This window comes from Coregonus clupeaformis, chromosome 5, assembly GCF_020615455.1.
Source record: "Coregonus clupeaformis isolate EN_2021a chromosome 5, ASM2061545v1, whole genome shotgun sequence".
Classification (NCBI taxonomy): domain Eukaryota; kingdom Metazoa; phylum Chordata; class Actinopteri; order Salmoniformes; family Salmonidae; genus Coregonus; species Coregonus clupeaformis.
The window spans coordinates 28,167,984-28,302,535 of NC_059196.1; the positions used below are offsets into that span (position 1 = coordinate 28,167,984).

General features: G+C 45.8%; 2 protein-coding genes and 1 long non-coding RNA gene across 9 annotated transcripts; all 3 read right to left on the bottom strand.

The window, feature by feature from the left end:
* Positions 1 to 2,220: 2,220 nt before the first annotated feature.
* On the bottom strand, positions 2,221 to 82,389 carry LOC121566786 (arf-GAP with Rho-GAP domain, ANK repeat and PH domain-containing protein 1-like). Of its 7 annotated transcripts, none has more exons than XM_045213860.1 (33): positions 81,932 to 82,387; positions 75,358 to 75,491; positions 59,725 to 59,804; positions 59,526 to 59,632; positions 59,204 to 59,362; positions 59,043 to 59,112; positions 58,698 to 58,818; positions 53,272 to 53,468; positions 48,566 to 48,672; positions 46,073 to 46,272; positions 45,845 to 45,930; positions 45,458 to 45,640; positions 34,066 to 34,240; positions 32,556 to 32,690; positions 31,017 to 31,152; positions 30,826 to 30,928; positions 27,981 to 28,176; positions 27,511 to 27,556; positions 27,069 to 27,232; positions 21,599 to 21,811; positions 21,209 to 21,314; positions 20,980 to 21,127; positions 14,363 to 14,452; positions 14,130 to 14,207; positions 13,894 to 14,011; positions 13,028 to 13,141; positions 12,487 to 12,632; positions 12,259 to 12,341; positions 10,056 to 10,115; positions 5,803 to 5,866; positions 5,078 to 5,153; positions 3,539 to 3,573; positions 2,221 to 3,459 (listed from the first exon to the last, which is right to left on the bottom strand). In XM_045213860.1, exons 1-32 carry the CDS (start codon positions 82,048 to 82,050, stop codon positions 3,566 to 3,568), a joined length of 3,822 nt encoding a protein of 1,273 aa, XP_045069795.1. In that variant the 5' UTR covers positions 82,051 to 82,387; the 3' UTR covers positions 2,221 to 3,459; positions 3,539 to 3,565. The 7 variants fall into 7 exon arrangements, with proteins under 7 accessions (XP_045069795.1, XP_041732611.2, XP_045069798.1 ...); XM_041876677.2 differs by having other exon boundaries at positions 4,995 to 5,153; XM_045213863.1 differs by lacking the exon at positions 81,932 to 82,387 and adding an exon at positions 79,681 to 79,933 and having other exon boundaries at positions 4,995 to 5,153.
* A 26,830-nt stretch (positions 82,390 to 109,219) lies between these two features.
* Positions 109,220 to 109,944, bottom strand: LOC121566797. The gene is made up of 4 exons (XR_006000999.2): positions 109,831 to 109,944; positions 109,701 to 109,739; positions 109,491 to 109,610; positions 109,220 to 109,361 (listed from the first exon to the last, which is right to left on the bottom strand). It is a non-coding gene; the product is annotated as an uncharacterized LOC121566797 (long non-coding RNA).
* A 2,614-nt stretch (positions 109,945 to 112,558) lies between these two features.
* Positions 112,559 to 121,174, bottom strand: LOC121566798 (START domain-containing protein 10-like). Its single transcript, XM_041876679.2, has 6 exons — positions 120,339 to 121,174; positions 116,154 to 116,301; positions 115,947 to 116,050; positions 114,215 to 114,332; positions 113,705 to 113,757; positions 112,559 to 113,081 (listed from the first exon to the last, which is right to left on the bottom strand). Exons 1-6 carry the CDS (start codon positions 120,501 to 120,503, stop codon positions 112,869 to 112,871), a joined length of 801 nt encoding a protein of 266 aa, XP_041732613.1. The 5' UTR covers positions 120,504 to 121,174; the 3' UTR covers positions 112,559 to 112,868.
* Positions 121,175 to 134,552: the final 13,378 nt, after the last annotated feature.

Here is a 134,552-nt window from a genome sequence, read left to right on the forward strand (position 1 = left end):
TCCACAGAAGCAATCAATCAATCAGATTCCAAACTCTCCACCATGGCCAAGACCAAAGAGCTCTCCAAGGATGTCAGGGACACGATTGTTGACCTACACAAGGCTGGAATGGGCTACAAGACCATCGCCACGCAGCTTGGTGAGAAGGTGACAACAGTTTGTGTGATTATTCGCAAATGGAAGAAACACAAAATAACTGTCAATATACCTCGGCCTGGGGCTCCATGCAAGATCTCACCTCGTGGAGTTGCAATGATCATGAGAACCGTGAGGAATCAGCCCAGAACTACACGGGAGGATCTTGTCAATGATCTCAAGGCAGCTGGGACCATAGTCACCAAGAAAACAATTGGTAACACAGTACGCCGTAGAGGACTGAAATCCTGCAGCGCCCGCAAGGTCCCCCTGCTCAAGAAAGCACATATACAGGGCCGTCTGAAGTTTGCCAATGAACATCTGAATGATTCAGAGGAGAACTGGGTGAAAGTGTTGTGGTCAGATGAGACCAAAATCGAGCTCTTTGGCATCAACTCAACTCGCTGTGTTTGGAGGAGGAGGAATGCTGCCTATGACCCCAAGAACACCATCCCCACCGTCAAACATGGAGGTGGAAACATTATGCTTTGGGGGTGTTTTTCTGCTAAGGGGACAGGACAACTTCACCGCATCAAAGGGACGATGGACGGGGCCATGTACCGTCAAATCTTGGGTGAGAACCTCCTTCCCTCAGCCAGGGCATTGAAAATGGGTCGTGGATGGGTATTCCAGCATGACAATGACCCAAAACACACGGCCAAGGCAACAAAGGAGTGGCTCAAGAAGAAGCACATTAAGGTCCTGGAGTGGCCTAGCCAGTCTCCAGACCTTAATCCCATAGAAAATCTGTGGAGGGAGCTGAAGGTTCGAGTTGCCAAACGCCAGCCTCGAAACCTTAATGACTTGGAGAAGATCTGCAAAGAGGAGTGGGACAAAATCCCTCCTGAGATGTGGGCAAACCTGGTGGTCAACTACAAGAAACGTCTGACCTCTGTGATTGCCAACAAGGGTTTTGCCACCAAGTACTAAGTCATGTTATGCAGAGGGGTCAAATCCTTATTTCCCTCATTAAAATGCAAATCAATTTCTAACACTTTTGACATGGGTCTTTCTGGATTTTTTGTTTTTATTCTGTCTCTCACTGTTCAAATAAACCTACCATTACAATTATAGACTGATCATGTCTTTGTCAGTGGGCAAACGTACAAAATCAGCAGGGGATCAAATACTTTTTTCCCTCACTGTAGCTAGGTGAGACAACTACATATCACAGTCATTTCCTCAATAAAGTAGTTATGAGTCAAATCAGTGACAGTAAGTGTTGAGCTTCTCTGCTACTCAGTCTGAAGGACAGTTACCCCGTCAGTTGGGCACCATGGAAACAGTTGGGTAATCATTCAGAGAACAGACTACCACGGACAGTTTGGCACCATGGAAACAGTTGGGTAATCATTCAGACAGACTACCACAGACAGTTTGGCACCATGGAAACAGTTGGGTAATCATTCAGACAGACTACCACGGACAGTTTGGCACCATGGAAACAGTTGGGTAATCATTCAGACAGACTACCACGGACAGTTTGGCACCATGGAAATAGTTGGGTAATCATTCAGAGACAGACTTCCACGGACAGTTTGGCACCATGGAAACAGTTGGGTAATCATTCAGAGAACAGACTACCACGGGCAGTTGGGCACCATGGAAACAGTTGGGTTGTCATTCAGAGAACAGACTACCCCGTCAGTTGGGCACCATGGAAACAGTTGGGTTGTCATTCAGAGAACAGACTACCCCGTCAGTTGGGCACCATGGAAACAGTTGGGTTGTCATTCAGAGAACAGACTACCACGGGCAGTTGGGCACCATGGAAACAGTTGGGTTGTCATTCAGAGAACAGACTACCACAGGCAGTTGGGCACCATGGAAACAGTTGGGTTGTCATTCAGAGAACAGACTACCACGGGCAGTTGGGCACCATGGAAACAGTTGGGTTGTCATTCAGAGAACAGACGCAGAGGGCAGAATGGAATGGTTGTAGTGTCAGAGGATGCTACGTCTTTTCAAACACAGTCAAACAGTCTCACACACAGATCCAAATAACATTGACTTTATAAAAATTCATACCTACAGTTACTATCTGAATTTATAAAAGTTACTTAAATACACATTTATAAGACAGAGGCAGGTTAAAACATTTTAATATGATGATTGAGAGTTTTTATGTTGACATTGATGAGAATATACTACTTGTGCTTTTTGTTGCATCCCCAGAACAGTAGAACATTTTTGACCAGTCAGTCACACTAGCCTTGTGAAACCAGACTTACCGCTGTGCTCACGTTTTGTTTTTACTGAATTGATACAGAATGTGAGCTCACGAGATCAGGCTGGTTCAACCACACGGTTAGGTGTTTAATGCTTTCCTCACGGACTCCTCCACATATCATCACTGAGCTAGGAATCTAGATTACACACAAAGTTCTGGCTGAAATGTGTTTATTAAAGTGTACAGAGTACCAGACAGAAAGGACAGAACAGTCTTAGTCAAACGGTAAACAGAGTGATCAGTTCTTTCCTTGGGCTGAAGGACAGTGCCCAAAAACAGTTATGAGGGCCAGTGTGTGTGTGTGTGTGTGTGTGTGTACAGGTAGAGCCTAGAGTTGGGAGTAATGATGTCACTACATAAGTGAACTTGGACACACACATCCCTATGGCTCCCACTTGACTAGTGGAACCAACTTAATGTCGAATGATGGTCATGGTTGTCTGAAATATCATAATATTTTAACCTTTTACCTACATAAATGATACTATTTCTATATGGAGAGAGTCCCCCCTTACGTTCATATGCTGCTCCCTCTGCTGGAGAAATAAATAATTACACAGTCTATAAAACAGGGAGGGAGAACACTGGGGAGAGATGGGGTGAACAATTTATAGATGGGGGAGTCTTTAAGAGAGGGGGAGAGAGGTGAGGGTGACGAGATGAGGGTACAGGTGGAGGAAAGTTCAAAACAGAGAGGCGATAGAGTTATTGTGGGCCATATGGGGACAGTGAAGGCTGGATTGCCAGTGAAGATCATTCCATTATCTCCCAACTGTCAGAGGTTCTCCAGGCTTCTCAGAGAGACACAGTCTGTGCTCTGTCAGGCTGCTCCAGTAACCGCCTGTGTTCTCTGTCTGTCCCTCTCTCAGTCTATACCAGGAGCATCTTCCAGGTCCTCCATGTATCCCAGGGTGCACTGCAGTTCTAAAAAGGAACTGTGGTGACATAGTCTCTCTATCCTCATGACACACCTGCTGCCCCTGCTTAGAGGTCCAGTTCATAGGCACAGGTGTGTGTGTGTGTGTGTGTGGGGGGGGTGTCGTTACTGGAATGTTCTGAAGAGTTTGTGGGTTCTATAGCTGGTGGTCTCTCCCCTATGAAACACACACGGACAATTAGATAATTGCACACACACTCTTACACACGTACAAACATTAGATAATGACGTCTCACCTTGTCTGGTCCCATTATCAGAAATCTCTAAAGAGCTGAGAGAGAGAGAGAGATAGAGAGAAAGAGGGATAGAGAGAGAGGGTGAGGGGTGTAAGGTGAGAGAGAGAGAGAGAGAGAGAGAGAGAGAGAGAGAGAGAGAGAGAGAGAGAGAGAGAGAGAGAGAGAGAGAGAGAGAGAGAGAGAGAGAGAGAGAGAGAGAGAGAGAGAGAAAGGGGGGTAGAGGGAGAGAGAGATTCATTCATTCAGACTGGCTGACATGAACTCTGTCATGGGTAATGGTGAGTGCTAACAGCTATGTCACACATAGTCAGTGTTCTATATGGATTCATCATCCTGTGTTTGCATTCAGCCAAGACACAGACAAACTAACTACCTGACCACAGCAAGCATACACACATCACAGCTCAGGGTCAGATGGACACGTAGAAAACACATTATAATCTGGGTGGTTCGAGCCCTGAATGCTGATTGGCTGACAGATGTGGTATATCAGACTGTATACCACGGCTATGACAAAACATGTATTTTTACTGCTCTAATTACGTTGGTAACTAGCTTATAATAGCAATAAGGCACCTCTGGGTTTGTGGTATATGGCCAATATACCACGGCTAAGGGCGTTGCGTCGTGCCTAAGAACAGCCCTTAGCCATGGTATATTGGCCATATACCACACCACCTCGTGCCTTATTGCTTAAATATATGATCACTATACCCAGAACACCAACACACACACACACCAACCCAGAACACCAACACACACACACACCCACACCCACCCAGAACACCAACACACACACACCCACCCAGAACAACCACACACACACCCACCCACCCACCCAGAACACCACACACACACACACACCCACCCACCCAGAACACCAACACACACCCAGAACACCAACACCAACACACACCCAGAACACCAACACACACACACACACACCCACCCAGAACACCAACACACACACACCCACCCAGAACACCAACACACACACACACACACACAGAACACCAACACACACACACAAACCCAGAACACCAACACACACACACACACACCCACCCAGAACACCAACACACACACACACACCCAGAACACCAACACACACACACAGCACCCAGCTGATAAAGAAAAAAAGCTCAATGCATAATCTCAGCGCCATCACAGACCCCTGTGTGTGTGTGTGTGTATATATGTATGTTTTTGCAATTGTGTGTGCGCGCGTGCACGTGAGTGTAGGGGCTGCGATGAGCGTAATCAGGGTTAATCAGAGTTCAGAGGTTATCCATCCTGACCACAGCTTCGACTCCGCCCCCCTCCTGACCACACACACACACACACACACACTGCATCATTGGACTCAGGACAGGGCTGGGGGTGGCTGTGTCAGCATGGAGGTCTCTGATAGGCCCACAAACTTGGATTGGCCCCAGTGATTGGAGGATTGACTCACGCCAAGCGGGTCGGTGGTGAAAGCTGCAACGCTGTTCCGCATCTCATTCTCGCTGCCACGCAACGGAATCAACGCCACATTACCATGACGCGTATCCACCGGCAATGCACGGGTCACACGTCTTTGTACTGCATCCGCTGGCCACACGTTACCGTCATACTGAGAGGGGGGGAGAGAGAGAGAAGAGCGAGAGAGAGAGAGAGAGAAAGAGGGGGGGATAGAGGAAGAGAGAGGGGGGGATAGAGGGGGAGAGAGGGGGGGAGAGAGGGGGATAGAGAGAGAGAGGGAGAGAGATGGGGGAGAGAGGGAGAGAGAGCGAGAGATAGAGGGAGAGAGCAGGAGAGAGAGGAGGAGAGAGAAGGAGAGGGTGGAGAGAGGGAGAGAGGGGGAGTGAGAGAAAAGGGGGAGAGGGGGGATAGAGAGAGGGGTGATAGAGAGAGAGCGAGAGAGCGAGAGAGAGAGGGGGGGATAGAGAGAGGCAGGGAGAGGGGGGATAGAGAGAGAGAGGGAAGGAGAGGGAGAGAGAGGGAAGGAGAGGGAGAGAGAGGGAGAGAGGGCGGATAGAGAGAGAGTGCGGGGAGAGGGGGATAGAGAGAGGGGGAATAGAGAGAGAGAGGGGGAAGAGAGAGAGAGAGAGATGGGGGATAGAGTGAGAGAGAGGGAGAGGGGGGATAGAAAGAGAGAGAGAGAGAGAAGGAGGAAATTATACTATGACCTTTATTCCAAAATGATCTTAATTATTCATGTGACAGACAGAACAGTGAACCATAATAACCAGTGTGAAAGACAGCAGTATGTGTCCTCTCACCTGCATAGTGAGAAAGGTGGAGAACCACTCCCTCATCTCTGTCTGAGTGTCACAACACAGATACCTACAGGGAGGGGAGAGAGAGAGAGAGAGAGAGACAGAGAGAGAGAGAGAGAGAGAGAGAGAGAGAGAGAGAGAGAGAGAGAGAGAGAGACAGAAAGAGAGTAGGGAGAGAGGAGGGAGCGAGAGAGAGGAGGGAGACACAGAGGAGGGAGACAGAGGAAAGAGGGAGAGAGGAGGGAGACAGAGCCATGAGGGAGACAGAGACATGAGGGAGACAGAGAGAGGAGGAAGGGAGAGAGAGGAGGGAGACATAGACATGAGGGAGACAGAGAGAGGAGGAAGGGAGAGAGAGGAGGGAGACACGGAGATGAGGGAGACAGAGAGGGGAGCGAGAGAAAGGTGGGAGACAGAGAGGAGGGAGAGAGAGAGGAGGGAGAGAGAGAAGAGGGAGAGAGAGAAAGGAGGGAGAGAGAAAGGAGGGAGAGAGAGAAAGGAGGGAGAGAGAGTAGGGAGAGAGTAGGGAGAGAGATGAGGGAGACACAGAGAGGAGGGAGACAGAGAGAGGAGGGAGAGACAGACATGAGGGAGACAGAGAGAGGAGGAAGGGAGAGAGAGGAGGGAGACACAGAGATGAGGGAGAAAGAGAGGAGAGAGAGAAAGGTGGGAGACAGAGAGGTAGAGAGAGAGGAGGGAGAGAGAGAAGAGGGAGAGACAGAAAGGAGGGAGAGAGAAAGGAGGGAGAGAGAGAGAGAGAAAGGAGGGAGGGAGAGAAAGGAGAGAGGGAGAGAGAGTAAGGATAGAGAGTAGGGAGAGAGATGAGGGAGGTACAGAGAGGAGGGAGAGACAGAGAGGAGGGAGAGACAGAGAGGAGGGAGAGACAGAGAGGAGGGAGAGACAGAGAGGAGGGAGAGACAGAGAGGAGGGAGATAGAGAAAGGAGGAAGGGAGAGTAGGGAGAGAGAGATGAGGGAGAGAGAGATGAGGGAGAGAGAGATGAGGGAGAGGGAGATGAGGGAGAGAGAGAGAGATGAGGGAGAGAGAGAGAGAGATGAGGGAGAGAGAGAGGAGGGAGAGAGAGTAGGGAGAGAGCGATGAGGGAGAGAGAGAGGAGGGAGACACAGAGAGGAGGGAGAGAGAGAAAGGAGGGAGAGAGAGAAAGGAGGGAAAGAGAGAGTAGGGAGAGACAGAGTAGGGAGAGAGAGATTATGGAGAGAGAGATGAGAGAGAGATGTGGGAGAGAGGAGGGAGGGAGAGAGAGGAGAGAGAGAGGAGGGAGAGAGAGAAAGGAGGGAGAGAGAGATGAGAGAGAGAGATGAGCGAGAGAGAGATGAGCGAGAGAGAGAGGAGGGAGACACAGAGAGGAGGAAGGGAGAGAGAGGAGGGAGAGAGAGAAAGGAGGGAGAGAGAGAGTAGGGAGAGAGATATGAGGGAGAGAGATATGAGGGAGAGAGAGAGGAGGGAGAGAGAGAGAGGAGGGAGAAAGAGAGAAGGGAGAGAGAGAGAGGAGGTAGAAAGAGAAAGGAGGGAGAGAGAGAGAGCGGAGGGAGAGACAGAGAGAGAGAGAGACAGAGAGGAGGGCGCGAGAGAGAGGAGGGAGAGTGAGAAAGGAGGGAGAGAGAGAAAAGAGGGAGAGAGAGAGTAGGGATAGAGAGAGGAGGGATAGAGAGAGGAGGGCGAGAGAGAGAGGAGGGCGAGAGAGAGAGTAGCGGGAGAGAGAGAGGAGGGAGATATAGAGAGAGGAGGGAGAGAGAGAGGAGGGAGATACAGAGAGGAGGGTGAGAGAGAGAAGAGGGCGAGAGAGAGGAGGGAGAGAGAGAGAGGAGGGAGAGAGAGAGAGGAGGGAGAGAGAGAGGAGGGAGAGAGATGAGGGAGAGAGAGAGGAGGGAGAGAGAGAGAGGAGGGAGAGCGAGAAAGGAGGGAGAGAGAGAAAAGAGGGAGAGAGAGAGTAGGGATAGAGAGAGGAGGGCGAGAGAGAGAGGAGGGCGAGAGAGAGAGAAGGGAGAGAGAGAGAGGAGGGAGATATAGAGAGAGGAGGGAGAGAGAGAGGAGGGAGATACAGAGAGGAGGGTGAGAGAGAGAAGAGGGCGAGAGAGAGGAGGGAGAGAGAGGAGGGAGAGAGAGAGGAGGGAGAGAGATGAGGGAGAGAGAGAGGAGGGAGAGAGAGAGCAGGGAGAGAGAGAGAGGAGGGAGAGAGAGAGAGGAGGGAGAGAGAGAGGAGGGAGAGAGATGAGGGAGAGAGAGAGGAGGGAGAGAGAGAGAGGAGGGAGAGCGAGAAAGGAGGGAGAGAGAGAAAAGAGGGAGAGAGAGAGTAGGGATAGAGAGAGGAGGGCGAGAGAGAGAGGAGGGCGAGAGAGAGAGTAGCGGGAGAGAGAGAGAGGAGGGAGATATAGAGAGAGGAGGGAGAGAGAGAGGAGGGAGATACAGAGAGGAGGGTGAGAGAGAGAAGAGGGCGAGAGAGAGGAGGGAGAGAGAGAGAGGAGGGAGAGAGAGAGGAGGGAGAGAGATGAGGGAGAGAGAGAGGAGGGAGAGAGAGAGCAGGGAGAGAGAGAGCAGGGAGAAAGAGAGAGAAGGGAGAGAGAGAGGAGGTAGAAAGAGAAAGGAGGGAGCAAGAGAGGAGGGAGAGAGAGAGAGGAGGGAGACAGAGAGAGAGAGTAGCAGGAGAGAGAGAGAGGAGGGAGAGAGAGATAGAGAGAGAGAGGAGGGAGATACAGAGAGGAGGGCGAGCGAGAGAAGAGGGCGAGAGAGAGGGGGGAGAGAGAGGGAGTAGGGAGAGAGAGAGGAGGGAGAGGGAGAAAGGAGGGAAAGAGAGAGTAGGGAGAGAGAGAGGAGGGAGAGAGAGAGAGAAGGGAGAGAGAGGGGAGGTAGAAATAGAAAGGAGGGAGAGAGAGGAGGGAGAGAGAGAAGAGGGAGAGACAGGAGGGAGAGACAGAGGAGGGAGAGAGAGAGGAGGGAGAGAGAGAGGAAGGGGAGAGAGAGAGGAGGGAGACAGAGAGGAGGGAGAGCGAGAAAGGAGGGAGAGAGTAAGGAGGGAGAGAGAGAGGAGGGCGAGAGAGAGAGAGAGAGAGGAGGGAGATAGAGAGAGATGGAGAGAGAGGAGGGAGAGAGAGAGGAGGGAGATACAGAGAGGAGGGCGAGAGAGAGAAGAGGGTGAGAGAGAGGAGGGAGAGAGAGGGAGTAGGGAGAGAGAGGAGGGAGAGAGATGAGGGAGAGAGACTTAGGTAGGTAGATCTAGTGCACATTCCCACACACATTCCCATCCCCCAGCCTCCCCTCTCTCACACACCCGCCGCACACAGTGCCTGGTGAAAGTCCCCTGGGCGTCAACACAGAGTGAGTCCTAATTTAAACAAGATAGTCAGTGATTAGAGTTGAGTGTGTTTCACACCTCAGCAATGATGTCACCAGATCCACACTGAGTCACCAACTGCACTTTCTCTAACAGCTAAACTACACAACATTGATACAGAACACACAGCCATAGAGGTACCACACACACAGCTCTGTACATCATGTGGCCGCTCTTCCTCACAGCAGGGAGCTCATCAGGCCCTTAGTTTTTTTTTATGCCCCCAAACACTTTACTCTGTCTCCCTCAACACAACTGCTTCACTGTTCTGTCATACTAATAATTAGGATTCTCTCTCTCTCTCTCTCTCTCCCCCCTCCCTCTGTTGCAACTCCCATATGGACTCGGGAGAGGCGAAGGTCGAGAGCCATGCGTCCTCCTGAACACAACCCTGCCAAGCCGCACTGCTTCTTGACACACCGCTCGCTTTAACCAGGACGCCAGCCGCACCAATGTGTTGTAGGAAACACCGTACAGCTGGTGACCGACGTCAGCGTGCATGCGCCCGGCCCACCACAAGGAGTTGCTAGAGAGTTGCTAACCTGGACGACGCTGGGCCAATTGTGCGCCACCTGGGATTGAACCCGGGTCTATAGAGACGCCTCAAGCACTGCGATACAGTGCCTTAGACCGCTGTGTCACTCGGGAGGCCCTCTCTCCCTCTTTCTCTCCCCCCACACACTCCCACTGCTGACATCATACCCCTACTGCTGACATCATACACCCACTGCTGACATCATACCCCCACTGCTGACATCATACATCCACTGCTGATATCATACCCCCACTGCTGACATCATACATCCACTGCTGACCTCTGTTCCCTGGTGTAGCTCAGTAAGGCCTAGAGATATACTGGATAGCACACACAGACAGAGGATACACACACACATTCAGGGACTCACCATTGCTGCCTCTCTGGCTTCTCCTGTTTTTCACTTTTATAGATCACGGTCAGACCCCAACTACAGAGAGAGAGAGAGAGAGAGATAGGAAACATCACAGTCAGACCCCAACTACAGAGAGAGAGAGAGATAGGAAACATCACAGTCAGACCCCAACTACAGAGAGAGAGAGAGAGATAGGAAACATCACGGTCAGACCCCAACTACAGAGAGAAAGACAGGAAACATCACGGTCAGACCCCAACTACAGAGAGAGAGAGTGAAGGAAACGTCACGGTCAGACCCCAACTACAGAGAGAAAGACAGGAAACATCACGGTCAGACCCCAACTACAGAGAGAGAGAGTGAAGGAAACGTCACGGTTAAGATAGTGGAGGAGCATTGAGTCTCTCTCTCTCTCTCTCTCTCTCTCTCAGGATGAGAGTACAGAGAGGTGTTCTGACCAGGGAGGAGGAGAGGACAGAGAGGTGTTCTGACCAGGGAGGAGGAGAGGACAGAGAGGTGTTCTGACCAGGGAGGAGGAGAGGACAGAGATGTGTTCTGACCAGGGAGGAGGAGAGGACAGAGAGGTGTTCTGACCAGGGAGGAGGAGAGGGCAGAGAGATGTTCTGACCAGGAGAGGACAGAGAGGTGTTCTGACCAGGGAGGAGGAGAGGACAGAGAGGTGTTCTGACCAGGAGAGGACAGAGAGGTGTTCTGACCAGGGAGGAGGAGAGGACAGAGAGGTGTTCTGACCAGGGAGGAGGAGGGGACAGAGAGGTGTTCTGACCAGGGAGGAGGAGAGGACAGAGAGGTGTTCTGACCAGGGAGGAGGAGAGGACAGAGAGGTGTTCTGACCAGGGAGGAGGACAGAGAGGTGTTCTGACCAGGGAGGAGGAGAGGACAGAGAGGTGTTCTGACCAGGGAGGAGGACAGAGAGGTGTTCTGACCAGGAGAGGACAGAGAGGTGTTCTGACCAGGGAGGAGGAGGGGACAGAGAGGTGTTCTGACCAGGGAGGAGGAGAGAACAGAGAGGTGTTCTGACCAGGGAGGAGGAGGGGACAGAGAGGTGTTCTGACCAGGGAGGAGGAGGGGACAGAGAGGTGTTCTGACCAGGCAGGAGGAGAGGACAGAGAGGTGTTCTGACCAGGGAGGAGGAGGGGACAGAGAGGTGTTCTGACCAGGCAGGAGGAGGGGACAGAGAGGTGTTCTGACCAGGAGAGGACAGAGAGGTGTTCTGACCAGGGAGGAGGAGAGAACAGAGAGGTGTTCTGACCAGGCAGGAGGAGAGAACAGAGAGGTGTTCTGACCAGGGAGGAGGAGAGGACAGAGAGGTGTTCTGACCAGGCAGGAGGAGAGGACAGAGAGGTGTTCTGACCAGGGAGGAGGAGAGGACAGAGAGGTGTTCTGACCAGGCAGGAGGAGGGGACAGAGAGGTGTTCTGACCAGGAGAGGACAGAGAGGTGTTCTGACCAGGGAGGAGGAGAGGGCAGAGAGATGTTCTGACCAGGAGAGGACAGAGAGGTGTTCTGACCAGGGAGGAGGAGAGGACAGAGAGGTGTTCTGACCAGGGAGGAGGAGAGGACAGAGAGGTGTTCTGACCAGGGAGGAGGAGGGGACAGAGAGGTGTTCTGACCAGGGAGGAGGAGAGGACAGAGAGGTGTTCTGACCAGGGAGGAGGAGAGGACAGAGAGGTGTTCTGACCAGGGAGGAGGACAGAGAGGTGTTCTGACCAGGGAGGAGGAGAGGACAGAGAGGTGTTCTGACCAGGGAGGAGGACAGAGAGGTGTTCTGACCAGGAGAGGACAGAGAGGTGTTCTGACCAGGGAGGAGGAGGGGACAGAGAGGTGTTCTGACCAGGGAGGAGGAGAGAACAGAGAGGTGTTCTGACCAGGGAGGAGGAGGGGACAGAGAGGTGTTCTGACCAGGGAGGAGGAGGGGACAGAGAGGTGTTCTGACCAGGCAGGAGGAGAGGACAGAGAGGTGTTCTGACCAGGGAGGAGGAGAGGACAGAGAGGTGTTCTGACCAGGCAGGAGGAGAGGACAGAGAGGTGTTCTGACCAGGGAGGAGGAGAGGACAGAGAGGTGTTCTGACCAGGCAGGAGGAGGGGACAGAGAGGTGTTCTGACCAGGAGAGGACAGAGAGGTGTTCTGACCAGGGAGGAGGAGAGGACAGAGAGGTGTTCTGACCAGGCAGGAGGAGGGGACAGAGAGGTGTTCTGACCAGGTGGGTGGTCGTAGTTTCTTCTTGATGCCTAGATAGACCCTCAGATTCTTCACCTGCCATTCCCTCTCTGGACGATTACTCTACAGGGACACAAAACAGACAGCTTAGCTGTTTCAATCTTAGTGTGTGTGTGTGTGTGTGTGTGTGTGTGTGTGTGTGTGTGTGTGTGTGTGTGTGTGTGTGTGTGTGTGTGAGTGTGAGTGTGTGTGTGTGTGTGTGTCTTACCCGCACTTCCTTGTACATCCTGAGGGAGACAGTGCTTAGGATGAAGTAGCGCTCGTGGAAGCTGCCGGTATTCAGTCCCAATCCCAGAATGCTCTTCTCCTCCCGGAACTTCATTATCCCGTGCTTGGACACATCCACTTTACTGGCTATGGGGGGGCAGTATAGGAGTAATAGTAGAGTTGAGAAGTCAATTAAATTGTTTGTGTGCAGCCTGATCACTAGAAATAGACTTTGATTTCAGACATTTGAAAAGGTCCTTTGAACGTCGATATATGCCTTCCTCGGTGCTCACAAAATAAACATAGAAATAGTTGCAGAGCAATGGGAGTGAACTCGTGATGCTCGGAGCTGAAGTGTGCTGCTCAGACCACTGCGCCACTGCAGTTCACAAAGCTCTTGCAAGCCGTGAGAATACTTGATGATACTTGTTTCCATAACCCTAACCTTAACCACTCGAAATTAATGCCTAAACTGTTAACCTTTGAGTTGTTTCCATTTTAACCCGGTAACCTTGTGTATGTGTGTGTGTGTGTGTGTGTACCCAGGTAGACGAGTATGGTCTCCATGGCGAGGTGTTTTTTGACCAGCAGGTGGGAGTCGGTACCCAGAGAGTGCAGGATGGGTAACACACGCTCCAGATGATGCAACGGACGCTCTGAGAGAGAGAGAGAGAGAGAGAGAGGACAGCCAGTGAAAAGTGCAATGTAATGTCAATAATCTTTCCCATTTTGATTTTGTTTTAGCTTTCATACCATGTCATGTGTCTTCTCAGTCATGTTGAGACTGGTCTACTACTATTGCTTTAATGTATTGTTATTCTCATTAATATTGTTGTTGTAGTTACTGTTAATGGTAATACCATTTCCACTACTACTATTATTGCTGTTGGTCCCACCATTTTTGTTATATGTATACTTTGACAATGTAAGTAATTTTGCCATGTCAATAAAGTGTATTGAATTGAGAGGGGATAGGGGGACAAACAGAACAGATCAGAGCCTCAACAGCAGCATCACCACTCCCTAGCTCTACCATCCCCTCATCATCCCCTACCTCTTTCCCCACCTCTCCTTCATCCTCTCTCTCTCTCGCTCTCTATATGCAGTATATATAGATATACAGTATATCTGTCCTCCCATCTCTCACCACTCACTGGTCTCCTCCTTCTCCCAGCAGCTCCAGTAGTCATTCTCTCTCTGGCCTTTCCTCAATTGCATACTCCTCGTGTCCTCTCTCCTCCTTCTCAAAACCCATTGGAGGAGAAGGTCAGAGGGGAGGGAGCTCATCCAATGGTTTTGAGAAAGAGGCGAGGAGAGAGGACGCAAGAAGTATGCAATTCTGAGAAGGCCCCTCTCTCTCTCTCTCTATTATAGATGTATATTGGTCCTCCCATCTCTCTCCACTCACCGGTCTCCTCCTTCTGGCTGACCTCCCAGCAGCTCCAGTAGTCTTTCTCTCGGACCTGGATCTTCCGCCGATCCAGAATCTCACAGGTCAGCTCTGCAGCCGTCATAGAACCAGGGATCTAGAGGGGAGAGCAGCGGAGGGAGTGAGATTCTGGACCACTTCTTACTCTCTTCATTTCCCTATTGGGATAAAGGTGAGGTCATAAGGGTTAGGTAAGGTCAGAGGTGAGAGTTCACCTTGACATGCTGCTCTGCTGTCTCCTTCTTCTCCTCCAGGTACACTGTACAGATGAAGTCACCTGCTGACCCCGACGCCTGCACAACACACAACACACAACACACACACACACGTGTTAAAGTACATTGGGTTACAGCAGAACACTGCAAACACTACGATATAAGAAGGTTGTGTGACTCACAGAAACCTTGGTGTTGAGGAGGTGTGTGTGGGTGTGTACTGTATTACTCACAGGAACGCTGGAGTTGAGGTTCAACTTCTCTCGGACTTTAATGATGGCCGTGATCTCATCTAGCTGCCTTTTCAGCTGCTGTTCATCCACCTGGACCGCAACAACCACACACGGTCAACCACACACTGTCAACCACACACGGTCAACCACACACTGTCAACCACACACTGTCAACCACACACGGTCAACCACACACGGTCAACCACACACGGTCAACCACACACGGTCAACCACACACGGTCAACCACACACGGTCAACCACACACTGTCAACCACACACTGTCAACCACACACGGTCAACCACACACGGTCAACCACACACGGTCAACCACACACGGTCAACCACATGACACAACAACATGACCGTATAACCAGCGTAACTACTCACTCCATGGTTGAAACACCACTGACCAGGTCACACTGCAGCCATACCTCTACCAAACACTGCAGCCATATCACTACCAAACACCAGAGGGCAGAGTTGTCCATCTATATCCAGGAGAAGAGCGCTAGTGCCTTTTTAAAAATGTATTTTTTATTTAACCTTTATTTAACCAGGTAAACCAGTTGAGAACAAGTTCTCATTTACAACTGCGACCTGGCCAAGATAAAGCCAAGCAGTGCGATAAAAAACAACAACACAGAGTTACATATGGGGTAAACAAAACATAAAGTCAAAAATACAACAGAAAATATATATACAGTGTGTGCAAATGTAGTAAGTTATGGAGGTAAGGCAATAAATAGGCCATAGTGCAAAATAATTACAATTGAGTATTAACACTGGAATGATAGATGTGCAAGAGATGATGTGCAAATAGAGATACTGGGGTGCAAATGAGCAAAATAAATAACAATATGGGGATGAGGTAGTTGGGTGGGATAATTTCAGATGGGCTGTGTACAGGTGCAGTGATCGGTAAGGTGCTCTGACAACTGATGCTTAAAGTTAGTGAGGGAGATAAGAGTCTCCAGCTTCAGATATTTTTGCAGTTCGTTCCAGTCATTGGCAGCAGATAACTGGAAGGAATGGCGGCCAAAGGAGGTGTTGGCTTTGGGGATGACCAGTGAGATATACCTGCTGGAACGCATACTACGGGTGGGGGTGTTGCTATGCTGACCAATGAGCTAAGATAAGGCAGGGATTTGCCTAGCAGTGATTTATAGATGACCTGGAGCCAGTGGGTTTGGCGACGAATATGTAGTGAGGACCAGCCAACAAGAGCTTACAGGTCACACTGGTGGGTAGTATATGGGGCTTTGGTGACAAAACGGATGGCACTGTGATAGACTACATCCAATTTGCTGAGTAGAGTGTTGGAGGCTATTTTGTAAATGACATCGCCGAAGTCAAGGATCGGTAGGATAGTCAGTTTAACGGGGGCATGTTTGGCAGCATGAGTGAAGGAGGCTTTGTTGCGAAATAGGAAGCCGATTCTAGATTTAACTTTGGATTGGAGATGCTTAATGTGAGTCTGGAAGGATAGTTTACAGTCTAACCAGACACCTAGGTATTTGTAGTTGATTCTAGTCGGGTGGGCGGGTGCCAGCAGCGTTCGATTGAAGAGCATGCATTTAGTTTTACTAGTGTTTAAGAGCAGTTGGAGGCTACGGAAGGAGTGTTGTATGGCATTAAAGCTCGTTTGGAGGTTTGTTAACACAGTGTCCAATGAAGGGTCAGATGTATACAAAATGGTGTCGTCTGCGTAGAGGTGGATCTGAGAGTCACCAGCAGCAAGAGCGACATCATTGATATACACAGAGAAAAGAGTCGGGCCGAGAATTGAACCCTGTGGCACCCCCATAGAGACTGCCATAGGTCCAGACAACAGGCCCTCCGATTTGACACATTGAACTCTATCTGAGAAGTAGTTGGTGAACCAGGCGAGGCAGTCATTTGAGAAAACAAGGCTATTTAGTCTGCCAATAAGAATGCGGTGGTTGACAGAGTCGAAAGCCTTGGCCAGGTCGAAGAAGACGGCTGCACAGTACTGTCTATTATCAATCGCGGTTATAATATCGTTTAGGACCTTGAGCGTGGCTGAGGTGCACCCATGACCAGCTCGGAAAACGGATTGCATAGCGGAGAAGGTACAGTGGGATTCGAAATGGTCGGTGATCTGTTTGTTAACTTGGCTTTGAAAAACTTTCGAAAGGCAGGGCAGGATGGATATAGGTCTGTAACAGTTTGGATCTGGAGTGTCACCCCCTTTGAAGAGGGGATCTCTGGGGATCTCAGACGTTACGAAAGAGAGGTTGAACAGGCTAGTAATAGGGGTTGCGACAATTTCGGCTGCTAATTTTAGAAAGAAAGGGTCCAGATTGTCTAGCCCAGATGATTTGTAGGGGTCCAGATTTTGCAGCTCTTTCAGAACATCAGCTGTCTGAATTTGTGTGAAGGAGAAGCGCAGGGGGGGGGGGCATGGGCAAGTTGCAGCGGAGGGTGCAGAGCTAGTGGCCGGGGTAGTGGTAGCCAGGTGGAAAGCATGGCCAGCCGTAGCAAAATGCTTGTTGAAATTCTCGATTATTGTAGATTTACCGGTGGTGATAGTGTTTCCTAGCCTCAGTGTAGTGGGCAGCTGGGAGGAGGTGCTCTTATTCTCCATGGACTTTACAGTGTCCCAAAACTTTTTGGAGTTAGTGCTACAGGATGCACATTTCTGTTTGAAAAAGCTAGCCTTTGCTTTCCTAACTGCTTGTGTATATTGGTTCCTAACTTCCCTGAAAAGTTGCATATCGCGGGGGCTATTCGATGCTAATGCAGTACGCCACAGGATGTTTTTGTGCTGGTTAAGGGCAGTCAAGTCTGAGGAGAACCAGGGGCTATATCTGTTCTTAGTTCTGAATTTTTTGAATGGGGCATGCTTATTTAAGATTGAGAGGAAAGCACTTTTAAAGAACAACCAGGCATCCTCTAATGACGGAATGAGATCGATATCCATCCAGGATACCTGGGCTAGGTCAATTAGGAAGGCCTGCTCGCTAAAGTGTTTTAGGGAGCGTTTAACAGTGATGAGGGGTGGTCGTTTGACCGCGGACCCGTTACGGACGCAGGCAATAAGGCAGTGATCGCTGAGATCCTGGTTAAAGACAGCGGAGGTGTATTTAGTGGTCCTCTGTAGCTCAGCTGGTAGAGCACGGCGCTTGTAACGCCAAGGTAGTGGGTTCGATCCCTGGGACCACCCATACAAAAAAAATTATGCATGCATGACTGTAAGTCGCTTTGGATAAAAGCGTCTGCTAAATGGCATATTATTATTATTATAAGTTAGTCAGGATGATATCTATGAGGGTGCCCATGTTTACGGATTCAGGGTTGTACCTGGTAGGTTCCTTGATATAATTTGTGTGAGATTGAGGGCATCTAGTTTGGATTGGAGGATGGCCGGGGTGTTAAGCATATCCCAGTTTAGGTCACCAAGCAGTACGAACTCTGAGGATAGATGGGGGGCAATCAATTCAAATATGGTGTCCAGGGCACAGCTGGGGGCTGAGGGGGGTCTGTAGCAAGCAGCAACAGTGAGAGACTTATTTCTGGAAAGGTGGATTTTTAGAAGTCGGAGCTAAAACTTTTTGGGCACAGACCGGGATAGTATGATGGAGCTCTGCAGGCTCTCTCTACAGTAGTTTGCAACTCCACCCCCTTTGGCAGTTCTATCTAGACGGAAAATGTTGTAGTTGGGGATGGACATTTCTGAATTTTTGGTGGCCTTCCTAAGCCATGATTCAGACACTGCTAGAACATCAGGGTTGGCGGAGTGTGCTAACGCAGTGAATAACTCAAACTTAGGAAGGAGGCTTCTGATGTTAACATGCAAAAAGCCAAGGCTTTTACGGTTACAGAAATCAACAAATGATAGCGCCTGGGGAGTAGGAGTGATACTGGGGGCTGCAGGGCCTGGGTTAACCTCTACATCACCAGAGGAACAGAGGAGGACTAGAATAAGGATACGGCTAAAGGCTTTAAGAACTGGTCTTCTAGTGCGTTGGGTACAGAGAATAAAAGGTGCAGATTTCCGGGCGTTGTAGAATAGATTCAGGGCATTATGTACAGACAAGGATATGGAAGGATATGAGTACAATGGAGGTAAACCTAAGCGTTGGGTAACACTGAAAGAGATAGCATCACTGGAGGCACCGATTGAGCCGGTCTCCGCGTGTATGGGGGGTGGAACAAAGGAGCTATTTGAGGCAGTTTGAGAGGGACTTGGGGCTCTACAGTGAAATTGTATAATAAGAACTAACTGGAACAGCAATAGGCAAGGCATATTGACATGGGAGAGAGGCATAAAGCAATCACAGGTGTTATTCGAGAGAGCTAAGACAACAACTGGTAATGGTGACGAAAGTTTGGGCTGAGGCTAAACAGATAAACAGGACAGGGTACCGTGTAAAGGAACAGTCCAGCAGGCATCAGCTGTGCAGCTGAGTGATCATAAGGTCCAGTGAACAGCAATGCGAGTCCGAGAGCAGTTCGAATTGGTGCTACAGCACAGGCGATCAGGAAGCATGGCTGTTGAATTGCGTGTGCTAGCGGGCCGGATCTTCGTGGTCGTCGCAAGGGGAAGCCTGTGGAAACCACAGACGATTACATCGGCAGACCAGTCGCGATGGATCGGCGGGGCTCCGTGTCGACACTAGGAGGTCCCGTCCGGTTGACAGAGAGGTAGATAGCCGGGAGATGGGCCTGACTCAAGGCTAAATCAAGGCTGATTAGCCAACCACAACATCCATTCGGTTGCAGCTAGCTAGTTGCGATGATCCGGTGTTAAAGGTCCAGTGATTCAGTGATTCCGGCAGAAGATCCGATATGTTCTGGGTCGATAACGCGCTGTGCAGACTGGCCGATAATAGTCCAGGCTAGAGCTGGCTGGTAGGTAGTGCAGGCCACTGACAATGGTGAAAAAACCCGCTAACGGTGGCTAATAGCAAGTAGCTAGTTAGCTGGCTACTCCCGTCCGGTAGACAGAGAGGTAGATAGCCGGGATATGGGCCTGGCTCAAGGCTATCTCAAGGCTAACTGGTGCTTGCTTCGGGGGCAGTGGTGATTAGCCAACAGCAACTTCCATTCGGTTGCGGATGGCTGGTTGCGATCCGGTGTTAAGGTCCAGTGATTCAGTTATTCCGGCAGAAAATCCGATGTTCTGGGTGAAAACCGCTAACGGTGGCTAATAGCAAGTAGCTAGTTAGCAGGCTAGCTAGTTTCAACTGGAGATTCTAGATAAAAGGTAAGTAAATAATAGAATCCGTTCCACATTGAGTGAGGCGGGTTGCAGGAAAGTATATTTAGTAGAAGGATGAAAAGTGTGATAGGGGAATATATACAACAAAAGACAAAAAAAAAAAAAAAAACAGGCTATTTACACGGACACACAGGAGTACACGACCGCACTGCTACGCCATCTCGGTCTGCCTAACCTCAAAGACGACAGAGTGAGCCTAGGTTTCCATTAGCTACAGGTCTCGGATCACCTTCCCCTTCCCAAATCCTAACCTTAACCATTAGTTGGGGGAAATGCAAAACTGACCCATGATCAGCATCTATGGGCAACTTCACCCTCCACCCTGACAGAGTAGTGCTACTATTAGATTTGCATGTTAGTCATTTAGCAGACTCTCTTATCCACAGCGACTTACAGGAGCAATTAGGGTTAAGTACCTTGCTCAAGGGCACAGACAGATTTTTCACATTTACATCATATAGCAGACGCTCTTATCCAGAGCGACTTACAAATTGGTGCATTCAACTTATGATAGCAAGTGGGACTACCACTCTTTTTTTTGATGGGGGGGTAGAAGGACTACTTTATACTATTCCAGGTATTCCTTAAAGAGGTAGGGTTTGAAATGTCTCCGGAAGGTGGTCAGTGACTCTGCTGTCCTAGTCGGCTCGGGGTATCGAACCAGCGACCTTTCGGTTACAGGCTCAATGCTTTTAATCGCTAAGCTACCTGCCACCTCTACGAGGTTAGGGGTCAGGGGTTATCATTAACAGTGTCTCTGACCACAAAGACGTCTGCGTAATGCTCTATGAGGTTAGGGGTCAGGGGTTAGCATTAACAGTGTCTCTGACCTCAAAGATGTCTGCGTAATACTCTATGAGGTTAGGGGTCAGGGGTTAGCATTAACAGTGTCTCTGACCTCAAAGACGTCTGTGTAATACTCTATGAGGTTAGGGGTCAGGGGTTAGCATTAACAGTGTCTCTGACCTCAAAGATGTCTGTGTAATACTCTATGAGGTTAGGGGTCAGGGGTTAGCGTTAACAGTGTCTCTGACCTCAAAGACGTCTGTGTAATACTCTATGAGGTTAGGGGGTCAGGGTTAGCATTAACAGTGTCTCTGACCTCAAAGATGTCTGTGTAATACTCTATGAGGTTAGGGGTCAGGGGTTAGCATTAACAGTGTCTCTGACCTCAAAGACGTCTGTGTAATACTCTACGAGGTTAGGGGTCAGGGGTTAGCGTTAACAGTGTCTCTGACCTCAAAGACATCTGTGTAATACTCTATGAGGTTAGGGGTCAGGGGTTAGCATTAACAGTGTCTCTGACCTCAAAGACGTCTGTGTAATACTCTATGAGGTTAGGGGTCAGGGGTTAGCATTAACAGTGTCTCTGACCTCAAAGACGTCTGTGTAATGCTCTATGAGTTCCTCTACGACGCGGCCGGCTGTGTAGTCCTTCCCATCGCTCTGGAACAGTGTTGGGCCAAATACTATCGCTAGGTTATGGAGATTCATCTGGTTCAGCTCTGCAAACCGCTGCACACTGTGGACAACACACACAGCGTTACATTCTGAGCGGAGTTGTGTGTGTGTGTGTGTGTGTGTGTGTTTGTGTGTGTCTCACCAGTAGAGGTGGTTGACCAGGGCTCGTAGCGTGGCCTTGTTGACTCTGGGCAGGCGGCTCAGCAGCAGCTGGTACTGAGAGATCTTCCTGCTCTCCTCTGGGACCACTGCAGACAACACACACACACACACACACACACACACACACACACAAGAGACCAGAGAGTCAGTGGGACACAAACACCTGAGGTATATTCATTAGTGCACACCGTAGCATATCATAGCAAAACGTTTTTTAAATTCAGGTAGGTCCCGCTTGGTTTCTTAGTGAATACACCTCTGCTATATAGTACCTCACCCCTATTGTAGAGTGGGCGTAGGGTGTTGGGGTTAGGGTGTAGGATATAGGGTGTAGGGTGCAGGGGGTAGGGTGCTAGGGTGCAGGTCTCACCAGGTGTACTGAGCCATGCGCTAGCGGCCTCTATGGGGAACAGTCCCTCTCCAGACTCTCTGAAGAAGCGTTTCAGTGTGTTAGACACGTCGTCCACCTGGTGCTCCCCCTCCTTCAGACGCACGCTACGAGCATCACGCCGAAACGCCTCGCACAGTGCTGCCACGTGACTGTTCACACCGCTCTTACGGTAGATACCCTCAGACGTCAGACCTACGACACACACAGACACACACACAGATTAAAACTCACACACACATTAATATACACACACTTCACAACACATACTCCTCCACCACAGTCAGTGACATGGTCCACAGTGTTTGAATTCTCCCCCTTCTCTTACTGACCAACCAAAACTGTCAGAGTTCAGAGGTCAGAGCAGCAGCCAATCAGAGCCCAGAACGGAATAGGAGACTAAGGCTGCAGTCCAAACACATTATTTTTACCCCCTCAGCCCTTGCGCTAGCCACTTTCCTTCGGGAGAATCCCTGTCGAAACCGGATACAGTTTGATTGCGGTCCAACAACTTTGGTCACTTGTGGGGTTGATATGACCCACAATTCAATGCAAACTGTAGTCACATGTCAAACTCTGGTGGCCACGAAGTGTCAAATGTAATCAACAAGGCTGCATTTTTTGCATGTCAGAAAAAAGTATGAAGCTAGCTTGCTAAAAAGTATATATAGACATTGATTTTAGCGTTGGCAAATTGGCTTAGTCTCGTAGTGAGGAGCCTATAAAACGTAGCTAGATTCATAATTTTTTTGGGGAATTCTTACATTTATTGGAATAAATGTCCAAACTATAAAACTAGCTAGCCAGCTATGGGTAACTGTAGCTAGCTACCTGACAGGAGTGCTAGCTAGATACGTTAGCTTACTAGGTACATTAATAGCTTTAGGTTGGTTGTTTTTAAGCTTAACTTTAAGATTTCCACCAAGGACGTTGCCTATCCAATCATCACTCTCCCTCAATTGGGCAAGGGACATTTAAGGTACACTCGGATGTGACAATGTAAAACGTCATTCAAGGGCTGAGGGTTTAGGGCCGAGGGCTGTCTACTTTGAGTTTGAAACGCAGCCTAACATTCCAACCAGGAAACAAGAGAAACTACCCAGAACCCAACAGGAACAGCCTTATCTCCAGTAAGACCAGTGAGTCACTAAGTCAGTCACAATAGGATAGAAACTACAGGGAGAAAGAGAGAGAGGAGAAGTTAACACATGACCTTGGAGGGGGAGAGAGAGAGAGAGAGAGAGAGAGAGAGAGAGAGAGAGAGAGAGAGAGAGAGAGAAGTTAACACATGACATGGGGGAGAGAGAGAGAGAGAGAGAGAGCCAGAGAGAGAGAGAGGCAGAAAGAGAGAGAGAGAGAGACACAGAGAGAGCGAGAGAGAGAGAGAGAGAGCGAGAGAGAGCGAGAGAGAGAGACTCAAATGGCAAATACATTCAAGAGGATAAAACTTCTTCCCAAACACAAAGTGGATAAACTCTGGTGCCAAAACACTAGGCATGCCCTGGAGCTGTTGTCAGAGGATAGACTAGGGTCCCCCAGCCACATCATAATTCACAGGTGCACAAATGACCTGAGGGCCCAGCAGGAAAGGGTGGCCACAGCACTCAAGGGAGTGATTGAAAAAGCTTCTTCCACTTTCCCCAATGCAGAAGTGGTCATGTCCACCCTGCTACTACAAAAATACTTTCACCCTGCCACCATCCAGCAGGTGAATGCAAGCATTTCCCGGGACTGTGCCTCAAAACCTAATGTCTAACTGGCCCACCACTCTAACCTGGACTTGAACTGCCTTTACAACCAGGTCCACCTCTACAAGGCAGCAATCCCAACTTTTGCCAGGAGCCTGAAGAATGTCACCCTCAAATGCAGCCCCAGCACCTCACACAGGAGCAACAGAGCAACGGACACCCCGCCCAGACCAACGAGACACCCTCCCAGACCTGCAAGACCCTCTCCCGAAGGTCCTGCACCAAGAGAACCCACGCCAAGAGGACCTACACCCAGACCACAGCATCACCAGCCACACCCCAACCAGCTAAGACTACCCCAAGCAAACCCTGGCAACACCCTATATAGGCCCCCTCATATCAGACCTATGCCCCTTCTGCCCACCCCATGACTCCCGCCCCTGCAGCAAGGAACTCAACATGACAGCAGGACATATGCCCAGGCCGTGAGCAGAGCAACAGGCCCAACCCCCACTAAGTAGGCCGTCATTGTAAATAAGAATTTGTTCTTAACTGACTTGCCTAGTTAAATAAAGGTTAAATAATAAATAAATAAATAAATAAATAAATAAATAAATAATAAGCAGAAACGTATCTAAATCTGGCAAAACAAAATCCTGCACCCCCTGCCAAAAAATCGTAGCCTATAGCGCATTTTCTATATTTGCGGGTTAGGGTTAGGTGCTGGCCTCAGATTTTCACTTTATCACATATAGTGGGGCGGTTGCGGGTGGACAAACAGCTGACCTGCGCACCACTAACACACACACACACACACACACACTCAGACTACATAAGAGAAAGAGAGATAGCAAGAGAGTCAGTGGGTGAAAGAAGTGTGTGTGACTGTGTGTTTGCGCAGGTGCATGGGTGCGTGCATGCATATGTGTGTGTGTCTGTGTGTGTGTCTCGCTCCTGGAGTGACATTTACACAGATTCCCCCTTCAAAACAACCTTGCTGATTCACACACAACTCACCTACACATACAGGCCTCATCACATGATACAGCAATCTATCAGTCATCCACCACAGAGAGAGAGAGTGAGAGATGGACAGAGAGAGTGAGAGATGGACAGAGAGAGAGAGCGAGAGATGGACAGAGAGAGAGAGCGAGAGATGGACACAGAGAGAGAGAGAGAGAGAGAGAGAGAGAGAGAGAGAGAGAGAGAGCGAGCGAGCGAGAGAGATGGACAGAGAGGAAGAGGGGGGTAGTTATAGAGATAGACGTGAAACAGCATTCAGGCTATGAAAACATCCTCACAGTTGTTCACACTTACATTCATAAACGCACGTACAACACACACACAGACACACACACAGATATTCTCTCACTCTGCCTACGCACTGAGCTGTTATGAAACGAAGATGAACGACACAGATCACAATAAAATGCTACAGGTGTTGCCATGACGATGAGCCCACACTGTGTCACCTTTGACTCTGGCTAACGAGCAGGTAACATGGTCGAGCTAACGCTCATTAACCAGCCAACCACTGTTGACTCGTCACGTGTGTATGCATGTATGTATGTATGTGTGTGTGTGTGTGTGTATGCGTGTGTGTATGCGTGTGTGTGTGTGTGTGTGTGTGTGTGTGTGTGTGTGTGTGTGTGTGTGTGTGTGTGTGTGTGTGTGTGTGTATGTATGTGTGTGTGTGTGTGTGTGTCAGGGTGTTGTAAGAAATGCATAGAAAGATTAGACATGAGTGAGGTGCTCTTTCAAACAGGTAGTTGATTGTATGATAGAAATACATGAAAAGTCCCCTTGAATGAGTCAGCGAAGGCTAACATAAAATCCTGAATGAGAGAGTGAGAGAGTACTATTTACTGTTCACTTTTTATTGTTTATTTCACTTTTGTTTATCTATTTCACTTGCTTTGGCAATGTAAACATATGTTTCCCATGCCAATAAATCCCCCTTGAATTGAATTGAATTGAATTGAGAGAGAGAGAGACAGAGTGAGACAGAGACAGAAAGAGAGAGACAGAGAGAGCGAGAGACAGAGAGAGCGAGAGACAGAGACAGACAGACAGAGACAGAGAGACACAGACAGACAGACAGAGACAGAGAGACACAGACAGACAGAGAGACACAGACAGACAGAGAGACAGAGAGACAGACAGACAGGCAGACAGACAGACAGACAGACAGACAGAACGAACAGTCTGCAGCACCTGACCTCACCCTACTAAAATCTGAAGTCAAATGTCTACAGTTTGCTGATGATCTGGTGCTTCTGTCACCAACCAAGGAGGGCCTACAGCAGCACCTAGATTTTCTGCACAGATTCTGTCAGACCTGGGCCCTGACAGTAAATCTCAGTAAGACAAAAATAATGGTGTTCCAAAAAAGGTCCAGTTGCCAGGACCACAAATACAAATTCCATCTAGACACTGTTGCCCTAGAGCACACAAAAAACTATACATACCTCGGCCTAAACATCAGCGCCACAGGTAACTTCCACAAAGCTGTGAACGATCTGAGAGACAAGGCAAGAAGGGCCTTCTATGCCATCAAAAGGAACATAAAATTCGACATACCAATTAGGATCTGGCTAAAAATACTTGAATCAGTTATAGAACCCAAATAATGCATGCAGAGCAGAATTAGGCCGATACCCGCTAATTATCAAAATCCAGATTAGAGCCGTTAAATTCTATAACCACTTAAAAGGAAGCGATTCCCAAACCTTCCATAACAAAGCCATCACCTAAAGTGAGATGAACTTGGAGAAGAGTCCCCTAAATAAGCTGGTCCTGGGGCTCTGTTCACAAACACAAACAGACCCCACAGAGCCCCAGGACAACAACAATAACACAATTAGACCCAACCAAATCATGAGAAAACAAAAAGAGAATTACTTGACACATTGTAAAGAATTAACAAAAAAACAGAGCAAACTAGAATGCTATCTGGCCCTAAACAGAGAGTACACAGCGGCAGAATACCTGACCACTGTGACTGACCCAAAGCTAAGGAAAGCTTAATCTATGTACAGACTCAGTGAGCATAGCCTTGCTATTGAGAAAGGCCGCCGTAGGCAGACCTGGCACTCAAGAGAAGACAGGCTATGTGCACACTGCCCACAAAATGAGGTGGAAACTGAGCTGCACTTCCTAACCTCCTGCCAAATGTATGACCATATTAGAGACACATATTTCCCTCAGATTACAGCGATCCACAAAGAATTCGAAAACAAACCCAATTTTGATAAACTCCCTTATCTACTGGGTGAAAAACCACAGTGTGCCATCACAGCTGCAAGATTTGTGACCTGTTGCCACAAGAAAAGGGCAACCAGTGAAGAACAAACACCATTGTAAATACAACCCATATTTATGTTTATTTATTTTCCCATTTGTACTTTAACTATTTGCACATTGTTACAACACTGTATATATACATAATATGACATTTGAAATGTCTTTATTCTTTTAGAACTTCTGAGTGTAATGTTTACTGTTAATATTTATTGTTTATTTCACTTTTGTTTACTATCTACTTCACTTGCTTTGGCAATGTTAACATACGTTTCCCATGCCAATAAAGTTGAGAGACAGAGAGACAGACAGAGAGAGAGACAGAGACAGAGACAGACAGAGAGAGAGAGAACAGTGCTGATTTGTTGTCCTTTGCTTCTCTCTCTCTGTGAGCCAGAACTCCCGCTATTACAGTCACGAGGCAACACACACACACAGCTACACACACAGCTACACACTCTTACCGCACTGTGTGATGTAGTCAATGCAGCGGTCCACTATAACAGGGATGTCAGTCTCAGTTAGTTGCTGCTGACTAAGAGAGTCTCCTGCACTGCCTGCTGCTCTCTGGATGGACACACACCAACCCTGGAAGTCAAGCTTCCTCTCCCCCTCGATGTACAGAGTCCTGGAGGGAGGGGGGAGGGAGGCATGGAGAGAGGGGTGGTAGGAATAATGAGAGGGAGAGGCAGAGGAAGGAGGGAGGGAGAGTGGGGATAACAGGAAGGGGGAGAGGGAAGATAGTAGAATTTCAAACCTCTTTAGTGGGTCAATATAATAGTGCTCATTTAGCCTCCTATTCAGTCCTGTTTCAACTCTTCCATTCCCCTGAACAAACAACAAACAGAAAGTAAACATAAGTGTTGTTAGAAAGTCAGAGGCAATATGGCAGCACTATCCTCTCACCTGCCTCTCTCCACCAGAACCAGCACCTCATTCTCCTGCTGGATCGCTGTGACAAACACACATATGGAACAATTTAATGTAATGGTGGTACAAACAGTGTGTGTGTGTGTGTGTGTGTGTGTGTGTGTGTGTGTGTGTGTGTGTGTGTGTGTGTGTGTGTGGTCTTGTTCTTCTGACCTTGTGGGGACCTGAAATCCCCAATTGTCCTTATAAGGATAGTAAAACAAGTAAAATTCTCCCTCGTGGGGACACCATTCTCACATCCCCATGAGGACAAAGGCTATTTTAAGCTTAAGGGTTAGATTTAGGGTTAGGGTTACAATTAGGGTTAGAGTTAGAATTAGGTTTAGGCTTTAGGTTTAGGTTTAGGGGTTAAGGTTAGAGGCTATGGTTAGGGAAAATAGGATTTTAAATGGAAATACATTTTAGGTCCCCACAAGGATAGAAGAAGTGTGTGTGTTTGTACTCACAGAGCTCCTGTAGTTTGCGTAGGTGTATCTCCTCCTCTTCCTCACTGTCCTCTAGGTAGGCATGGAGGGAGGAGCCAACCAGTGCGAACCAGCCAACCCGAGGGCTCTGTAGGTTCAACCCGTCTTTGTACTTCAGCCGGCCAATCCGCTCAAAGCTCAGTCTCAACAGAGCCTCTGCATTGGGCGGAATAAACGTCTGGGGAGAAGAGGGGAAGTTAAATGTGTTCAAGGACACATCCCACAGCTGAGCCTTGACCTTGATTACCTAGGTGATGGTCAGTGTGAGTGGTTTCCTAGGCGTCGGTCAGTGTGAGTGGTTACCTAGGCGATGGTCAGTGTGAGTGGTTCCCTAGGTAAGGGGTTTTCAAACTTTTCTTGCCCAGGGACCACCGCCAAGGCAAACCGGCGACCCCCATCATATGTTAGCAATAAATCAATAAATCACGTCTTGTCTTATCAGGTGAATGGAAAGTAGAAGCAATCAACATTTTAAAATTCATCGATTTTGACCTCCCCACAGTTCATTGAAAGAGGAATTATAAACTCTAACATAGTATTTTAGCTAGAAAGGTAAAAGTATTTTGGCAGCGTAGAGACAATTTGACTGTTTTCTGCAATTCTATGCATTTTGCCATGGCTAATGCTGTGTTCCTCTGCTCAAACATTATAACAAAATCAACTGGCATGTGCCCTGAATACACAGTTTTTTCGATTCTCCTTGACTTCTCAGATGGTATTATTTAAAAATATATATATTTTATCTGGTTTTGGTCATTTAAGTTGACACTAAAACTGTTTTTCCAATATGAAAATTACCACTAGACGGCCTGCCTAAGAATTTTTGGTAACACTTCACTTGACACCCAGCGTCATAACACGTTATGACAAGGTCATAACCATGTCATGATGTCATAAAAGCTGACATAACTTCTCAGAATCTGTCATAATATGGTCATAACACTGTCCTGACCCATATATTTACACCTCTTCTGACATATATTGCATAATTTATTCAAAAGTGTTTTTTCCCTGCCAAGCAGTTTACTTCTGTTTGAAAGTTTGTTTCTTAAGTCCTTTGTTGTTGTTGTTGTTGTTGTTGTTGTTGTTGTTGTAATGAATTCTTTACATTCATATTTCAAATAACTTGTAGAGAATACACTTGATGACTGTCATAAAGCATTATGACCATCCTGTGTCACTTTACTTGGACTCGTAAATGTCCTTTAAATTGTTGCTAGCACCACAGTTACAGTCACTAACGCTCTAGATAACATGAAAACAGTCCAACCAGCTCTGCTACGGTCAGTAAAATGGTCAGAGTGAGGTGTTCTCTCATTTGTGTTTGGAAGTAGCTAGCAAGCTAGCCAACTTTATCCATTCAGCTTGGGCGCTTGACTGCCGTTGTGAGGTCAGACTCGGATCAACTCTAATCCTCGGTCAGATAAACATTAAATGGCACATGGTTATATCTGTGTGGTTGTTTCAAGTCCAATGCGCTCCGGCTGTTTGAGGGGTGCACATCACCAGCAAAGTAATTTGTATCATTTTACTTTGTCTGTGAAAACCATTAGCACAGGCAAGTTTAGCCAGTCATTTATTTATTAATATATGGCTCTTGGATTAGCTACAGTATACCACAGCCTCTGCCATAGAAACAAAGGGAGCATGCCTTTGTGTCCGTGGTTACACCTTTAAATGCAGAAAACCGTTCCTCTTTAGCCCCCCAAAAATACTTATTTTACTGGAGTTACATTTCTTTTCCTTCTGCCGCAGATTCGTGAGACGCTCTTAAAGGGGTACACACAAATGAACCATCATGAGTAAGGAACTATGAAAATATTTCAAATAAACCCTATTTAATATATAAAAGCTTTTGTCATAGAAAATAGATGATTTGCAGTATGGATCAAATGGAGGTCATTACCACTAAATCAATTGAGAAATGTACACTACATGTCCAAAAGTGCTCGTTGAACATCTCACTCCAAAATCATGGGCATTAATATGGAGTTGGTCCCCCTTTGCTGCTATAACAGCCTCCACTCTTCTGGGAAGGCTTTCCACTAGATGTTGGAACATTGCTGCCGGGACTTGCTTCCATTCAGCCACAAGAGCATTAGTGAGGTCGGGCACTGATGTTGGGCGATTAGGCCTGGCTCGCAGTCGGTGTTCCAATTCATCCCAAATGTGATCGATGCGGTTGTCAGGGCTCTGTGCATGGTGATCTTAGGCTTGTGTGCGGCTGCTCGACCATGGAAACCCATTTCATGAAGATCCCGACGAACAGTTATTGTGCTGACGTTGCTTCCAGAGGCAGTTTGGAACTCGGTAGTGCGTATTGCAACCGAATACAGACATTTTTTACGCACTACTTGCTTCACTGATCCCGTTCTGTGAGCTTGTGTGGCCTACCACTTCGCAGCTGAGCCGTTGTTGCGCCTACACGTTACCACTTCACAATAACAGCACTTACAGTTGACCGGGGAAGCTCTACTAGGGCAGAAACTTGACGAACTGACTTGTTGGAAAGGTGGCATCCTATGACGGTGCCACGTTGAAAGTCACTGAGCTCTTCAGTAAGGCCATTCTACTGCCAATGTTTTTCTATTGAGATTGCATGGCTGTGTGCTCGATTTTATACACCTGTCAGCAATGTTTGTGGCTGAAATAGCCAAATCCACTAATTTGAAGGGGTGTCCACATACTTTTGTATATATTGTGTAGTTGTGCCGCAGAATTTTATATCCCATCAAGGTGTGCCACGGTTCAAGAAAGGTTGGGAACCACTGACCTAGGTGACGGTCAGTATGAGTGGTTACCTAGGTAAGGGTCAGTGTGTGGTTACCTTGGTGATGGATTTGACCCACTCCATGTGGCTGTCTGGGTCGTCAGTTCCAAACAGATAGACACGCTCAGAGTCCGAGTACAGCTTAAACGTATGGTCATAGCTGAGAGAGAAAGGGAGAGAGATTGTTAAGCAATTAAGAGGGAAAGACTGGTTTAGAGTGATGGAAGAATAGAGTGTTTGGTAGGTACCCGTGTCTCTCTGGTGTGTTGACAGCCAGACAGACTATCTCTGTAGACTTCAGTGCTCCGTTGGGTGTAGAGTTCTTGTCACTCTCGTAGTAACTAAAGTTCCCATCATTTAACGTGCACCAGCGACGACTGAACTCTGGAGAGACAAGAGCAACCAGAGAGGACACACATCATTCAGAGGACGTCATTCACAGAGGACACATTTTGACCAAGCCAGCATCATCACCTTGAGCTAGGTGAGAGGAAGGGACTAGAGGACCAGAGGAAAGAACTTGGGGAAGGGACTAGAGGAAGGGACTAGAGGAAGGGACTAGAGGAAGGGACTAGAGAAAGGGACTAGAGAAAGGGACTATGGGAAGGGACTAGGGAAAGGGACTAGAGGAAGGGACTAGAGGAAGGGACTAGGGAAAGGGACTAGAGGAAGGGACTAGGGAAAGGGACTAGAGGAAGGGACTAGGGGAAGGGACTAGAGGAAGGGACTAGAGGAAGGGACTAGGGGAAGGGACTAGGGAAAGGGACTAGAGGAAGGGACTAGGGAAAGGGACTAGAGGAAGGGACTAGGGAAAGGGACTAGAGGAAGGGACTAGGGGAAGGGACTAGGGAAAGGGACTAGAGGAAGGGACTAGGGGAAGGGACTAGGGGAAGGGACTAGGGGAAGGGACTAGGGGAAGGGACTAGAGGAAGGGACTAGGGGAAGGGACTAGGGGAAGGGACTAGGGGAAGGGACTAGGGGAAGGGACTAGAGGAAGGGACTAGGGGAAGGGACTAGAGGAAGGGACTAGGGGAAGGGACTAGAGGAAGGGACTAGGGGAAGGGACTAGGGAAAGGGACTAGAGGAAGGGACTAGGGAAAGGGACTAGAGGAAGGGACTAGGGAAAGGGACTAGAGGAAGGGACTAGGGGAAGGGACTAGAGGAAGGGACTAGAGGAAGGGACTAGGGAAAGGGACTAGAGGAAGGGACTAGAGGAAGGGACTAGAGGAAGGGACTAGAGGACTAGAGGAAGGGACTAGAGGAAGGACTAGGGGACTAGGGGACTAGAGGAAGGGACTAGAGGAAGGGACTAGAGGAAGGGACTAGGGAAGGGACTAGGGGAAGGGACTAGGGGAAGGGACTAGAGGAAGGGACTAGGGGAAGGGACTAGGGGAAGGGACTAGAGGACTAGAGGAAGGGACTAGAGGAAGGGACTAGAGGAAGGGACTAGAGGAAGGGACTAGGGGAAGGGACTAGAGGAAGGGACTAGAGGACTAGAGGAAGGGACTAGAGGAAGGACTAGGGGACTAGGGGAAGGGACTAGAGGTAGGGACTACGGGAAGGAACTAGAGGACTAGAGGAAGGGACTAGAGGAAGGACTAGGGGTAGGGACTACGGGAAGGGACTTGGGGAAGGGAGTTGAGGACTAGAGGAAGGGACTAGAGGAAGGACTTGGGGTAGGGACTAGGGGAAGGAACAAGAGGACTAGAGGAAGGTACAAGAGGAAGGGACTAGGGGAAGGGACTAGGGGACTAAGGAAGAAACTAGGGTGTGTGTGATTGGCTCACCCTCCCTGGCCTTGCGCTCCGTGATAGGCCGGACCATAGAGGCAGTCTTGAAAAGGAAACCATTGTGAGTGACGGAGTGCTGCGGTGAATAGTGTTGAGGCTCCATGACCCCAGCCACCTCAAACCGAGGCAGCTCTGCAGACACACAACAACACACACACTCATTATTAAACAGGAATAAACAACATGTAAATATGTAAATATGTGAATTAATAAAAATGAACATGAATATACAGCTGTGGAAAAAATTAAGAGACCACTGCAAATTTTTCTTAAATCAGCATCTCTACATGTATGAAAACGATCTCTACTGACCGGGATGACCGCCAACTCATTCGAATGTCACTCAACAACCGTAGGATGACATCAAGTGACCTAGAAAAAGAATGGCAAACGGCAGCTGGGGTGAAGTGCACGGCGAGGACGGTTTGAAACAGGCTCCTAGGGGCAGGGCTGAAGTCGTGCAAAGCTAGAAAAAAGCCCTTCATCAATGAGAAGCAAAGAAGAGCCAGGCTGAGGTTTGCAAAAGACCATAAGGATTGGACCGTAGAGGACTGGAGTAAGGTCATCTTCTCTGATGAGTCCAATTTTCAGCTTTGCCCAACACCTGGTCGTCTAACGGGTTAGACGGAGACCTGGAGAGGCCTACAAGCCACAGTGTCTCGCACCCACTGTGAAATTTGGTGGAGGATCGGTGATGATCTGGGGGTGCTTCAGCAAGGCTGGAATCGGGCAGATTTGTCTTTGTGAAGGACGCATGATTCAAGCCACATACCTTTTGCTCTGACATTGTTCCCCAATTCTGAGGATTGGTTTTTCCAGCAGGACAATGCGCCATGCCACACAACCAGGTCAATCAAGGTGTGGATGGAGGACCACCAGATCAAGACCCTGTCATGGCCAGCCCAATATCCAGACCTGAACCCCATTGAAAACTTCTGGAATGTGATCAAGAGGAAGATGGATGGTCACAAGCCATCAAACAAAGCCGAGCTGCTTGAATTTTTGCGCCAGGAGTGGCATAAAGTCACCCAACATCAATGTGAAAGACTGGTGGAGAGCATGCCAAGACGCATGAAAGCTGTGATTGAAAATCAGGTTATTCCACCAAATATGGATTTCTGAACTCTTCCTAAGTTAAAACATTACTATTGTGTTGTTTAAAAATGAACATGAACTTATTTTCTTTGCATTATTCGAGGTCTGACAACACTGCATCTTTTTTGTTATTTTGACCAGTTGTCAATTTCTGCAAATAAATGCTCTAACTTACAATATTTCTATTTGGAATTTGGGAGAAATGTTGTCAGTAGTTTATAGAATAAAACAAAAATGTTATTTTTACCCAAACACATACCTATAAATAGTAAAACCAGAGAAACTGATCATTTTGTAGTGGTCTCTTACTTTTTTCCAGAGCTGTATATGAATAAACATAAGCATGCTATCTGTCAACATGAGTGTGTGTGTGTGTGTGTGTGTGTGTGTGTGTGTGTGTGTGTGTGTGTACCTGTGTTGAGGTTGTGTGAGAGGAACTCGGCCTGTAGTTTCTGGTTGTGTGTGAGTGCCAGGGAGAGGGGGGAGGGACAGTCAGCCTGGCCAGTAGAACAGTTCACATCAGCTCCACAGAAGACCAGACACAATGTCTCCAGCACATCACTGCACTGTACGTTTATACACAGGGCCTGGAGAGGGAGAGGGAGAGGGAGAGGGAGAGGGAGAGGGAGAGAGAGTGGGGGGGGGGGGGGTAGGAGGGATAATTGTTAAAAATTCAGAAAATGTTCTGATCACTTTGTCAGTATTACCTAGTAGGAACTAACTTGGCTGCCATGGAATGGTGTGATTCTGAGAAGGAGCTTTTTTGGTTGAAACAGCAGTGACCAGACTCGTTGTAGCGGTCTCACAGCAGTATTAGTAAACTTGATTCTGAATTCATGGTTCAGGGTCTCAGGCAGTTCTAAAACAGTGTGACACATAACCTACGACATTCCACAAGCCTACACATTCCAAACCTTACTCCAACCTACAGTCCACCTGTTGTGGTTGGGCAAAGCAGTGGTGCAGCCTGACTCAGAGCTGTGGTTCATAACAATCCACTCTTAAAGTGTTTCTCAACTGAGACCAATGACTCACATCTCTGAGGACTTTAAGGTTGAGGCTACAGGGGGGTACAATCCTCCAGGGTGTAGGGACAGGGACAGGGACAGGGCAGGAGTATATTGGATGAGGGGACAGGTTAACTCAGAACCAGGCTAGGAAATTAAACCAGGTCAGGAAGAGAGGGATAGACTGCTCCATTGAGAGAGAAAGATAGAAACCAGGAGAGATGGAGAGATAGAGGGAGGAAAGAAAGGAGGGTGTTTTTACAGCTGAGCTCAATGCAGCCTTGCAGCTGGAGCACACTGAGACCTAAACAGTAACAAATGCCTTATTACACACACACACACGCACGCACACACACACGCACACACACACACACACACACGCACACACACGCACACGCACACATACGCACACTGCGGCACTCTCTCTGAACCAACAACCCACCTCATCCTTCTCCTGCTCTCTCCTTCTCCCTCCTTCTCTCCTCCTCCTCCTCCTCTCTCCTTCGCTCTCCTCCTCCTCCTGCTCTCCTTCTCATTCACTCTCCTCCTCCTTCTCTCCTCTCTCCTCCTCCTTCCCTCTCCTGTATATTTTTCTTCTCCATATCCCTCCCATCAGTCCCATGAGGGAAGCTCAAAGTCAGACACACACACACACTCAGGTGTGAGCTATAGCACCAATCAGGTCACAGGAGGGCTGAGCAACAAGAGAAGAAAAAGTCCTCTGGGAAATAAGTGTTTCAAGACTTCCAGCACACACACACACATACACACACACACACACACATTTACACACACAGACACACAGGGAGGAATCCAATACTTTTAGACAACCCCTGGAGAGAGCGAGAGAGAGACAGCGAGATATGTTTTTCAGAGGATCGAGTGGACTGCACTCTATACCCTGGGTGTGTCTCTGAAAACATAACTCTCAGTTAGCTACAGTCCTCTCAGTTAGCTACAGTCCTCTCAGTTAGCTACAGTCCTCTCAGTTAGCTACAGCCCTCTCAGTTAGCTACAGTCCTCTCAGTTAGCTACAGTCCTCTCAGTTAGCTACAGTCCTCTCAGTTAGCTACAGTCCTCTCAGTTAGCTACAGTCCTCTCAGTTAGCTACAGTCCGCTCAGTTAGCTACAGCCCTCTATCCTCCCCCTCCCCCTATCTCCCCTCCCCCTATCCCCCCCCCATTCCCCCTCTACCCTCCCCCATCTCCCCCCTCCCTCTATTCTCCCCCTCCCTCTATCCTCCAACTAACAAAGGTTTTACACACATGGAAAGCAGAGGATCACACATGCACACACAAACACACACAAACACACACGATAGACACACGAGACAGGAAGAATGAAGTGTGATCCATATGTTCCAGCATTACCTCACTAGAGAGACCTAGCAGACAGAGAGGGAAAACAAGGCTGAGGAGAAAATCAGAGAGAGAGTGATATGAAAGGAAGAGAGGAGCAAATTAATAGTAAGAGAGAAAAGAGAGAAACAGGGAAGAAAGAGAAAATGGAGAAATAGGGAACAAAGAGATGAGTAAAAGAGGGGTAAGGAAAGAGAGAAAGAGAGTGAAGCCGTGTCCTAGTAACTGATCCATACAAGATATCTCCCTCTTTTCCTGGCAGCCGTATTGACACACATCCAAAGTCCAAACAAACAACCCCATAAATGGTTTAGTGTAGTCAGCCACACCCACGCTTCTAGCGCGCACCGCTAACTAGCTAGCCATTTCACACCGGTTACATGTGACTCCATGTGTTCTTTGTGTGGTCAGATTCTCCAGAGTCTCACCTTTCTGAATCGACAGCCTTGTACAAGTCCGCTCCCTCTCCCACTCTGCTGAACTATGCTACCATCTTACAGCACATCACTGCTAAACTACAGGTAACTGCCAAAATAAAGGAAACACTTGAGTAAATGAAGAATACAAAGTATATTGAAAGCAGGTGCTTCCACACAGGTGTGGTTCCTGACTTAATTAAGCAATTAACAACCCATCATGCTAAGGGTCATGTATTAAAAATGCCCAGTTGCCCATTATTTTGGCTACCATGGCTAGAAGAAAAGATCTCAGCTGTGTTTGAATACCCATACTAACATACTGTATACTACATACTTAATGAGTATATACTACATACTATATACTATTAGTTCCTTTTACGCTCTGGCCGAGGAGTAGGGTTGATCCGAGCGTTCTGACCTCCCAATGGCACTCAAGCACCCAAGCTAACTGGCTAACTTGCTAGCTACTTCCAGACACAAATGAGAGAACACCTCACTCTGAACATTTCACTCGCCCTAGCAGAGCTGGTTAGGCTGTTTTCATGTTATATGGAGCTTTGGTGACTGTAACTGTGCTGCTGGCAACAATTTAATTACGCTTTTTTGCCGACGTTTACTGACACCGGCCACATTCAACTGGTGTTGAGTGTTCGTAAATTCATCAGTTATTCTGCGCTCTGGCACAGATATACTCAGACGAGAGTGCTCTGAAATCGGAGTAGATAGCCAGAGCGAATTTACGAACACATCCGAATGTCCATTGAGAACGCACAACAACTATATCACTTAGCTAAACTAAGAATTACGGGAATAATCAAGTCAATAAACGTTGAATAGTTAGTTAGATAGCATATAGTTAATATACTGGCAAGTTCGATGTATTAATAGCCAACTAACGTTAGGTAGCTAGCTAACATACCGGTACATACTGCTGTAAGGATAGAGTAGCTAAGAAATTGTCAGCCAACATAACGTGTAAGGTAACTTATTTGAAAAGTCATTACTCTATTACATTGCTCAACATTTTCTTAACATTTGTCATAATTAGTTAAAGCAATGAATTTGTATCCGCTCTCTTTGGACTTCGGCTGCATATTTTCCGGTATTTTCTTCAAATTTGAAAACGTTGCGAAGCCACACCCATTTTCTGAAGAATTGCATTATGGGCACTAAAAGCACGGAAATAGTGTCCACTTCTTGTATACTTCGTATTTTGCCGAATGTAGTATGACATCCGGGAACTTTTGGCATACTAACTATATCCATACTATGACCAATAAGCATACTATATATGCAATTGACGTCACAAATAGTACGGTTAGTATGAGTATTCGAACACAGCTAGTGGCTTTGAAAGAGGGGTCTCAAAGGAGCATAGGGGGTTTAAAGGGTGTGTGTGTGTGTGTGTGTCTCAGTCACCAGATCTCAACTCAATTGAACACTTATGGGAGATTCTCCAGCAGTGTCCGAGACAGCGTTTTCCACCACCATAAACAAAACACCAAATTATGGAATTTCTCGTGGAAGAATGGTGTCGCATCTCTCCAATAGAGTTCCAGACACTTGTAGAATCTATTCCAAGGCGCATTGAAGCTGTTGTGGTGGCTCGTGGTGGCCCAACGCCCTATTAAAACACTTAGTTACCTGTATGCTAGCATCTCATGGCACATCACTGTTAAACTATGTTAGCATCTTACAGCGCATCACAGCTAAACTATGTTAGCGTCTTAAATCACATCAATGCTAAACAATGTTAGCGTCTTATAGCACATCACTGCTAAACTATGTTGGCATCTTATAGCATATTACTACTAAACTATGTTAGCATCTTATAGTATATCACTGCTAAAAAATGCTAGCATCTTATAGCACATCACAGCTAAACTATGCTCACATCTTATAGCACACACTGCTAAAGTATGTTAGCATCTTATAGTATATCATTGCTAAACTATGCTAGCATTTTATAGTATATCTCTGCTAAACTATGTTAGCATCTTATAACATATCACTGCTAAACTATGCTATCATCTTATAGCTAGTGCCAGGAGTTTTTCCTGCTCGACTGACATGGTCAGGAAGAACTTGGATCCTCATTTGCTTGCTAAGCTACACAGTTATAGTGAAGCTAAATTATGTAAACGTTTCTAGCATCCCGCAGTACAGGCTAGCACTGCTTTTACATGGCTGCCATTCTACCCCACAGCTAACCTCCACATGCTAATTCATCAACCAACCCAGTGATTAGACAGGAACTGAGAATATTAGTTTGAAAGTGTGACTGTAGGCTGACAGTGCTATGAGACGCGGAGTGTGTGTGTGGATGGTTTCGGATATGTTTGTGTGTGTTAGTGGTTTAGGAGTTTCTTCATTTGTCTGTGTGGTTCAAACCCTACACCCCAACCCGAGCATTCCGTTCTGCAACCTCTGGTCTCTTGGCCCTCCCACCCCTACGAGGGGCCGGCTCATCCCAGTCAAATCTCTTGTCTGTCCTGGCACACCACCGATGGTGGAACAAGCTTCCCACTAACTTCAGGCCAGCTGAGTCCCTGCCAATCTTCAGAAAACTTCTGAAAATCTACCTTTTCAAAGATTATCTTGATTAATCCGACAGCACCCCCCACCTGACCCCCAAAATGTACTTACTACGACTGTGAAATGTGGTTGTCTTACCTAGCTATCTTAAAATGAATGAACTAATTGTAAGTCATTCTGGATAAGTCTGCTAAATGACTAAAATGTATACTGAATAAAAATATAAACGCAACATGCAACAATTTCAATTAATTTACTGAGTTACAGTTCATTTAAGGAAATCCGTCAATTGAAATAAATTCATTAGGCCCTAATCTATGGATTTCACATGACTGGACATGGGCGGAGCCATGGGTGAATCAGAATGAGTTTTTCCCCACAAAAAGGGCTAGCGTGTACACACCGCCACACACTATCAATCACACACACACAGACACGCACACAGACAGCTGGGATTATTATTTACTGGACACAGACCAAAATCTGGCTTCAGCGCCAATCGGACAACACACTCGGACGACACAGAAATTCGGACACACACTCGAACATACACACTCGGACACACACACTCGGACACACCATTCCAACATGTCTCCTTCCAGCTGAGCATAGAGGAAGTGTAAGGCTGTGAGGCAAAGTCCATTTCAATCATCCAACTCACATACTGTATTTACACACTTCAACACAAATACAACTCTCAGAAACACGCTCAAATAAATACAACCCTCAAACACACAGCCCCTCTCACATTTTATACACATGACGCACAAACTAACACTTATCTAAAAAACAAAAACAGACACAGAGCACACAGTTATACTGGCACACATAGCTACTTCAGTAGTATACTCACCCACGAGCTGACAGTGTAGTCCTCTTGACTGTCACCGGTGTGTGTGTGTGTATGTGTGTGTGTGTCAAACTGAATAGTTCCAAGTGAAGACCCTCCAAGAGCACTCCTCACAAAGCTACACTTCAACTACAACACAGAAGGAAAGAGAGAGAGGAGGGGGGACAGACAGAAAAACTTTACCCAGCTCCACTGATCTGACCCAAACAATGAGACAGAGAGAGAGAGAGAGAGAGAAGGGGAGGAGAGGGGAGCAACTCTGGAGAAGGCGGAATTAGAACACATTCCTGTAGAAAGACCATGATGATGTCAGAGGGAGGGGTGGAGCCCAGCCACAGTTCGATAAACAAAGCAGCATGAGCTCCGACACACACCAATACATGCTGAGGTGGGCTGAGGCCCAGGGAGAGCACGGAGAGAAACTGTCCAGATAAGAGGGAATGGAGCAGGGAAAGTGAGGGAGAGAAAGAGAGAAAGCGAGGGAGAGAAAGAGAGAAAGCGAGGTTGATGAAGAGAGGGAGATAAGAGGGGGGAGCAGGTGAACAAAGGATTCATTTAGTCCAACGCATGAAGAGAGAGTGAGATGTGGCAGGGCTTGCAAACTATTACAGACTACAAAAGGGAAGCACTGCCATGAGCTGCCCAGTGACAAGCCTACCAGACAAGCTAAATCACTTCTATGCTCGCTTCGAGGCAAGCAACACTGAAACATGCATGAGAGCATCAGCTGTTCCGGATGACGATGTGATCACGCTCTCCATAGCCGATGTGAGTCTTTTAAGCAGGTCAACATTCACAAGGCCGCAGGGCCAGACGTGTACACCGAGCATGCGCTGACCAACTGGCATGTGTCTTCACTGACATTTTCAACATGTCCCTGACTGAGTCTGTAATACAAACATGTTTCAAGCAGACCACCATAGTCCCTGTGCCCAAGAACACTAAGATAACCTGCCTAAATGACTACCGACCCGTAGCACTCACGTCTGTAGCCATGAAGTGCTTTGAAAGGCTGGTCATGGCTCACATCAACACCATTATCCCAGAAACCCTAGACCCACTCCAATTTGCATACCGCCCCAACAGGTCCACACATGATGCAATCTCTATTGCACTCCACACTGCCCTTTCCCACCTGGACAAAAGGAACCCCTACGTGAGAATGCTATTCATTGACTACAGCTCAGCATTCAACACCATAGTGCCCTCAAAGCTCATCACTAAGCTAAGGACCCTGGGACCAAAACCTCCCTCTGCAACTGGATCCTGGACTTCCTGACGGGCCGCCCCCAGGTGGTAAGGGTAGGTAACAACACATCTGCAACACTGATCCTCAACACGGGGGCCCCTCAGGGGTGCGTGCTCAGTCCCCTATAGGGAGGAGGTCAGAGACCTGGCCGTGTGGTGCCAGGATAACAACCTCTCCCTACAGGAAAAAAAAGAGGACTGAGCACGCCCCCATTCTCATCGACAGGGCTGTAGTGGAACCGGTTGAGAGCTTCAAGTTCCTTGGTGTCCACATCACCAACAAATTATCATGGTCCAAACACACCAAGACAGTCGTGAAAATGGCACGACAAAGCCTATTCCCCCTCAGGAGACTGAAAAGATTTGGCATGGGTCATCAGATCCTCAAAAAGTTATACAGCTGCACCATCGAGAGCATCCTGACTGGTTGCATCACCGCCTGGTATGGCAACTGTTCGGTCTACGACCGCAAGGCACTACAGAGGGTAGTGCGTACGGCCCAGTACATCACTGGGGCCAAGCTTCCTGCCATCCAGGACCTCTATACCAGGCGGTGTCAGAGGAAGGCCCTAAAAATTGTCAAAGACCCCAGCCACCCTAGTCATAGACTGTTCTCTCTGCTACCGCATGGCAAGCAGTACCGGAGCGCCAAGTCTAGGTCCAAAAGGCTTCTTAACAGCTTCTACCCCCAAGCCATAAGACTCCTGAACAGCTAATCATGGCTACCCAGACTATTTGCATTGTCCCCCCCACCCCCTCTTTTACGCTGCTGCTACTCTGTTTATTATCTATGCATAGTCACTTTAACTCTACCCACATGTACATATTACCTCAATTACCTTGACTAACCAGTGCCCCCGCAAATTGACTCTGTACCGGTACCCCCTATATATACAGTGAGGGAAACAAGTATTTGATCCCCTGCTGATTTTGTACGTTTTCCCACTGACAAAGAAATGATCAGTCTATAATTTTCATGGTAGGTTTATTTGAACAGTGAGAGACAGAATAACAAAAAATTAATCCAGAAAAACGCATGTCAAAAATGTTATACATTGATGAGGGAAATAAGTATTTGACCCCTCTGCAAAACATGACTTAGTACTTGGTGGCAAAACCCTTGTTGGCAATCACAGAGGTCAGACGTTTCTTGTAGTTGGTCACCAGGTTTGCACACATCTCAGGAGGGATTTTGTTCCACTTCTCTTTGCAGATCTTCTCCAAGTCATTAAGGTTTCGAGGCTGACGTTTCGCAACTCGAACCTTCAGCTCCCTCCACAGATTTTCTATGGGATTAAGGTCTGGAGACTGGCTAGGCCACTCCAGGACCTTAATGTGCTTCTTCTTGAGCCACTCCTTTGTTGCCTTGGCCGTGTGTTTTGGGTCATTGTCATGCTGGAATACCCATCCACGATCCATTTTCAATGCCCTGGCTGAGGGAAGGAGGTTCTCACCCAAGATTTGACGGTACATGGCCCCGGCCATCGTCCCTTTGATGCAGTGAAGTTGTCCTGTCCCCTTAGCAGAAAAACACCCCCAAAGCATAGTGTTTCCACCTCCATGTTTGACGGTGGGGATGGTGTTCTTGGGGTCATAGGCAACATTCCTCCTCCTCCAAAAACGGCGAGTTGAGTTGATGCCAAAGAGCTCGATTTTGGTCTCATCTGACCACAACACTTTCACCCAGTTCTCCTCTGAATCATTCAGATGTTCATTGGCAAACTTCAGACGGCCCTGTATATGTGCTTTCTTGAGCGGGGGACCTTGCGGGCGCTGCAGGATTTCAGTCCTTCACGGCGTAGTGTGTTACCAATTGTTTTCTTGGTGACTATGGTCCCAGCTGCCTTGAGATCATTGACAAGATCCTCCCGTGTAGTTCTGGGCTGATTCCTCACCGTTCTCATGATCATTGCAATTCCACGAGGTGAGATCTTGCATGGAGCCCCAGGCCGAGGGAGATTGACAGTTATTTTGTGTTTCTTCCATTTGCGAATAATCACACCAACTGTTGTCACCTTCTCACCAAGCTGCTTGGCGATGGTCTTGTAGCCCATTCCAGCCTTGTGTAGGTCTACAATCTTGTCCCTGACATCCTTGGAGAGCTCTTTGGTCTTGGCCATGGTGGAGAGTTTGGAATCTGATTGATTGATTGCTTCTGTGGACAGGTGTCTTTTATACCTGATAACAAACTGAGATTAGGAGCACTCCCTTTAAGAGTGTGCTCCAAATCTCAGCTCGTTACCTGAATAAAAGACACCTGGGAGCCAGAAATCTTTCTGATTGAGAGGGGGTCAAATACTTATTTCCCTCATTAAAATGCAAATCAATTTATAACATTTTTGACATGCGTCTTTCTGGATTTTATTGTTGTTATTCTGTCTCTCACTGTTCAAATAAACCTACCATTAAAATTATAAACTGATCATTTCTTTGTCAGTGGGAAAACGTACAAAGTCAGCAGGGGATCAAATACTTTTTTCCCTCACTGTAGCCTCGATACTGTTATTTTATTTTACTGCTACTCTTTAATTATTTGCTATTTTTATTTTTTACTTATCTACTTTTTACTTAACACTGCAGTGTTGTTTAAGGGCTTGTAAGTAGGCATTTCACTGTAAGGTCCACACCTGTTGTAGTTGGTGCATGTGGCAAATAAACATTTGATTTGATTTGAGAGTGTGTGTGTGTTTCTCCCTATGCTGTTTCATCCTGGTCCAACAATCAGGAGTAGAGCGAAAACGGTGCATACACGACTAACACACACACACACTGGGAGTGAACATCTGGTGAACTAAATCCCTGAAGGAGGAAAATGGAATTACTCAAAGTCATGTGCTGAATGTGATTCACAGACAGACAGACAGAGACAGACAGAGACAGACAGAGACAGACAGACAGAGAGACAGAGAGACAGAGAGACAGAGAGACAGAGAGACAGAGAGACAGAGAGAGAGCTGTGTGCAGTTGGCATTGCTTCTGGTAACTGGGTTAAGAGGCTATTGACTGACCCAGCTAAGAGCTGTAAAACTGAGGCATTCACTACACAGAAACACACACACTTAATCGAAGAGAGGGGGCGAGAGAGAGGGATACTGGAGGGGTTTGGACACTGGAGGGGTATGGACACAAGAGGGGTATACTGTAGATACTGGAGGGGTATACTGTAGATACTGGAGGGGTATACTGTAGATACTGGAGGGGTATACTGTAGATACTGGAGGGGTATAGATACTGGAGGGGTATACTGTAGATACTGGAGGGGTATGGATACTGAAGGGGTATACTGTAGATACTGGAGGGGAATACTGTAGATACTGGAGGGGTATACTGTAGTACTGGAGGGGTATACTGTAGATACTGAAGGGGTATAGATACTGGAGGGGTATACTGTAGATACTGGAGGGGTATGGATACTGAAGGGGTATACTGTAGATACTGGAGGGGTATACTGTAGATACTGGAGGGATATACTGTAGATACTGGAGGGGTATGGATACTGAAGGGGTATACTGTAGATACTGGAGGGGTATAGATACTGGAGAGGTATAGATACTGGAGGGATATACTGTAGATACTGGAGGGGTATACTGTAGATACTGGAGGGATATACTGTAGATACTGGAGGGATATAGATACTGGAGGGGTATGGATACTGGAGGGATATAGATATTGGAGGGATATAGATACTGGAGGGGTATACTGTAGATACTGGAGGGGTATACTGTAGATACTGGAGGGGTATACTGTAGATACTGGAGGGGTATGGATACTGAAGGGGTATACTGTAGATACTGGAGGGGTATACTGTAGATACTGGAGGGAAATACTGTAGATACTGGAGGGGTATACTGTAGATACTGGAGGGATATAGATACTGGAGGGGTATACTGTAGATACTGGAGGGGTATAGATACTGGAGGGATATACTGTAGATACTGGAGGGGTATACTGTAGATACTGGAGGGGTATAGATACTGGAGGGGTATACTGTAGATACTGGAGGGGTATACTGTAGATACTGGAGGGGTATACTGTAGATACTGGAGGGTTATGGATACTGAAGGGGTATACTGTAGATACTGGAGGGGTAGACTGTAGATACTGGAGGGGTATACTGTAGATACTGGAGGGGTATACTGTAGATACTGGAGGGGTATACTGTAGATACTGGAGGGATATAGATACTGGAGGGGTATACTGTAGATACTGGAGGGGTATAGATACTGGAGGGATATACTGTAGATACTGGAGGGGTATACTGTAGATACTGGAGGGGTATACTGTAGATACTGGAGGGAAATACTGTAGATACTGGAGGGATATAGATACTGGAGGGGTATAGGTTAGGTTGGAGGTCAGATCAGGGTTATATAAAGGTTGTTCTTACGTTGTTGAGCTCTCTCTGGTTGCCGTAGAGGGGGTGGTATTTGCGGTATTTGCCCTGTCTGTATTTGGAGCTGATGAATCGTCGGCGGTCTTTGCTGCAGCTGGTCGGACTCAGCAACTCGCTGAGAGGGACGTTTGCCGCCCAGAACCCGTTCAGACGCTTGTTACCTAGCAACAGGAACACCTGGGGGACAGGTGAGGGATAGGGGAGGGGGGGTTCGATAGGGACACCAAAACACTGTGTGTGTGTATCTCTGTGTGTCTGTCTGGACGTCTGTCTGTCTCTGTGAGTGTGTGTGTGTGTATATGTGTGTGTGTGTGTGTGTGTGTGTGTGTGTGTGTGTGTGTGTGTGTGTGTGTGTGTGTGTGTGTGTATATATATATATACCTGTATAAGCTCCTCTGTCCACACCTTCCTGTCCATCTTCAGACTGCGTACCTTAGAGATGCTGGGGCCCAAACCCCGATGCTCTCCTACAACACATACACAGACAAACAAACATGCAAAATAGACATAATTCTATGACTGCATTCTGTGTATAATAGACAAATAGGTCCAACCAAAGGTCAGTGGATCTGAAATTCTACAACTGTCTGATAATAAACACACACACACCTGCACAGCGTTTGCAGACCACCACACACAGGTTGATGGCAGCCCACTCAGGTTTGGTGGCGCCACAGTCGGCACAGCAACCGTTGCTAGGCTCCACCCAGATTCGATTAGCCACCTCGCTATTGGACAGAGCCTCTCCAATCGCGTCACGCATCGCTTCTACCCACTGCTCCTTATGTTGTTCAGAATCCGCTAGAAAACTACACACACACACACACACACACACACACACACACACACACACACACACACACACAAATCAAACAAATGTTGACATGAGTCTGTAATACCAACATGTTTCAAGCAGACCACCATAGTCCCCGTGCCCAAGGACACTAAGATAACCTGCCTAAATGACTACCGACCCGTAGCACTGACGTCTGTAGCCATGAAATGCTTTGAAAGGCTGGTCATGGCTCACATCAACACCATTATCCCAGAAACCCTAGACCCACTCCAATTTGCATACCGTCCCAACAGATCCACAGATGATGCAATCGCTATTGCACTCCACCCTGCCCTTTCCCACCTGGACAAGAGGAACACCTACGTGAGAATGCTATTCATTGACTACAGCTCAGCATTCAACACCATAGTGCCCTCAAAGCTCATCACTAAGCTAAGGATCCTGGGACTAAACACCTCCCTCTGCAACTGGATCCTGGACTTCCTGACGGGCCGCCCCCAGGTGGTAAGGGTAGGTAACAACACATCTGCCACACTGATCCTCAACACGGGGGCCCCCTCAGGGGTGCGTGCTCAGTCCCCTCCTGTACTCCCTGTTCACCCATGACTGCATGGCCAGGCACGACTCCAACACCATCATTAAGTTTGCCGACGACACAACAGTGGTAGGCCTGATCACCGACAACGATGAGACAGCCTATAGGGAGGAGGTCAGAGACCTGGCAGTGTGGTGCCAGGATAACAACCTCTCCCTCAACGTGACCAAGACAAAGGAGATGATTGTGGACTACAGGAAAAAAAAAAGAGGACTGAGCACGCCCCCATTCTCATCGACGGGGCTGTAGTGGAACAGGTTGAGAGCTTCAAGTTCCTTGGTGTCCACATCACCAACGAACTATCATGGTCCAAACACACCAAGACAGTCGTGAAGAGGGCATGACAAAGCCTATTCCCCCTCAGGAGACTGAAAAAGATTTGGCATGGGTCCTCAGATCCTCAAAAAAATTATACAGCTGCACCATCGAGAGCATCCTGACTGGTTGCGTCACCGCCTGGTATGGCAACTGCTTGGCCTCCGACCGCAAGGCACTACAGAGGGTAGTGCGTACGGCCCAGTACATCACTGGGGCCAAGCTTCCTGCCATCCAGGACCTCTATACCAGGCGGTGTCAGAGGAAGGCCCTCAAAATTGTCAAAGACTCCAGCCACCCTAGTCATAGACTGATCTCTCTGCTACCGCACGGCAAGCGGTACCGGAGTGCCAAGTCTAGGTCCAAAATACTTCTCAACAGCTTCTACCGCCAAGCCATAAGACTCCTGAACAGCTAATCATGGCTACCCGGACTATTTGCACTGCCCCCCCACCCCATATTTTTACGCTGCTGCTACTCTGTTAATTATTTATGCATAGTCACTTTAACTCTACCCACATGTACATATTACTTCAACTACCTCAACTAGCCGGTGCCCCCCGCACATTGACTCTGTACCGGTACCCCCCCTGTATATATATATAGCCTACCTAATGTTATTTTATTTTACTTCTGCTCTTTTTTTCTCAACACTTTTTTTGTTGTTGTTTTATTTTACTCTTTTATTTAAAATAAATGCACTGTTGGTTAAGAGCTGTAAGTAAGCATTTCACTGTAATGTCTGCACCTGTTGTATTCGGCGCATGTGGCCAATAAAATGTGATTTGATTTGATTTGAATGGAGAGATCTGTGAGACTTTTTGGCTGGACATGTGAAAGGTTTAGAGGTCTCTGAACACTGAGAAACGTCCGACCTCTCTCACACACCCTCTTGTTCTACAGACACACACACAGACACACACACACAGACACACACACACAGACACACACACACAGACACACACACACAGACACACACAGACACACACACACAGACACACACACACAGACACACACACACAGACACACACACACAGACACACACACACAGACACACACACACAGACACACACACACACACACAGACACACACACACAGACACACACACACAGACAGATGTGGCCTCTGAACAGCTTGACGCAGACCCTCGGTTTAGTCCTTCCTCTTCTATTCAGTCACACACACTTCAGTCACACACAGAACCACACACACACACATAGAACCACATACACATACACAGAACCACACACACAGAATCACACACACGCAGAACCACACACACACACACAGAACCACACACACAGAAACACTCATCCGGTCAAGCTGACCACTCTCTCTCTAACCTTGCTGTTTGTGTTTCTGAATGTGTGCGTGTGCGTGTGTGTGTGTGTAAACCTGAAGATGCGGTAGGGTGTGGTCAGATCAAAGCTGCGGCGGTCAGTGACTTTAACGTTTCCTACGTTCATGTCGATAGACGTGATGCCGATGCCAAGGCGGTAGTCCTGGAAACAGAACACACACATCACACAGCTGATATCACCCACTACAACAACCAATTAGATCAGCTCTCGTTAAGATCAGAGCTGGGTTAAAAATACATGCATATTTAAGTATTTGTTTTTTAGGCTGCGTTTATACAGGCAGCCCAATTCTGATCTTTTTTCCAATAATTGGTCTTTTGACCAATCACATCGGATATTTTCACATAAGATCTTTTTCGGAGCTGATCTGATTGGTCAAAAGACCAATTAGTGAAACAAATATCAGAATTGGGCTGCCTGTCTAAATGCAGCCTTAGATACTTATTTTCTGTGCATTTGAGTATTTTCTAAATAATGTGGTCAAATCAGCAAGTTTTATTTTAAGTATTTTAAAGTATTTTATAATAACTTCCAATAAATAGGTTGTTCTATCAATTCGGTGCCTTTGGAGATGTGTAACTTGGTAAAAAAAAAATGTTGGATTTCATCTCATTTTAACATTGTCATAAAGAGCACATGTTCAAATTCATAACAAACACGTCTTCCCATCTCACATAAAATGTTTTACTATAATAAGTGTCAATCAAGTGCTAAATAAAGTAACAGGGTTGACCGTAACAGGGTTGACCGTAACAGGGTTGACGATTTCTTCTTAATTCGGCCATAAATCCGCTTGTGCCAGGGGGAATCTAAGCTTGTTGTGTGCAACAGGGATTGGCAATTGAATGCAACCTCCACAAAAAAAACTGCTAAAACATTTCTAGCCTATCTACAGTGGGGAAAAAATTTATTTAGTCAGCCACCAATTGTGCAAGTTCTCCCACTTAAAAAGATGAGAGAGGCCTGTAATTTTCATCATAGGTACACGTCAACTATGACAGACAAAATTAGGGAAAAAATCCAGAAAATCACATTGTAGGATTTTTAATGAATTTATTTGCAAATTATGGTGGAAAATAAGTATTTGATCACCTACAAACAAGCAAGATTTCTGGCTCTCACAGACCTGTAACTTCTTCTTTAAGAGGCTCCTCTGTCCTCCACTCGTTACCTGTATTAATGGCACCTGTTTGAACTTGTTATCAGTATAAAAGACACCTGTCCACAACCTCAAACAGTCACACTCCAAACTCCATTATGGCCAAGACCAAAGAGCTGTCAAAGGACACCAGAAACAAAATTGTAGACCTGCACCAGGCTGGGAAGACTGAATTTGCAATAGGTAAGCAGCTTGGTTTGAAGAAATCAACTGTGGGAGCAATTATTAGGAAATGGAAGACATACAAGACCACTGATAATCTCCCTCGATCTGGGGCTCCACGCAAGATCTCACCCCGTGGGGTCAAAATGATCACAAGAACGGTGAGCAAAAATCCCAGAACCACACGGGGGGACCTAGTGAATGACCTGCAGAGAGCTGGGACCAAAGTAACAAAGCCTACCAACAGTAACACACTACGCCGCCAGGGACTCAAATCCTGCAGTGCCAGACGTGTCCCCCTGCTTAAGCCAGTACATGTCCAGGCCCGTCTGAAGTTTGCTAGAGTGCATTTGGATGATCCAGAAGAGGATTGGGAGAATGTCATATGGTCAGATGAAACCAAAATATAACTTTTTGGTAAAAACTCAACTCGTCGTGTTTGGAGGACAAAGAATGCTGAGTTGCATCCAAAGAACACCATACCTACTGTGAAGCATGGGGGTGGAAACATCATGCTTTGGGGCTGTTTTTCTGCAAAGGGACCAGGACGACTGATCCGTGTAAAGGAAAGAATGAATGGGGCCATGTATCGTGAGATTTTTAGTGAAAACCTCCTTCCATCAGCAAGGGCATTGAAGATGAAACGTGGCTGGGTCTTTCAGGATGACAATGATCCCAAACACACCGCTCGGGCAACGAAGGAGTGGCTTCGTAAGAAGCATTTCAAGGTCCTGGAGTGGCCTAGCCAGTCTCCAGATCTCAACCCCATAGAAAAACTTTGGAGGGAGTTGAAAGTCCGTGTTGCCCAGCGACAGCCCCAAAACATCACTGCTCTAGAGGAGATCTGCATGGAGGAATGGGCCAAAATACCAGCAACAGTGTGTGAAAACCTTGTGAAGACTTACAGAAAACGTTTGACCTGTGTCATTGCCAACAAAGGGTATATAACAAAGTATTGAGAAACTTTTGTTATTGACCAAATACTTATTTTCCACCATAATTTGCAAATTCATTAAAAATCCTACAATGTGATTTTCTGGATTTTTTTTCTCATTTTGTCGGTCATAGTTGACGTGTACCTATGATGAAAATTACAGGCCTCTCTCATCTTTTTATGTGGGAGAACTTGCACAATTGGTGGCTGACTAAATACTTTTTTCCCCCACTGTATATCATTTTACATACATTTTAGCTTAACCCCTCCCTCTTTGGTTCCACCACCATCTCCAGTTTTCACCTCTTGACAGCTCTGCCCACTTCCTTAATTTATGATAGTGTGCGAAATTTGACTTCTCCTCCTTCTATGTATTCAGTTTGGAAACAATGATGGTGTGACCAATAAAGCTTTGTCATGTACAAATAACAGCCCTGTCATGTAAAAATAATACTGTTCAGTTTCAACTTTGTTCAACCCTGGCTCACCCTGGCTTGACCTGGAGATTGACTGTGGACATGGTAGGTCCACAATCAATCTCTCAAACATACCCAAGCCTAACCCCTCTGTCCCACCCCGTCACGCTGTAATTTAAATCAGGAAAACGCTCAAGGAGAGACAAAGGGTTCAGCCTGGTTTCAGTCACTAATAAGATAACTGTAGAATTTGATCCGAAGACAGGTCAGATGCCCATTTCATCACACACACATAAACCCAGTGAGTGGTTTATCACTATGGCATTCAGGCCATAGTGATAAACCCAGCCAGATGGAAGACACTCCTCAGTAAAAGGCACATGACAGGCCGCTTGGAGTTTGCCAAAAAGGCACCTAAAGACTCTCAGACCATGAGAAACAAGATTCTCTGGTCTGATGAAACCAAGATTGAACACTATGGCCTGAATGCCAAGCGTCACCATCCCTACGGTGAAGCATGGTGGTGGCAGCATCAGGCTGTGGGGATGTTTTTCAGCGGCAGGGACTGGGAGACTAGTCAGGATCGAGGGAAAGATGAATGGCGCAAAGTACAGAAAGATCCTTGATGAAAACCTGCTCCAGAGCGCTCAGGACCTCAGACTGGGGCGAAGGTTCACCTTTCAACAGGACAACGACCCTAAGCACACAGCCAAGACAACGCAGGAGTGGTTTCGGGACAAGTCTCTGAATGTCCTTGAGTGGCCCAGCCAGAGCCCGGACTTGAACCCGATCGAACATCTCCGGAGAGACCTGAAAATAGCTGTGCAGCGACGCTCCCCATCCAACCTGACAGAGCTTGAGAGGATCTGCAGAGAAGAATGGGAGAAACTCGCCAAATACAGGTGTGCCAAGCTTGTAGTGTCTTACCCAAGAAGACTCAAGGCTGTAATCGCTGCCAAAAGTGCTTCAACAAAGTACTGAGTAAAAGGTCTGACTACTTATGTAAATGTGATATTTCAGTTTTGTATTTTTCATACATTTGCTAAAATGTCTAAAAACCTGTTTTTGCTTTGTCATTATGGGGTATTGTGTGTAGATTGATGAGGGAAAAAAACAATTTAATAAATTTTAGAATAAGGCTGTAACGTAACAAAATGTGGAAAAAGTCTGAATACTTATGAGTCCAAATCAAAGTATGCGAAATGGAGCACAGAGGGCACTTCTCGAATGCATACTCAGTTTGTACATATTTTGAAGCATGCATCGATGCAAGCTTCAACGGAAAGTATGCAAAAAAATATGACGCAACCACGTAAAAAAGGACAATTATATTTTTTTAATCAATGGCGGACATTATTTGAGCTGAAGTGAGAGAAAATACACTCCTACTTCGGAATAAAATGTTGCCCATTCACATCTCATATGTTGCCTGACTGCAATATTATATCTTGATACGTTATTAAATAAATGCTTTGTTAATTTTGGCATGTTTACCTGTCTACGTACCGTAGATCGCAAGCCCATAATAAGTCAATAGGGCTAACTGGCTAGCTACTAGTACTGTTAGCTATCCAGATAGCCACTAAGAATCGTTAGCTAGCTACCCACGAAGAATTGACATCAATCTTGCATAATATTCGTTTTAGGTCATTTTTGCCTGTTTAACTAGCTGGCTAGCTACATTATTACGATTCACATTCACTCATTCTAGCTGATAATTATGAAGTAAAACGTTTGCTTTGTGTATATCTTGTTTTGTCTCTGTTGCCATTGTCCTGGCTGGAAGAAGGTTCAGTGAATGGGGAGGTGCAGCGGGAGGTAATGCAGTAGGGGGAGAGCGAGTGCTTCTCAAATGTAATGTTTTATGCATTCTCCACACTCTCGTCCTCACAAGAACGCAGTCAAGAAAACGTGGTCGGAGAATACATTCGGAGCATGAGCGTGTGGAGCATGGTAGTATTCATATTGAGAAACACCCATTGTTTCAAATAGCCCTAGGGCCAAACAGACTAGGGTTAAAATGCATGGAGTATGTACATATTTGTATTTGAAAATACACACACACACACCTCCATGTTCTTGTAGAGGAAGACCTTGTCTCCGGAGACGACCGTATAGAGTTTGGAGCGCAGGCCCCTCAGCTCCAGGTAGCCCTGCTGTTCAGGGGTCAGGGGCGAACCAGGGGTCAGAGAGGTAATCTCCCTGCTGCCCTCCTGGCGGCCCCAAGTGAAGTCCTGCAGAACTGACACCCACTCATTCCTCTCAGCTACACACACGCACACACACACACACGCGCACGCACACACGCACACAGAAGAAGAGGGATTTAGCATGCAGCACTGTGATATGAACAACTTGATGCTGATGCATTATGGGCAGATTAGTTTCTGTTTCTAGAGTTCTCGTTCTGATCCCGATGGGGCTGATTCGGGCCGGGTGGGTTTCGGGCTTGCTGTTTTGTGTTAAGAAAAAGAAAAACTGTGCGTGTCTGTGCACCTTTTAGCCTACTACGACTCTCTTTCAGCAGCAACAGCTGCAGAGATTAGCAGCGCCAGGATTCCAATAATGGCTGGGCCAGAGACATTTGTGGCCATGATGAAAGCATTTTGTCTGTTGATTTAAATGTTCCAAATTGCAATAAGCTATAGGCTGGAGACTTGGGACAATGATGACCCACCAGACAGAATCAGGAGAAGCCCATATTCTAATGGCATCTGTTAACGCCGATACATCCTTACAAAATACACCATATGACTGTTCTGCTAATGATGAAACAGGACGCGCTTTCACAGCTCGATGTTGGATAGATTATATAAGGCTACTATAGCCTATACAGTGAGGGAAAAAAGTATTTGATCCCCTGCTGATTTTGTACGTTTTCCCACTGACAAAGAAATTATCAGTCTATAATTTTAATGGTAGGTTTATTTGAACAGTGAGAGACAGAATAAAAACAAAAATATCCAGAAAAACGCATGTCAAAAATGTTATATAAATTGATTTGCATTTTAATGAGGGAAATAAGTATTTGACCCCCTCTTAATCAGGAAGATTTCTGGCTCCCAGGTGTCTTTTATACAGGTAACGAGCTGAGATTAGGAGCACACTCTTAAAGGGAGTGCTCCTAATCTCAGTTTGTTATCTGTATAAAAGACACCTGTCCACAGAAGCAATCAATCAATCAGATTCCAAACTCTCCACCATGGCCAAGACCAAAGAGCTCTCCAAGGATGTCAGGGACAAGATTGTAGACCTACACAAGGCTGGAATGGGCTACAAGACCATCGCCAAGCAGCTTGGTGAGAAGGTGACAACAGTTGGTGCGATTATTCACAAATTCAAGAAACACAAAAGACCTGTCAATCTCCCTCGGCCTGGGGCTCCATGCAAGATCTCACCTCGTGGCGTTGCAATGATCATGAGAACGGTGAGGAATCAGCCCAGAACTACACGGGAGGATCTTGTCAATGATCTCAAGGCAGCTGGGACCATAGTCACCAAGAAAACAATTGTTAACACACTACGCCGTGAAGGACTGAAATCCTGCAGCGCCCGCAAGGTCCCCCTGCTCAAGAAAGCACATATACAGTGAGCTCCATAATTCATTGGACAGTGACCATTGTTTTGTTATTTTGGTTCTGTACTCTAGCACTTTGAGTTTGAAAGGATACAATGACAATGAGCGTGAAGTGCAGACTGTCAGCTTTAATTTGAGGGTATTTTCATACATATCGGATGAACCGTTTAGAAATGACAGCACCTTTTGTACATGGTCCCCCCATTTTAAGGTACTACAAGTATTTGTTAAATTGGCTTCACAGATGTGTGTCGTTAGGCAGGTGTATTCATTTGTGTCGTTAGTGAATGCAGGAGAGCTGTTGGTGAATAGTAATGATTCTAGACGTTGCTATTGCCTTTGGAGGTTGTTATTGGGGTGTGACAACATGAGGAAGACAGCAGTGTCGATGCAAATGAAGTTGGCCGTCAAAAGGCTCAGAAATGAAAATCAATCATTCAGGAACATTGCAAAAACCCTGGCCATGCCCAAGTCAACAGTTTTGTTCATCATTAACAAGAAAAAAACAACCGGTGAACTCAATTATGTCAAAAGACCCGGTAGACAGAGGAAGACCACTGTAGTGGATGACCGGAGAATACTCTCTATGGTGAAGAAAAAACCCCTGATAACAGCCCAACAGATCAAAAACACTCTCCTGGATGCAGGTGTAGATGTGTCAAAGTCTACCATACGCAGAAGACTACACCAGCAGGACTACAGAGGGTACACTACAATATGCAAACCACTGATAAGCCTGAAGAACAGAAAGGCAAGATTACAGTTTGCTAAAAGCACCTAAAAGAACCCCAAGAGTTCTGGAAAAAAATATTGTGGACAGATGAGACAAAGATTAACATGTACCAGAGTGATGGAAAGACAAAAGTGTGGAGAAAAAAAGAAATGCCCATGATCCAAAGCATACCACCTCATCCATGAAACATGGTGGAGGGGGTGTTATAGCTTGGCCTGTATGGCTGCCAGTGGAACAGGCTCACTTGTCTTCATCGATGATGTGACTGCAGACAGAAGTAGAACAATGAATTCTGAAGTCTACAGAAATATTTTATCTGCTCAGATAAAACCAAATGCCTCCAAACTCATTGGACGGCACTTAATCACGCAACAAGACAATGACCCTAAACATACTGCTAGAGCAACAAAGGGGTTTTTGATGGCCAAAAAGTGGAAAAACCTTGACTGGCCGAGTCAATCACCAGATCTGAATCCAATTGAACATGCATTTTACATGCTGAAGAGGAGACTTAAGGCAATAAGTCCCCGAAACAAGCAGGAACTGAAGATGGCTGCAGTACAGGCCTGGCAGAGCATCACCAGGGAAGATACCCAGCGTCTGGTGATGGCGATGCATCGCAGACTTCAAGCAGTCATTGCATGTAAAGGATATGCGACCAAATATTAACAATGATTACTTTATTCTACATTATGTTAAACTGTCCAATGATTTTTGATGCCCGGAAATGGGGGGGACCATGTACAAAAGCTTCTATAATTCGTAAACGGTTCATCCGATATGTATGAAAATACCCTCAAATTAAAGCTGACAGTCTGCACTTCACCCTCATTGTCATTGTATCCTTTCAAACTCAAAGTGCTAGAGTACAGAACCAAAATAACAAAAGAATGGTCACTGTCCAGTGAATTATGGAGCTCACTGTACATGCCCGTCTGAAGTTTGCCAATGAACATCTGAATGATTCAGAGGAGAACTGGGTGAAAGTGTTGTGGTCAGATGAGACCAAAATGGAGCTCTTTGGCATCAACTCAACTCGCCGTGTTTGGAGGAGGAGGAATGCTGCCTATGACCCCAGGAACACCACCCCCACCGTCAAACATGGAGGTGGAAACATTATGCTTTGGGGGTGTTTTTCTGCTAAGGGGACAGGGCAACTTCACCGCATCAAAGGGACGATGGACGGGGCCATGTACCGTCAAATCTTGGGTGAGAACCTCCTTCCCTCTGTAGCTCAGCTGGTAGAGCACGGCGCTTGTAACGCCAAGGTAGTGGGTTCGATCCCCGGGACCACCCATACACAAAAAATTTATGCACGCATGACTGTAAGTCGCTTTGGATAAAAGCGTCTGCTAAATGGCATATTATTATTATTATTATTATTCCCTCAGCCAGGGCATTGAAAATGGGTCGTGTGGATGGATATTCCAGCATGACAATGACCCAAAACACACGGCCAAGGCAACAAAGGAGTGGCTCAAGAAGAAGCACATTAAGGTCCTGGAGTGGCCTAGCCAGTCTCCAGACCTTAATTCCATAGAAAATCTGTGGAGGGAGCTGAAGGTTCGAGTTGCCAAAAGTCAGCCTCGAAATCTTAATGACTTGGAGAAGATCTGCAAAGAGGAGTGGAACAAAATCCCTCCTGAGATGTGTGCAAACCTGGTGGCCAACTACAAGAAACGTCTGACCTCTGATTGCCAACAAGGGTTTTGCCACCAAGTACTAAGTCATGTTTTGCAGAGGGGTCAAATACTTATTTCCCTCATTAAAATGCAAATCAATTTATAACATTTTTGACATGCGTTTTTTTCTGGATTTTTTTGTTGTTATTCTGTCTCTCACTGTTCAAATAAACCTACCATGAAAATTATAGACTGATCTTTGTCAGTTGGCAAACGTACAAAATCAGCAGGGGATCAAATACTTTTTTCCCTCACTGTACATGAGTCAAGAGCAAAATAATACAGTTGATTTAGGCTACATTATTGCATGCTAAATGTTTCTGATCAGTGATAGATGAGCAAATGAATAAATTAGCTATACCACCTCCACTTGTCTGTCCAGCCAGAGATCAATTAACCAAATATACAGATGGAGATTCAGTTAAACAAAATCACATTGATTGATTATTAGACAAGTCACAGGCTTTTGGTCATCGGGAGTAGGATAGTGTGAAGAGCATAACATGCTAGCAAACTGTTCTGATCAGCTAATATATCAGCAAACTAGAATAAAGATGATCATTAGCACTCACCTTAACTTAGCTAACATTTCCCCAGCCTATATGTTACCAAATATCCCAACGGAGAATCAGTGAAAACCAATTGACTTTGATTGATTTATCAAGACGAGTCCCCCCCCCCCCCACGCTCTTCACATCAAAACGGTGTTGAAATGATCATCTAGTTGACCATTGCTTTAATTATTATGGATATGACTTTGGGAGTTTCAGTAAGCAACAACATGATACATGGCTTCAATTGCATTAGCTTACTTTATTCCCATATGTTGGTCGCTGATCATAACTAAGGTGAGTTTTCCTCTCTGCACTTTTCTAAGACCAGGGCTGATTCCTCGTCTCCTCACTCAGCTGTGACCCGCCTCCGCCGGCCGCATTATTCTCAACACCAGTTTAAATCAATATACTGTTTTCTAGAAATCGGGGTTTGGGCTCATTACATTTCTGTGATATCGGACCGGGCTTGGGTCGGACCGGGCTGTAATTTTCAGGCCCGATGAGAACTCTATCTGTTTCTCATCTCTCTGTTACACAACCAGCACACCACAGGGCAATATAAAGACAGACACACAGTTCCCCTTAACACACAGTATAATACTTCCTATTATCTGGCTAACATTAACTTACTTCTAGCAATGATATCACAGAAGAGAAGAGTGCACAGAGGGACCTAGTCCCTGTGTATTAAACCATGGTGCTGTTTACCTGTGGTGAAGGTTCCTGGGCTGACAACCAGAGAAGAGCAACAAAGGATGTACACACACACACACACACACACACACACACACACACACACACACACACACACACACACACACACACACACACACACACACACACACACACACACACACACACACACACACACACACACACACACACACACACACACACACACACACACACACACACACACACACACACACACACACACACAGGGACTCACAGTCGCTCTCGGCTTTGAAGAGAAAGGTCCGGCTGGCTGTGACCACCTCAAACTTCTGCTCCCCCACGTTGGTCACCCCCGTAATGACAGCCATTGGTATGATCCTCTTAGAGTACACTTCCTGCAACACAACACACCATGACTCATAGGACCACTCTCACTCAGTCGCGCACACACACACACACACACACACACACACACACACACACACACACACACACACACAGCCAGACCATCAATAGAGAAACAACATCTCTGAGAAACACTAATCCACTCTACCATTCTGACCTAGTTAATGTATAGACTAACAGAACAGCGTAGATGGCCAACTGATGGCTACCGCACCTTGTCGTTGTCAAAGTATCTCAGGTAGTCAACATCCAGCTTCACCCATCTCCTCTGATAGTACAGGGACCTGCACACACATACACACAGTTAGGGGTCATATACTGGATGTCTGTGTGTGTGTGTGTGTGTGTGTGTGTGTTTGTGTGTCCGTTACGTACCCCTGGGTTGGGTTCTTATCCAGCCAGCCCATCTTTAGAACAGGGCAGGGTTCAGGGGAGGGGCCATCTCTAGGGGGCGGGGCTAGGACCCTGCCTCTGACCGGCAGGTAGACACTACCCTGGAGCGTACTCAGACCATAGTCCTGCCACGAGCTCCGACTGAGAGAAAAGGAGAATTAGCGAGAAAGAGATGGGAGCGAGAGAAAGACAGAAAGTGAGGCGGGAGAGAGGGAAAGAGAGAGAGAGGAAGAGTTATTCCCTCTCTCCCTCGCTCTACAGGAACAAAGATGTCACCAGAGGTCAGGGGTCAGGGGAGACTCACAGGCTGCTGATTGGCTCGTTGTCATCATCCAATAGTTCATCGTCGCTGCAGAGAGAACTGCACCGCCCCTTCCCCTTCCCCCACCCCGGCACCGGCAGGAACACATCCTATTGGACAACACAGCCATCACTGACAAACAGCAACAAAATAACATTACAGCACTCTAGTATATACTCAAAGTACACACACACACTCTTACTCTGTCTGCCATGTTCACAGACTTGGGCTTGGGGTAGACTTGATCTGGATCCTCATGGTCATCTGAACTGTGACCTGACCCTGAGAGAGAGAGAGAGAGAGAGAGAGAGAGAGAGAGAGAGAGAGAGAGAGAGAGAGAGAGAGAGAGAGAGAGAGAGAGAGAGAGAGAGATAGAGAGATAGAGAGATAGAAAGAAGAAAAAACATGAGAATTCAGAGATCACTTCTGAGCTACAGCCACAGCCCCTGAGACAGTACAGGACAGGTTTAGCAGCTTTAGTGGTAAAAGGGTCAGTTTGAAGAAAGAGATTCTACAGTATCTGCTGTCTAACAACAAGACAACAGTTACTGTACATCAGTCTCTCTCTGTCCACACTGCGCTCTCATTCCGCTAGTAGACAAAGTCAGAAACAACAATATCAGGTTCTTTTTTATATTAGATAGGTCAAATTACAGTTAGAATAGAGCGACAGGGAGAGAGACATCCCAACATCTGCTGACGACTTTATTAACGACAAAAAAACAAAAAAAACATGTAGAAGAGAGAATGAGGAGTTAGTAGATTGTAGGGTTAGGGTTGAAGGGGTGGAGGAGTTAGTAGATTGTAGGGTTAGGGGTGAAGAGGTGGAGGAGTTAGTAGATTGTAGGGTTAGGGTTGAAGAGGTGGAGGAGTTAGTAGATTGTAGGGTTAGGGGTGAAGAGGTGGAGGAGTTAGTAGATTGTAGGGTTAGGGGTGAAGAAGTGGAGGAGTTAGTAGATTGTAGGGTTAGGGTTGAAGAGGTGAAGAGGTGGAGGAGTTAGTAGATTGTAGGGTTAGGGATGAAGAGGTGGAGGAGTTAGTAGATTGTAGGGTTAGGGTTGAAGAGGTGGAGGAGTTAGTAGATTGTAGGGTTAGGGTTGAAGGGTGGAGGAGTTAGTAGATTGTAGGGTTAGGGGTGAAGAAGTGGAGGAGTTAGTAGATTGTAGGGTTAGGGTTGAAGAGATGAAGAGGTGGAGGAGTTAGTAGATTGTAGGGTTAGGGGTGGAGGAGTTAGTAGATTGGAGGGTTAGGGGTGAAGAGGTGGAGGAGTTAGTAGATTGTAGGGTTAGGGGTGAAGAGGTGGAGGAGCTAGTAGATTGTAGGGTTAGGGTTGAAGGGGTGGAGGAGTTAGTAGATTGTAGGGTTAGGGGAGAAAATGTGGATGAGTTAGTAGATTGTAGTGTTAGGGTTGAAGAGGTGGAGGAGTTAGTAGATTGTAGGGTTAGGGGTGAAGAGGTGGAGGAGTTAGTAGATTGTAGGGTTAGGGGTGAAGAGGTGGAGGAGTAAGTAGATTGTAGGGTTAGGGGTGAAGGGGTGGAGGAGTTAGTAGATTGTAGGGTTAGGGGTGAAGAGGTGGAGGAGTTAGTAGATTGTTGGGTTAGGGTTGAAGGGGGGGAGGAGTTAGTAGATTGTAGGGTTAGGGTTAAAGAGGTGGAGGAGTTAGTAGATTGTAGGGTTAGGGTTGAAGAGGTGAAGGAGTTAGTAGATTGTAGGGTTAGGGATGAAGAGGTGGAGGAGTTAGTAGATTGTAGGGTTAGGGTTGAAGGGTGGAGGAGTTAGTAGATTGGAGGGTTAGGGGTGAAGAAGTGGAGGAGTTAGTAGATTGTAGGGTTAGGGTTGAAGAGATGAAGAGGTGGAGGAGTTAGTAGATTGTAGGGTTAGGGGTGGAGGAGTTAGTAGATTGGAGGGTTAGGGGTGAAGAGGTGGAGGAGTTAGTAGATTGTAGGGTTAGGGGTGAAGAGGTGGAGGAGCTAGTAGATTGTAGTGTTAGGGTTGAAGAGGTGGAGGAGTTAGTAGATTGTAGGGTTAGGGGTGAAGAGGTGGAGGAGTTAGTAGATTGTAGGGTTAGGGGTGAAGAGGTGGAGGAGTTAGTAGATTGTAGGGTTAGGGGTGAAGAGGTGGAGGAGTTAGTAGATTGTAGGGTTAGGGTTGAAGGGGTGGAGGTGTCAGTAGATTGTAGGGTTAGGGTTGAAGAGGTGGAGGAGTTAGTAGATTGTAGGGTTAGGGTTGAAGGGTGGAGGAATTAGTAGATTGTAGGGTTAGGGGTGAAGAGGTGGAGGAGTTAGTAGATTGTTGGGTTAGGGTTGAAGGGGTGGAGGAGTTAGCAGATTGTAGGGTTAGGGTTGAAGAGGTGGAGGAGTTAGTAGATTGTAGGGTTAGGGTTGAAGGGTGGAGGAGTTAGTAGATTGTAGGGTTAGGGGTGAAGAAGTGGAGGAGTTAGTAGATTGTAGGGTTGAAGGGGTGGAGGAGTTAGAAGATTGTAGGGTTAGGGTTGAAGGGGTGAAGGAGTTAGTCGATTGTAGGGTTAGGGTTGAAGAGGTGGAGGAGTTAGTAGATTGTAGGGTTAGGGTTGAAGAGGTGGAGGAGTTAGTAGATTGTAGGGTTGAAGGGGTTGAGGAGTTAGTAGATTGTAAGGTTGAAGGGGTGGAGGAGTTAGTAGATTGTAGGGTTAGGGTGAAGTGTAGAGGAATTAGTAGATTGTAAGGTTAGGGTTAGGTTTGAAGAAGCAGGATTTAGTAGATTGTAGGGTTAGAGGTGAAGAGGTGGAGGAGTTAGTAGATTGTAGGGATGGGTTGAAGAGGTGGAGGAGTTAGTAGATTGTAGGGTTAGGGGTGAAAAGGTGGAAGAGTTAGTAGATTGTAGAGTTAGGGTTGAAGGCTAGAGGAGTTAGTAGATTGTAGGGTTAGGGTTGAAGACGTGGAGGAGATAGTAGATTGTAGGGTTAGGGTTGAAGAGGTAGAGGAGTTAGTAGATTGTAGGGTTAGGGGTGAAGCGGTGGAGGAGTTCGTAGATTGTAGGGTTAGGGGTGAAGAGGTGGAGGAGTTAGTAGATTGTAGGGTTGAAGGGGTGGAGGAGTTAGTAGATTGTAGGGTTAGGGTTGAAGAGGTAGAGGAATAAGTAGATTGTAGGGTTGAAGAGGTGGAGGAGTTAGTAGATTGTAGGGTTAGGGTTGAAGAGGCAGGAGTTAGTAGATTGTAGGGTTAGGGGTGAAGAGGTGGAGGAGTTAGTAGATTGTAGGGTTAGGGTTGAAGAGGTGGAGGAGTTAGTAGATTTTAGGGTTAGGGGTGAAGGGGTGGAGGAGTTAGTAGATTGTAGGGTTAGGGGTGAAGGGGTGGAGGAGTTAGTAGATTGTTGGGTTAGGGTTGAAGAGGTGGAGGAGTTAGTAGATTGTAGGGTTAGGGGTGAAGAGGTGGAGGAGTTAGTAGATTGTTGGGTTAGGGTTGAAGGGGTGGAGGAGTTAGTAGATTGTAGGGTTAAGGTTGAAGAGGTGGAGGAGTTAGTAGATTGTAGGGTTAGGGTTGAAGGGTGGAGGAGTTAGTAGATTGTAGGGTTAGGGTTGAAGACTAGAGGAGTTAGTAGATTGTAGGGTTAGGGTTGAAGACGTGGAGGAGATAGTAGATTGTAGGGTTAGGGTTGAAGAGGTAGAGGAGTTAGTAGATTGTACGGTTAGGGATAGGATTGAAGAGGCAGGAGTTAGTAGATTGTAGGGTTAGGGGTGAAGAGGTGGAGGAGTTAGTAGATTGTAGGGTTAAGGTTGAAGAGGTGGAAGGGTTAGTAGATTGTACGGTTAGGGGTGAAGAGGTGGAGGAGTTAGTAGATTGTAGGGTTAGGGGTGAAGCGGTGGAGGAGTTAGTAGATTGTAGGGTTAGGGGTGAAGCGGTGGAGGAGTTCGTAGATTGTAGGGTTAGGGGTGAAGAGGTGGAGGAGTTAGTAGATTTTAGGGTTGGGGTGAAGGGGTGGAGGAGTTAGTAGATTGTAGGGTTAGGGGTGAAGGGGTGGAGGAGTTAGTAGATTGTAGGGTTAGGGGTGAAGATGTGGAGGAGTTAGTAGATTGTAGGGTTAGGGTTGAAGAGGTGGAGGAGTTAGTAGATTGTAGGGTTGAAGGGGTGGAGGAGTTAGTAGATTGTAGGGTTAGGGTTGAAGAGGTGGAGGAATAAGTAGATTGTAGGGTTGAAGAGGTGGAGGAGTTAGTAGATTGTAGGGTTAGGGGTGAAGCGGTGGAGGAGTTAGTAGATTGTAGGGTTAGGGTTGAAGAGGTGGAGGAATAAGTAGATTGTAGGGTTGAAGAGGTGGAGGAGTTAGTAGATTGTAGGGTTAGGGTTGAAGAGGCAGGAGTTAGTAGATTGTAGGGTTAGGGGGTGAGGAGGTGGAGGAGTTAGTAGATTGTAGGGTTAGGGGTTGAAGAGGTGGAGGAGTTAGTAGATTTTAGGGTTGGGGTGAAGGGGTGGAGGAGTTAGTAGATTGTAGGGTTAGGGGGTGAAGGGGTGGAGGAGTTAGTAGATTGTAGGGTTAGGGGTGAAGAGGTGGAGGAGTTAGTAGATTGTAGGGTTAGGGTTGAAGAGGTGGAGGAGTTAGTAGATTGTAGGGTTGAAGGGGTGGAGGAGTTAGTAGATTGTAGGGTTAGGGTTGAAGAGGTGGAGGAATAAGTAGATTGTAGGGTTGAAGAGGTGGAGGAGTTAGTAGATTGTAGGGTTAGGGGTGAAGCGGTGGAGGAGTTAGTAGATTGTAGGGTTAGGGGTGAAGCGGTGGAGGAGTTAGTAGATTGTAGGGTTAGGGGTGAAGAGGTGGAGGAGTTAGTAGATTGTAGGGTTGAAGGGGTGGAGGAGTTAGTAGATTGTAGGGTTAGGGTTGAAGAGGTGGAGGAATAAGTAGATTGTAGGGTTGAAGAGGTGGAGGAGTTAGTAGATTGTAGGGTTAGGGTTGAAGAGGCAGGAGTTAGTAGATTGTAGGGTTAGGGGTGAGGAGGTGGAGGAGTTAGTAGATTGTAGGGTTAGGGTTGAAGAGGTGGAGGAGTTAGTAGATTTTAGGGTTGGGGTGAAGGGGGTGGAGGAGTTAGTAGATTGTAGGGTTAGGGGTGAAGGGGTGGAGGAGTTAGTAGATTGTAGGGTTAGGGGTGAAGAGGTGGAGGAGTTAGTAGATTGTAGGGTTAGGGTTGAAGAGGTGGAGGAGTTAGTAGATTGTAGGGTTGAAGGGGTGGAGGAGTTAGTAGATTGTAGGGTTAGGGTTGAAGGGATGGAGGAGTTAGTAGATTGTAGGGTTAGGGTTGAAAGGTGGAGGAGTTAGTAGATTGTAAAGTTAGGGTTGAAGAGGTGGAGGAGTTAGTAGATTGTAGGGTTAGGGGTGAAGAGGTGGAGGGTTTGTAGATTGTAGGGTTGAAGGGGTGGAGGAGTTAGTAGATTGTAGGGTTAGGGGTGAAGAGGTGGAGGAGTTAGTAGATTGTAGGGTTAGGGGTGAAGAGGTGGAGGAGTAAGTAGATTGTAGGGTTAGGGGTGAAGGGGTGGAGGAGTTAGTAGATTGTAGGGTTAGGGGTGAAGAGGTGGAGGAGTTAGTAGATTGTTGGGTTAGGGTTGAAGGGGTGGAGGAGTTAGTAGATTGTAGGGTTAGGGTTGAAGAGGTGGAGGAGTTAGTAGATTGTAGGGTTAGGGTTGAAGGGTGGAGGAGTTAGTAGATTGTAGGGTTAGGGGTGAAGAGGTGGAGGAGTTAGTAGATTGTTGGGTTAGGGTTGAAGGGGTGAAGGAGTTAGTAGATTGTAGGGTTAGGGTTGAAGAGGTGGAGGAATAAGTAGATTGTAGGGTTGAAGAGGTGGAGGAGTTAGTAGATTGTAGGGTTAGGGTTGAAGAGGCAGGAGTTAGTAGATTGTAGGGTTAGGGGTGAGGAGGTGGAGGAGTTAGTAGATTGTAGGGTTAGGGTTGAAGAGGTGGAGGAGTTAGTAGATTTTAGGGTTGGGGTGAAGGGGTGGAGGAGTTAGTAGATTGTAGGGTTAGGGGTGAAGGGGTGGAGGAGTTAGTAGATTGTAGGGTTAGGGGTGAAGAGGTGGAGGAGTTAGTAGATTGTAGGGTTAGGGTTGAAGAGGTGGAGGAGTTAGTAGATTGTAGGGTTGAAGGGATGGAGGAGTTAGTAGATTGTAGGGTTAGGGTTGAAAGGTGGAGGAGTTAGTAGATTGTAAAGTTAGGGTTGAAGAGGTGGAGGAGTTAGTAGATTGTAGGGTTAGGGGTGAAGAGGTGGAGGGGTTTGTAGATTGTAGGGTTGAAGGGGTGGAGGAGTTAGTAGATTGTAGGGTTAGGGGTGAAGAGGTGGAGGAGTTAGTAGATTGTAGGGTTAGGGGTGAAGAGGTGGAGGAGTAAGTAGATTGTAGGGTTAGGGGTGAAGGAGTTAGTAGATTGTAGGGTTAGGGGTGAAGAGGTGGAGGAGTTAGTAGATTGTTGGGTTAGGGTTGAAGGGGTGGAGGAGTTAGTAGATTGTAGGGTTAGGGTTGAAGAGGTGGAGGAGTTAGTAGATTGTAGGGTTAGGGTTGAAGGGTGGAGGAGTTAGTAGATTGTAGGGTTAGGGGTGAAGAGGTGGAGGAGTTAGTAGATTGTTGGGTTAGGGTTGAAGGGGTGGAGGAGTTAGTAGATTGTAGGGTTAGGGTTGAAGAGGTGGAGGAGTTTGTAGATTGTAGGGTTAGGGTTGAAGGGTGGAGGAGTTAGTAGATTGTAGGGTTAGGGGGTGAAGAAGTGGAGGAGTTAGTAGATTGTAGGGTTGAAGGGGTGGAGGAGTTAGTAGATTGTAGGGTTAGGGTTGAAGGGGTGAAGGAGTTAGTAGATTGTAGGGTTAGGGTTGAAGAGGTGGAGGAGTTAGTAGATTGTAGGGTTAGGGTTGAAGAGGTGGAGGAGTTAGTAGATTGTAGGGTTAGGGTTGAAAGGTGGAGGAGTTAGTAGATTGTAAAGTTAGGGTTGAAGGGTGGAGGAGTTAGTAGATTGTAGGGTTGAAGGGGTGGAGGAGTTAGTAGATTGTAGGGTTAGGGGAGAAAAGGTGGAGTTAGTAGATTGTAGGGTTAGGGTTGAAGGGGTGGAGGAGTTAGTAGATTGTAGGGTTAGGGGTGAAGGGGTGGAGGAGTTAGTAGATTGTAGGGTTAGGGGTGAAGAGGTGGAGGAGTTAGTAGATTGTAGGGTTAGGGTTGAAGAGGTGGAGGAGTTAGTAGATTGTAGGGTTGAAGGAGTTAGCAGATTGTAGGGTTAGGGGTTGAAGGGATGGAGGAGTTAGTAGATTGTAGGGTTAGGGTTGAAAGGTGGAGGAGTTAGTAGATTGTAGGGTTAGGGGTGAAGAGGTGGAGGGGTTAGTAGATTGTAGGGTTAGGGTTGAAGGGGTGGAGGAGTTAGTAGATTGTAGGGTTAGGGGAGAAAAAGGTGGATGAGTTAGTAAATTGTAGGGTTAGGGGTGGAGGAGTTAGTAGATTGTAAGGTTAGGGGTGAAGAGGTGGAGGAGTTAGTAGATTGTTGGGTTAGGGCTGAAGGGGTGGAGGAGTTAGTAGATTGTAGGGTTAGGGTTGAAGGGGTGGAGTAGTTAGTAGATTGTAGAGTTAGGGTTGAAGGGTGGAGGAGTTAGTAGATTGTAGGGTTAGGGTTGAAGACGTGGAGGAGTTAGTAGATTGTAGGGTTAGGGTGAAGTGTAGAGGAATTAGTAGATTGTAAGGTTAGGGGTTAGGTTTGAAGAAGCAGGAATTAGTAGATTGTAGGGTTAGAGGTGAAGAGGTGGAGGAGTTTATAGATTGTAGGGATGTATTGAAGAGGTGGAGGAGTTAGTAGATTGTAGGGTTAGGGGGTGAAAAAGGTGGAGGAGTTAGTAGATTGTAGAGTTAGGGTTGAAGGCTAGAGGAGTTAGTAGATTGTAGGGTTAGGGTTGAAGACGTGGAGGAGTTAGTCGATTGTAGGGTTAGGGTTAGGAATGAAGAGGCAGGAGTTAGTAGATTGTAGGGTTAGGGGTGAAGAGGTGGAGGAGTTAGTAGATTGTAGGGTTAAGGTTGAAGAGTTGAAGGGTTAGTAGAATGTACGGTTAGGGGTGAAGAGGTGGAGGAGTTAGTAGATTGTAGGGTTAGGGGTGAAGCAGTGGAGGAGTTAGTAGATTGTAGGGTTAGGGGTGAAGCGGTGGAGGAGTTCGTAGATTGTAGGGTTAGGGGGTGAAGAGGTGGAGGAGTTAGTAGATTGTAGGGTTGAAGGGGTGGAGTAGTTAGTAGATTGTAGGGTTAGGGTTTAAGAGGTGGAGGAATAAGTAGATTGTAGGGTTGAAGAGGTGGAGGAGTTAGTAGATTGTAGGGTTAGGGTTGAAGAGGCAGGAGTTAGTAGATTGTAGGGTTAGGGGGTGAAGAGGTGGAGGAGTTAGTAGATTGTAGGGTTAGGGTTGAAGAGGTGGAGGAGTTAGTAGATTTTAGGGTTAGGGGTGAAGGGGTGGAGGAGTTAGTAGATTGTAGGGTTAGGGGTGAAGGGGTGGAGGAGTTAGTAGATTGTATGGTTAGGGGTGAAGGGGTGGAGGAGTTAGTAGATTGTAGGGTTAGGGTTGAAGAGGTGGAGGAGTTTGTAGATTGTAGGGTTGAAGGGGTGGAGGAGTTAGTAGATTGTAGGGTTAGGGTTGAAGGGTGGAGGAGTTAGTAGATTGTAGGGTTAGGGGTGAAGAGGTGGAGGAGTTAGTAGATTGTTGGGTTAGGGTTGAAGGGGTGAAGGAGTTAGTAGATTGTAGGGTTAGGGTTGAAGAGGTGGAGGAATAAGTAGATTGTAGGGTTGAAGAGGTGGAGGAGTTAGTAGATTGTAGGGTTAGGGTTGAAGAGGCAGGAGTTAGTAGATTGTAGGGTTAGGGGTAAGGAGGTGGAGGAGTTAGTAGATTGTAGGGTTAGGGTTGAAGAGGTGGAGGAGTTAGTAGATTTTAGGGTTGGGGTGAAGGGGTGGAGGAGTTAGTAGATTGTAGGGTTAGGGGTGAAAAGGTGGAGGAGTTAGTAGATTGTAGAGTTAGGGTTGAAGGCTAGAGGAGTTAGTAGATTGTAGGGTTAGGGTTGAAGACGTGGAGGAGTTAGTCGATTGTAGGGTTAGGGTTAGGAATGAAGAGGCAGGAGTTAGTAGATTGTAGGGTTAGGGGTGAAGAGGTGGAGGAGTTAGTAGATTGTAGGGTTAAGGTTGAAGAGTTGAAGGGGTTAGTAGAATGTACGGTTAGGGGTGAAGAGGTGGAGGAGTTAGTAGATTGTAGGGTTAGGGGTGAAGCAGTGGAGGAGTTAGTAGATTGTAGGGTTAGGGGTGAAGCGGTGGAGGAGTTCGTAGATTGTAGGGTTAGGGGTGAAGAGGTGGAGGAGTTAGTAGATTGTAGGGTTGAAGGGGTGGAGTAGTTAGTAGATTGTAGGGTTAGGGTTTAAGAGGTGGAGGAATAAGTAGATTGTAGGGTTGAAGAGGTGGAGGAGTTAGTAGATTGTAGGGTTAGGGTTGAAGAGGCAGGAGTTAGTAGATTGTAGGGTTAGGGGTGAAGAGGTGGAGGAGTTAGTAGATTGTAGGGTTAGGGTTGAAGAGGTGGAGGAGTTAGTAGATTTTAGGGTTAGGGGTGAAGGGGTGGAGGAGTTAGTAGATTGTAGGGTTAGGGGTGAAGGGGTGGAGGAGTTAGTAGATTGTATGGTTAGGGGTGAAGGGGTGGAGGAGTTAGTAGATTGTAGGGTTAGGGTTGAAGAGGTGGAGGAGTTTGTAGATTGTAGGGTTGAAGGGGTGGAGGAGTTAGTAGATTGTAGGGTTAGGGTTGAAGGGTGGAGGAGTTAGTAGATTGTAGGGTTAGGGGTGAAGAGGTGGAGGAGTTAGTAGATTGTTGGGTTAGGGTTGAAGGGTGAAGGAGTTAGTAGATTGTAGGGTTAGGGTTGAAGAGGTGGAGGAATAAGTAGATTGTAGGGTTGAAGAGGTGGAGGAGTTAGTAGATTGTAGGGTTAGGGTTGAAGAGGCAGGAGTTAGTAGATTGTAGGGTTAGGGGTAAGGAGGTGGAGGAGTTAGTAGATTGTAGGGTTAGGGTTGAAGAGGTGGAGGAGTTAGTAGATTTTAGGGTTGGGGTGAAGGGGTGGAGGAGTTAGTAGATTGTAGGGTTAGGGGTGAAGGGGTGGAGGAGTTAGTAGATTGTAGGGTTGAAGGGATGGAGGAGTTAGTAGATTGTAGGGTTAGGGTTGAAAGGTGGAGGAGTTAGTAGATTGTAAAGTTAGGGTTGAAGAGGTGGAGGAGTTAGTAGATTGTAGGGTTAGGGGTGAAGAGGTGGAGGGGTTTGTAGATTGTAGGGTTGAAGGGGTGGAGGAGTTAGTAGATTGTAGGGTTAGGGGTGAAGAGGTGGAGGAGTTAGTAGATTGTAGGGTTAGGGGTGAAGAGGTGGAGGAGTAAGTAGATTGTAGGGTTAGGGGTGAAGGAGTTAGTAGATTGTAGGGTTAGGGGTGAAGAGGTGGAGGAGTTAGTAGATTGTTGGGTTAGGGTTGAAGGGGTGGAGGAGTTAGTAGATTGTAGGGTTAGGGTTGAAGAGGTGGAGGAGTTAGTAGATTGTAGGGTTAGGGTTGAAGGGTGGAGGAGTTAGTAGATTGTAGGGTTAGGGGTGAAGAGGTGGAGGAGTTAGTAGATTGTTGGGTTAGGGTTGAAGGGGTGGAGGAGTTAGTAGATTGTAGGGTTAGGGTTGAAGAGGTGGAGGAGTTTGTAGATTGTAGGGTTAGGGTTGAAGGGTGGAGGAGTTAGTAGATTGTAGGGTTAGGGGTGAAGAAGTGGAGGAGTTAGTAGATTGTAGGGTTGAAGGGGTGGAGGAGTTAGTAGATTGTAGGGTTAGGGTTGAAGGGGTGAAGGAGTTAGTAGATTGTAGGGTTAGGGTTGAAGAGGTGGAGGAGTTAGTAGATTGTAAGGTTAGGGTTGAAGAGGTGGAGGAGTTAGTAGATTGTAGGGTTAGGGTTGAAAGGTGGAGGAGTTAGTAGATTGTAAAGTTAGGGTTGAAGGGTGGAGGAGTTAGTAGATTGTAGGGTTGAAGGGGTGGAGGAGTTAGTAGATTGTAGGGTTAGGGGAGAAAAGGTGGAGTTAGTAGATTGTAGGGTTAGGGTTGAAGGGGTGGAGGAGTTAGTAGATTGTAGGGTTAGGGGTGAAGGGATGGAGGAGTTAGTAGATTGTAGGGTTAGGGGTGAAGAGGTGGAGGAGTTAGTAGATTGTAGGGTTAGGGTTGAAGAGGTGGAGGAGTTAGTAGATTGTAGGGTTGAAGGAGTTAGCAGATTGTAGGGTTAGGGTTGAAGGGATGGAGGAGTTAGTAGATTGTAGGGTTAGGGTTGAAAGGTGGAGGAGTTAGTAGATTGTAGGGTTAGGGGTGAAGAGGTGGAGGGGTTAGTAGATTGTAGGGTTAGGGTTGAAGGGGTGGAGGAGTTAGTAGATTGTAGGGTTAGGGGAGAAAAGGTGGATGAGTTAGTAAATTGTAGGGTTAGGGGTGGAGGAGTTAGTAGATTGTAAGGTTAGGGGTGAAGAGGTGGAGGAGTTAGTAGATTGTTGGGTTAGGGCTGAAGGGGTGGAGGAGTTAGTAGATTGTAGGGTTAGGGTTGAAGGGGTGGAGTAGTTAGTAGATTGTAGAGTTAGGGTTGAAGGGTGGAGGAGTTAGTAGATTGTAGGGTTAGGGTTGAAGACGTGGAGGAGTTAGTAGATTGTAGGGTTAGGGTGAAGTGTAGAGGAATTAGTAGATTGTAAGGTTAGGGTTAGGTTTGAAGAAGCAGGAATTAGTAGATTGTAGGGTTAGAGGTGAAGAGGTGGAGGAGTTTATAGATTGTAGGGATGTATTGAAGAGGTGGAGGAGTTAGTAGATTGTAGGGTTAGGGGTGAAAAGGTGGAGGAGTTAGTAGATTGTAGAGTTAGGGTTGAAGGCTAGAGGAGTTAGTAGATTGTAGGGTTAGGGTTGAAGACGTGGAGGAGTTAGTCGATTGTAGGGTTAGGGTTAGGAATGAAGAGGCAGGAGTTAGTAGATTGTAGGGTTAGGGGTGAAGAGGTGGAGGAGTTAGTAGATTGTAGGGTTAAGGTTGAAGAGTTGAAGGGGTTAGTAGAATGTACGGTTAGGGGTGAAGAGGTGGAGGAGTTAGTAGATTGTAGGGTTAGGGGTGAAGCAGTGGAGGAGTTAGTAGATTGTAGGGTTAGGGGTGAAGCGGTGGAGGAGTTCGTAGATTGTAGGGTTAGGGGTGAAGAGGTGGAGGAGTTAGTAGATTGTAGGGTTGAAGGGGTGGAGTAGTTAGTAGATTGTAGGGTTAGGGTTTAAGAGGTGGAGGAATAAGTAGATTGTAGGGTTGAAGAGGTGGAGGAGTTAGTAGATTGTAGGGTTAGGGTTGAAGAGGCAGGAGTTAGTAGATTGTAGGGTTAGGGGTGAAGAGGTGGAGGAGTTAGTAGATTGTAGGGTTAGGGTTGAAGAGGTGGAGGAGTTAGTAGATTTTAGGGTTAGGGGTGAAGGGGTGGAGGAGTTAGTAGATTGTAGGGTTAGGGGTGAAGGGGTGGAGGAGTTAGTAGATTGTATGGTTAGGGGTGAAGGGGTGGAGGAGTTAGTAGATTGTAGGGTTAGGGTTGAAGAGGTGGAGGAGTTTGTAGATTGTAGGGTTGAAGGGGTGGAGGAGTTAGTAGATTGTAGGGTTAGGGTTGAAGAGGTGGAGGAGTTAGTAGATTGTAGGGTTAAGGTTGAAGAGGTGGAGGAGTTAGTAGATTGTAGGGTTAGGGGTGAAGAGGTGGAGGAGTTAGTAGATTGTAGGGTTAGGGTTGAAGGGGTGGAGGAGTTAGTATATTGTAGGGTTAGGGTGAAGTGTAGAGGAGTTAGTAGATTGTAAGGTTAGGGTTAGCATTGAAGAAGCAGGAGTAGATTGTAGGGTTAGGGTTGAAGGGGTGGAGGAGTTAGTAGATTGTAGGGTTAAGGTTGAAGAGGTGGAGGAGTTAGTAGATTGTAGGGTTAGGGTTGAAGAGGTGGAGGAGTTAGTAGATTGTAGGGTTAGGGGTGAAGAGGTGGAGGAGTTAGTAGATTGTAGGGTTAGGGTTGAAGGGGTGGACGAGTTAGTATATTGTAGGGTTAGGGGTGAAGGGGTGGAGGAGTTAGTAGATTGTAGGGTTAGGGTTGAAGAGGTGGAGGAGTTTGTAGATTGTAGGGTTGAAGGGGTGGAGGAGTTAGTAGATTGTAGGGTTAGGGTTGAAGAGGTGGAGGAGTTAGTAGATTGTAGGGTTAAGGTTGAAGAGGTGGAGGAGTTAGTAGATTGTAGGGTTAGGGGTGAAGAGGTGGAGGAGTTAGTATATTGTAGGCTTAGGGTTGAAGGGGTGGAGGAGTTAGTATATTGTAGGCTTAGGGTTGAAGGGGTGGAGGAGTTAGTAGATTGTAGGGTTAGGGGTGAAGCGGTGGAGGAGTTAGTAGATTGTAGGGTTAAGGTTGAAGAGGTGGAGGGGTTAGTAGATTGTAGGGTTAGGGGTGAAGAGGTGGAGGAGTTAGTAGATTGTAGGGTTAGGGTTGAAGAGGTGGAGGAGTTAGTAGATTGTAGGGTTAGGGGTGAAGCGGTGGAGGAGTTCGTAGATTGTAGGGTTAGGGGTGAAGAGGTGGAGGGGTTAGTAGATTGTAGGGTTGAAGGGGTGGAGGAGTTCGTAGATTGTAGGGTTAGGGGTGAAGAGGTGGAGGAGTTAGTAGATTGTAGGGTTAGGGGTGAAAAGGTGGAGGAGTTAGTAGATTGTAGGGTTAGGGTTGAAGGGGTGGAGGAGTTAGTAGATTGTAGAGTTAGGGTTGAAGCCTGGAGGAGTTAGTAGATTGTAGGGTTAGGGTTGAAGACGTGGAGGAGATAGTAGATTGTAGGGTTAGGGGTGAAGAGGTAGAGGAGTTAGTAGATTGTAGGGTTAGGATTGAAGAGGCAGGAGTTAGTAGATTGTAGGGTTAGGGGTGAAGAGGTGGAGGAGTTAGTAGATTGTAGGGTTAAGGTTGAAGAGGTGGAGGGGTTAGTAGATTGTACGGTTAGGGGTGAAATGGTGGAGGAGTTAGTAGATTGTAGGGTTAGGGGTGAAGCGGTGGAGGAGTTAGTAGATTGTAGGGTTAGGGGTGAAGCGGTGGAGGAGTTCGTAGATTGTAGGGTTAGGGGTGAAGAGGTGGAGGAGTTAGTAGATTGTAGGGTTGAAGGGGTGGCGGAGTTAGTAGATTGTAGGGTTAGGGTTGAAGAGGTGGAGGAATTAGTAGATTGTAGGGTTAGGGGTTAAGTGTAGAGGAGTTAGTAGATTGTAGGTTTAGGGTTGAAGGGGTGGAGGAGTTAGTAGATTGTAGGGTTAGGGTTGAAGGGGTGGAGGAGTTAGTAGATTGTAGGGTTAGGGTTGAAGGGGTGGAGGAGATAGTAGATTGTAGGGTTAGGGTTGAAGAGGTAGAGGAGTTAGTAGATTGTTGGGTTAGGGTTGAAGGGGTGGAGGAGTAAGTAGATTGTTGAGTTAGGGTTGAAGAGGTGGAGGAGTTAGTTGATTGTAGGGTTAGGGTTAGGATTGAAGAGGCAGGAGTTAGTAGATTGTAGGGTTAGGGGTGAAGCGGTGGAGGAGTTTGTAGATTGTAGGGTTAGGGGTGAAGAGGTGGAGGAGTTAGTAGATTGTAGGGTTGAAGGGGTGGAGGAGTTCGTAGATTGTAGGGTTAGGGGTGAAGAGGTGGAGGAGTTAGTAGATTGTAGGGTTAGGGTTGAAGGGGTGGAGGAGTTAGTAGATTGTAGGGTTAGGGTTGAAGGGGTGGAGGAGTTAGTAGATTGTAGGGTTAGGGTTGAAGGGGTGGAGGAGTTAGTAGATTGTAGGGTTAGGGTTGAAGGGGTGGAGGAGTTAGTAGATTGTAGGGTTAGGGTTGAAGGGGTGGAGGAGTTAGTAGATTGTAGGGTTAGGGTTGAAGGGGTGGAGGAGTTAGTAGATTGTAGGGTTAGGGTTGAAGGGGTGGAGGAGTTAGTAGATTGTAGAGTTAGGGGTGAAGAGGTGGAGGAGCTGGTAGATTGTAGCGTTAGGGGTGAAGAGGTGGAGGAGATAGTAGATTTTAGGGTTAGGGTTGAAGGGGTGGAGGAGATAGTAGATTGTAGAGTTAGGGGTGAAGAGGTGGAGGGGTTAGTAGATTGTAGGGTTAGGGGTGAAGTGGTGGAGGAGTTAGTAGATTGTAGGGTTAGGGGTGAAGCGGTGGAGGAGTTAGTAGATTGTAGGATTAGGGGTGAAGAGGTGGAGGGGTTAGTATATTGTAGGGTTAGGGGTGAAGTGGTGGAGGAGTTAGTAGATTGTAGGGTTAGGGGTGAAGCGGTGGAGGAGTTAGTAGATTGTAGGGTTAGGGGTGAAGAGGTGGAGGAATTAGTAGATTGTAGGGTTAGGGGTGAAGCGGTGGAGGAGTTCGTAGATTGTAGGGTTAGGGGTGAAGAGGTGGAGGAGTTAGTAGATTGTAGGGTTGAAAGGGTGGAGGAGTTCGTAGATTGTAGGGTTAGGGGTGAAGAGGTGGAGGAGTTAGTAGATTGTAGGGTTAGGGTTGAAGGGGTGGAGGAGTTAGTAGATTGTAGGGTTAGGGTTGAAGGGGTGGAGGAGTTAGTAGATTGTAGGGTTAGGGGTGAAGAGGTGGAGGAGTTAGTAGATTGTAGGGTTAGGGGTGAAGAGGTGGAGGAGCTGGTAGATTGTAGCGTTAGGGGTGAAGAGGTGGAGGAGTTAGTAGATTTTAGTGTTAGGGGTGAAGAGGTGGAGGAGCTGGTAGATTGTAGCGTTAGGGGTGAAGAGGTGGAGGAGCTGGTAGATTGTAGCGTTAGGGGTGAAGAGGTGAGTTAAATCAGGGAGAGGTGAGGTTAGGGAGTTAGGGGTGGGGTTAAGGATGGATGGGAGGGGTTTAGTATACTCACTGATTTCAGGGGGTGGCTGGGGGATATTTCTCATGGGCAGAGCAGGCTGCGTGTCGACTGTCGTGTTGGGTACCCTGGTCCGAGGCGGAGGGGGTGGAGTTCGGTCCATGTGCGGCTCATCGACGGGAGCATTGCTGGAGAGAAGAATGACAGTGGAAGGGAGAGAGGGAGAGGGAGAGGGAGGGAGGGGGGTCCAATGTTACCATTGTCACCAAGGGCTGGTAGAAGACATTTAACAGCCGTTAAACTTTATCCATCCTCTAACCCTCTCCAGTCTCCATTGCTCTTTTTCCTCTCTCCTCTTCAGTCTCTCACTCATACACTGACATATTAATCCATGAGAGAAAGGAATGCTGAAGTACTGTAATAAGCCATATCTCTCTGCTCTCCATCTTCAGCCAACCTAACCCTAACTCTAATCATAACCCAACAGCCAACTAGGTCAGTCACAGTGGTCAGGTATTCTGCCACTGTGTACTCTCTGTTTAGGGCCAAATAGCATTCTAGTAATTCTTTCCAATGTGTCAAGTAATTATCTTTTTGTTTTCTCATGATTTGGTTGGGTCTAATTGTGTTGCTGTCCTGTTCCCCTGTGGGGTCTGTTTGTGTTTGTGAACAGAGCCCCAGGACCAGCTTGCTTAGGGGACTCTTCTACAGGCTCATTTCTCTGTAGGTGATGGCTTTGTTATATTACCTTGTGACAACCCTCACACTCCCCAAAATGATTCTCTCTGTCTATCTCTTGCCTGGCTACCCAAACTCCTTGCTCTGGCAAAATGCTATGCCACGCCCATGGACGTTTCTTCTCCGCAATGAGTCTGGATCTGAGTACCTCCCCGACGATTTCTAAAATGGAAATCCATTCTAGACTGTCTGATTGGTAACCAATGGGTTGGGCCAAAGCCAGAACACACGTGGGTATTGTGGCGTTTTGAAAATGCGTCATTGGCTTTGATACTCTGATTGGTTAGAACAACACCCCTAATTTTGACGTCACCACAAACGACTTCAATGTCTCAGACTGAAGTATGTAGCGAACGATAGAGAACCGGAATAATTCAGTTTGAGTCGTCTGGCAAATATACATACAAATAACAGCACCGCAGAGCACATACAAATAACAGCACCGCAGAGCACATACAAATAACAGCACCGCAGAGCACATACAAATAACAGCACCGCAGAGCACATACAAATAACAGCACCGCAGAGCACATACAAATAACAGCACCGCAGAGCACATACAAATAACAGCACCATAGAGCACATACAAATAACAGCACCATAGAGCACATACAAATAACAGCTCCGCAGAGCACATACAAATAACAGCACAGTAGAGCACATACAAATAACAGCACCATAGAGCACATACAAATAACAGCACCGTAGAGCACATACAAATAACAGCACCGCAGACCACAATGTGACATAAATAGGTCTACAAATCTATCACCAGTCTTATAGCTATACATACAAAGGCCTGGATAGTACTGTATAATAACTGACCATGTTCCCCTTTTCTCTTCCTGCTTGATTTGGCCGGAAATGGGTGTCGGCACAGTTGATATTTCGGTGCAGGAGCTCCTCAATACTTTTGAGCTAATATTCTATAAGAGGTGCAGGAACTCAAGCAGTAGAAAATGTGAGGTGGCAGTACAAGTCAAGCACTGACAAGACGGACACACACAAACACACACACACACAGACCATGGGTTATGAGTCGGTGCACCTAATACAGTATAATATACACCAATACACCTACGATCTGGGGTATCATGACCCAGGCTGTCCAGAGTGGCAGGGGCAGGAGGAGGTGGTCTCGGGAGAGAGGAGGTGAGAGAGGAGGTGGTCTCGGGAGAGAGGATGTGAGAGGAGAGGTGTTCTCGGGAGAGAGGAGGTGAGAGAAGAGGTGGTCTCGGGAGAGAGGAAGTGAGAGAGGAGGTGGTCTCGGGAGAGAGGAAGTGAGAGAGGAGGTGAGAGAAGAGGTGGTCTCGGGAGAGAGGAGGTGAGAGAAGAGGTGGTCTCGGGAGAGAGGAGGTGAGAGAAGAGGTGGTCTCGGGATAGAGGAAGTGAGAGAGGATGTGGTCTCGGGAGAGAGGAGGTGAGAGAGGAGGTGGTCTCGGGAGAGAGGATGTGAGAGGAGAGGTGTTCTCGGGAGAGAGGAGGTGAGAGAAGAGGTGGTCTCGGGAGAGAGGAAGTGAGAGAGGAGGTGGTCTCGGGAGAGAGGAAGTGAGAGAGGAGGTGGTCTCGGGAGAGAGGAGGTGAGAGAAGAGGTGGTCTCGGGAGAGAGGAGGTGAGAGAAGAGGTGGTCTCGGGAGAGAGGAGGTGAGAGAAGAGGTGGTCTCGGGATAGAGGAAGTGAGAGAGGATGTGGTCTCGGGATAGAGGAAGTGAGAGAGGAGGTGGTCTCGGGAGAGAGGAGGTGAGAGAAGAGGTGGTCTCGGGAGAGAGGAGGTGAGAGAAGAGGTGGTCTCGGGAGAGAGGAGGTGAGAGAAGAGGTGGTCTCGGGATAGAGGAAGTGAGAGAGGTGGTGGTCTCGGGAGAGAGGAGGTGAGAGAAGAGGTGGTCTCGGGAGAGAGGTGGTGGTCTCGGGAGAGAGGAGGTGAGAGAAGAGGTGGTCTCGGGAGAGAGGTGGTGGTCTCGGGAGAGAGGAGGTGAGAGAAGAGGTGGTCTCGAGAGAGAGGAGGTGAGAGAGGAAGTGGTCTCGGGAGAGAGGAGGTGAGAGAGGAAGTGGTCTCGGGAGAGAGGAGGAGAGAGAGGAAGTGGTCTCGGGAGAGAGGAGGAGAGAGAGGAAGTGGTCTCAGGAGAGACGAGGTGAGAGAGGAAGTGGTCTCGGGAGAGACGAGGTGAGAGAGGAAGTGGTCTCGGGAGAGAGGAGGTGAGAGAGGAGGGGAGAGAGGAGGGGAGAGGGAGGTGAGAGAGGCGGTGGTGAGAGGAGGTGAGAGAGGTTGTGAGAGAGGAGGAGTAGGGGAGCTAAATATAACCTCTTTGTATCCATCCAGCGGACGTCGTTAAGCTTCAGAAACAATGACCCTTCCCTTCCTCGCCTACACACACATACTCAATCCCACCACAGACATACCTCAAACATACAGTATGTGAAAATGTGCTTACAGCAGACTGAACGTTCACAGAAGCTGCAGTGCAAGCACATCTTATCTACAACAGTCTGGTCTCTCTCTCTTGCTCATTCCCCAGGGCCCAGTGTGTTGGCTGCAGCAGAACCCTATCCCTACAGCAGGCAGCCATGGCCCAGTGTGTTGGCTGCAGCAGAACCCTATCCCTACAGCAGGCAGCCAGGGCCCAGTGTGTAGGCTGCAGCAGAACCCTATCCTATCCCTACAGCAGGCAGCCAGGGCCCAGTGTGTTGGCTGCAGCAGAATCCTATCCCTACAGCAGGCAGCCAGGGCCCAGTGTGTAGGCTGGAGCAGAACCCTACCCCTACAGCAGGCAGCCAGGGCCCAGTATGTAGGCTGCAGCAGAACCCTATCCCTACAGCAGGCAGCCAGGGCCCAGTGTGTAGGCTGGAGCAGAACCCTACCCCTACAGCAGGCAGCCAGGGCCCAGTGTGTAGGCTGGAGCAGAACCCTACCCCTACAGCAGGCAGCCAGGGCCTTTCCCGTGAGCACCAAGGACTCCTAGTCTGGAACAACACAGATAAAGAACATCACTGGTACACCGTGTCCCTCCCCGAGTCCCTGCTCTGGCACACTAGGCTCTGAGCCAGTATCCACAATGCATCTCAGAGTAGGATAGCTGATCTACGATCAGTTTTGGCTTTTCGAACACAATGAATAAGATTATATGGACACATCCTAGATCAGCACTCCTGCTCTGAGATGTTTTGTGGATACAGGTGCTGGTATGGCACACTAGGCGCCGCGCTGGCATGCTCTGGCCCTGGCCAGAGAGTGTCTCTCTCCTTGGTTTTGCGACTCACAGGATAATGTCTCTGCCAAGCAGCTCTGGAAGCGTCAGTCTCAGTGGGGTGATATTGTGTCTCTCTGGCCCCAAAGGGACCTCATGCCCAAATTAAAGTTTCCCCAAGTGAACCGTCCATCTTGTCGCATGTTTGCAGGCAGTGTGTTTTTAATAGCACACACCCCACCCACCGGCTAACAGGAGTGATAGTGTGAGAGAGAGAGAGCGAGAGTTTACTGGCATTCTGCCATCTCTAAAACAGTTCATGTTTAAATGTATCACTTTTTGAAACAACTCCAGCATCAACACAGCACAGAGAGATCCTGAGTAGAAGAGAAGGGGGGGAGCAACGGAAGAGAAACAGAAAGGGAAACAGAGAGAAGAGGAGAGTCATTCTCACCTGTCTTGGCATGTCCAACAGGGCCATCCTCACTGGACCAGTGAGGAACGATAAATACACAGCGGAGGAGAGGGAGAAAGAAACTAACGTTTCACTGAAAGAGGGAGGAGAGAGCTGCCACAGGTGGGCGGAGAGAAGGAAGCACAGAGAACTTTTAGCGACGTAGTGCGGGTGTGTTGCTACTTCAGAATCAGTAAAGGCAGACACTTCCTGTAAAATACCCCCCTCTCTTCTCTTCCCTCTCTCGCTCTCCTCTCTTTCAACATACACCTGCCATATTGCCTACATAAGGGCTTACATTTTTTAACAGGATTACATTTGCAAGCTTAACGAGTAGTGAAAATTCCAACAGGTTCCTCTCTTTCTTTAAAGAGAAAGAGATAGAAAGATAGAAAAAGAGCTAGAGAGGGGTGGGTAAAGAGAAAGAGAGAGAGAGAGAGAGAGAGAGAGAGGTGGAAACTGAGCTGCACTTCCTAACCTCCTGCCAAATGTATGACCATATTAGAGACACATATTTCCCTCAGATTACAGAGTTCCACAAAGAATTCGAAAAACAAACCCAATTTTGATAAACTCCCATATCTACTGGGTGAAATACCAGTGTGTAATCACAGCAGCAAGATTTGTGACCTGTTGCCACAATAAAAGGGCAACCAGTGAAGAACAAACACCATTGTAAATTCAACCCATATTTATGTTTATTTATTTTCCCTTTTGTACTTTACCTAATTGCACATTGTTACAACACTGTATATATACATAATATGACATTTGAAATGTCTTTATACTTTTAGAACTTCTGAGTGTAATGTTTACTGTTAATATTTATTGTTTATTTCACTTTTGTTTACTATCTACTTCACTTGCTTTGGCAATGTTAAGATACGTTTCCCATGCCGATAAAGCCCTTAAAATGAAATTGAATTGAGACAGAGAGAGAGAGAGAGATACTGTGTTTACATGTAAATCGAGCCCTAGGGCCAACCCTTCTCACTGAAAGGGTAACTCTTTCCTTCCCTTTGACCCTGACACACACAGAGGCAACAGAAACTGAGTAGAATACCCCAGCTCACCCCAGGCAAAGAGTTAATTTGGCCACCAGGCTAGGGAGTCAGACGTTCTCTGCTTCCTTAATCTTTCTAACAGAGACCAGGCTGCACACACACACACACACACACACACACACACAGTTGGGTTACTGAATCACTAGTGAAACTGCAGTAGTAACTGATAACATAGTTCCTCATGACCATAGAAAGTAGGATATATACACTGAGTGTACAAAAGGACACATGCTCTTTCCATTCCAGACTGACCATGTGAATCCAGGTGAAAGCTATGATCCCTTATTGATGTCACTTGTTAAATCAGTGTAGATGAAGGGGAGGAGACAGGTTAAAGAAGGATTTTTAACCCTTGAGACAACTGAGACATGGATTGTGTATGTGTACCATTCAGAGGGTGAATGGGCAAGATGAAAGATTGAAGTGCCTTTGAACGGGGTAGGTACCAGGCGCACAGGTTTGAGTCAAGAACTGCAACGCTGCTGGTTTTTTCACGCTCAACAGTTTCCCATGTGTATCAAGAATGGTCCACCACCCAATGGACATCCAGCCAACTTGATACAACTGTGGGAAGCATTGGAGTCAACATGGGCCACCATCCCTGTGGAACGTTTTCAACACATTGTAGAGTCCATGCCCTGAGGAATTGAGGCTGTTCTGAGGGCGGGGTGGGTGGGGGTGCAAATCAATATTAGGAAGGTGTTCTTAATGTTTTGTACACTCAGTAGACTACTACGGCCCACGGTTCTGTGAGATATACTCTCTCTGAGTAGCAGCAGTCGTAAACTGAAAGCAGGTCAGTGTACAGGAGGCCTTTGAGCACAACACCACACACACACACACACACACACACACACACACACACACACACACACACAATAAGTGCTGATGCAGCAGGGTCACCACCTTGTGGACAAACTGAATATGATCAGGATATGGTATGTGATGAGGAAACAGACACTGTAGCCCTGTAGAGGGCGATGTTAAACATGGACAAACACCCCCTAAAAGAGAAGCTCTTCACAGCCAGAGATACTACTGTTCCTGTGAAACCTCGCCCTGACCACACTTACACACTTCTGAAAGGGAAGCAGTTTACTTGAGGTTGTTGGTTTAGATTGTCTCCAATAGAACAAATGACAGAAGTAGAACTGACAACATTGGGAGCCAATCAGAGACCCTCTTACCTGTGTGTGGGTGTGGTTCTGGAGGGCAAGACAGGAGGTTGATGTGGGATTGGAGCAAGGCCGTGAGGCTCTTTAGGGCCCACCCCCACCGCATAGACTTTAGGGGGGAGGGGAAGCATGCCTTGATTAGATGAAGACTGGTCATATCGTTCAATTGAGGAGGTAGAGGAAGAGGGGGAAACAGGGGAGGGCTTTCTCCCTCCCTCCCACACCTGCTGGGGGTGTCTGGCCAGAGGCGCAGGACAGGGTCTGGGGGAGGGTACGGTGAGGGGATTGGTGGTGAGGCTAGGGAGAGGTACGGTGAGGGGATTGGTGGTGAGGCTAGGGAGAGGTGCAGTGGTCGGGGTGTGTGTAGGGGAGTGTGTGTCTTTATGTTTAGGTCTGGGTTGGGGTACCGTGGGGGAGTGTTTAGGGAGGTGGGGATGAAGCGTAGTGGGGGGCAGTTTGGGGTGCTGCGAGGGGGGATGGGAGGTAAAGGGGAGTCCTTGGCAGTAGGATGGGGGGCAGTAGGGCAGGGGGTAGGGTTGGAATGGGGGCGGTAGGGCAGGGTGTAGGGTTGGGATGGGGGGCGGTAGGGCAGGGGGTAGGGTTGGAATGGGGGGCGGTAGGGCAGGGGGGAGGGTTGGGATGGGGGGCGGTAGGGCAGGGGGTAGGGTTGGGATGGGGGGCGGTCGGGCAGGGGGTAGGGTTGGGATGGGGGGAAGTCTGGACACAGTCCAATGTCTCTACAGGGACAGAGCGGTACTTAGTCCTCTCCTTAGGGACTGGTATCTGTCTCTCTCCATCCCTCTCTTCTTCCCTGGACACTGATCTCTCCTTAGGGACTGGTCTCTCTCCTCTGGATACTGGTCTCTGTGCATGTACTGGTCTCTCTCTCCCCACAGGGCTGGGTCTGTCTGTGAACACTGCTCTCTCTTCCTCTCTCTGGTCTCCCTCTGCAGCCAGGTGTGTGTGTAGGGCATCGTGCTCTCTCTCGGGGTGTGTGTGAGTGTGTGTGTGGAGTGTTTTTTGCAGGCTGGCTAGGATGCGTTTGCGGTGTCCAGGCAATGTGATTCCAATCATCTCCAGCTGATCCTGGGTCAGCCCTTGGCATTCCAACAACGTTCCAAACCCTGCGTCCTGGAACACTGGGAAATACTGGTCCAGATGCAACACACACAGCCACTCCCACACCGACACACACCCCTCCACCTCAGACATCACCACAGTGTGTGTGTTTGAGTGGGTGTGCGTCTCTAATTGTATGTGTGTAGATGTGTGTTCTTGTGTGTGTGTGAGTGTGTCCAGGCGGTGTTCAGATCAAACCTGTGGAAGAAACAGAAAGACAGGTTAGGAATTAAACCTTTATCAATAGAAGTGTACATCCATAGAAGTGTACATCCAGTCAATACAATTCACTTATATTACGTTCAGAAACACTCAACCACACGGCAACCCCATGAAGAGGATGTTAGAAGACTACAGTGAGTTTAGAATCTTTCAGCTTCAAAATCAAGAAGTTCCACCGCTTGATCTATGAACACCACCGTTGACACGAGAGCAAAAGCATTACTGTTAGCAAATTCTCTTTCTTCCTCTTGCCATCTCTCTCCATGTCACCTTCTCTAACCACAGATAAGAGACCACAAACACCCATCAGCCCCACGCACACACAGTATGAGAGAAGACGCCTCTTACCAACCTAAACTCTAAAATTACCTCGCCTTATAGTAGGTGATCAGCAGATCTTAATCTATGGCGTTCAAGAACAGTGGTGTGCTCTTTAAAAACACCCACAGGCTAAGATTACTATCTCTCTCTCTCTCTCTCTGACAAACACACACGTACAGTCGTATGAAAAAGTTTGGGCACCCCTGACAATTTCCATTTATAAATAATTGGGTGTTTGGATCAGCAATTTCATTTTGATCTATCAAATAACTGATGGACATAGTAATATTTCAGTAGTGAAATTAGGTTTATTGGATTAACAGAAAATGTGCAATATGCATCAAAACGAAATTAAACAGAAAAATCACATCAATATTTAGTAGAGCCTCCTTTTGCTAAAATAACAGCCTCTAGACCAGGGGTGTCAAACGTACGGCCCGCGGGCCGGATTAGGCCCGCAAACGGGTTTAATCCGGCCCGCGAGATGATTAAAAAAAAAAAGATTTTTTTTTTTAAATGCCCTGCAATTTTTCAATAAAATAAACTGCTGTTCCAATTGCGTCCACTGGATGGCGCAATAGCAATTGTGTTAAGCAAGCAAACTGTTTATACCGGGGCAGAGCAAGTAGGTCAAGCACGTGCAGCCAATGAGCTACTTTGTTTTGCCCGCGATATTTATTACGGCTTCTACTTTTAACATTATGTGCTTTGGCACCCTCATTGCCCCAATATGTCTCTGTCAAAAAAGAGAAAAGTGGACGCAGAGTGCAGAGTGTTCGAAGAAAAATGGTAATCCTATTTAATCACGGAATTGAATGGGAAAGCTGTATGTTTGGTGTGTTCAGAGCATGTTGCAGTGCTGAAAGAATATAACCTTCGTCGCCACTATGTGAGTCTTCATGCAGACAAATATGACAACTTTCAAGGACAGCGGAGATGAGAGAAGGTGAATGAACTGTTGGCGGGTCTGAAGAAACAGCAGTCTGTGTTTACTCACAGCCGAGACATCAGTGACGCTGCAGTGAAAGCTAGCTACCTCATTGCTAATGAAATCGCAGTGGCTTCAAAACCATTTAGTGAGGGTGAATTTGTAAAAACATGCATGATGAAGGCAGCGGAGATTGTGTGCCCTGAAAAGCGGCAGGCTTTTTGCAAATATCAGCCTGACAAGAAACACAGTTGCAGACAGGATTTCCGATCTTTCAGTGGATTTGGACAGCCAGTTGAAGCAAAAAGTAAAGTCATTTATTGCGTTTTCGGTTGCAATTGATGAAAGCACGGACATTACAGATGTTGCACAACTGGCCATTTTTTCATCCGCGGAGTTGATGACACATTGACCGTCACCGAGGAGTTCGTGGAGTTGGTGCCGATGACAGATACAACGACAGCAGCTGATATTTTTACCGCACTCGTCGGGCGCGCTGGACAGGGTCGGAGTAGACTGGTCCCGCGCTGTCAGCCTGGCTACAGATGGTGCGCCCTCAATGATCGGGAAAAAAGCAGGCGTTGTGACAAAGTTCAGAGAGAAAGTGCAATCTGCAAATGGAGGACGTGATTTTTTGACTTTTCACTGTATTTTGCACCAGGAGGCTTTGTGTTGCAAGTCATTAAAGATGGATAACGTCATGAAGGTGGTCATCCAAACTGTTAATTTCATCCGATCCAGAAGCCTGAATCACCGTCAGTTTGACAGCCTTCTCAGAGAGAAAGACCACATCTATGGCCTGCCATACCACACTGAGGTAAGATGGTTAAGCCGAGGTGCTGTGCTGAGGCGTTTCTTTGATTTACGAGAAGAAATTGAACAGTTCATGGAAGAAAAGGGCAAACCAGTGTTAGAATTTCATTCCGCAGAATGGATGCCGGACCTTGCATTTATGGTGGATGTTACAGAGCACCTGAATAACTTGAACAAACAGCTGCAAGGGCGCAACAAAGTTGTCACGCAGTATTATGACAGCATACGTTCTTTCAAGTTGAAGCTGTCATTGTGGGAGACGCAACTTGCCGGTGGTGATGCAGCTCACTTCCCCTGTCTGAAAAATGTGTGCGCGACCCAACATGTGGCAGACATGAAGCGGTTCAAATATAAAATAACTGGACTGTTACGGGAGTTTGAGCAACGCTTTCAGATTTATGTTTATATGTTTTTATGTTGATGTGCTATTGTTTTTAATTGATTTTATTTTATTTGTATATTTAACCTATTCTTGACTCTGTGGTTCTTGCACTTGTTTGGGGAACAGGATTTCATTATTTTTATCTACATTTCTGCCTGAGAAATGACACCCTGACATAGTTCTGTGATCTGTGATATACTTCTGTGAATCACTGAGGCATTGTGTGTTTGTGTGTTCTTTGTCCTCAGAACTTTCAAATAACTTGAGGTGTTTTATGATTAATAGTGATGTTGTGCTTTTGGACACTGTCCTCAGGCTCCAGCTTTATGTTTATATGTTTTTATGTTGATGTGCTATTGTTTTTAATTGATTTTATTTTATTTGCATATTTAACCTATTCTTGACTCTGTGGTTCTTGCACTTGTTTGGGGAACAGGATTTCATTATTTTTATCTACATTTCTGCCTGAGAAATGACACCCTGATATAGTTCTGTTAATCACTGAGGCATTGTGTGTTTGTGTGTTCTTTTTCTTTAGAATTTTCAAATAAACTTGACGTGTTTTATGATTAATAGTGATGTTGTGCTTGTACTATTTTGGACACACTGTCCTCAGGCTCCAGCTTTATGTTGTATGTTGATCGTATTAAAACAAAAAAACAATCTGAAGTTGTTGTTTTTAAGTTATATATACACCATGATTTTTCCAGTCCGGCCCACTTCGGAATAGATTTTCCTCCATGTGGCCCCTGAGCTAAAATGAGTTTGACACCCCTGCTCTAGACGCTTCCTATAGCCTCTAATGAGTGTCTGGATTCAGGATGAAGGTATTTTGGACCATTCCTCCTTACAAATGTTCTCCACTTCAGTTAGGTTTGATGGTTGCCGAGCATGGACAGCCCGCTTCAAATCATCCCACAGATTCTCAATGATATTCAGGTCTGGGGACTGGGATGGCCATTCCAGAACATAGTACTTGTTCCTCTGTATAAATGCCTGGGTAGATTTTGAGCAGTGTTTTGGGTCGTTGTCTTGTTGAAATATCCAGCCCTGGCGTAACATCAACTTTGTGACTGATTCTTCAACATTATTCCCAAGAATCTGCTGATATTGAGTGGAATCCATGCGACCCTCAACTTTAACAAGATTCCCAGTACCGGCACTGGCCACACAGGATGATGGAACCCCCACCAAATTTTACTGTGGGTAGCAAGTGTTTTTCTTGGAACGCTGTGTTCTTTTGCCCGCCATGCATAATGCCCCTTGTTATGACCAAATAACTCAAATCTTTGTTTCATCAGTCCACAGCACCTTATTCCAAAATGAAGCTGGCTTGTCCAAATGTGCATTTGCATACCTCAAGCGACTCTGTTTGTGGCGTGTGCAGAAAAGGCTTCTTCCGCATCACTCTCCCGTACAGCTTCTCCTTGTGCAAAGTGCGCTGAATTGTTGAACGATGCACAGTGACACCATCTGCAGCAAGATGATGTTGTAGGTCTTTGGAGGTGGTCTGTGGGCTGTTTTTGACCGTTCTCACCCTCCTTCGCCTTTGCCTCTCCGATATTTTACTTGGCCTGCCACTTCTGGCCTTAACAAGAACTGTGCCTGTGGTCTTCCATTTCATCACTATGTTCCTCACAGTGGACACTGACAGCTTACATCTGTGCAATAGCTTTTTGTAGCCTTCCCCTAAACCATAATGTTGAACGATCTTTGTTTTCAGGTCATTTGAGAGTTGTTTTGAGGCTCCCATGTTGCCACTCTTCAGAGAAGAGTCAAAGAGAACAACAACTTGCAATTGGCCACCTTAAATACCTTTTCTCATGATTGGATGCACTTGTCTATGAAGTTCAAGGCTTAATGAGCTCACCAAACCAATTGTGTGTTCCAATTAATCAGTGCTAAGTAGTTACAGGTATTCAAATCAACAGAATGACAAGGGTGCCCACATTTTTGCATAGCCTATTTTTCACATCTGATTTAATTTCATACAACTTAATATTGCTACACTAAAAATCTTTGTCTGGACAATACCCCAGTACTCAGCTTTTATTAGAAAATGAATGGCATGCCACTGTGATCATTTTCTGTGACGACAGAGTCAATTATTATGCAGCCTCAGAGGGGTGCCCAAACTTTTTCATAAGACTGTATCTTTAATACACAAACTATAAACTAAAGTAATAATTATATTTTTTCCAAACAACCTCTGTTAATAACTACAGTAGAACACCAGTAATACGTGGACATTCTTTTCCTGCTGAAGGACTGTAGAAGCTGCAAGGTGAATGTGTATCAGACTTGGATATCAAGCACTGTACGTGTACCCTATCTCATAGCTTCAACAGTAACTCAAAAGTCTAACAAGAGGACACTTTGTACAAGGATGTAGGAGCTGTGACACAAGAGAGCAAACCTCACATATTACATGCACACCTAGTCACACATCAGCATCAGAAAGAAACCATTAGTACCAGGCAGAAAACAGTCCAATAGGTCAACTCTATTTTATTCTGCAACTAGAAAGACCATCAGACCACACTGACCCATCACAAGAGTCAACACACACACACACAGGCCTGCCTGTACCCTGTACTTCTAAAACAGGCTGATCTAAGGACAGTGCCTTTATATGAGGGAAACACACAACCGGTGTCTATTTTGCATATTAAATGACACCATCTGTGAATGTGTAAAGAAGGACTTCAGTGTCAGTAAAATAACTGCAAATCATTTCCTGTGGTATTTCCTGTCCTTCCTCTAACTGACAGGCCAGAGACAATACGTTAAAAAAAAATATGTATGCGCACATGACTGTAAGTCGCTTTGGATAAAAGCGTCTGCTGAATGGCATATTATTATTATAATAGTCTCACACACTCACACTCACACTCACACTCTCACACTCTCACTCTCACTCTCACCTCTCACTCTCACTCTCACACTCTCACTCTCACTCTCACACTCACTCTCACCCTCACTCTCACACTCACTCACACTCACACTCACACTCACCCTCACACTCACACTCACACTCACTCACACTCACACTCACTCTCACACTCACTCTCACTCTCACTCTCACACTCACACTCACACTCACACTCACTCTCACTCTCACTCTCACTCTCACTCTCACTCTCTCTCTCTCTCTCTCTCTCTCTCTCTCTCTCCCCTCTCTCTCTCTCTCTCTCTCTCTCTCTCTCTCGATGTTTAGGCCAAGGTATGTATAGGGGTCTGAATACTTTCCCAATGCACTGTATAGTATAGGACCTCGAAGCCAGTTCCACTGCTTTTTTTTCCATTGTTCCCCTCTAATCAGGGACTGATTTAGACCTGGAACACCAGGTGTGTGCAATTAATTATCAGTTAGAAGAGAATAAAAAAACAGCAGGCTCCGGACCTCATAGGGTAAGAGTTGAATACCCCTGGTATGTATATGTATATATATGTATATATATATATATATATATATATATATATATATATATATATAAACCAGGTGGTTCGAACCCTGAATGCTTTTATTACGTTGGTAACCAGTTTATAATAGCAATACGGTACCTCTGGGATTTGTGGTATATGGCCGATATAACACGGCTAAGGGCTGTATCCAGGCACTCCACGTTGCGTCGTGCTTAAGAACAGCCCTTAGCCATGATATATTGGCCATATACCACACCCCCTCAGGCCTTATTGCTTAAATATACAGTACCAGTCAAATGTCTGGACACACCTACTCATTCCAGGGTTTTTCTTTATTTTTTACAATTTTCTACATTGTAGAATAATAGTGAAGACATCAAAACTATGAAATAACACATATGGAATCATATAGTAAGCAAAAAAAGTGTTAAACAAATCAATCAAAATATATTTTATATTTGAGATTCTTCAAAGTAGCCACCCTTTGCCTCGATGACATCTTTGCACACTCTTGGTATTCTCTCAACCAGCTTCATGAAGAATGCTTTTCCAATAGTCTTGAAGGAGTTCCCACATATGCTTAGCACTAGTTGGCTGCTTTTGCTTCACTCTGCGGTCCAACTCATCCCAAACCATCTCAATTGGGTTGAGGTCGGGTGATTGTGGAGGCCAGGTAATCTGATAAAGCACTCCATCACTCTCCTTGGCCAAATAGCCCTTACAAAGGCTGGAGGTGTGTTTTGGGTCATTGTCCTGTTGAAAAACAAATGATAGTACCACTAAGCGCAAACTAGATGGGATGGCGTATCGCTGTAGAATGCTGTGGTAGCCATGCTGGTTAAGTGTACCTTGAATTCTAAATAAATCACAGACAGTGTCACCAGCAAAGCACCCCCACACCATCACACCTCCTCCTCCATGCTTTACGGTGGGAACCACACATGCAGAAATCATCCGTTCACCTACTCTGCGTCTCACAAAGACACGGCGGTTGCAACCAAAAATCTCAAAGTTGGACTAATCAGACCAAAGGACAGATTTCCATCGGTCTAATGTCCATTGCTCATGTTTCTTGGCACAAGCAAGTCTCTTCTTCTTATTGCTGTCCTTTAGTAGTGGTTTCTTTTCAGCAATTCGACCATGAAAGCCTGATTCACGCAGTCTCCTCTGAACAGTTGATGTTGAGATGCATTTGTTACTTGAACTCTGTGAAGCATTTATTTGGGCTGCAATCTGAGGTGCAGTTAACTCTAATGAACTTGTGCTCTGCAGCAGAGGTAACTCTGGGTCTTCCTTTCCTGTGGCGGTCCTCATGAGAGCCAGTTTCATCATAGCGCTTGATGGTTTGACTGACCTTAATGTCTTAAAGTAATTATGGACTGTCATTTCTCTTTGCTTATTTGAGCTGTTCTTGCCAAAATATGGACTTGGTCTTTTACCAAACAAGGTTATCTTCTGTATACCACCCCTATCTTGTCACAACACAACTGACTGGCTGAAACGCATTAAGAAGGAAATAAATTCCACAAATTAACTTTTAACAAGGCACACCTGTTAATTTAAATGCATTCCAGGTGACTACCTCATGAAGCTGGTTGAGAGAATGCCAAGCGCGTGCAAAGCTGTCATCAAGGCAAAGGGTGGCTACTTTGAAGACTCAAATATCATATATATTTTGATTTGTTTAACAATTTTTTGGTTACTACTGTACATGATTCCATATATTTTTTGGGGGGTAGATCAGCTTAATATTGCAGATAGATTGTAACTTCCATCAATGTAATTGTCTGCATCACTTCCAATTCCCCATGTTATATATATATATATATACACACATATACACACACGTTTGCCCACTGACAAAGAAATGATCAGTCTATAATTTTAACTGTAGGTTTATTTGAACAGTGAGAGACAGTAACAACAACAAAATCCAGAAAAACGCATGTAAACGTCTGGATACATACAGTGAGGGAAAAAAGTATTTGATCCCCTGCTGATTTTGTACGTTTGCCCACTGACAAAGAAATGATCAGTCTATAATTTTAAATGGTAGGTTTATTTCAACAGTGAGAGACAGAATAACAACAAAAAAAATCGAGAAAAACGCATGTCAAAAATGTTATAAATTGATTTGCATTTTAATGAGGGAAATAACTATTTGACCCCTCTGCAAAACATGACTTAGTACTTGGTGGCAAAACCCTTGTTGGCAATCACAGAGGTCAGACGTTTCTTGTAGTTGGCCACCAGGTTTGCACACATCTCAGGAGGGATTTTGTCCCACTCCTCTTTGCAGATCTTCTCCAAGTCATTAAGGTTTCGAGGCTGACGTTTGGCAACTCGAACCTTCAGCTCCCTCCACAGATTTTCTATGGGATTAGGGTCTGGAGACTGGCTAGGCCACTCCAGGACCTTAATGTGCTTCTTCTTGAGCCATTCCTTTGTTGCCTTGGCCGTGTGTTTTGGGTCATTGTCATGCTGGAATACCCATCCACGACCCATTTTCAATGCCCTGGCTGAGGGAAGGAGGTTCTCACCCAAGATTTGACGGTACATGGCCCCGTCCATCGTCCCTTTGATGCGGTGAAGTTGTCCTGTCCCCTTAGCAGAAAAACACCCCCAAAGCATAATGTTTCCACCTCCATGTTTGACGGTGGGGATGGTGTTCTTGGGTCATAGGCAGCATTCCTCCTCCTCCAAACACGTCGAGTTGAGTTGATGCCAAAGAGCTCGATTTTGGTCTCATCTGACCACAACACTTTCACCCAGTTCTCCTCTGAATCATTCAGATGTTCATTAGCAAACTTCAGACGGGCCTGTATATGTGCTTTCTTGAGCAGGGGGACCTTGCGGGCGCTGCAGGATTTCAGTCCTTCATGGCGTAGTGTGTTACCAATTGTTTTCTTGGAGACTATGGTCCCAGCTGCCTTGAGATCATTGACAAGATCCTCCCGTGTAGTTCTGGGCTGATTCCTCACCGTTCTCATGATCATTGCAACTCCACGAGGTGAGAACTTGCATGGAGCCCCAGGCCGAGGGAGATTGACAGTTCTTTTGTGTTTCTTCCATTTGCGAATAATCGCACCAACTGATGTCACCTTCTCACCAAGCTGCTTGGCGATGGTCTTGCAGCCCATTCCAGCCTTGTGTAGGTCTACAATCTTGTTCCTGACATCCTTGGAGAGCTCTTTGGTCTTGGCCATGGTGGAGAGTTTGGAATCTGATTGATTGATTGCTTCTGTGGATAGGTGTCTTTTATACAGGTAACAAGCTGAGATTAGGAGCACTCCCTTTAAGAGTGTGCTCCTAATCTCAGCTCGTTACCTGTATAAAAGACACCTGGGAGCCAGAAATCTTTCTGATTGAGAGGGGGTCAAATACTTATTTCCCTCATTAAAATGCAAATCAATTTATTACATTTTTGACATGCATTTTTCTGGATTTTTTTTTTGTTATTCTGTCTCTCACTGTTCATATAAACCTACCATTAAAATTATAGACTGATCATTACTTTGTTAGTGGGCAAACATACAAAACCAGCAGGGGATCAAATAGTTTTTTCTCTCACTGTATGCTTAAAGTACTTTGTTTCCTCTTTCAAAATATAATTTGGTGAATCATGGGTGACTCCGTCAATTGTAACCAGTTTCATTAAATTCTTTTTGGTAGCATTCCTATGTTGAAGATTAAAAAATAATTTGGTGCATTTTTCCCCATATTCCATCCAGTTTGCTTTATTTTTATAATATATTACACTTGATCTTTCTTGAATACATTTCTCCATTTCTTTTTGTTTTTCCTCTAATTTATTCTGAGCCTCTATGTTACAGTTTTTATTGCCATCTATCTGTTCTGTTAGAACTTCTATTTCCTTTGTTAGTATAAACTCGACTTAAATTGCTTTTGTTTTCGAGATGAGTACTGAATTGCATGGCCTCTAAAAGGCACATTTAAAGGTGTCCCAAACAATAAGGGGATTTTATGTACCTACGTAATGTCGGAAAAAATCTGTTATAAATTCCTTTGTCCTAGTTAAAAATAAATTATCATCCAATAGGCTTTGATTAAATTTCCAATATCCTCACCCACGTGGAAATTCAGTAAGAGTAATGTATATGCCAATTATATGATGGTCCGACCACATTCTGTCCCCTATCAACACTTTTTTAAACTTTTGGTGCCAACGAGAATGACATAAGAAAGAAGTCAAGACGACTAGCTTGATTGAGTCTCCGCCATGTATATCTCACTAGATCAGGATATTTATCATAGTTTTGATGTATTCACTATTATTCCACAATGTAGAAAATAGTACAAATAAATTAAAACCTTGGAATGAGCAGGTGTCCAAACTTTTGCCTAGTAATGTATACTATCTCTACATCTTCTCTGTCTATTTCTACCATTTTCCTCTTTCTATCACTCCTTCAAGCATGAATGCTTACAGTTCCAGGAAGCTTACAGTTCCTCTTGTCTTCTGCACTCTTTCTAAGCATATACAGTACATCTATCCATCTATCTATCTATCCTTTCTATCACTGTGTCCATCTTGTAACAGGGTGGAGGTGCCTGTATAAGATGTAATATGGTAGTCATGAGACTGTGAACAGTGAGGTTGCCGTTGGTCTGTTTGAACTAACTGGTTATTTCTGTTAATTGATTGCTGGTGTGATTGTGACCAGCGCCTCCACCTGTTATCTTAAAATGGCCGCATTTCTGAGAGCCTCGAAGAAAGGAAAGGACAGAACAAGTCCCACACCAGACCTACTGTAGCCAGCAACTGATGTTCATTCACAGTTGACAACTTCTATTCAGTCTCTGTGTTGTGTTAATTGCAAGTATCCTGAGTACAACTTCTGTTTGGTAGTTGTGTGGACTTTGAGACTGCCAGCAAAGGTATTTATTGTGTTGATTGTACAAGGTCTTGATTATGTATTGCATTAAGCACTAAGTCTATGACCCTTTTGATTTTTATACTTACTAGATGTGTTGTGTGAAGTTTGCTGTGCTTAGACTTGATATTTGCTCTGCCTGAGCTACACTACTTGAGAATTGCATGTTACACTGAAACTATCATATCATCATTTTGTACTGGAGACACTGAAACTGTAAACCTTTTGATTGCCACTCTAAGCCTGCCGGCCCCTACAGCTTATTTGAATATTTTTGTAATAAACAGTATTTTTGATGATCCTGTGTTGTGTGTATTCCATAGCGGTACCTAGTTCAGGTCTTTACTGACCCTGCCCTGTCCTAGAACCTGTGGTTGTTGAACCATCTCTCTCCAGGCTGGTTATAACCGTGTCTCTATCCTGCTGTAACAACGGGGCATTCTGTTACCCGGGCAACAACACCAAACAAAACACACACACAGTAGAGGGGCTAGGGGGAATCATACGGACTTGACAGAACCAGAGTTGTGATTTTAGACACCGATAAAGAGAGTTACCCGACACATCTTTGACATTCTCTAAGGGAAGTAAGAGATTGTGTGTGTGTGGGTGACAAGCTTCACATCCCCTTTCAACTACACATAAAAACACACAATGCCAGAGTTAACCTCAGTTAATCAGTTCTTTACAAGTTGCCCTCTCAGAAAGGGATGTGGCGTCACAAGGTGACATTTCCATGGCCTGTTGTCTCCCTGCCTTATCCTCAACTACCTTCTCTTGCTCTCTTTTTCTGTCTCTTTCTCTCTCTGCGTTGTTACACCTCTGTTTCACACCACAGGTTGCCCATTTAGCACAGACTAAATAAAAGAAACGCCTGACTCTTCACACACACACTCCTCCAGTCATTTGTCTACGGCCCTCAGACAGACAGAGGGGTAAACACGCTGACTCAGCCAACGGCCTCAAAGAGCCACTGAGATCAAACCACACACTCCATGATATCTAGGCTATTTCTCTCTCTCTTCCCTTCTCATTTCACTCTCCTCCATCCTCTCTGTCTCATGAAAAGAGAGAAACATAAAAATGGTACTACAGATATAGGGTCATAGTCCAAAAGGTCACCATCCCAATATGGTCAAATCAGACAAGTCATGCTATAGGAGACGTGAAAGGGGAGGCTTTAAAAAATGTTTCTCTCTGACCCACTGTGATTACTGAGTATGGGGTAGTTAGTTAGTCAGCAGCCACTAGCTGTGATGTCACTGCCAGTCAGCCAAAAGAGTAACAGATTTACACAAAAACACGTGCATTAAAAACACACAAACACGTAGAGACATGCTCAGAGCTGGGATTAAAAGACTGTGTAAGGAAAGTACACAACACAGTCTGGACAGAGCTTTAAGAAGTCCAGAGATGGATGGGGAGCAGCCAGGTCACAACACACAGTCTGGACAGAGCTTTAAGAAGTCCAGAGATGGATGGGGAGCAGCCAGGTCACAACACACAGTCTGGACAGAGCTTTAAGAAGTCCAGAGATGGATGGGGAGCAGCCAGGTCACAACACACAGTCTGGACAGAGCTTTAAGAAGTCCAGAGATGGATGGGGAGCAGCCAGGTCACAACACACAGTCTGGACAGAGCTTTAAGAAGTCCAGAGATGGATGGGGAGCAGCCAGGTCACAACACACAGTCTGGACAGAGCTTTAAGAAGTCCAGAGATGGATGGGGAGCAGCCAGGTCACAACACACAGTCTGGACAGAGCTTTAAGAAGTCCAGAGATGGATGGGGAGCAGCCAGGTCACAACACACAGTCTGGACAGAGCTTTAAGAAGTCCAGAGATGGATGGGGAGCAGCCAGGTCACAACACACAGTCTGGACAGAGCTTTAAGAAGTCCAGAGATGGATGGGGAGCAGCCAGGTCACTCGAGATCCAAGGCGATATTCAATAATGAAAAAAAAAAAAAAGAGACAAAAAATAATTTACATAACGGGATATTATTTTTTTATGATATATCATATTGTTTTAATAATATTGCGATATTATTTGTGTACTAGTTGGCTGTACCTGCACCAAAATTCCAGTATTTTTCCTTCATAGCTTGTTCTCCAGCTTATTTTTAAATAGGGAGACAATTTGTTTTCAGCCCTATTATTTCCATGACTGATCAAAACTAATTTTCTCATGGCCCTCTCTTGTCCCTCTGCAGCAGACATATGGTGAGCAATATGTTTGGAACATCGAATCATAATACCTATATTTGTATTTATTATGGATCCCCATTAACTCATCCTGGGGTCCAGTAAAATGAAGGAGGTTATACAATTTTAAAAACATTACAATACATTCATAACAGATTTCACACTTAGGCCGCTACTCTACTACCACATATCTACAACACAAAGTGTTTATAGTGTGTATGTTATCGTGTGTGTGTATGCATGTGTCTGTGCCTATGTTTGTGTTGCTTCACAGTCCCCGCTGTTCCATAAGGTGTATTTATATCAGTTTTTTAAATCTAATTTTACTGCTTGCATGAGTTACTTGATATGGAATAGTTCCACGTAGTCATGGCTCTTTGTAGTACTGTGCGCCTCCCATAGTCTGTTCTGGACCTGGGAACTGTGAAGAGACCTCTGGTGGCATGTCTTGTGGGGTATGCATGGGTGTCTGAGGTGTGCTAGTAGTTCAAACAGACAGCTCTATGCATTCAGCATGTCAAAACCTCTCACAAATACAAGTAGTGATGAAGTCAATCTCTCCTCCACTATGAGCCAGGAGAGATTGACATGCATATTATTAATGTTAGCTCTCTGTATACATCTAAGGGCCAGCTGTGTTGCCCTGTTCTGAGCCAATTATAATTTTCATAAATCCCTCTTTGTGGCACCTGAACACACGACTGAACAGTAGTCCAGGTGCGACAAAACTAGGGCCTGTAGGACCTGCCTTGTTTATAGTGCTGTTACGAAGGCAGAACAGCGCTTTATTATGGACAGACTTCTCCCCATCCTAGCTACTGTTGTATCAATATGTTTTGACCATGACAGTTTACAATCCAGGGTTACTCCAAGCAGCTTAGTCACCTCAACTTGCTCAATTTCCACATTATTTATTACAAGAGGTTTAGGGTTTAGTGAATGATTTGTCCCAAATACAATGCTTTTAGTTTTAGAAAATATTTAGGACTAATTTATTCCTTGCCACCCCTTCTGAAACTAACTGCAGCTCTTTGTTAAGTGTTGCAGTCATTTCAGTCGCTGTAGTAGCTGACATGTAAAGTGTTGAGTCATCCACATACATAGACACACTGGCTTTACTCAAAGCCAGTGGCATGTCATTAGTAAATATTTCAAAAAGTAAGTGGCCTAGACATCTGCCCTGGGGAATTCCTGATTCTACCTGGATTATGTTGGAGAGGCTTCCATTAAAGAACACCCTCTGTGTTCTGTTAGACAGGTAACTCTTTATCCACAATATAGCAGGGGGTGTAAAGCCATACCACATACGTTTTTCCAGCAGCAAACTATGATCAATAATGTCAAAAGCCGCACTGAAGTCTAACAAAACAGCCCCCCAATCTTTTTATCATCAATTTCTCTCAGCCAATCATCAGTCATTTGTGTAAGTGCTGTGCTTGTTGAATGTCCTTCCCTATAAGCGTGCTGAAAGTCTGTTGTCAATTTGTTTACTATAAAATAGCATTGTATCTGGTCAGTAAAGGGAGCTTTACTATTCTTAGGTAGGGGAATGACTTTTGCTTCCCTCCAGGCCTGAGGGCACACACTTTCTAGTAGGCTTAAACTGAAGATTTGGCAACTAGGAGTGGCAATATCGTCCGCTATTATCCTCAGTAATTTTCCATCCAAGTTGTCAGACCCCGGTGGCTTGTCATTGTTGATAGACAACAATATACAGTATTTTTCACCTCTTCCAAACTCACTTTACGGAATTCAAAATTACAATGCCTGTCTTTCATAATTTGGTCACATATACTTGGATGTTTAGTGTCAGCGTTTGTTTCTGGCATGTCATGCCTAAGTTTGCTAATCTTGCCAATGAAAAAAATCATTAAAGTAGTTGGCAATATGAGTTTTGTGATGAATGAGCCATCTGATTCAATGAATGATGGAGCGGAGTTTGCCTTTTTGCCCAAAATTTCATTTAAGGTGCTCCAAAGCTTTTTACTATCATTCGTTTGTCATTTATCTTTGTTTCATAGTGTAGTTCTTTCTTCTTTTTATTCAGTTTAGGCACATGATTTCTCAATTTGCAGTATGTTTGCCAATCGGATGTGCAGCCAGACTTATTTGCCATTTATGTTGCCTCATCCCTCTCAACCATTGAATTTTTCAATTCCTCATCAATCCACGGGGATTTAACTGTTTTTACAGTCATTTTCTTAATGGGAGCATGCTTTAAGCAACTGGTATAAGCAATTTCATAAATGTGTCAAGTGCAGCGTCTGGTTGCTTCCCATTACACACCCCACAAATATTCTTTACATTAACAACATAGGAATCACTACAAAACGTATTGTATGACCTCATATACACTATATTACGCCCAGCCTTTGGAACTTTGGTTTTCCTAGATATGGCTACTATATTGTGGAAACTACATCCAATGGATCTGGATACTGCTTTCAAGCAAATTTCTGCAGCATTAGTAAAGATGTGATCAATAAATGTTGAAGATTTAATTCCTGTGCTGTTTGTAACTACCCTGGTAGATCACCAACGAACTATCATGGTCCAAACACACCAAGACAGTCGTGAAGAGGGCACGACAAAGCCTATTCCCCCTCAGGAGACTAAAAAGATTTGGCATGGGTCCTCAGATCCTCAAAAAATTATACAGCTGCACCATCGAGAGCATCCTGACTGGTTGCATCACCGCCTGGTATGGTAACTGCTTGGCCTCCGACCGCAAGGCACTACAGAGGGTAGTGCGTACGGCCCAGTACATCACTGGGGCAAAGCTTCCTGCCATCCAGGACCTCTATACCAGGCGGTGTCAGAGGAAGGCCCTCAAAATTGTCAAAGACTCCAGCCACCCTAGTCATAGACTGTTCTCTCTTGCTACCGCACGGCAAGCGGTACCGGAGTGCCAAGTCTAGGTCCAAAAGACTTCTCAACAGCTTCTACCCCCAAGCCATAAGACTCCTGAACAGCTAATCATGGCTACCGGACTATTTGCACTGCCCCCCCACCCCATCCTTTTTACGCTGCTGCTACTCTGTTAAGTATTTATGCATAGTCACTTTAACTCTACCCACATGTACATATTACCTCAACCACCTCAACTAGCCGGGTGCCCCCCCGCACATTGACTCTGTAACGGTACCCCCCTGTATATATAGCCTCCCTACTGTCACTTTATTTTACTTCTGCTCTTTTTTTTTCTCAACACTTTTTTTTGTTGTCGTTTTATTTTTACTTTTTTTGTTTAAAATAAATGCACTGTTGGTTAAGGGCTGTAAGTAAGCATTTCACTGTAATGTCTGCACCTGTTGTATTCGGCGCATGTGACCAATAAAATTTGATTTGATTTGATTTGATTTGATTGACTGATAACCTGAACTAGGTTGCAGGCACTAGTTACAGTTTGAAGCTTTCTCTTGAGTGGGCAGCCTGATGAATTAGACCACTGCGCCACTCGGGAGATTAAGGCACTGCATCGCAGTGCTAGCTGTGCCACTAGAGATCCTGGTTCGAATCCAGGCTTTGTCGTAGCCGGCCGCGACCGGGAGACCCATTGGGCGGCGCACAATTGGCCCAGCGTAGTCCAGGGTAGGGGAGGGAATGGCCGGCAGGGATGTAGCTCAGTTGGTAGAGCATGGCGTTTGCAACGCCAGGGTTGTGGGTTCAATTCCCACGGAGGGCTAGCATGAAAAATAAAAAAATAATGTATGCACTCACTAACTGTAAGTCGCCCTGGCTAAGAGCGTCTGCTAAATGACTAAAATGTAAAATTAATGCCAATCAATATTTAAAATCATTAAATCAAACATTTCACACGTTATCCAGATACTTGTAAATGTGGGCTTTATGTGAGGCAGATGAACCAGTAGCCATATTACTTCAACAGTATTTAACATGAGATCTTCTCTAAGCTTTACAGGAATGTAGTTCTGAATATAAAAACGGCCACACCTTTGGCTTTCCACCTGGCTACCCCTACCCCGGCCACCAGCTCTGCACCCTCCGCTGCAACTTGCCCATGTCCAAACTGTTACAGACCTATATCCATCCTCCCCTGCCTTTCGAAAGTATTTAAAAGCCAAGTTAACAAACAGATCACCGACCATTTAGAATCCCACCGTACCTTCTCCGCTATGCAATCTAGTTTCCGAGCTGGTCATGGGTGTACCTCAGCCACGCTCAAGGTCCTAAACGATATAATAATCGCGATCGATAAAAGACAGTACTATGCAGCCGTCTTCATTGACCTGGCCAAGGCTTTTGACTCTGTCAATCAGCTCATTCTTATTGGCAGACTAAATAGCCTTGGTTTCTCAAATGACTGCCTCGCCTGGTTCACCAACTACTTCTCAGATAGAGTTCAATGTGTCAAATCGGAGGGCCTGTTGTCTGGACCTATGGCAGTCTCTATGGGGGTGCCACAGGGTTCAATTCTCGGGCCGACTCTATTCTCTGTGTATATCAATGTTGTCACTCTTGCTGCTGGTGACTCTCAGATCCACCTCTATGCAGATGACACCATTTTGTATACATCTGGCCCTTCATTGGACAATGTGTTAACAAACCTCCAAACGAGCTTCAATGCCATACAACACTCCTTCCGTGGCCTCCAACTGCTCTTAAACGCTAGTAAAACTAAATGCATGCTCTTCAATTGAGGCTAACGTTTGGCAACTCGAACCTTCAGCTCACTCCACAGATTTTCTATGGGATGAAGGACTGGAGACTGGCTAGGCCACTCCAGGACCTTAATGTGCTTCTTCTTGAGCCACTCCTTTGTTGCCTTGGCCATGTGTTTTGGGTCATTGTGCTGGAATATCCATCCATGACACATTTTCAATGCCCTGGCTGAGGGAAGGAGGTTCTCACCCAAGATTTGATGGTACATGGCCCCGTCCATCGTCCCTTTGATGCGGTGAAGTTGTCCTGTCCCCTTAGCAGAAATACACCCCCAATGCATAATGTTTCCACCTCCATGTTTGACGGTGGGGATGGTGTTCTTGGGGTCATAGGCAGCATTCCTCCTCCTCCAAACACGGCGAGTTGAGTTGATGCCAAAGAGCTCGATTTTGGTCTCATCTGACCACAACACTTTCACCCAGTTCTCCTCTGAATCATTCAGATGTTCATTGGCAAACTTCAGACGGCCCTGTATATGTGCTTTCTTGAGCAGGGGGACCTTGCGGGCGCTGCAGGATTTCAGTCCTTCACGGCGTAGTGTGTTACCAATTGTTTTCTTGGTGACTATGGTCCCAGCTGCCTTGAGATCAATGACAAGATCCTCCCGTGTAGTTCTGGGCTGATCCCTCACCGTTCTCATGATCATTGCAACTCCACGAGGTGAGATCTTGCATGGAGCCCCAGGCCGAGGGAGATTGACAGTTCTTTTGTGTTTCCTCCATTTGCGAATAATCGCACCAACTGTTGTCACCTTCTCACCAAGCTGCTTGGCGATGGTCTTGTAGCCCATTCCAGCATTGTGTAGGCCTATAATCTTGGCCCTGACATCCTTGGAGAGCTCTTTGGTCTTGGCCATGGTGGAGAGTTTGGAATCTGATTGATTGATTGCTTCTGTGGACAGGTGTCTTTTATACAGGTAACAAGCTGAGATTAGGAGCACTCCCTTTAAGCGTGTGCTCCTAATCTCAGCTCGTTACCTGTATAAAAGACACCTGGGAGCCAGAAATCATTCTGATTGAGAGGGGGTCAAATACTTATTTCCCTCATTAAAATGCAAATCAATTTATAACATTTTTAACATGTGTTTTTCTGGATTTTTTTGTTGTTATTATGTCTCTCACTGTTCAAATACACCTACCATTAAAATTATAGACTGATCATTTCTTTGTCAGTGGGCAAACGTACAAAATCAGCAGGGGATCAAATACTTTTTTCCCTCACTGTAACTCTGTGTTGTTGTTTTTTCCGCACTGCTTTGCTTTATCTTGGCCAGGTCGCAGTTGTAAATGAGAACTTGTTCTCAACTGGCTTACCTGGTTAAATAAAAGTGAAATTAAAAAATTGAAAAAATCGCAGTGCTAGAGGTGTCACTACAGACCGGGGTTCAATCCCGGACTGTATCAAAATCAGCCGTGATTGGGAGTCCCATAGGGTGGCGCACAATTGGCCCAGCATCGTCCGGGTTAGGGGAGGGTTTGACCCAGCGTCGTCCGGGTTAGGGGAGGGTTTGACCGGGGGGACTTTACTTGGCTCATTGCGCTCTAGCGACTCCTTCTGGCAGGCCGGGCGCCTGCAGGCTGACCTCGGTCGTCAGTTGAACGGTGTTTCCACTGACACATTGGTGCGGCTGGCTTCTGGGTTAAGCGGGAGGGTGTTAAGAAGCGCGGTATTGGGGAGAAAAATTATAGTCTACATAAAGCCAACAAATAAAAACCTTGCAGCCTGCAAGTAGAAAATACCCGGATAAAAATAAATATCCTATAAATCACATTACGCATGGCCGAAATCACAAATTTGAAACATTGTATCAACTATTAACTTGGGTCCGGCCCGAAGCTGGTGCTAGCAAACTTGCAACATTTGTATAAAGATTCTGGGCCCTCAGTTTCCCATGCCAGTGAGCTCGGGACAGACACAGCTGTGGGCTATTTGCGCAAGAGATAAGAAGTAATCGGTAGGCCTATTTTATGATGTTTCCACTGGATCAGAGCATATCATTTTTCCCTTTCATGCAGAGTGGTTATCTAAAGGGATATTTTTCAAATACATTGAGGAACTACTGTCATTCTCAATGGTTGTAAAAGCCGACTTCATTTGCTTGCTGTTTGAGGTGAAGAAAACATTACTTTGAGAAGCTCCACAGCTCATTAGTCGTGGTGTGTTAAGCCAAATCAGAAATACTATCAGATCCCCAAATGGGCACATTTATAAGCCTACATTTGCGCGCAGGCCAGGTAGCCTATAGGCCTACTTCTATGCGTAATCATGTGCTCGTCCTTACTCAACATTGACATGAGTGCTCCAAACAAAAGACAATAACTAAATTGCCAAAACTCGTAAATGGAATGAAATAAACCAAAACTTGTTTCTCTCCACTCCGACAATGCGAACGGTAAAAGACCAGATTAATAATATATGGAATGCATTAACAGAAATTACCGTAACCAAACAAACATTGTAGATTAGAAATTATAGGAATTAACGGTAAATGTACTACTGGTGATATATATAAAATTGGGAATTAATAGACATTAACAATCAAACGCAAACAATTCACACAATTAAGCTATGAAACCATGAATGTGCACAAATTGGCAGGAGAGAGCACATTCTGGAGAGAGACATGCATTGTACATCTTAGCCACACTCCCCTTCTTCTTGGACTGTGCCATCCCCAGGGCCCCTGCAATGGATTAGTCTCAGCCTCCGTAATGGATTAGTTCACTGAGATGGGTGCGAATAGGACAGGTGTCTCATGTGCCATATAAAATAATAAATAAATATATTTCTACTGCTCGACTAAAAAATTATCTTGGTCGACCAACCGCCTATCGACCAAACAATCGACCAGTCGACTACTTGGGGTCAGCCCTATCAAGACCAGTTTTAAGCAATACGGGATCCTCCGCAAAACATGCAGACGGCGAGGAGGTAGGAAACTGATCAGCAATGGGAGCAGTACAACATGCACACTGGAGTTTGGACAATAAAGATCACTTGCCAGTTCTGCAGGCTGACCCTCAGGCAATTGACTTCACCCACTGCAAGCTATTACAGTCTATACAGAGAACAGTAGACCAACAAAATGCAATGAATCTGTTTCCACCAATGCCTCCACACGTTTTGCACTCTACAACCTATAATCCTTAACGAACAAGTCTCCAATTTTGTATGAATTTATCTCTGGCAATGACTTTGACATGATCTGCCTCATTCAAACATGACACAGAGAAGGTGACTTTTACCATCCTACTGAAGCAGCTCAACCTGGATACAAATACATTGAAAAGGCGCTTGGCCGCGGTGGAGGCCTTCCTGTTTTATACAGAGACTGTTTTATTTTAAACCCACTGACTGTTGCTGATTTTCAGTCTTGAGTAAATATCACTCAAAAGAGTGAGCCCCCAACCCAGACTGCCCCTCCCATCAGCAACTTTACAGTAGTCACATCCTCCACTGTGCAGTCAATCATCTCTAAAATGATGGCCACCACTTGCTCCCTTAACCCTATCCCTTCATCCATACTCAAAACCTGCTCATCTAGCCTGCTTATGTTTGTCACCACCATGATCAACAAGTCCCTGCTGTCCGGAGAGATACCATCGATCTTCAAAACAGCTGCAGTCTTACTGAAGAAACTCAACCTTGACCAGGACATTCTATCCAACTACAGGCCCATCTCCAAACTCCACTTCCTATCAAAAGTACTGGAGAAAGTGGTTGCAAATCAGCTTCAATCGCATCTGTTATCTAATCAGTTGTGCAAGGTTTTCCAGTCTGGCTTCTGACCCTTGCACAGCACCAAAACAGCTTGCGTTAAAGTTATCAACGACCTAGGGCTGGGCGGTATACAGTATTTTACGATATACCGGTATTGATGCATGGACCGGTTTGGGTTTTTACTTTGCCTTCTATAACAGTATTTGAATGTTTGGTTTGTTAAAATGTGATACGCCGTGTGTAACGTCCATTTTTATAGTTTACTTCGCTACTTGAGTCATCCCTCTCCTCTCGCTCTCTCTCTCTCTCTCTCTCTCTATGCTGCTTTCCACACAGACCTAGCCCCGCCCCCTGTTACTCAAGGAGCGCATTTGTTGTTCCTCAACCACAAGACACTTGCATTCACTCTGCATGGTCAATGCAGCACATGCAAAAATGTTGATGACAACAATTATGTTTTCACTTTACTTCTTAATATAAATCCACTAGCATTCTATAATGACACTATTAGTTTGTGTTTCTTACATCTGCAAACAGCTAGTTTGTCTTTTCTTAGCAAGTTGGACCTAAATCGTGTTAGCCGCCAATGCTAATCGCTAGTTAGCTGGCTAGCTAATAAATGTACTAAATCAGAGCAAACGTAATTAGCTATACAGGCTGGTAATACCAGTGATGGTGTAGATCTAAACCAGCATGTTGTTTGTGCAACAGTATCTTCTAAATCAATGTGGAATACACAAAGCATGAATATGTTAGATACATGAAGTAGTTAAGAGAAAACATCCAATGTAGCCAAAGACTATAGGGTCCCCTAGGAAACACTTATCAACACTTTGGTGCCTACCCTGTCACAATAACTCCTCCCTGGCAATTTCATTCATTGTCATGTCAAAAAACACTGTTCAAAATGCCCACTATTATATTCTAACTATAGAATTAGAACAAACATTCTATTTCCATGATTCCAAAAGGGTCACCCAAGTGATTTGCTTTAAATCGCAAGTCAAATCTCTATTGCAACATTTGGTTATAAATAAGGCCTAGATTGTTTGCACATATAGTGCAGCCCTACATGACAGTGTGGAAATGACCTCAAATGAGTGCAGGAAATACAGAAATTGATGAAAATGCTGATTTTTGGGGGGAATTGAATTGATCAGAATGGAGAATTACCCATTGAAATCACCCGTGTGTTGCCACCCTAGGGTCACGCACTACTCATAAAGCAAATGTAGAACTTTTATTATTCAAAAACATAAAATACTGTAAAATACCATCCAATTTTTATTTTATACCGTGATATGATATTTTGGCCATATTGCCCAGCCCTACCATGACTTAGTTATGGTTCTGATTCAGGATCTCCTAGCATCTTCCTCTTAGATCTCAGTTCTGCTTTTGACACCTTAAACCACAACATCCTCCTGCAGTGTCTCAGAGTGCACACTGCTGTCTCTGTAACAGCTCTGAAGTGGTTATCCTCCTACCTCTCCAATTGGAAGCAATACATCACTATTGGAGAGTCCAGATCGGAGGAGTCTACAGTCACATGAGGCTTCCCACAGGGGTCAGTGCTGGGGCCTCTCCTGTTTTTAAATTACATTTGTATTTGTATTTATTAGGGATCCCCATCTTCCTGGGGTCCAAACAAATTAAGGCACTTACATTACATATAAAACAAAATGTCAAACAGTACATCATATAACATTATTACACCACTACATATCTACAATACAAAATGTATAATACCACCATACAACAATATCACAATGTACGTGTGTAGAGTGTGTGTGCTAGCGCCCGTGTGCGTATGCATGTGTCTGTACCTTTGTGTGTGTCTCTTCACAGTCCCTGCTGTTCCATAACGTGTATTTCTACCTGTTTTTTTTCTTCATCTGATTCTACTGCTTGCATCAGTTACCTGATGTGGATAGAGTTCCATGTAGTCATGGCTCTATGTAGTACTGTGCGCCTCCCATAGTCTGTTCTGGACTTGGGGATTGTGAAGAGACCTCTGGTGGCATGTCTTGTGGGGTATGCATGGGTGTACGAGCTGTGTGCTAGTAGTTTAAACAGACAGCTCGTTATATGAAGCTTGTCAACACTTCTTACAAAAACAAGTAGTGATGAAGTCAATCTCTCTTCCACTTTGAGCCATGAGAGATTCACATTCATATAATTAATGTTCATTAATTACATGCTCCCTCTCGGCCAAACCCTCAGATTATAACATTACATGTACATTTTAGTCATTTAGCAGACGCTCTTATCCAGAGTGACTTACAGTTAGTGAGTGCATACATCTTCATACTGGCTCCCTTGGCCCCCCGTGGGAATCGAACCCACAACCCTGGCGTTGCAAGCGCCATGCTCTAACAACTGAGCTACACGGGGCCACATCAACTACGCTGACAATACCCAGGTTTACATTAACACCAAACAAAACACCACCGAACTATGGGGGACAGAGCTTTCTGCTCCCTTGCCCCTTGCCTATGGAATGGTTAAAGCCCACTTTTATAGTCCTAGTCCCAATCAATAATGGATTTAGCACCTAGCCCACTATTGCCATTGTATCTGCTTTGATTTTAAATGTGTTGTTTTTAATTGTATTAAAAAAAAAAGCTTTGAGATTACTCTGTAATGAAATGCACTATACAAATTAAATGTATTATTTGTATTATTAGTATTATAATATAGAGAGAATTTTTAACATTGTTCTAATTCTAGACATTCAGTTACATAGTATTGTTTAAATATTCCCCATGTAATGTTAATGGGGAGCTAAATACATGGCTCTGCCAAGCACCTGTCAAATCTGCACCTGTAGTCTGGACGACGGCGGGTACACTGAAATAGTTCCACATCAAGTCAGTCTATACCATTAACATAACTTTCATTTCACGCACATCAGATTTGACACACGCACAGAAATAACTTGTTAGTATTGTAAATCATTGATTTGATTAATTCTCCAGTAAAATGAGCGGACGTGAGCCCTGAGATCCGATAAGAATAGAGCAAACAGAATCCCTCTGGGATAAACAACCCTGTCAGGGTTCCACAATAACTGAGATGGGGGTCCTCGCTTCTTGGTCATTTAAACTATAGCCTCAATCTACCACAAAAGAAGGAACACGGTTTTAGGCGTTTATTATTTTATTTTATCCACGATGAAACGCTACGGGTGGTCATTTTAATACATAAACTAACAGCAACTGCCCATTTACAATCCTGCAGGTTGCTCTAAAAACGTAGCTAGATTGTTGACAATCGCATCCGAGTCTAGGCTATTATGCCTTTCCAACTATACTTGAAAATGCAGCGGAATTCTATACAAATTCGCCTCATTACAAAATATGTTTTGGTCCTTTCTTTCCTCTGACGTTTTTCAATCATAAACTCTCCAGAAAACTATTAAAAAAAATTAAAAAATATTTACCTTCTCTGTGTTAAAGATCAGTTTCCCTGGTGACAGGAGTTAAGGTCTTGTGATATTTCAGGTCGAGTTCGCCAATGACTTTTTCTCACGCCTCAAAAGCACCAAAAACTTCCGCAGAGGTCACGTGACTGATTACAATCAAAAAGGAGCCCAGTCTGCTTTTCAGCCAGTCCACTTTTCAACCGTTGAAGTCTAGATGCGAGAAAACACACAGACAGACATAGCCAGGGAACCAGTTCCACACAAATGTTCGTTTTGGAGATGAATCCCAGGCTAACAACTTATTTCTGGACATGCTAATCCTGGACATGTTGACACATTTGTCTATCTCTAGAGAGTAGCAACATTTTTATGGGGGAAAATTCGGTCAGTTGCTTTGCAACAGTAGCCATTCTGAAATTATCGTTCCATTCTGCGTGGAAACATTGTAAAATAATAACAGTGGACATTGTATCCACATACATATTTCTGAGTGTTTCTGGAACGGTGTGTAGTGTCGTTTTCAACCTCAGGAGGGCGACAAGTGACTGCTGTAGTGTTGAGGTGGAGAGGCTACATTGACTAACTGTTCATGGGATAAGAGCTTCTTCACTGGCGCTGAAAATTAGGCCTAGGCCTGCAGCCAGAGTCGATCTGTCCTGATAACGCTCCCGGAGACCAATAGATATAGCCCTACGTTATTTCTGTGAATACATGTGGATTTCCTCATCTGCAGGGGACTTCTTCTCGGGCTAGTTGAGTAGGCCTATATATCACAGAAATCCAATCCCTTAGGACCAAGGCTATTATGGTTTATGGGATTGTATTGCCCTGAAAGTGGCATAGGCCTATTCGATTTTTTTCCAAATAAATTCAGCATGAGATGATTAGGCTCCACAATAAAGACATTGGATGCAGATTATAAAATAACTTTTTTGTCCTACACTCTAAAAAGAAAAGGTTCCTGGAGTATCCTTTAGGGGTTCTTCAAAGAACCCCTTTTAATGGATCCTCAATTAACTTTTTGAATAACCTTTTGGGGTTCATTTTTTAAACTACCCCCCATAATAATATGCATAACAATAACACAATATTTTAGTTGTCAGTGTTTATTATGATTTTAGTGGCAAAGCAGAATAAAAAAATCCAAATGAGGTAAACTCCCAGCAGAGCCCCTTCTAATGGGTAAATCCTCTGGCGTGTTGATGTTAATGTGTTGATGTTCTCCGTATCCATAGCCAGAATTATTTTGCATTGCATGCTGATCAAACAGGTTTCCTGTTATATTCAGAGGTGTAGGGAGGGTGAAGTCTGTGAATCAAAAAAATAGTAATTATATAGATGATTAACAAAACATGCACATAACAGTATTCATACCTTGGTTTTTGAGGTAAATGTGAACGAAAAAAACTGTTTTGATAATGGTTTTCATACACATACCTTGCCCATAATGTAGAGGCCTATGGGATTTTCATTGAAGAGTTAAGGGAGGAGGATGGTACATGTGATCTGCATAACATACCAATAGACATACCATTGTATGCCTCCTCATCTGTATACCTGCAGACACAGACACAAAAGTGAGCAGTTCAGTCATCTGCACCCAATACAGCTAGCCTTCAACATATCTTATAGCCTACATATTCTTACCTCTTTGTTGATTGATATCCATTGAATTGTGTCCATTTTCTGTTTTAGAAAGATTTGCACAAATATGAAAAGCTAGATGGTATCATCATAAAACAATATCAATTTAGATCATACAAGGGACAAACCTTACCTTAAATTGAGTAGATCTTTTAATTTTTCAGTTAAGTGACTGCACCTGCTGTCCTTTCAAATTCAAATCCAAATGTTTCAGTTGGGCAGTTAGTTTCCTGCAAGAATCCCCACCAACTAAGGAGGTTCCTCGATGAATCCCACCTCCTATGGGGTTCTTGGAAGAACCTTTCGGGGGCAATTTTCAGTGCCAAGAACCCTAAGGTTCTTCGAAGAACTTTGAAGATCTTAGAAGAACCCTTGTTGAAGCCCTAATTGTTTAGAGTGTAGGGGAAACATGGTCTAGGTAGGACACAGTGCTGTAGAATATAGACTATAAATTATAAACCTGCCACCTATTCCATTGGCTTGAATCCTGAAGAGAGACAGAGCAGACACCGTATTTCTGCTATACATACTGTATCTCTACAGGCCAGCTAACCCCCATAGGCCCTCCCTTACTCACTCTTATCAGAACATACCCTCTGCCTCTCTCCATGTGTGGTTGGCCCAGCAGTAGGAGGCTTGAAAGCATTGGCACTGAGGCAGTGGTACAGAGATACAATTTGGGTTCATTATATAATGAATGTGGGGTTCCAGGTCGTAGTTGTCTGATGACTCACCCTGAATTTAATTCCGCTGCTCTATCGATGATGTGGATGGGTAGCCAGGTCACAGGTCGCAGTTGGCCTTATTTACAGTACAGGACAAAACAAAACAAAAATTGACATAAACTTGAAAAAACATGAGGATTAAACTGGGCTTTAGACTCGGCCCATTTGTCTTGAGCCCTGAAAAGTTAGCTAGCCTACATGCTGCCACATCAAACGTTTCCCATGATCTGCCATTCTTGTGAGGAGCCTTTTGCTGCATTCGTAACCAAGTGGGAGGTGGGAATTTACCAGTTGTGAAGTTATAAATACCAGTTGGATGCATTCACATGTTTTGATCTCATTGAGAAACGCTGGATTGGCTAATGGCCAGAAAGCTGCGTGAATCAAAAACTAAAAGTACAGCTATCATGCTTGTAAACAAATTATAGTGTTCAAAAACCATATTAATAGATTGCTTTTAATAAATAATGTTTTGCTGTTGCATTTAACTAATAATTCTCAAACAGTAAAATAGGATAAATTCCTAAATGTTCTACTTTATCAAATATTCTACTTTACCAAACTTGTCTTGGCATGCACATAAAGTTGTGCGAACGCCATTATACCATAGAAGAAGATAACATGATTTGCAAACATAAAAACTTGTTCGACTATTTCTTAGAAATTGTTTATATAGGCCTCCCGAGTGGCGCAGCGGTCTAAGGCACTGCATCGCAGTGTTGCGGCGTCACTATAGCTTGGGGTTAGATCCCAAGCTGTGTCACAACCGGCCGGGGGGGCTTTACTTGGCTCATCGCGCTCTAGTGACTCCTTGTGGCGTGCCGGGCTCCTGCAGGCTGACTTCGGTCGTCAGTTGAACAGTGTTTCCTCCGAAACATTGGTGCAGCTTGCTTCCGGGTTAAGCGAGCGGGTGTTAAGAAGTGTGGCTTGGCGGGTCATGTTTCGGAGAACGCATGACTCAACCTTCACCTCTCCCGAGTCCGATGGGGAGTTGCAGCTTTGAGACAAGATCGTAATCACGAAATTGGGGAGAAAAAGGGGTTTAAAAATATATATATATTTGATATAAAGAGATGTAGTAGTCTAATATCATATAGGATAGGTTATGTACTAGGACGTGCTGTCCAAATGAATACGCCCAGGTAGGCCTTTCCCGACTGCAAACAAATGTTACAGAAATAACCATGGAATAAAGTGCATGGATTATGTGAGCAGCGCTACAATACACTGGAACAAGTTTGTTATCTTATTTGATATGAGTAACTGAGTTTACTGTATATGAATGAAAATTATTTAGGCCCAATTGTGTGTGTGTGTGTGTGTGTGTGTGTGTAGGTGCTTCAGTAGGCCTACTCGTCTCTTACTACAAGGTAGGACTTAGCCCTGTAACAGTTCATAATGAAGAATCACGTCCCTTCAGACACAGCCATTTCAGACTTACCTGTCCCATAAGACCCATGCTAACCAAACATAATTACTTTAGAAGTCATGTGATTAATTGTAACCTCCCGATTTCCCTGATCCACTCAACAACTGAACAATGTCTGTTTTGAGAAATAGGGCCTAAAAACAGGAGCACTGCAATGATTTGGCCTGTTATCATTTCAGGCCCTAAACCCCCCTCAAGCACTTTCCTTAGCTATAGCCCTGCAGACTATCTGAAAAGACCGGATTGATTGGTGTGTGTGTGTGTGTTTGTGTGTGTGAGAGAGTTTGGGTTTCAATTAATCCTCTCGCAGAGATTACAGCTCTGATGCTTATGGTCACACACACACCCACACTGTGCTAATGAAGGGGAGGGCAAAATCACCAACAATTCATATCCACAATTACATCACTCACTTCCTCCCCATTCTCTCTGTCTCTCCCCCCTCTCCACTCTCTCCCCGTCTTTCCCTGGTGCTAAGTTGAGCAGGGAGTTGCCATGCCAACCCAGAGTGGGGATCCCTGTTCCCAACTAGGCCACACAGCAGTAGTGGTATTAAACAGTCTGTACGTGTGTGTATTTGTGATGGATTCAGACCAGAACAATCTGTTAAATCAGGTCAATCATTTGTCAGACCTCATTTAGCACACACGCAGACACGCACGCGCGCGCACACACACACAAAGTTTAAGAAAGACTCGGATCACAAATGAAATATGAAAACCTTTGTAGGAATCTGTATTTAAGATTTAACTCTACATTCATTCATACATCTGTAGTGTTGAGGAACAGAGAGCGAACCTGTGTGTGTGTGTGTGGCTTGTGAATGTGTGTGTGTGTGTGTGTGTGTGTGTTCAGGATGCTTTACAGGAGACAGCCATGTGATCCAGAGACACATGGTATAATGGGCAATAGGGGCAGAGATTCAGGACAAAGAGACTGACTGGAGAGGAAAGAGAAAGTGTGTGTTGTGTGTTTGTGTCACTGTCTCTCTTATCTCACTGAGGTGTGTGTGTGGTGTTAGTCGCTGTCTCTCTCCTCCCGCGTCTGCATCTCGCTGAGTGTACTCTCGTCAATGTTCTCCAGGCTGTCTGCGTGCTGGATGCTAAGCTCGGACACAGAGATTGTGGGCAGTGTAGTCTGCTCAGGGTAGAGCCAGGGCTTAAAGCCTGGGTTGTGTCTCTGCTTCCACTCGCCGTACTTAAGACACGCCTTACTGATCTTCTTCATCGCCTGCACGCACACACACACGCACACGCACACACACGCACACACAGAGATCTGCATTTAGCCAGGGTTAAAAAGGAACACAAACAGCAGAGAGCTTCTTGCAGTAGTGTGTTGTCTGCTGTGCCATAAAGTAACCTAGTGATGGAGAGAGAGAGAGTTGTCTGCTGTGCCATGTAGTAACCTAGTGATGGAGAGAGAGAGAGTTGGCTGCTGTGCCATGTAGTAACCTAGTGATGGAGAGAGAGAGTTGGCTGCTGTGCTTTAGTGTGTTGTCTATCGGATTGAGATCTAGATATCAGGGGCTCTCCCTCATCTTTCCTCATTCCCTTGAGATCCCATGGCCTATTTCAGCACACACACACACACACAGTTTCTAGCCCAGGGAAGTGTAGGATGGATCATACATTATACATAGGTGTTCTCCCGTGTCTCCCAAGACCTGACAACCAGACTCTGCTGAGTGAGAGGGTTATGCATGGAGACACACAGCCACTCACACATGCCTGCTACCCATCTCTCTCCCTCTCCTTGCTTCAGCATTATAATGTGGTTATGGGAGTGGGAGTGTGTACAGTGGGAGTGTAATGCTGGGCAGTGTAGGGATAAGCAGTCTGGAATGTACTTACTTTGGGAGCCAGGAACTGGGAAGACTTGTTAACAACCCACTTGGGTAGTGAACCTGGGGGGGGGGGATTTTTAAATGTTACACCATGGCATGTCATCCACGGTCAAATCACTCACTGTTAACAGATGTCACACACATGCTCACACCAGAACAAGGGGTGATTTAGAGATAATTAGATGGAGAGATTATCAAGAGCTTTAAGATCTTAAAAGAGTTGGATTAACAGAGAAAGAGCAATAAAAAGAGAGAGAGATGAGAGGGACAGACCCTGACCTACAGATCCATAGTTACTATGGCGATTGCTATAGAAAGAAGGTCCTGAGTATGAATCATTCATTAACTCTCCAAGCACATTAACCACCGGATGGCTCATAATAATGCCTGGAATGGAGTCAATGGAATCAAACATGTGGTTTCCATGTGGTTGATACCATTCCATTGACTCCATTCCAGCCATTACTATGATGTCCTGCCCTCAGCAGCCTCCACTGTGGGGGGGGGCATATATAACCTTTTGGGTCCACGTGTGCCAGGTAGGTCAGAGTGCAGTGGTTCGGTCCATGGCTCTGGATCAGGTAGCCAGTCTGGATGGACACCGCTCGTACCATGTCCTTCTTGGGGGGGTATTTCTACAGGAATACACAGTGGAACAGCCCTAGTTAGCACAGAACACCCCATCTGAGGAAATGGTCTCAACCACTGACAGTTCAACTGCTGTACATTTACATTTTAGTCATTTAGCAGACGCTCTTATCCAGAGCGACTTACAGTTAGTGAATACATTTTTATTTTTTATTTTTTTATACTGGCCCCCCGTGGGAATCGAACCCACAACCCTGGCGTTGCAAACGCCATGCTCTATCAACTGAGCTACATCCCTGCCGGCCATTCCCTCCCCTACCCTGGACGACGCTGGGCCAATTGTGCGCCGCCCCATGGGTCTCCCGGTCACGGCCGGCTGCGACAGAGCCTGGATTCGAACCAGGATCTCTAGTGGCACAGTTAGCACTGCGATGCAGTGCCTTAGACCACTGCGCCACTCAGGAGATACAGTTGACTCCAGTTATTTGGGTTCATTCTGCATGAGTGCACTATATGGCCAGAACATTCAACCAAAATGTATTTAAATAAAATGATGAACTGCCCTGCACTTAAACAGAGTTTAAATTGAAAAGATGACATTCACTTATCAGGAGTTCACTGCACAATATTGTGGAGGGGTAAAGTGACAGTACGGATTCTCACTCACAGTTCCTATCCTAGTTCCGCTCTGCATCTCTGTCTGTTCCTGAAGCTGGCCCTGCCTAGTCCAATAACAGTCAACTCTGACACATTCCTCTCAATGAACTCAATGTGAGCAAAGTAGCTGTGTATGTCTGGATGTATGTTTGGAAGTGTCTTGCAGGTTTGTCTGAGTGTGGAATGCGGAAGCTTACAGCAGCAGCAGTCACATGAGAGGCCAACTTAATATTGATCAGACAGAGACAGAGACAGAGACAGAGACAGAGACAGAGACAGAGAGAGAGAGAGAGAGAGAGAGAGAGAGAGAGAGAGAGAGAGAGAGAGAGAGAGAGAGAGAGAGAGAGAGGAGTAAAAAAGAGAGGTCTGATTCCAAACCAAACCCTTGGACAGGGCAGAGCCACTGTACTGTCTGAGTGTTGAGTAATCTAACCCTGAGCTGCCACTGCCCTATCCAGCAAACACACACAGGCTTTATCCAACGTTAGCAGTGGCACGGACCGATAAAGCTTTATTGAAATGCCAGAGGATTATGTCAACTAATACACACACAGTCTTACTAGAGTAAGCAAATACTCCACTTAAACACACATGACCCACCTTTATCAAACTGCACTTACGTACACACACACACAACCACTAAAGATACCCCAAGACATGTCCATCTACAGCATGTCGATTCAAATAGAGTGGACAGTCCTACTGTAGCATTTGTTTCCCACTGAGGAAAATATCCTGCAGGTCTGTTCTATCTCAAATGTTTCTACCTGCAGAACGTTGTACAACCAGTTGGTTATCCACTGACCCTATCCAAGACTCCAACCCTGTTCCTGGAGACATCGTCTAGGGCACCTGATTTGAATAATTAGCTGGTTGATAAGCTGAATCAGGTTAGTTCCAACTGGGGTAGCTCTCCAGGAACGGGGTTGGAGAGCCACGGGGTAGGGGGTATAGTACAGGTTTCTGGACCAGGACACTCTCTCCCTGTACATGTTTATACTTACGGCATGTTTGACAGAGTAGTTCATGATGATGTAATCACTGCCCATGGGCAGCCAGGACCGCAGCGTGATGACGTCACGGTTCCTCAGCGGCTTGGGACACTTCCCTAGACACAGACGAGGAGCCTCATTAACATACACACACAACGCCAAGAGTGTGTGTGTGTGTGTGTGTGTGTGTGTGTGTGTGTGCGCGTATATGTGTCGTACAGGAGTAGTAGCCCACGTCTGCGTTAACAGTGAGTTTTCCGATGTCAAAGGTTTCGATGACGTTTGCGTCCCATTTCCTACGGTACTCGATGTCATGGAGAACATCATACATGGTCTCAGATGAGACGTCCTTACACGCCATCCGACACTACAGGAGAAACACACACACTCTCTTACCGTTAGTCGACCAAACACACACTTTTAAATAAATACTGTGCATACACAAACAACAACAAAATACATTTCCTAACACAGCTGACACCACCCTGACGCCAAATCCCTTACACTACTGTGTGTGTGTGTGTGTGTGTGTGTGTGTTTAAATGAAGAGATGGGCCGGCCAGTGTACACAGATGTGTCTCTAGTCAACAGCACCTAAACTATAAATAACTAACACTATACAAACGCACAGCTACATGGAGGAAAATGTTATAACCTTCCTTAATCAAGTGGCTTGGGAGGGTAGAGAGAAGAGAGAAGAGAAGGAAGAGAAGAGAGGGGAGAGAGAGGGGAGAGAGAAGAGAGGGGAGAGAGAAGAGAGGGGAGAGAGAAGAGAGGGGAGAGAGAGAAGAGAGGGGAGAGAGGGGAGAGAGAAGAGAGGGGAGAGAGAAGAGAGGGGAGAGAGAAGAGAGGGGAGAGAGAAGAGAGGGGAGAGAGAAGAGAGAGGAGAGAGAGAAGAGAGGAGAGAAGAGAGAGAGGGGAGAGAAGAGAGAGAAGAGAGGGGAGAGAAGAGAGAGAAGAGAAGAGAGAGAAGAGAAGAGAGGGGAGAGAAGAGAGGGGAGAGAAGAGGGGAGAGAGGAGAGAAGAGAGGAGAAGGGAGAAAGAAGAGAGAAGGGAGGGGAGAAAGAAGAGAGAAGAGAGGGGAGAGAGAAGAGAAATGAGAGAGAGAAGAGAGGGGAGAGAGAAGAGAGAAGAGGGGAGAGAGAACAGAGAGAAGAGAGGGGAGAGAGAAGAGAGGAGAGAGAAGAGAGGGGAGAGAAGAGAGAAGAGAAGAGGGGAGAGAGAGAAGAGAGGGGAGAGAGAAAAGAGAGAAGAGGAGCTTGTTTGTGTGTGTGTGTGTGGGGGGCACAGAATTATGCCAATGTCAGGCTCTTAAAAAGTGAGAACGCGCACGCGCATGCACACACACGCACACCAGAGGCCTGCAAAACTGCCCTACAGTAACGCCATCTCCATGGTTACCTCAGCCAAGGGAATACTCCACACCACAACAACACAGACAGAAGACAGAAGATAGGGGGAGGGGAGAAACCCATAGCATTCACAACTTTCGATCACAGCCACATGGGGATAGCCCCGACCAAAAGTAGTTCACTATATGGGGAAACCCATCTCTCAACAGCCTTGTGGGTCTGGCAAGCAAATCTATACTCTAACCTTAACTATGGGTCCATACTGAGACTCAGAGAGAGTGTATCTCACAGAACCGTGTCCAGTAGTAGTCTATACAGACTACTTTCTATGGTCATGAGGACCTATGTTATCAGGTACTACTGCAGTTTCACTAGTGATTCAGTAACCCAACTCTCTCTCTGTGTGTGTGTTGGACTAAGGACTTAAAAGTCACAATGGATTTGAGAGAATAATGAAGCGATTGTGTCCACAGGGCAGATTGAAACAGGAGAGGGGGAGGGAGAGGGAGAGGGAGAGGGAGAGGGAGAGGGAGAGGGAGAGAGAATGAGAAGACTATCATTGTAATTCTATTAAACTAATTCAGTACACTCCTCTACTGATGAGGGCAGGAGAGAGAGAGAGATAGAGAGAGAGAGAGAGAGAGAGAGAGAGAGAGAGAGAGAGAGACAGAGAGAGAGAGAGAGAGAGAGAGAGAGAAGAGAGAGAACAGAGATACACCATTGTAAATACAACCCATATTTATGTTCATTTATTTTCCCATTTGTACTTGAACTATTTGCACATTGTTACAACACTGTATATAGACATAATATGACATTTGAAATGTCTTTATTCTTTTGGAACTTCTGAGTGTAATGTTTACTGTTAATATTTATTGTTTATTTCACTTTTGTTTACTATCTACTTCACTTGCTTTGGCAATGTTAACATACGTTTCCCATGCCAATAAAGCCCTTAAATTGAAATTGAGAGACAGAGAGAGAGAGAGAGAGAGAGAGAGAGAGAGAGAGAGAGAGAGAGAGAGAGAGAGAGAGAGAGAGAGAGAGAGAGAGACGGAGAGACGGAGAGACATGGAGACTAAACTGACGAGACATGGAGACTAAACTGTGGTGCGTGTGAACAGTAAACTGAAATCCCATGTGTGCGAGGTCAATGTTGGCAGTACACGTGTGTATGTATTGACGGAGTCCTGTGGACTAGACACTGCATGCTCACAGTCACATGATACACGACCTCTAACCTCAAACATACACACACCCTTCCCCCTGCATTAGACTGCAGTACAGTCAGCTGCGTTTAATCAAACATCCCCCCTTCTCCCCCTCTCCCCCTCTCTCCCCTCTCCCCTCTCCCTCTGGCCTGTCAAAGCTCATCTGTTCTGCTGGACAGGGGTAGAGGAATGTGGAAGAGAAGGATGAGATGGGATGAGTGGATCTGTATGCCATCAGGTTTCCCTCAGTCCTCAGGGAGTGTGTGTGCTGGGGAAAGTCCAAACAGTAGCCAGCAGTCTGACAGCTTGTCAAACCACCCACATATGATACACACACCGCCCACATATATACAGAAGCATAGCTCGGCTTGCCTTTGTGTGCGTGTGCGTGTGTCTCAGTATAATGATGATGGGAGGTTAATAGAGATGCTGATGATATGGATGACTAATGGTTACCGGCTGATAGATTATTGATTATAATGATCATTATTCTGCTAATGATGATGATGAGGATGATGAGATGGACAAAGATCTCTCCCCCAACCTCCCCCTCCCTCTGGGGGTTTCAATGCATCTGCACTTTACATGTCACTGTTCTTCACTGCTATTGGCCGTCTGGGAGAGGAGAACACTACAACAGCCTCACACACACACACACACACACACACACTTTCCACATGCATCAGCTGGGAGAGCATCCATGCTTTTATTCCAGTCTATAAATAGAAGAACAGGATCATAGCATCACTGCCTCCTGAGCACACACACACACACACAACCATACTGAGACACACAACATATACATTTACATAAGAGTTTAGAGAGACACACACACACACAAGGATGTAACGGTTTGAGGGCTACTCCCAATCAGTGTGTGTATCCTGCTATGTGTGATAACTGTCCTCCCTCTCTCTCTCTCTCTCCCTTTCTGTTTGTGGAGCTATTATGAGAAGGTCCACCTGTCCTGTATGAATACACAGAGAGATTACCTCTGCATACAAACTGAGCAAACACACACACACACACACACACACACACACCTCTATCCCCTACAGGCATGAGTGCAGTGAAAGACGAGGCCTCTCCTTAAGCACACTTTATACACTGTGGCATTATGCAAATCAGGCCAACGGACACTTCAGAGACAGATAGATGACAGCTAATATAACAGGTTTACTGCCTGCCTACCTAGCTACCAGACCCATTATAGGCTCCTTTCTCTGATGGTCATGTCTGTCAAAAATGTCTGTGTGTCAGTTAAAGTACCTGTCATAGAGTAGCCCACACTCACAGGTCGCAGAACAGGAATCTCTATGGGGAAACAGAACAGACTTCTACCTGCAGCTTCTTACATCACACACAGCTGGTCTCTCACTCTCTCTCACACACACACACACACACACACACACACACACACACCTGTCTGAGTTTAAAGTGGCCTGCTCCAACAGTGTAACGTCAGAGATGATTAATCACGTGTACAGTCCACACACATCCTGGTTGACCTTCTGTTTCCCTCTCTCCCCTCCTCCCTTCATCAAACAACTCCATGTGAACACCTGTTTGCCGGCTATCCTGCCACAGACCCGGATACATACACGCTGGCACCCACAACACACACCATACCCAGGCCCTGGCCCAATACTTTTCAAATCTATCTTTACTTTCTTCCTGTAAATAACACTTCCTTGCCCTCCTTCGAGTAATATTACGAAAGGATTTGAATTTAGGCCATTATGACTTCCTGTTATGGGACTGTGTGACCGAGGTAGCCCATATGGTGCCCGCTGCTCCTCACATATTCTATTCAGCTGTGTACCGGCCTACCCTGTTCTCACCTTAATCTTGTGGATTGACTTCTCCTCGTCTCCTGCTATAGTCTGGGTCCACACGGTCATGCCCGTCTTGTTGTAGGTCAGACTCCAGCCCTCCTCGCTCCCGCACTCCTCCTTGAAGTTGCTGAATGCCCGGTCGTCCGGGATCAACACCGACTCCCCCGACATTATCTGTTACCGGTGAGAGCGAGCTCGCTCTTCTGCAGTTCACCGGGAAGAACAACGATGAGACCGAGCCGAGGTAGGGGAACTCCAGGTGGCGAAGAGACCCAATCCTGAGGCAAACTGGGACGAACGGGCACCGGTGAGGAGTGACTGGGCTAAACTACGCACTACTCTATCCTCTGAGTGAATTATTCCCCTAATTTAATATATCACATATACCGAGCAAGCAGTGATGATGTGTTAGAAATGGGAGCTGCGCGGGATCACTGAAACTGTGCAAACACGAAGCAAGCACAAAAACACCGGTATAAAAATAAAATATATTTCATATAAACTATACAATCACATGAGTGGAAGCTTTCCGGCGTTAATCTTATAACATTATTGACCCTCTCGCGTGAATCAATTTCAGTTCAATATGGTCCGCAGCAGCTATTTCAGGTTTCTGCAGTCTCACGGCGACTCGACTGGAAATGAAAGCCTGACAAGTCCGAGGGTTATGATCAATTGTTGCCGGTTTACATTTCAGTTCCCCAGCGTCGCTGTGTGCCCCACTATGGTCCCTCGACGTCGTTGGAGGTTGATGGTGCAGTGTGGGGAAGAGAGGAAAGCGTTGGAGACACACAGAGAAGCGATAAAAGATTGACAATCGAAGTGAAACCGCCCACTCGGCTACGTGTACACACAGACGCACGAACACACATCCCTGTATCAAGGACCAGAAATCAGCAGCGCGCCTGGTCCTATAAGCAAGCGTGTACTCTCCTCCCTACCTCCACCCTTTTTTCCTGTTGTTGTTTATTTTCTCACTATTTTTCTATCTATTTCAACAACAGAACCATTACTGCGGGAGATGGCTATTGGAGGAATGCCTTTAGGAAGTGACTTTTGTAGGATTTGAAGACAATTGGATGCTTAGCCCAAAGCCAATAGGGGGTCCGGGAGAGAATGCAAAAAAAAAATGAACATGCGTGAATTTGGTGCACTTTGAGATGAACATTGAGAGATTAGAACATTGAGAGACCAACCGCAGACCATGTGTAACGACGCCAGCAAAGGACCTCCACATCAGGCTTCTTCACTTGCGTGATCGTCTGAGATGAGCCACCCGGACAGCTGATGAAACTGTCAGAAACCGTCTCAGGGAAGCTCATCTGTGTGCTCATCGTCCTCACCAGGGTCTTGACCAGTGGCGGCTGGCCGATAGAGGCGCTAGGGCGCCGCCCCTTAAATAAAATTATTATTTTTAAAAATAAAAATAATAATAATAATAAAAACATCAGTATGTCAATATTTGTGTGTTTGAAATATGGAATGCACACAGTAATATGTGTAAGATATGATAGAAAATCATATTCGCAACCTTTCCTCTGCCTGTCAAACGCCTCGTCAGCTCTGGGCGATACAGAAAGTGCCCCGAGGAGGCGGGTCTACGTAGCAGTTAAGCCAATTGCTAATTTAAGATATGAATGTATGACATAAAATGCTAGCTAATCAGCGATTTTAATTCGAATCCAAGGAGGGCGATTATTTTATCGCCCCAAGCTCCGCCCTGATAAAATAAGGACCGGGCTCCAGTGGCGCCATTTTTACTAGACGACAATGGCGAACGTAAGCGTTACTCCTCCAAGACCCAACCTTACTCGGTGAAATCTCTCCTCCAAGATCCGTTTGAGAGGAGAACTTTGTCAGAGAAAGTTCGGGTGAAAGAGCTGGGCCCAGATCAACCTGACCTCTCAATCAGACAGCAGGCTAGCGAGAAAGGGAAGCAGTATATGCGCGGCTTCTCCCGTAGCTGGTACACCAGGAAGGCTTGGCTGGCTGGGTGCACTGATGCTAATGCTTTATTTTGCTTTCCGTGCTTGCTTTTTTAAAGCAACGGGGTCAGATTCAGCATGGACAGGTACCGGAGTGAGGGATATGAAGCACCTGTCAGAGAAGGTAAAGAAACATGAGAACACCAGGGCACACATGGACAACTCTGTAAAGCTAGCTGTATTAGGAAAGGGTGAACATTGCTACGCAGCTGGATGACGGCCACAGGATTGCGGTGAGGAAACACAATGAGGAGGTGGATAAAAAAGGCACATTCTATCCAAAATTATCGATTGTGTGAAGTTCTGTGGGGCTTTTGAGTTGGCTTATGCGTGGCACGAGGAGACTTCCTCGGACAACCCCGGCATTTTCCGGGCTTAGTGGATTTTGTTGCCTCCTCGACAGTGTGCTGGAGGAGCACCTGAAGACAGCTACCAGTTACACAACACTGTGTACGAGTACAGGGATGACCTCCTAACGTGTTTCCAGACCATCAGAGACTCTGGGAACTTTGATGCCCCGACTGTCAGAGAGGCGGGGGCTTTGTGAGGATGCTCGAGACGAGGCTTTCTGTTTTTCCCTGGCACTGTTCCACAAGATCATGCCAAATGTGGACATGCTTTTCAGCCAGCTGCAGAAGAGGAACATCGACCCTGTCTTCATTAAAGCACTTGTCCAGAGGTTCACAGAAAGCATGCTAACAATCAGGTAAATAACTATATTTACTATTGGCTGATAAAGATGCTGTTAGAAAGATGAATAGTTCACTTACAACAGTTTAAAAGCCTAAATGTGTCTGGTCATCAAAGTGAGTGATTATCATAGAGCCCGTCACAATTATATTTGTTTTAGTATTTTAAAAGGAAAGAGAAGACATTTACATTACATTTTAGTCATTTAGCAGACGCTCTTATCCAGAGCGACTTACAGTTAAGAGTGCATACATTTTTTCATACTGGCCCCGTGTGGGAAACGAACCCACAACCCTGGCGTTGCAAGCGCCATGCTCTACCAACTGACGCTACACGGGACCACATTAGTTTTGGCAAGATCTGAAAAAAAGAAGTTGGTGGAGTGCAACCCTCAAACATTGAAGAATTACAGCAGTTTGCTGCTGAAGAATGGGCCAAATTGCCAGCAGAAAAGGTGCAGCAAGCTCATTGATGTCTACAATAAGCATATGTTGGCAGCTATCTTGGCCAAAACTGGCTGCAACCAAGTACTAGCTCCAGGGTGCCAATAATTTAGTCCATGACATTTGTCTATATTTTCTAAATTACAATTGTAAACTTAAGTTTACAGAAATATAATTAAAGGTGTGGAGACCCATTTTTTCCTCTCATATTTCAACTGATTTTAGAAGAAATAGGGAATTATTTAAGAAAAGCCCAAGGGTGCCAATATATTTGGACACAACTGTATGCCTTCAGTCTAATTGGAATGTATGGCAGTAGAGTTGTTTGTATTTCTCCCTAACCAAAATGGCTGCCATTAGGATACCATTCAGGATTTTTTTTCACCTGTGTTACCACGACAATCACGCCAAATGAGCATTGCATTTGTGTGCTCCTTCAGTGTGAATGCGCAAATTTGATATGGGTCACATGTAAAACTGATACATAATTGGTACGGATTTACGGTATGTTGCCTATATATTACTATATACCGTATTGATGCACAGACCAGTTTGGGTTTTTACTTTACCTTCTATAACGGTATTTCAATGTTTGGTTTGTTAAATGTGGTAATGCCACTCCGCCATATGTAACGTCCGTTTTTCTAGTTTACTCCTCAATTTGGGTCGTCTCTCTCCCTCTCTCACCAAGTACCACCCCGTCACTCAAGGAGCGCAGTTGTTGTTACTCGACCACGAGAACAAGTGTTTGTCCAAAAAGACACAATCAGACGTTGATAATAATGCAGGAAAGTACTACACAGTTTGTAATAATTATTCAGGTGTCCACCAGGTCAATTTCTAGAAGAGGCCTAGTTGTTATTGAAGATTAACTTTATTGCTAAGTTGCACAGCAGAACAAAATTATGTTGCATCCCTCTCACAAATGTAATAGAAAAAGGCTTTCAACTAACGTACATCAGTTAATTATGCACATCACAGGTTAAAAGCAGTTACTAGACATAGTTTGTGTGTATATACACACTATCTGTCTGTCTGTCTGTCTGTCTATATATATATATATATATATATATATATATATATAAGTCACTGGTTGTGTGTTGAGGGGGGGGAATTACAGTGAGCTAAGAAGTCTGATTGCAAGTTATCAAATTAAACTTTATTTTTTGGACCCAGGGCCTCAATTCCCTCTTTGTGTGGGGACAGCGCATCTGACGAGCAGCAACAGCCCATCAAGCGACGGAGGATGCTGGGACCAGGAGAACAACAGAGGTTGGCTATAGAGGTAAGTTGTGATGTAATTGTCAGTGTTTCCCCATAGAACTTTTTTCAGGCCTGGTGGTATGTAGCCAAAACCCTGAACAATCAGCACCTTGGTAATCATATACTTGAGTTGGACATAGGCATGTGTCAGTCAGGATCACTTGCATCAAAATAGCTTATTAGCAATTAAAGCTGATGATGTATCTTTTACAGGTATGTGATACCATCCTGAGTCATGCCAAAGAGAGGTTCTCCTTCACCCAGCACCTCATCAGCGCAACACTATTGCACGGAGAGTTGTTCCCACAACACAGTGTGAAGTTCCCGATACAGCGCTTTGAAACAACCGTAGGCGTACCCCATGTTGAACAAGGCCAAGCTCAAAACCGAACTGTCCCTCATCTATGAGAACAGTGAGTTCAAGGCTTGTAGTGGTGCAGTGCCCTGTACCAGTTCTTCATGGAGAACAACCTTCAGAGCACTTTCACAGAGACTGCCAGCCTCCTCAAGATCCTCATCACCACACCCATGACAACTGCTGAGTCAGAAAGGTGCTTCTCTACACTGAAAAGGATCAAGACCTTCCTGAGAAACAGCATGACACAGGATCGCCTGAACGCTCTGGCCATGCTCTCCATGGAGAAGAAACTTGTCAGGGACATTCCTGACTTTAATCAAAGGGTCATTGAGAGGTTTGCCACTCAGAAGGACAGACGGGCAAAATTCCTGTACAAATAAGATGACAGACACACACACACAGAGCAGCTCTGGCCGCATGTTTCTTTGTATATAGTTGACCTTAGCATAAAAAATCCAGTTATATATGGTACTCTGAAAGTCTTAATAGTGTCTTTGCTAATATTACTGTATATATGTTGTTTTGTATCAATTAATTGTTGCAGTTCTGGAGCACATTAACAATTAGTCACATTTAGTATGATCATAAAATACTGTATGCTATTCTTCCAGTCAAAGGTTTGAGTTCATCCACTTGATATCCATTTCTATATTATACATCCTTTTATACAGTGTAAGATTTCCTATAAACTTTATAATAATTTCATGTTATTGTCCACTTTCCACTCTGTTCTGACAGCATGCCTGTTGCGTTGCCTGTTTACTACCAATGGTAAAAGTTCACTTTAAATGCAAATGAAAGGCTTGGGTTTGTGTAATATGTTTTTGTGTAAGAATGCCTCAACTTTTTTAATATTGGCATTAAATAATTACTGAATGTTTCACTGAGCACTGCTGTCCTGCAGTTTGTGTTAAAATATTCGCGATGGTTACAGGAAAAAAAAAAGTATGGCACAGCCCCCACCGAAGAATATTTTCACCCAGCCGCCACTGGTCTTGACCTGACTGCAGTTCGGCGTCGTAACTGACTTCAGTGGGCAAATGCTCACCTTCGATGGCAACTGGCACGCTGGAGAAGTGTGCTCTTCACAGATGAATCCTGGTTTCAACTGTACCGGGCAGATGGCAGACAGTGTGTGCCCCATGGTGGCGGTGGGGTTATGGTATGGGCAGGCATAAACTACGGACAACGAACACAATTGCATTTTATCTATGACAATTTGAATGCACAGAGATACCATGACGAGATTCTGAGGCCCATTGTCGTGCCATTCATCCGCCCCCATCACTTCATGTTTCAGCTGTACACAATTCCTTGAAGCTGAAAATGTCCCAGATCTTCCATAGGCTGCATACTCACCAGACATGTCACCCATTGAGCATGTTTGGGATGCTCTAGATTTACATGTACAACAGGGTGTTCCAGTTCCCGCCAATATCCAGTAACTTCGCACAGCCATTGAAGAGGAGTGGGACAACATTCCACAGGCCACAATCAACAGCCTGATCAACTCTATGCGAAGGAGATGTGTTGCACTGATTGAGGCAAATGGTGGTCACACCAGATGCTGACTGTTTTTCTGATCCACGCCCCTACATTTTTTAAAGGGTATCTGTGACCAACAGATGCATACAGTGGTGTGAAAAAGTGTTTGCCCCCTTCCTGATTTGTTATTTGTTTGCATGTTTGTCACACTTAAATGTTTCAGATCATCAAACAAATTGAAATATTAGTAAAAGATAACACAAGTAAACACAAAATGCAGTTTTGAAATGAAGGTTGTTATTATTAAGGGAAAACAAAATCCAAACCTACATGGCCCTGTGTGAAAAAGTGTTTGCCCCCCCTGTTATAACACAACTCAACTGTGGTTTATCACACCTGAGTTCAATTCCTCTAGCCACACCCAGGCCTGATTACTGCCACACCTGTTCTCAATCAAGGTATCACTTAAATAGGACCTGCCTGACAAAGTGAAGTAGAACAAAATATCCTCAAAAGCTAGACATCATGCCGAGATCCAAAGAAATTCAGGAACAAATGAGAAAGAAAGTAATTGAGATCCATCAGTCTGGAAAAGGTTATAAAGCCATTTCTAAAGCTTTGGGACTCCAGCGAACCACAGTGAGAGCCATTATCCACAAATGGAACAGTGGTGAACCTTCCCAGGAGTGGCCGGCCGACCAAAATTACCCCAAGAGCGCAGCAACGACTAATCCAAGAGGTCACAAAAGACCCCACAACAACATCCAAAGAGCTGCAGGCCTCACTTGCCTCAGTTAAGGTCAGTGTTCATGACTCCACCATAAGAAAGAGACTGGGCAAAAATGGCCTGCATGGCAGAGTTCCAAGACGAAAACCACTGCTGAGCAAAAAGAACATTAAGGCTCGTCTCATTTTTGCCAGAAAACATCTTGATGATCCCCAAGACCTTTGGGAAAATACTCTGTGGAATGACGAGACAAAAGTTGAACTTTTTGGAAGGTGTGTATCCCATTATATCTGGTGTAAAAGTAACACTGCATTTCAGAAAAAGAACATCATACCAACAGTAAAATATTGTGGTGGTAGTGTGATGGTCTGGGCCTGTTTTGCTGCTTCAGGACCTGGAAGACTTGCTGTGATAAATGGAACCATGAATTCTGCTGTCTACCAAAAAATCCTGAAGGAGAATGTCCGGCCATCGGTTCGAGACCTCAAGCTGTAGCGAACTTGGGTTTTGCAGCAGGACAATGATCCAAAACACACCAGCAAGTCCACCTCTGAATGGCTGAAGAAAAACAAAATGAAGACTTTGGAGTGGCCTAGTCAAAGTCCTGACCTGAATCCTATTGAGAAGCTGTGGCATGACCTTAAAAAGGCAGTTCATGCTCAAACCCTCTAATGTGGCTGAATTACAACAATTCTGCAAAGATGAGTGGGCCAAAATTCCTCCACAGCGCTGTAAAAGACTCATTGCAAGTTATTGCAAACTCTTGATTGCTGCTAAGGGTGGCCCAACCAGTTATTAGGTTGTAGGGGGCAATCACTTTTTCACACAGGGCCATGTGGGTTTGGATTTTGTTTTCCCTTAATAATAACAACCTTCATTTCAAAACTGCATCGTGTTTACTTGTGTTATCTTTGACTAATATTTAAAATTGTTTGACCTGAAACATTTAAGTGTGGCAAACAATTAAGAAATCAGGAAGGGGCAAACACTTTTTCACACCACTGTGTCTGTATTCCCAGTCATGTAAAATCCATAGATTAGGGCCTAATGAATTTATTTCAATTGACTGAGTTCATATAAAGGAAATAACTCAGTAAACTCTTTGAAATTGTTGCGTTTATATTTTGTTCAATATAAATTTGCCTGTGTTAAGTGAACTGAGCAGTCGTGCAAGTGGAATCTGCTGAGCTGCAAATAATTCCAGTAGTCCTAAAACTGATCTTTCTGGTTCCTCCCCATAGTTTAAGTGAAAGAGCGACAATTAATGGCATTTATGGCAGTTGAGCAAGTTGAGCCTGCTCTGAGAATTTTGTAACAACCAAAATAAAGAATTCCTGTACTGATCTTTCTGATTCCTCCCTTGTGTACATTCTTAGAAACGAGAATTCTAAAAGGGTTTCTCCGGCTGTCCCCACAGGATAACAGTTTTTGGTTCCACATAGAACCCTTCTTGGTTCCAGGTAGAACTCTTTTCGATTCCATGTACAACCCTCTGTTGAAAGGCAAACAAGTGTTCTGCAAAGAACGCCTCACATACAAAGATTAAATGATAGCAGAGAGAAGAACACTTACAGAGAGAGGGACTGTTCAGTCTCAACTCTCTGCCACTCACTCACTCTCTCCCTTTCCATTACTCATCATAACGGAATCCTTCTGCTTGACTAGGACTTTATGGATGTCCACTGGTGTGGTGTGACTGGGAGGTATACAGCCTGGTACTCTAGAATTAGGCTACTCTGTATTGAGACACAGGGGAAAAGTATCCCCGCTTGTGAACACACACTGCACGCTACTCGTCACTTCCTGTTGAACGCGGAACGAGGGAGAGCTCGTTTTGTTGTTTTGGAAAGTTTGTTGTTTTGAAAGTGTATTGGAAAGTTTCTTAGTAGCTAGCTAACTTTTGTAGTTTGGATCCCGCGACGCAGTTGGCATCAGTTGCTGGGACTGCTACTCTCTGTCCAGTGATCCTGCCGACCAAGGCCGGGTCTGAGGAGTTATTTGGCGTAGCAGCTAGCCTAGCTGCTAGCTAGCTGCCTATTAAGCTAGCAGGGTTTCTTGAGGGCTTAAACGAAGCCCGCAACGTGGTTAGCCATTGTGGCTGGGACCGGGGATTGTCCCGGGTTTGTGGCTGTCTAGATCCCTGCTGTTTGTTGTTTTCAATCTTCCCTGTGAACTGCCCTGTCTGTAACTGTGAGGAGTAACAGCGTAACCTACGTTGCTAGCTACCATGACAAAGACCAAAGCCGGCGAGAGTACCGTTGAGGACAGTGGTGTCTCTCTATCACAGGTGAAGGATCTTTTAAACAAACAAAAAGAGTTCTACAAGCAGTTGTTACAACAACAAGAAAATAGCTTCAAGTGTTTTGTCCAAATACTGGTGGATTCAACTAATAAAAGAATGGACAACCTGACCAGAGAGGTCCAGGACCTGAAGAACAGTTTGCAGTTCTCCCAGGGTCAGCTCGATGAGTTGAAACAGGAGAATAGCAAGATGACAGCAATCTGTAAGTCATTGAGAGAGGACATCAGTTCTGTGTGTGAATCCATGATAACATCTCGAGGGACAATCAAGGTGGAACAACATGGTTGTGGATGGAATTGCAGAATCTCCACATGAGACCTGGATGGAGTCTGAGGACAAAGTGAGGGAAATGATCTCTGAGAAATTGAAGATGGACCACAGGAAGATTGAGGTGGAGCGCACCCACAGGACTGGAAAACCCACCGCCGGCCCAGGTGACAGGCCCGATAGTGGTCAAGTTCCTGAGGTTCAGGGACAAAGTAACTGTTCTGGAAAGAGCCAAGAATTTGAGAGGAACGTATATTTTCTTCAACAAGGACTATCCTGAAGCTGTGCGCCAGAAGAGGAAATAACTTATCCCAGCCATGAAAGCTGCCAAAGCGCGTGGGGACATTGCTTACATCTGCTATGATAGGCTCATTGTCAATCCTCCCTCCCAGAAGCCTGGAAGGGATGAGAGAGCCAAGCCTATCGGTTCATAGCTTCAACCCCGCAGCACACACACATACACACACACCAATTGATTAATGGAATGTATATATTTTCTCTTACTTTGTTTGTCTTTTCCATATTATGTCTATATCTGATAAGCTACCCAGGAAAGGGCTGAAAGTAGCCCATATTAATATGTAGCCTTAGAAATAAGGTTAATGAAATCAATAACTTGCTAACATCAGATAATATTCATATATTAGCCATTTCTGAGACTCACTTAGATAATTCATTTGATGAAACAGTAGTAGCAATACACGGATATAACATCTATAGAAGAGACAGAAATGCTTATGGGGGAGGTGTTGCTGTATATATTCAGAGCCATATCCCTGTAATGCTTAGAGAAGATCTTATGTCAAATGTCAAATCAAATCAAATCAAATTTGATTTGCCACATGCGCCGAATACAACAGGTGTAGACATTACCGTGAAATGCTTACTTACAGCCCTTAACCAACAATGCATTTATTTTGTAATAAAAAAGTAAAATAAAACAACAACAACAAAAAAGTGCAAATAGTCCAGGTAGCCATGATTAGCTGTTCAGGAGTCTTATGGCTTGGGGGTAGAAGCTGTTGAGAAGCCTTTTGGACCTAGACTTGACACTCCGGTACCGCTTGCCGTGCGGTAGCAGAGAGAACAGTCTATGACTAGGGTGGCTGGAGTCTTTGACAATTTTGAGGGCCTTCCTCTGACACCGCCTGGTATAGAGGTCCTGGATGGCAGGAAGCTTGGCATTAGTGATGTACTGGGCCGTACGCACTACCCTCTGTAGTGCCTTGCGGTCGGAGGCCGAGCAGTTGCCATACCAGGCGGTGATGTAACCAGTCAGGATGCTCTCGATGGTGCAGCTGTATAACTTTTTGAGGATCTGAGGACCCATGCCAAATCTTTTCAGTCTCCTGAGGGGCATAGGTTTGGTCGTGCCCTCTTCACGACTGTCTTGGTGTGTTTGGACCATGATAGTTCGTTGGTGATGTGAACACCAAGGAACTTGAAGCTCTCAACCTGTTCCACTACAGCTCTGTCGATGAGAATGGGGGCGTGCTCAGTCCTCTTTTTTTTCCTGTAGTCCACAATCATCTCCTTTGTCTTTGTCACGTTGAGGGAGAGGTTGTTATCCTGGCACCACACGGCCAGGTCTCTGATCTCCTCCCTATAGGCTGTCTCATCGTTGTCGGTGATCAGGCCTACCACTGTTGTGTCATCGGCAAACTTAATGATGGTGTTGGAGTCGTGCCTGGCCATGCAGTCATGGGTGAACAGGGAGTACTGGAGGGGACTGAGCACGCACCCCTGAGGGGCCCCCATGTTGAGGATCAGCGTGGCAGATGTGTTTTTACCTACCCTTACCACCTGGGGTCGGCCCATCAGGAAGTCCAGGATCCAGTTGCAGAGGGAGGTGTTTCGTCCCAGGATCCTTAGCTTAGTGATGAGCTTTGAGGGCACTATGGTGTTGAACGCTGAGCTGTAGTCAATGAATAGCATTCTCACGTAGGTGTTCCTCTTGTCCAGGTGGGAAAGGGCAGTTTGGAGTGCAATAGAGATTGCATCATCTATGGATCTGTTGGAGTGGTATGCAAATTGGAGTGGGTCTAGGGTTTCTGGGATAATGGTGTTGATGTGAGCCATGACCAGCCTTTCAAAGCACTTCATGGCTACAGACGTCAGTGCTACGGGTCGGTAGTCTTTTAGGCAGGTTATCTTAGTGTTCTTGGGCACGGGGACTATGGTGGTCTGCTTGAAACATGTTGGCATTATAGACTCAGTCAGGGACATGTTGAAAATGTCGGTGAAGACACTTGCCAGTTGGTCAGCACATGCTCGGAGTACACGTCCTGGTAATCCGTCTGGCCCTGCGGCCTTGTGAATGTTGACCTGCTTAAAAGTCTTACTCACATCGGCTACGGAGAGCGTGATCACATAGTCATCCGGAACAGCTGGTGTTCTCATGCATGCTTCAGTGTTGCTTGCCTCGAAGCGAGCATAGAAGTGGTTTAGCTCGTCTGGTAGGCTTGTGTCACTGGGCAGCTCGCAGCTGTGCTTCCCTTTGTAGTCTGTAATAGTTTTCGAGCCCTGCCACATCCGACGAGCGTCAGAGCCGGTGTAGTACGATTCAATCTTAGTCCTGTTTTGACTCTTTGCCTGTTTGATGGTTCATCGGAGGGCATAGTGGGATTTCTTATACGTGTCTGTGTTTGAGTCCCGCTCCTTGAAAGCGGCAGCTCTACCCTTTAGCTCAATGCAGATGTTGCCTGTAATCCATGGCTTCTGGTTGGGGTATGTACGTACGGTCACTGTGGGGACGACGTCATCGATGCACTTATTGATGAAGCCAGTGACTGATGTGGTGTACTCCTCAATGCTATCTGAAGAATCCCGGAACATGTTCCAGTCTGTGCTAGCAAAACAGTCCTGTAGCTTAGCATCTGTGTCATCTGACCACTTTTTTATTAACCGAGTCACTGGTGTTTCCTGCTTTAGTTTTTGCTTATAAGCAGGAATCAGGAGGATAGAGTTATGGTCAGATTTGCCAAATGGAGGACGAGGGAGAGCTTTGTATTCGTCTCTGTGTGTGGAGTAAAGGTGGTCTAGAGTTTTTTTTCCCTTAGGTAGAACGGATTTGAGTTTCCCTGCATTAAAGTCCCCGGCCACTAGGAGCGCTGCCTCTGGATGAGCTTTTTCCTGTTTAGTTATGGCCTTATACAGCTCATTGAGTGCAATCTTAATGCCAGCATTGGTTTGTGGTGGTAAATAGACAGCTATGAAAAATATAGATGAAAACTCTCTTGGTAAACAGTGTGGTCTACAGCTTATCATAAGATACTCTACCTCAGGCTAGCAAAACCTAGAGACTTCCTTAGTATTTGATTTTGTGCACCAGCTGTTGTTTACAAATATACACAGACCGCCAGCTGTTGTTTACAAATATACACAGACCGCCACCCCTTGTCTTACCGGAGTCAGCCGTTCTATCCTGCCGATGTAGAACGACTGTTATTGAAGTGTTGTGGTTGCAGGTTCACATGGCACATCTAAAGCCTTTTCTTTTGGGGTGTTGCTATAGGCCACCAAGTGCTAACAGTCAGTATCTAAATAATATGTGTGAAATGCTTGATAGTGTATGTAACGTAAACAGAGAGGTCTACTTTCTTGGGGACCTGAATATTGACTGGTTTTCATCAAGCTGTCCGCTCAAGAGGAAGCTTCTCACTGTAACCAGTGCCTGTAATCTGGTTCAGGTTATTAATCAACCTACCAGGGTGTTTACAAACACTACAGGAACAAGATCATCCACATGTATCGATCAGATTTGTACTAATACTGTAGAACTTTGTTCTAAAGCTGTATCCGTACCCATTGGATGCAGTGATCACAATATAGTGGCTATATCCAGGAAAGCCAAAGTTCCAAAAGCTGGGCCTAAAATAGTGTATAAGAGATCATACAAAAGATTTTGCTGTGACTCTTATGTGGATGATGTTCAGAATATTTGTTGGTCTGATGTGATTAATAAGGAGCATCCAGACGCTGCACTTGAATAATTTATTAAATTGCTTCTTCCAATTATTGATAAACATGCACCTGTTAAGAAACGGACTGTCAGAACTGTTAAGGCTCCATGGATTAATGAGGAATTGAAAAACTGTATGGTTGAAAGAGATGGGGAAAAAGGAGTGGCTAATAAGTCTGGCTGCACATCTGATTGGCTGACTTACTTCAAATTGTGAAATTATGTGACTAAATTCAACAAAAAGAAGAAGAAACTGTATTATGAAGACAAGATCAATGATATAAAGAATGATGGAAAACAAAACTTTGGAGTACTTTAATTGAAATTATGGGCAGAAAGACAAATTCAACATCTTTCATCGAATCAGATGGCTTATTCATCACAAAACCATTTAATGTTGCCAATTATTTTAATGATTACTTCATTGGCAAAGTGGGCAAACTTAATCAGGAAATGCCAACATCAAACAGTGAACCATCGTATTCATGCATAAAAAAACAAATAATGAAAAAAAAGCATTGTAAGTTAAAATGTTGTAAAGTTAGTGTGGGAGAAGTGGAAAAATGATTGTTATCGATCAATAATGACAAACCTCCTGACATTGACAACTTAAATGGAAAGCTACTGAGGATGGTAGCTGACTCTATAGCCACTCTTATCTGTCATATCTTTGATCTGAGCCTAGAGGAAAGCCTTTGTCCTCAGGCCTGGAGAGAAGCCAAAGTAATTCCACTACCCA

Coding starts and splice junctions, on each gene's coding strand:
- LOC121566798 (XM_041876679.2), bottom strand. CDS start 120,503: ATGTCGGGGGAGTCGGTGTTGATCCCGGACGACCGGGCATTCAGCAAC. Junction 116,302..120,338: donor AGTCAATCCACAAGATTAAG/GTGAGAACAGGG, acceptor TTTCTCCTGTAG/TGTCGGATGGCGTGTAAGGA. Junction 113,758..114,214: donor GGCACACGTGGACCCAAAAG/GTTATATATGCC, acceptor CCCCCCCCCCAG/GTTCACTACCCAAGTGGGTT.
- LOC121566786 (XM_041876677.2), bottom strand. CDS start 82,050: ATGCTTCCCCTCCCCCCTAAAGTCTATGCGGTGGGGGTGGGCCCTAAA. Junction 45,641..45,844: donor GGACAGAGGAGCTTATACAG/GTATATATATAT, acceptor CCTGTCCCCCAG/GTGTTCCTGTTGCTAGGTAA. Junction 31,153..32,555: donor GGAGCGCAAGGCCAGGGAGG/GTGAGCCAATCA, acceptor TTGTCTCTCCAG/AGTTCAGTCGTCGCTGGTGC.